Source organism: Oncorhynchus mykiss, chromosome 23 (assembly GCF_057628025.1).
Source record: "Oncorhynchus mykiss isolate SJ-2025 chromosome 23, ASM5762802v1, whole genome shotgun sequence".
NCBI lineage: Eukaryota > Metazoa > Chordata > Actinopteri > Salmoniformes > Salmonidae > Oncorhynchus > Oncorhynchus mykiss.
The window spans coordinates 37,687,326-37,830,573 of NC_143044.1; the positions used below are offsets into that span (position 1 = coordinate 37,687,326).

The following is a 143,248-nucleotide window of genomic DNA, read 5'->3' on the forward strand; positions in this document are numbered from 1 at the left end:
GGTCCATTAGAGGGCAGACAAGGACAAGTAATCCTCAACCAATTTCTGAGAAATTCAAAGGTATACACAACACAGTACTTCACAAACCAGGTGAACTCTCAAGCTCTTTAAAGTGAGGGTGAAGTAATGGCTAAACCTGACCTGTTTTAACCCCTGATGTCATGCATCATACAGTATTTTGGACGATCCACTTTTTGGCACTGTAAATCCAAGATAGATAAGCCACTGCTTCGGTTTAAAACACGGTATAGATCTAAATCTTTCCAGTTATTTTTTATGAGGATGTCAATTTTGCTTCTGTCTAATCTATCCTCCAGACTGCCAACTATCCTCCAAGCCAGCATCAAAAATAAAATATCTTAATTAATTAAATAATTAAATACATACAGTTGAAGTCTGAAGTTAACATACACTTAGGTTAGAGTCATTAAAACTTGTTTTTCAACCACTCCACAAACTTCTTGTTAACAAACTATAGTTTTGGCAAGTCGGTTAGGACATCTACTTTGTGCATGACACAATTCATTTTACCAACAATTGTTTACAGACAGATTATTTAATGTATAATTCAGTGTATTACAATTCCAGCGGGTCAGAAGGTTACATACACTAATTTGACTGTGCCTTTAAACAGCTTGGAAAATTCCAGAAAATAATGTCATGGCTTTAGAAGCTTCTGATAGGCTAATTGACATAATTTGAGTCGGAGGTGTTCCTGTGGATGTATTTCAAGGCCTACCTTCAAACTCAGTGCCTCTTTGCTTGACATCATGGGAAAGTCAAAAGAAATCAGCCAAGACCTGCACATGGGGACAATGATCATAGTTTTTGGAGAAATGTCCCCTGGTCTGATGAAACAAAAATAGAACTGTTTGGCCATAATGACCATTATTATGTTTGTGGGGAAAAGGGGGAAGCTTGCAAGCCGAAGAACACCATCCCAACCGTGAAGCACGGGGGTGGCAGGATCATGTTGTGGGGGTGCTTTGCCGCAGGAGGGACTGGTGCACTTCACAAAATAGATGGCATCATGAGGAAGAAAAATGATGTGGATATATTGAAGCAACATCTCAAGACATCAGTCAGGAAGTTAAAGCTTCGCAAATGGATCTTCCAAATGCACAATGACCCCAAGCATACTTCCAAAGTTGTGGCAAAATGGCTTAAGGACAACAAAGTCAAGGTATTGGAGTGGCCATCACAAAGACCTGACCTCAATCCTATAGAAAATGTGTGGGAAGAACTGAAATGGTGTGTGCGAGCAAGGAGGCCTACAAACCTGACTCATGTACACCAGCTCTGTCAGGAGGAATGGGCCAAAATTCACCCAATTTATTGTGGGAAACTTGTGGAAGGCTACCCGAAATGTTTGACCCAAGTTAAACAATTTAAATACAATTATACAAAATACTAAATTAGTGTATGTACACTTCTGACCCACTGAGAATGTAATGAAAGAAATAAAAGCTGAAGTAAATAATTCTCTACCCTTATTCTGACATTTCACATTCTTAAAATATAGTGGTGATCCTAATTGATCTAAGACGGAATATTTACTAGGATTAAATGTCAGGAATTGTGAAAATCTGAGTTTAAGATGTATGTAAACTTCTGACTTCAACTGTACATACAGAGCCCATCAGAAACATGTGATCAGATTGCTGGTCAGTAACCAGACTTAGACTTTATACCTGCTATTAAGCATTTGCCTTAATAGATAAGGACCTCCTGCCCCAGGTCCATGATAACAATCCATGTACTGACGCACTCACACACACACACACCCCTAGACACATGCTTGAATGGACGTACAAACGCACGCGCACCACACACACACACACAAGCTAAAATATACACACAGAACTAAGTAAACCTAATGGTCTGTCCTCTTGACTTGGCATATTGATGAATGAGATGTTTGTGCAGGTAGGGGGGGGGCGTGGGAAATAGGGCCATAGCCGGACATAATGTTTGTCTGGAGGTGTGTCCACAGACAGGATGATCTACAAGGTGAGCTGTTTTGGTGAAACTCAGCTGAGATCACCTTTAGACAATAGCCAGGCATTTTTATTTTAATTATTTCACCTTTATTTAACCAGGTAGGCTAGTTGAGAACAAGTTCTCATTTGCAACTGCGACCTGGCCAAGATAAAGCATAGCAGTGTGAACAGACAACACAGAGTTACACATGGAGTAAACAATTAACAAGTCAATAACACAGTAGAAAAAAAGGAGAGTCTATATACATTGTGTGCAAAAGGCATGAGGAGGTAGGCAAATAATTACAATTTTGCAGATTAACACTGGAGTGATAAATTATCAGATGGTCAAAAGAGGTGTGCAAAAGAGCAGAAAAGTAAATAAATAAAAACAGTATGGGGATGAGGTAGGTAAAAATGGGTGGGCTATTTACCAATAGACTATGTATTGGTGTGTTCTGTATCTGAGTAAACAGGTGAGTGTGTCCATCTGTTATGACTAGGTGTGCTAAACCTAACAATACTGCACGAGGCTGACGGCATGATGCTGACGGCTCCCCTCTATTCCTACCCTCACTGCCAAATGAACAGCATGGGTCATTGATCAATTGCAACCACTTATCCATTCCATCTAGCTTTGAATCTGAATTTGAAACATAACTGAGTTCCAAAATGTTCTGACACTGAGTCCACCTTATGCCTACACATGGTTATGCTCTTATCTCGGCTGCCATTTGAAAAATAATGTAGAATTTAGAATTAGCTTTGCAATTAGAAACCCTAATTTACTGTTTTACCATTGTTCGAAGTTAAGTCCGAGTGGTAGCTCTTCAGCTATGATGTTTTCATCTTACTGTCAAATAAATCACTTCAAAAAGTAGGCTATCTGCGCAAATTTGTCCAAGATGAAGGGAATGATAAATTTGTTACAAAACACCAAAAAGTGTAAGGACATTCGGCAAATGTCATTAGGTCTACACTCTTGTAGCCTGAATGAATTGATGCGTCTTGCTGACTAAAGGACACCTGAATACATGCTGGAATACATTATTATTATTCTCTTTACATCATGACACAGAGGTGGAATGTTTCCGATTTAATTTGGAATAGTTTTATTTTCATATTTACAACTGTAGCAGTACAAATGGCATTTTATAGAAATTGTTTAGCCCTCCCTGGCCCCCAGTAATTCCCACTGCCCCATAGGCCTACATGCCCTCTACAAGCCTATGGCTGTGTACTGGCCTGTGTGTATTGTAGTTGTGTGATGTGCAGGGTTGAGGGCAATTCAGAAAGCAAACCCAATTCCAGTGTACTTCTTGAATTGACTGGAATTGAAATGGAATTGACACGATCCCTGATGATGTGAAGTGTGTGTGATTATTGGTTTTGATGGACCTTGGAACAATGGTGAGAAGGTTATTATTGTCTGAGCACCTCCCTCAGGCTGTGTGTTGATTCCAGTTGTTCATTAACAGGTGCGTTAGGAAAGCACACGTGAGTTGCCAAATCTAAGAGGAACAAAGCAGGTGTGTAAATCCACATATCTTTTTTTTTAAACAAAGCAGTCAAGTCATAGTCAGTCATTACATTTAAAAAACATTGGGACATTCTGAGAACTACATTTTCATAGCCTTCATAGGTTTTTGCACACAGATTTTATGTTTTCTTTTCAAACTGGAAAAAGTGTCTGGACTGAATGGAACATATGAAAGGAATATAGCGTCAGAATATTGAGATATTTGGAATACAGAATCAAAAGGGGTGACAAGTAACAATCTTTTTTGTTAAGTTTTTACTTTTTGGAATTAGTAGAACATTTCTGGCAATTGGATTTTGCCAACCCACAGCTCAAATGCCTTGTAATTGAACATTTCAAAAGAATTGACCAGAGAACAAGTCGTCGAGGCTAGAAAATCCAGACTCACTTTGTGAAAAGTTGGAACAGTCCTCAGAATGGCTTATAGAGGTTTGTCGCTGTGGGTCTGCTGGCTGGTGCTGATCGTAGGACGATGCGAGGCGACCTATCCACCGTGTCTGGATGGGATCATGATGAACGTGGTTCTGCTGGATGACGACGTCTCTCCCTGGAGTATGAAGTTTGTCCGTGGTGCTGTGGAACGTGCAATACAGCACGACGCTGAACTCACCTGCTGTCCAAATGGTAAATGGAATCATAATTGTAGAACTGTAAATGAATAGTGAGATGACACAAGGTTGCTGGTTCATGTCCAACCGCGGCTGATCCCCCCCCTTCATTGGTAGTATGCAAGCACTAATAGGGCAGGATATAAAACAACAACATAGGTTTTCAGGGGTATTCAGCCAGGGTACTGCAGGGAGTCTACTAATTACACTCACTGGAGCATAGCCGCTGGAAGTATGGGTGCTGAACTCTGATAAATCAGAATCATAAAAGAAGAAGAATATAATTTTCACAAAAGTAGTGTAAAGGGGGCCTTTACATCAAAAAGTGCAACGTTTTGGGCAAAGACACAAACATCCACATCAAAAATCCCCCTCACCCCCCGCACCCCCACCCCAATCTACTTCCTGCAGCTATGCACTGAGGTATCTGACATAGTACCAGTCGCAGCAAGTGCCGCTGGCTGCTGGCAAGCTTTCTTGACTTGGACATTCATTTTTGCCAACACATTGCTAACCTTTGTTTAACCAGCTAAACAGCTGCTATTAGTGAACATGTGTTTGGAGATACCGTTGTAGTTAAAAAACCTTTTTTTTTAAATGATATTGGTCTCATACTCGTATTTTTAAATGTTATCGCAGGTGCAGCGAAATGCTATTAGTCTATGTTAGAGTTTACACTTCTTCCAATTATAATGTTGGGAATGGGGAGGTTGATTAACAAATCTATTAATAAAAACATGTTTATTACTTGTCCTTGCCATTATCATTCACCAGATGACAAGAGAAGACATGGGAAAAAACATGTTTATTACTTGTCCTTGCCATTATCATTCACCAGATGACAAGAGAAGACATGGGAAAAAACATGTTTATTACTTGTCCTTGCCATTATCATTCACCAGATGATAAGAGAAGACATGGGAAAAAACATGTTTATTACTTGTCCTTGCCATTATCATTCACCAGATGACAAGAGAAGACATGGGAAAAAACATGTTTATTACTTGTCCTTGCCATTATCATTCACCAGATGACAAGAGAAGACATGGAAAAAAACATGTTTATTACTTGTCCTTGCCATTATCATTCACCAGATGATAAGAGAAGACATGGGAAAAAACATGTTTATTACTTGTCCTTGCCATTATCATTCACCAGATGACAAGAGAAGACATGGGAAAAAACATGTTTATTACTTGTCCTTGCCATTATCATTCACCAGATGACAAGAGAAGACATGGGAAAAAACATGTTTATTACTTGTCCTTGCCATTATCATTCACCAGATGACAAGAGAAGACATGGGAAAAAACATGTTTATTACTTGTCCTTGCCATTATCATTCACCAGATGATAAGAGAAGACATGGGAAAAAACATGTTTATTACTTGTCCTTGCCATTATCATTCACCAGATGACAAGAGAAGACATGGGAAAAAACATGTTTATTACTTGTCCTTGCCATTATCATTCACCAGATGACAAGAGAAGACATGGGAAAAAACATGTTTATTACTTGTCTTTGCCATTATCATTCACCAGATGACAAGAGAAGACATGGGAAAAAACATGTTTTGCTAACATATGATGGGGGTCCCTGAGCAAGAAAAGGTTGAAGAGCCTTGGTTTATAAGAATATCCTAGGATTACACTGTGTTATAGCTGTCATCAAGTGCTGATGTTCTTTGGCTTAATCACTATCTGTGGGTCCACAATCTGTGTTTTCATCATTATGGTGTAATGGCACTGTCTTTGCCAAGGAGTGAAGCGCAACCTGACTGCCAACTTTCGAGGGCTCGAGACTAGTTTGTACAGCAATAAAGGCTGTCGAAGCAGCACCTGTGAGGTGGTGGAGACCGTGAAGAACCTAACTGTGAGTGTTAACCACCTCACACACGCACACAGAAACACACACACATACTGTGTCGCTCAAATATTCACATATCTAAGCTGCTTCTCCTCTGTTTTAGAGGACAGGGGAGGTGGGCTGTGCTCTCCTGGGGCCCACCTGCACCTATGCAACCTTTCAGATGGTTGAGTAAGTGTTGATTTGATATGATTTGTGTTGTCGTGACACCATATCCCTTTCTATCCCTTTTACTTACCTCTATATATCTCTCTCTCTCGCTTTCTCTCTCTCTCTCTCTCACGCTCTCTCTCTCTCTCTCTCTCTCTCTCTCTTTCTCGCTCTCTCTTTCCCGCCGTCTCTCTCTTTCCCTCCCTCTCTCCTTGTCTCGGTCTCTTTCCCCCCCTCCCTCCCCCCTAACTCTCTATCTCTTTTGCACCTCTCTCTCTCCCTCTCTCTCTCTCTCTCACTTTCTCTCTCTCCCTCACCCTCTCCCCTCTATCTATGTGTCAGTCTTGAGGTTGGTCTGGAGCTCAAAATGCCCATCATCTCAGCAGGCAGCTTTGCTCTGTCCTGTGACTACAAAGAATATCTGACTCGCATACTTCCCCCCGCACGCAAGATCTCCACCTTCTTTATCAAGTTTTGGGACTTCAACAATGATATCAAACCCAAGTGGTCCACAGCCTCCCTCTATAAGAAGCAGAACACTGAGGACTGCTTCTGGTGAGTGAGTCACTTGAGAGTTCCTTTTGAGTCACAGGTGTCCTGACTTGTTTGTGAATTCTTTTAAGTGTAATTATGATGGAAAAGGGTGACGGTGGATATGAATTAGACATGTGATTCTGTATGCTAATCTAATGGACACTTAGATGACTTTGAGATGATTTATTTGTGTTTATTCTATTTGCTTAGATGTGATGTTGATACTGATGTCATGGTATCTGCCCATCCCTCTCCAGGTATATCAATGCACTGGGTACAGCTTCAGCCCACTTTTCCTTACACATAAAAAAAACAAACGTCATAAGCAAAGCAGAGGACCTTAGAAAGGAATTAAGCTCCAAAAATAGGACAAGCAATTGTAAGTAAGCCCACAACATCTAACAAATCGGGAGCATTTGCACATACTGTCGACAGGGCAGTGAACAGATACCAACAGTCTCCATTTCTATTTCATTGACTCTCTCCTCTTCACTGTGCAGTGTTCATAGTGTGTGGGACACCAGAAGACATCGTGGACCTGAAGAATGGAACTATAGAGGCTGATCCTAGTGTTGTTTTCATCCTGATCAATCTTTACAAGTTAGTCCTCTCTCTCTCTCTGTGTCTCTCCCCCTCTCTCCCTCGTCGTCCTCACCACCTACAACGTGTTCGCTGCTGACTACTCGGTGGGTGGAGGGGTGTGTACGTGTGTGTGCACGTGTGTGTGAGAGCCTTACAGCTCTTGATATGGGTCTGGTGAACTGCAATGCTCTCGCTCTCCCCAGTCTGTTATTTGTCTTTGTTTTCATTTTTTCCTTGTAAAAAGTTCAGAAAGGTTTAATATTGTAATCGCCATGCTTCAGGGAGTGTCTGAGAGCACCAGTGTTTTCAGTGTCATTGACAATGAACCCATGACTCCACACAGTGATAAGTACTACACCAATAAGTCCTCTATCCCTGCTATGAAGAACGTGTTGGTTCTCACCATGCCCAACACTAGGAACTATACTGTGGACACAGACCTGGGCAACAATGTGATGGTGAGACTCCCTGCTGGGTTGAGGCCCTGTCTATCATTGTACTCTGAGGTGTTATATTCCTCCTATTCCCGATATTGTGTACTACTTTTGACCAGGGCCCAATAAATTTGCCTTCTGTCCAGATGAATGACTATATGGCAGCGTACCATGATGCAGTGCTGATGTTTGGTCAGGTGATGAGGAAGCTCTGGAACAAGCCTGAGCTCAACCCCATGGAGGTAGTCAACATCAACCACTTCAGAAACGTCTCCTTTGACGGTAAGAGACCAAGAAGCAACACATCAAGCTGTGTGGTCTGGCCTGGAGATGTGGCCACCTGTGTGTGTGTGTTTTGTGTGTGTGTGTGTGTGTGTGTGTGTGTGTGTGTGTGTGTGTGGGTATACATGTGTGTAGTAGTGATGCGCTGGTCAGCTGTTTGTTCATCCACACGCGCCCACAATTGGTAATAACCCATCCACAACCGCCTGATAAAGTGAAAAAAAGGAGGGTCCCCACCCGACCTTAACCCGCAAATATAGAAAATGCGTTGTAGGCCACAGTCAGACACAGCAGAGCAATTTTTCGACAGTGGGTGTAGTTTAATGAAATTGGCTTTAGCTAGCCCAGATAGGTTCCCAATCTCCCAACCATCTATCAAGAAGCCATTTCAGTGGTTCCACTAGATACCTCAGCCACAAAGCCATATTGTAAAAATTCATTTTTTATTTATTTATTTGTCTTAATTTAAGATTAGGTGTAAGGTTAGCAGTTTGGTTAAGGTTAGGGTTATGTTTAGGTTTCAGTTTAAAATCAGATTTTAAGAACAGAAATTGTAGACATAGGCAGTGTTTAGGACTTTGTGGCTGTAGTAACTAATGATGACCCCATTTCAGTTTATCAATGCAGACTGCAGGAAAAAGCTGTTCCAGGTGTTTGAAAAACGCAGAATTCTTCACCCCTCAGCCATCCTCACGTATTTTGTGCCCCCTCAGATTTTTGGGGTGCATGACGCCCCTGTCTCTCTGTGTGTGTGTGTGTGTGTGTGTGTGTGTAGTTCTGTGTAGTGTAGTTCTGTGTAGTGTAAATTGTGTATGTGTTTCCATGCAGGCATTGCAGGCCACTACAAGCTGGATGACTATGGGGACAGAGATGTGAATTTTTCAGTCATTTACACCACCACTGACAACAAGGTAGGTCAGCTATCATGCATATCATATGATTCTATTGTGTCAAAGTTAATGTTTTAACATAAGTCCTCTCCTGTCTCCTCCGCAGTATGAAACTTTATTTATATTCAACACCGTCTACAACTACACCAAGGTCGTTAACAGTAACCCATCATTCATCTGGGGCAGAAGCCTCCCAGATGACACTCCATCCCAGCGTATGTGCTCAACACACACACACACACACACACACACACACACACACGCACGCACACACGCACACACACACACACACACACACACACACACACACACACACACACACACACACACACACACACACACACACACACACACACACACACACACACACACACACACACACACACACACACACGACTCAACTTGTGCATCTGAGTCTGGCTTGTTTTTCCCTAATTCATGAGCCACAGCCGTTGTGACTGGCTTAGTTGGCAGCATTAACGGATCATTAGCTGTCATTCCTGATAGATATGGGACAATCCAGTACAGAACCGGTGTGGAGGGATCAAACTCCAGATTCAATGTACACTAATACCAACTCAATTACCCCCTGGCCTGAACACTCATTGAGACATTTTACAGTTCTGACGCAGTCCTTTTTATTGGTCTGCTCATCGTATCATAGACGTAGTAATTCCCGAGCGAAACAGTGTGTGTGTGTGCATGCGTGCGTGCGTGCCTAGGTCTAACTAGTGCGGTGTGCCCCCCCCAGGTCTGAAGGCGCATGCTATCATTGTCATTGTCTTAGCTGTCACTGTGGTGGGGGTGGCTACCATCGCTTTCATCTTCTACAGGTAAGAGTTAGATAACAGATAGCAGCGCAGTGTGAGAGAGGTCTCGCTCATAGAAATACAGTGCCTTGCGAAAGTATTCGGCCCCCTTGAACTTTGCAACCTTTTGCCACATTTTAGGCTTCAAACATAAAGATATAAAACTGTATTTTTTTGTGAAGAATCAACAACAAGTGGGACACAATCATGAAGTGGAACGACATTTATTGGATATTTCAAACTTTTTTAACAAATCAAAAACTGAAAAATTGGGCGTGCAAAATTATTCAGCCCCCTTAAGTTAATACTTTGTAGCGCCACCTTTTGCTGCGATTACAGCTGTAAGTCGCTTGGGGTATGTCTCTATCAGTTTTGCACATCGAGAGACTGACATTTTTTCCCAATCCTCCTTGCAAAACAGCTCGAGCTCAGTGAGGTTGGATGGAGAGCATTTGTGAACAGCCGTTTTCAGTTCTTTCCACAGATTCTCGATTGGATTCAGGTCTGGACTTTGACTTGGCCATTCTAACACCTGGATATGTTTATTTTTGAACCATTCCATTGTAGATTTTGCTTTATGTTTTGGATCATTGTCTTGTTGGAAGACAAATCTCCGTCCCAGTCTCAGGTCTTTTGCAGACTCCATCAGGTTTTCTTCCAGAATGGTCCTGTATTTGGCTCCATCCATCTTCCCATCAATTTTAACCATCTTCCCTGTCCCTGCTGAAGAAAAGCAGGACCAAACCATGATGCTGCCACCACCATGTTTGACAGTGGTGATGGTGTGTTCAGGGTGATGAGCTGTGTTGCTTTTACGCCAAACATAACGTTTTGCATTGCTGCCAAAAAGTTCCATTTTGGTTTCATCTGACCAGAGCACCTTCTTCCACATGTTTGGTGTGTCTCCCAGGTGGCTTGTGGCAAACTTTAAACAACACTTTTTATGGATATCTTTAAGAAATGGCTTTCTTCTTGCCACTCTTCCATAAAGGCCAGATTTGTGCAATATACGACTGATTGTTGTCCTATGGACAGAGTCTCCCACCTCAGCTGTAGATCTCTGCAGTTCATCCAGAGTGATCATGGGCCTCTTGGCTGCATCTCTGATCAGTCTTCTCCTTGTATGAGCTGAAAGTTTAGAGGGACGGCCAGGTCTTGGTAGATTTGCAGTGGTCTGATACTCCTTCCATTTCAATATTATCGCTTGCACAGTGCTCCTTGGGATGTTTAAAGCTTGGGAAATCTTTTTGTATCCAAACTTCTTCACAACAGTATCTCGGACCTGCCTGGTGTGTTCCTTGTTCTTCATGATGCTCTCTGCGCTTTTAACGGACCTCTGAGACTATCACAGTGCAGGTGCATTTATACGGAGACTTGATTACACACAGGTGGATTGCATTTATCATCATTAGTCATTTAGGTCAACATTGGATCATTCAGAGATCCTCACTGAACTTCTGGAGAGAGTTTGCTGCACTGAAAGTAAAGGGGCTGAATAATTTTGCACGGCCAATTTTTCAGTTTTTGATTTGTTAAAAAAGTTTGAAATATCCAATAAATGTCGTTCCACTTCATGATTGTGTCCCACTTGTTGTTGATTCTTCACAAAAAAATACAGTTTTATATCTTTATGTTTGAAGCCTGAAATGTGGCAAAAGGTCGCAAAGTTCAAGGGGGCCGAATACTTTCGCAAGGCACTGTATAATTACTAGAACAGGGATATGGGGTTCCAGCCATCACATATAATTTACTTGAATGGGGATCTCCATTCTAGTAATTATATTTCAATGAGGGAGACCTCTCATACTTTGCTGCTATTTGTTACCAGGCGGAACAAGAGAGAGCGCCGGCTGAGGAAGAGATGGTCACACATGCACTCTGACCTCATCACCCCGCTGGAGTACAATGAACGCAGCCTGGTCTCCCTCAAGGTCAGCTTGTCATCAGTGTGCGATAACCCCTGAAAGTTAAGTCACATACTCCAGTACGTCTTCTAACCTGTCTCTGTCTGTTTGTTTGTCAGATTGACGAAGACCACAGAAAAAACACAAGTTATAATATCCAAGGACGCTATGACAAAAAGGTAACTCAAACTTTTGCATAAAACCACCAGAGCCGTAAATATACTATACAGTATACAGTACCAGTCAAAAGTTTGGACACACCTTCTCAATCAGGGGTTTTTCTTTATTTTTTACTATTTTCTACATTGTAAAATAAATAATAGTGAAGACATCAACATTATGAAATAACACATATCATGTAGTACCATGTAGTAACCAAAAAAGTGTTAAACAAATCAAAATATATGTAATATTTGAGATTCTTCAAAGTAGCCACCCTTTGTCTTGATGACAGCTTTGCACACTCAACCAGCTTCACCTGCAATGCTTTTCCAACAATCTTGAAAGAGTTCCCACATATGCTGAGCACTTGTTGGCTGCTTGTCCAACTCATCCCAAACCATCTCAATTGGGTTGAGGTCGGATGATTGTGGAGGCCAGGTCATCTGATGCAGCACTCCATCACTCTCCTTCTATATATGTTTGTTAAAGCAACAACCACAGCTCAGGGACTAATACAGAGTCATGTACAGTGCATTTGGAAAGTGTCCAGACCTTTTGACTTTTCTCACATTTTGTTACGTTACAGCCTTGTTCTAAAATTGTTGAAATTATTTTTTCCCTCATCAATTTACATACAATACCCCATAATGACAAAGCAAAAACAAGTTTTCTGATTTATTTTTTGCAAATGTATTAAAAATAAACTGAAATAACACATTTACATAAGTATTCAGACCCTTTACTCAGTACTTTGTTGAAGCACCTTTGTCAGCGATTACAGCCTCGAGTCTTTTTGGGTATGACGCTATAAGCTTAGCACACCTATATTTGGGGAGTTTCTCCCATTCTTCTCTGCAGATCCTCTCAAGCTCTGTCAGGTTGGATGGGGAGCATTGCTGCACAGCTATTTTCAGGTCTCTCCAGAGATGTTCGATCGGGTTCAAGTCCGGTATCTGGCTGGGCCACTCAAGGACATTCAGAGACTTGTCCCGAAGCCACTCCTGCGTTGTCTTGGCTGTGTGCTTAGGGTCGTTGTCCTGTTGGAAGGTGAACCGTTGCCCCCGTCTGAGGTCCTGAGTGATCTGGAGCAGGTTTTCATCAAGGATCTCTCTGTACTTTGCTTCGTTAATTTTTCCCTTGATGGTCTCCCAGTCCCTGCCGCTGAAAAACATCCCCACAGCATGATGCTGCTGCCACCACCATGCTTCACCATAACGATGGTGCCAGGTTGCTACAGCGTGATGAGCCATGTAAAGCCCCCCCAGGCCAAACACTCCCCTAACCTGGACGATGCTGGGCCAATTTTGTGCCGCCCTATGGGACTCCTGATCATGGCTAGTTGTGACACAGCCTGGGATCGAACCCAGGTCTGTAGTGACGCCAGAAGTACTTTGATGCAGTGCCTTAGACCGCTGCGCCACTCGGGAGGCCCACAGTTTTTTATGTGTAATAAATTTGCGAACATTTCTAAAAACCTGTTTTTGTTTTGTCATCATGGGCTATTGTGTGTAGATTGATGAGGGAAAATATTTATTTAATCCATTTTAAATTAAGTCTGTAATGTAACAAAATGTGGGAAAAGTAAAGGGGTCTGAAAACCTTCAGAATGCACTGTATATGTAGGTTCAAGCAACAACCATGGCTCTGGGACTGCTACAGAACCATATACACTACCGGTCAAATGTTTGGACACACCTACTCATTCAAGGGTTTTTCTTTATTTTTTCTACATTGTAGAATAACAGTGAAAACATCAAAACTATGAAATAACACATAAGGAAACATGTAGTAACCAAAAAAGGGTTAAACAAATAAGAAATAATATATAATAATGATGACAGATTTGCACACTCTTGGCATTCTCTGAACCAGCTTCATGAGGTAGTCACTTGGAATGCATTTCAATTAACAGGTGTCTCTTCTTAAAAGTTCATTTGTGGAATTTCTTTCCTTCATAATGCGTTTGAGTCAATCAGTTGTGTTGTGACAAGGTAAAGGGTGGTATACAGAAGATAGCCCTATTTGGTAAAAGACCAAGTCCATATTATGGCAAGAACAGCTCAAATAAGCAAAGAGAAATGACAGTCCATCATTACTTTAAGACATGAAGGTCAGTCAATACGTTGAAAGTTTCTTTCAAAAACGTTGAAAGTTTCTTCAAGTGCAGTTGCAAAAACCATCAAGCGCTATGATGAAACTGGATCTCATGAGGACCGCCACAGGAAAGGACCCAGAGTTATCACTGCTGCAGAGGATAAGTTCATTACCAGCCTCAGAAATTGCAGCCCAAATAAATGCTTCACAGAGTTCAAGAAAAAGACACATCTCAACATCAACTGTTCAGAGGAGACTGCGTGAATCAGGCCTTTATGGTTGAATTCCTGCAAAGAAACCACTATTAAAGGACACTGATAAGGAGAGACTTCCTTGGGCCAAAAAACACGAGCAATGGACATTAGACTGGTGGAAATGTGTTCTTTGGTCTAGGGTCCAAATTTGAGATTTTTGGTTCCAACTGCCGTGTCTTTGTGAGACGCGGTGTGGGTGAACGGATGATCTCCACATGTGTATTTCCCACCATGAAGCATGGAGGAGGTGGTGTTATGGTGTGGGGGTGCTTTGCTGTTGACACTGTCTGTAATTTATTTAGAACTGAAGGCACACTTAACCAGCATGGCTACCATAGCATTCGGCAGCGATACACCATCCCATCTGGTTTGGGCTAAATGGGACTATCATTTATTTCAAAATCAAAATCAAATCAAATCAATTTTGATTGGTCACATGGTTAACAGATGTTAATGCGAGTGTAGTGAAATGCTTGTGCTTCTAGTTCTGGCAGTGCAGTAATATCTAACAATTCCCCAACAAGAACCAAATACACACAAATCTAAAGGGGTGAATGAGAATATGTACAGTGCCTTGCGAAAGTATTCGGCCCCCTTGAACTTTGCGACCTTTTGCCACATTTCAGGCTTCAAACATAAAGATATAAAACTGTATTTTTTTGTGAAGAATCAACAACAAGTGGGACACAATCATGAAGTGGAACGACATTTATTGGATATTTCAAACTTTTTTAACAAATCAAAAACTGAAAAATTGGGCGTGCAAAAGTATTCAGCCCCTTTACTTTCAGTGCAGCAAACTCTCTCCAGAAGTTCAGTGAGGATCTCTGAATGATCCAATGTTGACCTAAATGATGATAAATACAATCCACCTGTGTGTAATCAAGTCTCCGTATAAATGCACCTGCACTGTGATAGTCTCAGAGGTCCGTTAAAAGCGCAGAGAGCATCATGAAGAACAAGGAACACACCAGGCAGGTCCAAGATACTGTTGTGAAGAAGTTTAAAGCCGGATTTGGATACAAAAATATTTCCCAAGCTATAAACATCCCAAGGAGCACTGTGCAAGCGATAATATTGAAATGGAAGGAGTATCAGACCACTGCAAATCTACCAAGACCTGGCCGTCCCTCTAAACTTTCAGCTCATACAAGGAGAAGACTGATCAGAGATGCAGCCAAGAGGCCCATGATCACTCTGGATGAACTGCAGAGATCTACAGCTGAGGTGGGAGACTCTGTCCATAGGACAACAATCAGTCGTATATTGCACAAATCTGGCCTTTATGGAAGTGGCAAGAAGAAAGCCATTTCTTAAAGATATCCATACAAAGTGTTGTTTAAAGTTTGCCACAAGCCACCTGGGAGACACACCAAACATGTGGAAGAAGGTGCTCTGGTCAGATGAAACCAAAATTGAACTTTTTGGCAACAATGCAAAACGTTATGTTTGGCGTAAAAGCAACACAGCTGAACACACCATCCCCACTGTCAAACATGGTGGTGGCAGCATCATGGTTTGGGCCTGATTTTCTTCAGCAGGGACAGGGAAGATGGTTAAAATTGATGGGAAGATGGATGGAGCCAAATACAGGACCATTCTGGAAGAAAACCTGATGGAGTCTGCAAAAGACCTGAGACTGGGACGGAGATTTGTCTTCCAACAAGACAATGATCCAAAACATAAAGCAAAATCTACAATGGAATGGTTCAAAAATAAACATATCCAGGTGTTAGAATGGCCAAGTCAAAGTCCAGACCTGAATCCAATCGAGAATCTGTGGAAATAACTGAAAACTGCTGTTCACAAATGCTCTCTATCCAACCTCACTGAGCTCGAGCTGTTTTGCAAGGAGGAATGGGAAAAAATGTCAGTCTCTCGATGTGCAAAACTGATAGAGACATACCCCAAGCGACTTACAGCTGTAATCGCAGCAAAAGGTGGCGCTACAAAGTATTATCTTAAGGGGGCTGAATAATTTTGCACGCCCAATTTTTCAGTTTTTGATTTGTTAAAAAAGTTTGAAATATCCAATAAATGTCGTTCCACTTGATGATTGTGTCCCACTTGTTGTTGATTCTTCACAAAAAAATACAGTTGTATATCTTTATGTTTGAAGCCTGAAATGTGGCAAAAGGTCGCAAAGTTCAAGGGGGCCGAATACTTTCGCAAGGCACTGTACATAAGTATATGGATGATAGGCAAGGTGCAGTAGATGGTTTAAAATATAGTCTATAAACTCAGCAAAAAAATAAACGTCCTCTCACTGTCAACTGCATTTATTTTCAGCAAACTTAACATGTGTAAATATTTGTATGAACATAACAAGATTCAACATCTGAGACATAAACTGAACAAGTTCCACAGACATGTGACTAACAAAAATTGAATAATGTGTCCCTGAACAAAGGAGGGGTCCAAATCAAAAGTAACAGTCAGTATCTGGTGTGGCCACCAGCTGCATTAAGTACTGCAGTGCATCTCCTCCTTATGGACTGCACCAGATTCTTGCTGTGAGATGTTACCCCACTCTTCCACCAAGGCACCTGCAAGTTCCCAGACATTTCTGGGGTGAATGACCCTAGCCCTTACCCTCCGATCCAACAGGTCCCAGACGTGCTCAATGGGATTGAGATCCGGGCTCTTCACTGGCCATGGCAGAACACTGACATTCCTGTCTTGCAGGAAATCATGCACAGAACGAGCAGTATGGCTGGTGGCATTGTCATGCTAGAGAGTCATGTCAGGATGAGCCTGCAGGAAGGGTACCACGAGGGAGGAGGAAGTCTTCCCTGTAACGCACAGCGTTGAGATGACAACAAACTCAGTCCAATGATGCTGTGACACACCGCCCCAGACCATGACAGACCCTCCACCTCCAAATCCATCCCGCTCCAGAGTACAGGCCTCGGTGTAACGCTCATTCCTTCAACGATAAACGCGAATCCGACTATCAACCCTGGTGAGACAAAACCGTGACTCATCAGTGAAGAGCACTTTTTTGTCAGGCCTGTCTGGTCCAGCGACTGTGGGTTTGCCCATAGGCGACGTTGTTGCCGGTGATGTCTGGTGAGGACCTGCCTTACAACAGGCCTACAAGCCCTCAGTCCAGCCTCTCTCAGCCTATTGCGGACAGTCTGAGCACTGATGGAGGGATTGTGCATTCCTGGTGTGACTTGGGCAGTTGCTGTTGCCATCCTGTACCTGTCCCGCAAGTGTAATGTTCGGATGTACCAATCCTGTGCAGGTGTTGTTACACATGGTCTGCCACTGCGAGGATGATCAGCTGTCCAACCTGTCTCCCTGTAGCGCTGTCTTAGGCGTCTCACAGTACGGACATTGCAATTTATTGCCCTGGTCACATCTGCAGTCCTCATGCCTACTTGCAGCATGCCTAAGGCACATTCACACAGATGAGCAGGGACCCTGGACATCTTTCTTTTGGTGTTTTCAGAGTCAGTAGAAAGGCCTCTTTAGTGTCCTAAGTTTTCATAACTGTGACCTTAATTGCCTACCGTCTGTAAGCTGTTAGTGTCTTAACGACCGTTCCAGAGGTGTATGTTCATGAATTGTTTATGGTTCATTGAACAAGCATGGAAAACAGTGTTTAAACTCTTTGCAATGTTACAAAGTTATTTGGATTTTTACAAATGATCTTTGAAAGACAGGGTCCTGAAAAAGGGACTACATGTGATATGAGTAATGTAAGATATGTAAATAATATTAAAGTGGCATTGTTTACAGTGACTAGTGATCAATTTATTAAAGTGCCCAGTGATTGGGTCTCAATGTAGGCAGCAGCCTCTCTGAGTTAGTGATTGCTGTTTAGCATTCTGATGGCCTTGAGATAGAAGCTTTTTTTCAATCTCTCGGTCCCAGCTTTGATGCACCTGTACTGACCTCGACTTCTGGATGACAGATGGTGTGAACAGGCAGTGGCTCGGTTGGTCAATGTCCTTGATGATCTTTTTGGCCTTCCTGTGACATCGGGTGCTCTAGGTGTCATGGAGGGCAGGTAGTTTGCCCTCGGTGATGCGTTGTGCAGACCTCACCACCCTCTGGAGAGCCTTGCAGTTGAGGACGGTACAGTTGCCGTACCAGGCTGTGATACAGCCCAACAGGATGCTCTCGATTGTGCATCTGTAAAAGTTTGTCAGTGTTTTGGGTGACAAGCCAAATTTCTTTAGCCTCCTGAGGATGAAGACGCTCTTCTGCGCCTTCTTCACCACGCTGTCTGTGTGGGGGGACCATTTTAGTTTGTCCGTGATGTGTACGCCCAGGAACTTAAAACTTTCCACCCTCTCCACTGCTGTCCCTTCGTTGTGGATAAGGGGGTGCTCCCTCTGCTGTTTCCTGAAGTCCACGATCATCTCCTTTGCTTTGTTGATGTTGAGTGAGAGGTTGTTTTCCTGACAGCACACTCTGAGTGCCCTCACCTCCTCCCTGTAGGCTGTCTCGTCGTTGTTGGTGATCAGGCCCACTACTGTTGTGTCGTCTTCAAATTTGATGATTGAGTTAGAGGCGCGCATGGCCAAGCAGTCGTGGGTGAACAGGATAATGACCTAACACACCTCCAGGCTGTGTACTGGCAATTTGACCAAGAAGGAGAGTGATGGAGTGCTGCATCAGTGGTCTTGTCAGGTGTATTGTAGTCTCATGTTGCCAGACTCCGTAGACTCGTCAAGTCCTTCACTTTGACACTTGAAGCAGGATCTTGAGGGAGCTGGATATGGAAGTCAGATGCAATGAGTCTATTGTTGTTGTCATGGTGATGAAGGTCAGGTGTACTGAGGCTACTGTTGTTGTCATAGTGATGAAGGGCAGGCGTACTGAGGCTACTGCTGTTGTCATAGTGATGAAGGGCAGGCGTACTGAGGCTACTGCTGTTGTCATGGTGACAGAGGTCAGGTGTACTGAGTCTACTGTTGTTGTCATGGTGATGAAGGTCAGGTGTACTGAGGCTACTGTTGTTGTCATAGTGATGAAGGGCAGGCGTACTGAGGCTACTGCTGTTGTCATGGTGATGGAGGTCAGGTGTACTAATTCTCCTGTTGTCATGGTGATGGAGGTCAGTGTACTGATGCTACGGTTGTTGTCATGGTTTCAGATTGTGATCCTGAAGGAGTTGAACCATTCGGACTGGAACTTTAATGAGAGTCAGAGGATAGAACTAAACTCGGTGAGTCATCGATTACACAGCAAGTCTGTCAACGTAGAGTGGACTACTTAGGTGTATCAAGTATGCATTTTTATGTGTGTTCATGTGCTATCTTATTATTTTTGTTTTTGTATTAGATTTGATTATAACTCCTATTACTTATCATACCTATCCTTCCTGATTTACAGCTTTTGCGTATTGACTACTACAACCTGACTAAGTTCTACGGCACAGTCAAGTATGATCATGGTGTGTTTGGGGTGTTCGAGTACTGTGAGAGAGGATCCCTAAGGGTGAGAAACACACACGCAAACGGCCACACGCATGCACACACACACTTTGACTTTTCATCCTCTTCCTCAGTATGTGCTGAATGACAAGATCTCGTACCCGGAGGAAACCTTCATGGACTGGGAGTTTAAGATCTCTGTCATGTACGACATCGCTAAGGTGAGCTGGCAACAACTCTAGTCTGCTGTTGGTTTGTATGAGCTCAGAAGATGTCAACTCAAGATGACCTGTGAGATGACCTGACCCCAAGCTGGAACCTTAGACAAGAATTTTGATCTAGTCAATATTGATATACATTTCTGAAAGTGCTTCGATCCGTTTGGCAACATTGAGTCATTGAAATACAATAAGTTGAAAGACAAAACCTCCTTCACCTCCACAGGGTATGTCCTACCTCCACTCCAGTGACATCCAGGTCCACGGCCGTCTCAAGTCCACTAACTGTGTGGTGGACAACCGCATGGTGGTCAAGATCACTGATTTTGGCTGCAACACCATTCTAGACCCAGGCAGAGGTAGGAACTATTTCTCCTGTAGGTCTAGCTTGCTAGCATAGTTAGCATTCATGCCATACACATCCCTTGAGGCCTGTCTGTATTAGGATATGTCCCCTTATTTTTTTTAGCTATTTTCTTTTACCTATCCTCCCCTATCCCGTATCCCCTCACTCTATTCTCCATCCTTCCACTCCCTTCTCCTCTCCCCCTTTATCTGGCCCTCTCTCTCCATCAGACCTGTGGACAGCTCCAGAGCACCTGCGTAGACAGGGGATCTCCCAGAAGGGGGATGTCTACAGTTTTGCCATCATCGCCCAGGAGATAGTTCTCAGGAGGAGTACCTTTTACACCCAGGCCTGCTCCGACCGCGCAGGTAAAACACATTCATATATAACACTTTATATAGAAACTTGCAACAGAATCAATGCATCAGTTTCACTATACTGTAGTCACCCTTGTTTAGAATTTGTCACTTTGATGTGGTGCTGCATTTCATTCTGGGGAATTATCGACCCCTCGAGGCCAAATGTAGCATTGTTCAGTTGAGTGCCACGTAGGGTAGCAGAAAAACAAGACGCTCACATGTTGTTTTGTCTTCATCAGAAAAAATGGCCAGAGTGCAATACCCCAGCGAAATCTATTTCAGGCCTGATCTGAATATTGAGACTGCAGGAGAAAAGGATTTGGAGGTAAGATTGCCGTTTGTTTGAGTGAGAGAGTGAGAGTGAGAGAGTGAGAGACAGAGATTAAAATCCACTTGTGTTTTTTCTTTCATGCCCACAGATGTACATGCTGATGAAGATGTGCTGGGATGAGGACCCAGAGCGAAGGCCTGACTTTAAGAAGATAGAGAGCTCACTGGGGAAGATCTTCAGGTACCAGCTACCTACTTTTATCTCTATTTTATTGGATAGAGCTAAACACTTGCCAGGGCATTTTATCAGAAAGTTGTAGAATCAAATCAAATTTTACAGGTCACATTCACATGCTTAGCAGATGTTAATGCGAGTGTAGCGAAATGCTTGTGCTTCTAGTTCCGACAGTGCAGTAATATCTAACAAGTAATCTAACAATTTTGCAACAATTACCTTATACACACAAGTGTAAAGGGATGAATATGTACATATGAATATATGGATGAGTGATGGCCGTGCGGCATAGGCAAGATGCAGTAGATGGTATAGAATACAGTATATACACATATGAGATGAGTAATGTAGGTTATGTAAACATTATATAAAGTGGCATTGTTTAAAATGAGTAGTGATACATTTATTACATCCAATTATTAATTATTAAAATGGCTAGAGATTTGAGTCTGTATTTTGGCAGCAGCCAATCAATGTTAGTGATGGCTGTTTAACAGTCTAATGGCCTTGAGATAGCAGCTGTTTTTCAGTCTCTCGGTCCCAGCTTTGATGCACCTGTACTGACCTCGACGTCTGGATCATAGCGGGGTGAACAGGCAGTGGCTCGGGTGGTTGTTGTCCTTGATGATCTTTTTGGCCTTCCTGTGACATTGAGTGATGTAGGTGTCCTGGAGGGCAGGTAGTTTGCTGCTGGTGATGCGTTGTGCAGACCGCACTACCCTCTGGAGAGCTTTACGGTTGTGGGCGGAGCAGTTGCTGCACCAGGCTGTTATACATGCCGACAGGATGCTCTTGATTGTGCATCTGTAAAAGTTTGTCAGTGTTTTTGGTGACAAGCCAAATTTCTTCAGCCTCCTGAGTTTGAAGAGGTGCTGTTGAGCCTTCTTCACCACGCTGTCTGTGTGGGTGGACCATTTCAGTTTGTCCATGATGTGTACACTGAGGAATTTAAAACTTTCCACCTTCTCCACTACTGTCCCATCAATGTGGATAAGGGAGTGCTTCCCCTGCTGTTTCCTGAAGTCCATGATCATCTCATTTGTTTTGTTGACGTTGAGTGTGAGGTTATTTTCCTGACAACCACACACCGAGGGACCTCAACTCCTCCCTGTAGGCCGTCTCGTTGCTGTTGGTAATCAAGCCTACCACTGTAGTGTCGTCTGCAAACTTGATGATTGAGTTGGAGGCGTGCGTGGCCACGCAGTCATGGGTGAACAGGGAGTACAGGAGAGGGCTGAGAACCCACCCTTGTGGGGACCCAGTGTTGAGGATCAGTGGGGTGGAGATATTGTTTCCTACCCTCACCACCTGGGGGCGGCCTGTCAAAGTCCAGGACCCAGTTGCACAGGGTGGGGTCGAGATCCAGGGTCTCGAACTTAATGACGAGTTTGGAGGGTACTATGGTGTTGAATGCTGAGCTGTAGTTGATGAACAGCATTCTTACATAAGTATACCTCTTGTCCAGATGGGTTAGGGCAGTGTGATTGCGATTGCGTCATCTGTGGACCTATTGGGGCGGTAAGCAAATTGGAGTGGGTCTAGGGTATCAGGTAGGGTGGTGATATGATCCTTGACTAGTCCCTCAAAGCACTTCATGATGACAGAAGTGAGTGCTACGGGGCTATAGTCCTTTACCTCAGTTACCTTAGCTTTCTTGGGAACAGGAACAATGGTGGCCTTCTTGAAGCATGTGGGCACAGCAGACTGGGATAGGGATTGATTGAATATGTCCGTGAACGCACCAGCCACACGGCTAGGGATGCCGTCTGGGCTGGCAGGCTTGCGAGAGTTAACACGTTTAAATGCTTTACTCTCGTTGGCCACGAGCAAAGAAGTTGTTTAATTTGTTTGGGAGCGAGGCGTCGGTGTCCGCGACAGGGCTGGTTTTCTTTTTGTAATCCGTGATTAACTGTAGACCCTGCCACTTATGTCTCGTGTTTAAGTCGTTGAATTCCGACTGTACTTTGTCTCTATACTGACGCTTTGCTTGTTTGATTGCCTTGTGGAGGGAATAGCTACACTGTTTGTATTCAGTCCTGTTTCTGGTCGCCTTGCCATGATTAAAAGCAGTGGTTCGCGCTTTCAGTTTTGCGCGAATGCTGCCATCAATCCACAGTTTCTGGTTAGGGAAGGTTTTAATAGTCAACGTGGGTACAACATCACCAATGCACTTGATAATAAACTCGCTCACTGAGTCAGTGTATACATCAATGTTGTCTGGGGCTATCCGGAACATGACCCAGTCCACGTGATCAAAGCAATCTTGAAGCGTGGAATCCGATTGGTCGGACCAGTGTTGAACAGACCTGAGCACGGGCGTTTCCTGTTTTAGTTTCTGTCTACAGGCAGGGAGCAACAAAATGGAGTCGTGGTCAGATTTGCCGAAAGGAGGGAGGGGCAGGGCTTTGTATGCGTCGCGGAAGTTATAGTAGCAATGATCCAGAATGCTGCCAGCTCGAGTCGCGCATTCGATATGCTGATAAAATTTAGGGAGCCTTGTTTTCAGATTAGCTTTTTAAAATCACCAGCTAAAATAAATGCAGCCTCAGGATATATGGTTTCCAGTTTACATAGAGTACAGTGAAGTTCTTTCAGGGCCATCAAGGTATCTGCTTGAGAGTATATACATGGCCGTGACTATAATTTAAGATGATTATATTGGAAGATAATGCAGTCAGCATTTGACTAAGGAATTCTAGGTCAGGTGAACAAATGGACTTGAGTTCTTGTATGTTGTTATGATTACACCACAACTCGTTAATCATGAGGCATACACCCCCGCCCTTCCTCTTACCAGAGAGATGTTAGTTTCTGTCGGCGCGATGCGTGAAGAAACCGGGTAGCTGTACCGGCTCTGAAGACGTATCCCGAGTGAGCCATGTTTCCGTGAAACAGAGAATGTTACAATCTCTGATGTCTCTCTAGAAGGCAACCCTTGCTCGAATTTCATCTATCTTGTTGTCAAGAGACTGGACATTGTACAAAGATGGTAAAATATCTCTGTAACATAATAAATGGTCAAAATGGAGTTGTAGAGGTATGAGTGAGAGGGAGCATGGTCATGGTTTGCAGTGCTTCAAAATAACATTCATATTTAATTACTGTAGAGCTGCACCCTTCCCTTCATTTAAGAGACATTTGAGAAACAGCTCACAAGGGCAACACCTACATTGAAAAGTGGTGTGTGTGTGTGTATGTGTGTGACTGATCCTTTCTTCTGTTCTCCACAGTAACTTGCACAACCAAGCTAATGAGAGCTACATGGACAACCTGATCCGTCGTCTACAGATGTACTCCAGGAACCTGGAGCACCTGGTGGAGGAGAGGACGGCGCTGTACAAGGCTGAGAGAGACAGGGCCGACTGCCTCAACTTTATGCTGCTGCCTCGGTCAGTCAACAACAACAACAAAAATAAACATATCCAAACACAATTCAATGCTCCTGTTGTTTTATTAAGTGCAATGTTTTGACCAGAAGGTCTTTGCCAGACTGCACAACCAGAAAACCACTTTAAGACAAGCAAATTACTTCTCTCTATCTCGCTCTTCCTCTCGCTCCAGTCCTGTGGTGCGTTCTCTGAAGGAGACGGGCATTGTGGAGCCGGAGCTGTTTGAGGAGGTAACGGTGTACTTCAGCGACATTGTGGGCTTCACCACGCTGTGCCAGTACAGCACCCCCATGGAAGTGGTGGACATGCTCAACGACATCTACAAGGGATTCGACTGCATCCTCGACCACCACGACGTATACAAGGTTAGGTTAGGGTTGTGGTTTAGGTTAGGGATAGGGTTAGTGTTGTGGGTTAGGGTTAGGGTTGTGGTTGAAGCTAGGGTTGAGGGTTAGGGTTGTGGTTGAAGCTAGGGTTGAGTGTTAGGGTTGTGGTTTAGGTTAGGGTTGTGGTTTCTGGTTAGGGTTGTGATGAGAGAGTTGAACTGGGATGTGGACATGAAGCTAGGGTTAGGATTGTGGTTGAGACTAGAATTAGGGTTGTGGTTGAGGCTAAGGTTAGGGTTGTGGTCCAACCAAGTCCAATCTTCCTTTTTGTCCTGTGTCAGGTGGAGACTATAGGTGATGCGTACATGGTGGCGTCGGGGTTGCCGCAGCGGAACGGTAACAGGCACGCGGTGGACATCTCACGCATGGCCCTGGACATTCTGGCATTTATGGGGACCTTCCAGCTCAGACACCTGCCAGGGCTACCTGTGTGGATCCGCATTGGGATGCACTCAGGTACCCCTAGCTCCCCAAGTCCCAATAATGAATTCATGACACCTCCCTCTCTCTCCTCTCTATATTATCAAGCCTCCTTGGTCTCTGCTCTTTCCTTCTCCCTCCTTCCTGTAACTTTCCCTCTGTCTGTTATCAATACCTCTTTATGCTTACTACTTGTTCCCTAGGCCCCTGTGCAGCAGGAGTGGTGGGGATAAAGATGCCCAGATACTGCCTGTTTGGAGACACAGTCAACACTGCCTCTAGCATGGAGTCAACGGGACATCGTAAGCAGGCTACAGGAACACTAGAGATATCCATACCAACTCTATACAAACAGTTCATATCAGCTGTCATGGCAGGTAAGTAAAATACAACTCTGTCTCTCGCCATCCAGCCCTGAGAATCCACGTCAGTCAGCCCACCATCAGCATCCTACAGAGGACAGACTGCAAGTTTGAGTACGAGAAGAGAGGGGAGACTATCCTCAGGGTATGGACATGGCACATGCCACTTTGCCATTTGTCATGATAGAATCATACAGATGAATTTGTTCTGTATAGTACTCTTGTCTACTGTGTTGAATATCATAGAAGATTGTGCATGTGTGTGTATGCCAGGGTAAAGGCACAGAGTTGACCTACTGGCTGACAGGTGAAACAGGAGAGGACTACAACCTGCCAACGCCACCGACAGCGTGAGTTAACCTCCTGCTACTGTAAATGCTAACCTATAACTGTACCTCACTAGAGCTACACGTCATATTTACATCTATATTATCAACTTCTACATTCTCTATACTGACGCTTAGCTTGTTTGATTGCCTTGCGGAGGGAATAGCTGCACTGTTTGTATTCAGTCATGTCGCCTTGCCATGATTAAAAGCAGTGGTTCGCGCTTTCAGTTTTTCGCAAATGCTGCCATCAATCCACAGTTTCTGGTTAGGGAAGGATTTAATAGTCACAGTGGGTACAACATCACCGATGCACTTGATAATAAATTCGCTCACCGAGTATGCGTATACATCAATGTTGTCTGAGGCTATCCGGAACATATCCCAGTCCACGTGATCAAAGCAATCTTGAAGCATGGAGTCCGATTGGTCGGACCAGCGTTGAACAGACCTGAGCACGGGCGTTTCCTTTTTTTGTTTCTGTCTATAGGAAGGGAGAAACAAAATGGAGTCGTGGTCAGATTTGCCGAAAGGAGGGCGGGGGAGGGCTTTGTATTCGTCGCGGAAGTTAAAGTAGCAATGATCCAGAATGCTGCCAGCTTGAGTCGCGCATTCGATATGCTGATAAAATTTAGGGAGCCTTGTTTTCAGATTAGCTTTGTTAAAATCCCCAGCTACAATAAATGCAGTAAACTCTATACAAACAGTTCATCAGCTGTCATGGTAGGTGAGTAAATACAACTCTGTCTCTTTCCATCCAGCCCTGAGAATCCACGTAAATGCTCACCTATACATCTGTACATCACTAGAGCTACACGTCATATTTACATCTATATTATCAACTTCTACATTCTATGTCCTTCTCCATTTGTAGGGTAAACAGAGGTCATTAGAGCTAGATATCTATGTAGATCTACCGTATATACTGTAATTAACTCCTACGTTCTTGTCCCTCCCTGCAGGGAGAACTGCCAGCGTCTGCAGCAGGATCTGGCCAAGATGATCCAGGAATGTCTGGACAACCGTTCGCTGGGGTCAGAGGTCATGGAGAAGAGGAATACCCTGTCCATGAGGCAGAGGAGGGCAGGGAGGGACGGAGGGGAGCAGACGGGAGAGGAGGAGGATGACAATGACCAGCCGGCATACCTCCATCTGGCTACCGTCGACAACTTCACTACTTTCTTGTAGTTATTTTGATCAGGAGAAATATGGTTATTATTCCAATGTATGTGACCTTAGATTGTGTGGAAACTATCTACATATGTACATTCGTGGTTCAGTGGTAGAATTCTCGCCTCCAACGCGCGAGGCCCGGGTTCAATTCCCGGTAAATGCTTTTACTAAAATCAGAGGTTTTGTTTGTAATTAAACTATTTGTATGTTTTGCCTAGAAAGTTATAGTCGCTAGTGTTTGTATAAGATATAAACTGAACGTTTTAAATAGTTTGTTTGGTTCAAATTTAAAGACTAATTAATTCAACTTAAAATAAGAGCGAAGCGAAATTTGGTGCAAGACGATGTCTGTTCGCTAAATTATCTGTTTGAATAATGTATTAGGAATGGAGTCGTGATTAAAATGCTGAAAGTAAGGAAGAGAGTTAGTTACTGTGTTGGCTACTAATTTTCAGTGTAAGTTGCTAGAGGCAGGTAGATTTGGTACGTTGGATACACAATAATGTTACTCAAATTGGTTTGACCGTTGTTCAGGTACTCTTTTCTGTATTTCTGGCAGTACAATATTGATTGAGAGATGTTGATTGATGTAAGTTCTATTCAAGGTCCAACATTTGTGATAAATTGGGGTTTGGGTTGTCGAACCCGTACTACTGCTGCTGCAGACAGCCAACAATAATTTGCAATTCATTGAAAGTCGCTGCGGCTTGGGCTGGGCTGAGCACCTGTTACTGACAACACTCACAATGCACTTTTGTCACCACGGCAATGATGTTGTGACTGAGGGTGACAGAGAACATTGTTTGTGTCATGCTTTGAGTCACTTTTCAGAAGTTGATAAAAATGTCCAAATACATTTTTAAAAGTAGCTGTATATCGTCAGGGTAGTCTGAAAAGAGGCTAAAACTAGCAACAAAATCGCTAGGTGGCCATCACTGATTGGTGGCGTTCGCTGGGCTATATTTGGCTATAAGAAAGGGAGATCTGAATGTTTGAATCGTAAAAGATTTTGATAATGTATTCTGATGGTTGTTGATTCTTGGTTTGTTTATTTGTTTACTGTTTATTGTTGATTTTAGGTGTTGATTTTACTTAATTAAACACAGTATTATCAGATGTGTTTGAGTAAGATTCCTTCTTCCGGGACGGATGGAAGTTGTCTGGAATGTGTGGATTGGAGGAGCCATGGGAGAACACGTTTACATTTTTGTTGAATGCCTGGGATTGAATTGCTGGTTTCTTACGCTGAGAGATGTGCTGCATTTGCGACAGAGGAAAAAAGTGTTGCATTTAGATGGTGGTGATATCGGGATGGTTGTGTCTAGGGGTAGCGTGTTCACTTGGGCATACATATACATTGATGTTGATCGGGGCTTGTGATTGATGATTTGCAGTACAGAGGAATTGTCATTGGGTTTGGTTTGTAATTCGCTTTTGAGTTTCTGAATCGATGTAGCATAGTGAATGCTAGCTAGGTGTTTTGTGTTTTTCCTGGGAGAGTGGGTGTTTCATTGTCTCTCTTTTGGATGTTTCCTGGGACTATAATCTTGGGGAGAGTGGGTGAGATTGAGGCCATAAACGACCAAATTGAAAAGGATCTGGAAGTTTTTGTTTTTTCATTGTTTGCAAATACACACACATAAAACATTTGTTAGGACTATTTGTTGGTGTTTTTTTTAAATTGTGTTTTTTATTTCCTTTGGGTTTGGTGAGTTTTCCATTTTTTTTAGTGCAAATGTATCTTAAAGGGGCACACTCACATATGGAATTTTTAAGTTTTAAATTGCACAAGTGATTTTTTTTTTTGTTGATTAAAGGGTTCTTTAAAATGTCTAATGTGGTATGGAACATGACTATAAAAGGGTGGTATAAACTTTGACCTTATCATGGCTATCTCTTGTGGTCTGATCAGCCTCAGGGGAGGGCCATTTGGATAAGGAAGTAGTCATTTGGGATACTAGTTTTAAGGTAAATTAATTATAATAGAGTTTATAGCTCTTGGACATAATTATAGTAGGAGGTAGGACAAATTTTGGGGAGCGGGGAAATAAACTCTAGTGAGAAAAGAGGAAGTGGTTCAGGATTCTGTTTTAAAACATTGGCTGTGAAGTTTTTGAATTGGCTATTATTGATTTGGTATTACATCAGAAAAAAATCCTATTTATCATTGATAATAAATAGGGGGAAATATGGTACATTGAGGTTTGGACAGGAGATATTTTAAGCCAATAGGGCAGGAAAATACATAGAAAAATAGTGATTTTATAAGCATTAAAATTATTAATGAAAATAAGTTTCAGTTCTTAGGGATGGTAAATTACTGTAGGTAAGGTATCCCACACTATGCAACATATATTAAATTATTGATGAAACTGATTTTAAGGATAACTCATGTTATTGTTAGATAAAATACTGTGGACCCCTGAAGGAAAGAGCTCATTAGTACAGAAAGGATAGATATGGTTAGCATTAGTTTCGGCTTTATTTGACCATTAGAAGATTTTTATTTAAATAGTATTAAAGTTAACAGGGATATATGACATCTGTGGTGATTCAGGATTATTGATAGGTTTATTAAGGACTTTAGAGATTGCCACCATAGAAATGTTTTTTCAAAAATCAATGATTTTAGATAAAGCCAAACAGTGAGATGCTTAGTTAATATTTGAAAGATAGGAGAGAAAAGGGTTACTGTTTAAATCTATAAATACAGTGCCTTGCGAAAGTATTCGGCCCCCTTGAACTTTGCGACCTTTTGCCACATTTCAGGCTTCAAACATAAAGATATAAAACTGTATTTTTTTGTGAAGAATCGACAACAAGTGGGACACAATCATGAAGTGGAACGACATTTATTGGATATTTCAAACTTTTTTAACAAATCAAAAACTGAAAAATTGGGCGTGCAAAATTATTCGGCCCCTTTACTTTCAGTGCAGCAAACTCTCTCCAGAAGTTCAGTAAGGATCTCTGAATGATCCAATGTTGACCTAAATGACTAATGATGATAAATACAATCCACCTGTGTGTAATCAAGTCTCCGTATAAATGCACCTGCACTGTGATAGTCTCAGAGGTCCGTTAAAAGCGCAGAGAGCATCATGAAGAACAAGGAACACACCAGGCAGGTCCAAGATACTGTTGTGAAGAAGTTTAAAGCCGGATTTGGATACAAAAATATTTCCCAAGCTATAAACATCCCAAGGAGCACTGTGCAAGCGATAATATTGAAATGGAAGGAGTATCAGACCACTGCAAATCTACCAAGACCTGGCCGTCCCTCTAAACTTTCAGCTCATACAAGGAGAAGACTGATCAGAGATGCAGCCAAGAGGCCCATGATCACTCTGGATGAACTGCAGAGATCTACAGCTGAGGTGGGAGACTCTGTCCATAGGACAACAATCAGTCGTATATTGCACAAATCTGGCCTTTATGGAAGTGGCAAGAAGAAAGCCATTTCTTAAAGATATCCATAAAAAGTGTCATTTAAAGTTTGCCACAAGCCACCTGGGAGACACACCAAACACGTGGAAGAAGGTGCTCTGGTCAGATGAAACCAAAATTGAACTTTTTGGCAACAATGCAAAACGTTATGTTTGGCGTAAAAGCAACACAGCTGAACACACCATCCCCACTGTCAAACATGGTGGTGGCAGCATCATGGTTTGGGCCTGCTTTTCTTCAGCAGGGACAGGGAAGATGGTTAAAATTGATGGGAAGATGGATGGAGCCAAATACAGGACCATTCTGGAAGGAAACCTGATGGAGTCTGCAAAAGACCTGAGACTGGGACAGAGATTTGTCTTCCAACAAGACAATGATCCAAAACATAAAGCAAAATCTACAATGGAATGGTTCAAAAATAAACATATCCAGGTGTTAGAATGGCCAAGTCAAAGTCCAGACCTGAATCCAATTGAGAATCTGTGGAAAGAACTGAAAACTGCTGTTCACAAATGCTCTCCATCCAACCTCACTGAGCTCGAGCTGTTTTGCAAGGAGGAATGGGAAAAAATGTCAGTCTCTCGATGTGCAAAACTGATAGAGACATACCCCAAGCGACTTACAGCTGTAATCGCAGCAAAAGGTGGCGCTACAAAGTATTAACTTAAGGGGGCTGAATAATTTTGCACGCCCAATTTTTCAGTTTTTGATTTGTTAAAAAAGTTTGAAATATCCAATAAATGTCGTTCCACTTCATGATTGTGTCCCACTTGTTGTTGATTCTTCACAAAAAAATACAGTTTTATATCTTTATGTTTGAAGCCTGAAATGTGGCAAAAGGTCGCAAAGTTCAAGGGGGCCGAATACTTTCGCAAGGCACTGTATATATTTAAGAACATATATAAGCAGCACAGATACCTCTTAAAGTAGATAAGACTTGACAGCTGAACAATGACAGTTGCATTGATCTGTGATGTGTCTCCAGGTGCCGATTACATCCAGATTTTCTCTTTCATAGTTACAGGGAATGTTACTACTGATGAAACTATGAGTGATCTGACAGGCTGGTTAAACTCTAGGGATTTCAGTAGGATTAAGTGGCTCAGGGCTGACATCTGGTGGTTGTGTGGGGGAATGACATTATGCTCTTTACCCTTACCCAGAGCCAGGTAGAAGAGAGAGAGAATGCCATATGAGTTCAAAGCAAGAAATCAGATCCTAGCAGGATTAGAGTCAAGTATTTTCTAGTGGTCCACTCTCAATAAGAATGTGAACTGGATCAATTATATTTATTATAATCCACAGCGCTTCATCAATTATACCAGAGATGTAATGAATGGCTTGGCAGAATAGAATAGTCTTGGATATGTTTGCTGGCTGAAAAGGGTGGGAGTGTATGGAGGTAATTTGGTTCCTGATAACACAACTCCAGACAGATCAGTGTCCAAGGCCCTGGCAGAGGACTCTGGGGTGGATAATGCTCTGAGAATTTTTTTATAGTGTGTTTGAAAAATGAATATACGTCATGATCACTGTGTTTTGGGCAACCTTCACCTGTGTGAATGTTTTAGTTTTCTGTGGGTGTTGTGAGAAATAGTTGTTTTACATACATACATACATACATACATACATACATACATACATACATACATACATACATACATACATACATACATACATACATACACACACACACACACACGCCTTGCGAAAGTATTCGGCCCCCTTGAACTTTGCGACCTTTTGCCACATTTCAGGCTTCAAACATAAAGATATAAAACTGTATTTTTTTTGTGAAGAATCAACAACAAGTGGGACACAATCATGAAGTGGAACGACATTTAGAGATCCTCACTGAACTTCTGGAGAGAGTTTGCTGCACTGAAAGTAAAGGGGCTGAATAATTTTGCACGCCCAATTTTTCAGTTTTTGATTTGTTAAAAAAGTTTGAAATATCCAATAAATGTCGTTCCACTTCATGTGTCCCACTTGTTGTTGATTCTTCACAAAAAAATACAGTTTTATATCTTTATGTTTGAAGCCTGAAATGTGGCAAAAGGTCGCAAAGTTCAAGGGGGCCGAATACTTTCGCAAGGCACTGTACATACATACATACATACATAACATACATACCACATCCTGAGGAATACCAGGTTTTCAACTCAAGTTCTGATGTCTTGGAAAAACAGTTTGAGATTAGGCTACAAATTATAGTAGCCTCAATAAAGGGGATGTCTTCTGATGAAACACCATCAAAACATGAGGTAAATTCCACATTTTGTTATGTTACAGCCTTGTTCTAAAATTGATTAATTGAAAACATTTCCTCAATCTACACACAATACCCCATAACAACAAATCAAAAACAGGTTTTTAGAAATGTTCGCAAATGTATTACAAATAAAAAACATAAATATTTTATTTACATAAGTATTCAGACCCTTTGCTATGAGACTTGAAATGGAGCTCAGGTGCATCCCGTTTCATCTCACCCTCCTTGAGATGTTCCTACAACTTGATTGGAGTCCACTGGTGGTAAATTCAATTGATTGGACATGATTTGGAAAGGCACACACCTGTCTATATAAGGTCCCACAGTTGACAGTGCATGTCAGAGCAAAAACCAAGCCAGGAGCTCGAAGGAACTGTCCGTAGAGCCCCGAGACAGGATTGTGTAGAGTCACAGATCTGGGGAAGGGTACCAAAACATTTCTGCAGCATTGAAGGTCCCCCAAAACACAATGGCCTCCATCATTCTTAATTTGAAGAAGTTTGTAACCACCAAGACCCTCCCTAGAGCTGGCCGCCCGGCCAATCTGAGCAATCAGGGGAGATGGTCACAGGTTCTTGGTCACCTCCTGACAGAGCTCCAAAGTTCCTCTGTGGAGATGGGAGAACCTTCCAGAAGGACAACCATCTCTGCAGCCCTCCACCTATCAGGTAGAGTGGCCAGACAGAAGCGAAAGACTATGCAGTTTTTCTCTAATGACAATCAAAATTCTAAAATTGCACTTGTGTAATTATTCTGAAAATGTATCCGCAGGCTTACAAAAGGGGTCCGCAGCTGCCAGTTGCCCATCCCTGCTCTAGCTTAAAATATAATGACAACAGCCTGGTCTCAAGGTGCCAGGGCCTATCATTACAACATGAGCAGAGAACAGGGTTGCACCAAAATGGCACCCTATTCCCTAATTAGTACACTACTTTTGACCAGAGACCTATGGCCTCTGGTCAAAAGTAGTACACTATATATGGAATTGGGTGCCATTTTAGATGCATGCACCTCTCTTTTCTCTTCCTGCCAAGGCCTAGAGTCACGCTGGAGCCAGGCCAGAGCAACAGGCTGAGAGCTCTGCTCTGCTGGCATGCACATGCCTCATGGAACACGTATGTTCCAGCAGGAAGCACTGTTGTGTCTGTGTGTGTGTGGTGGTGCAGGGCGGTGCACAATTGGCCCAGCGTCGTCTGGGTTAGGGTTTAGCCGGGGTAGGCCATCATTGTAAATAAGAATTTGTTCTTAACTGACTTAACTGCCTAGTTAAATAAATAAATAAAAACAGACCATCCCCTGGCATGGCACAGTGCTGTAAGAGCACACTACCCCTATGTCAAGAGAGAGGGTATTGGCCAAGGGTGGAACTCAGAATAGTAGACATTAAGGAAATTAAAACAACCAAAACTGTCAACGTGTACAAGACTGGGACAGTCCTGTATGCAGGGCATCCTCATGCAGTTCAAGCAGACTTTTACGGGATCAAAGAGAGAGTACAGCAGGAAACGCTCTCTCTCTGTGACGACTGATCACACCTCTTCAAACTGTCCCCCGCAAGAGCCCCTCCCAAAGGACCTGCACCAAGAGAACCCACGCCAAGAAGACCTACACAAAGACCACAGCATCACCAGCCACACCCCAACCAAGACCACCCTAAGAAAAACAAGGCCACAACCTATATGCCCTTTCTGCCCACCCACCCCATGCCCCTGCAGCAAGGACCTCAAAATGACAGCAGGACACATGCCCAGTTCGTGAGCAGAGCAACAGGCTCAACCCCCACTATTACACCCGCCCAAGCCCCATCCTGCTACCTAAGAGGTATGTATCAGATGCTCAACATGCTCTGCTCACACCTACTGTGATGGTCCGGGCCTAAACCACACAAAACAACACTAGACACTATGGAACACAAAGCTTTTACTATCTCATCCTGGATTATACAAGGTCTGAGGTTATCTGCCTTTGGCCTAAAGAGCAGGATCCCAGACTTAAAATAAATTGTAAATACAGACATTGTCATCCTACAAGAAACATGGTATAAAGGAGATGAATCCACTGGTTGCCCTCTAGGTTACAGAGAGCTGGTAGTCCCATCCACCAAACTACCAGGTGTGAAAAAGGGGGATGCTAATTTGGTATAGTGCAGACCAAACCCACTCTATTAAATGAGTTAAAACAGGAAATGTCCTCGTGTGCTACCTATATCCCCCAATAGAATCTCCATACTTTAACGATGACAGCTTCTCCATCCTAGAGGGGGAGATCAACAATTTCCAGGCCCAGGGACATGTACTAGTCTGTGGCGACCTAAATGCCAGAACTGGACAAGAACCGGACACCCTCAGCACACAGGGGGACAAACACCTACCTGGAGACGAAAGCATTCCCTCCCCCATATGCCACCCTAGGCACAACTATGACAACAAAAACGGGTCACAACTCCTGCAGCTCTGTCGGATGCTGGGTATGTACATAGTCAATGATAGGCTTCGAGGGGACTTCTATGGTAGGTACACCTATAGCTCATTTCTTGGCAGTAGTACTGTAGACTACTTTATCACTGACCTTAACCCAGAGTCTCTCAGAGCGTTCACAGTCAGCTCACTGACACCCCTATCAGATCACAGCAAAATCACACTCTACTTGTACAGAGCTATGCTCAATCATGAGGCATCAAAGCCAAAGGAACTGAATAAAATGAATAAATGCTATCGATGGAAGGAAAATAGTGTGGAAATCTACCAAAAAACAATTAGGCAACAACAAATGAAATTGCTTCTAGACAATTTCCTGGACAAAATGTTTCACTGTAATAGTGAAGGTGTAAACTTGGCAGTAGAAAACCTAAACAGTATATTTGCCATCGCAGCTTCCCTATCAAATCTACAAATTTCAAGCGAACAACCTAAGAAAATGAACAACTGTGACAAATGGTTTGATGAAGAACGTAAAAACTTAAGAAAGAAATTGAGAAACCTGTCCAACCAAAAACAGAGACATTGCTCTTTATGGTTGTGAGGTCTGGGATCCGCTCCCAAACCAAAAATTCACAAAATGGGATGAACACCAAATTGAGACTTTGCATGCAGAATTCTGCTAAAAATATCATTTGTGTACAACATAAAACACCAGGTAATGCATGCAGAGCAGAAAAGACGCCAATGCCAGCTAATGATCCAAATCCAGAAAAGGGCAGTTCAATTATACAACCACCTAGAAGGAAGTGATTCCCAAACCTTCCATAACAAAGCCATTACCAGAGTGATGAACCTGGAGAAGAGCCCCCTTAGCAAGCTGGTTCTGGGGCTCTGTTCACAAACACACTCCAAGGAACCCCAGGACAGCAACACAATTAGGCCCAACCAAATCATGAGAAAACAAAAAGATTACAAAAAAAGACTTGACACATTGGAAAGAATTGACAAAAAAAACTTAGCAAACTAGAATGCTATTTGGGCCTAAACAGAGTACAGTGCCAGAATACCTTGTCTTCTCTTGGGAGCCAGGTCTGCCTATGTGCACACTGCTCACAAAATGAGGTGGAAACTGAGCTGCACTTCCTAACCTCCTGCCAAATGTATGACCATATTAGAGACACATATTTCCCTCAGATTACACAGACCCACATGGAATTAGAAAAAAAATCAAATTTGATAAACTCCCATATCTATTAGGTGAAATACCACAGTGTGCAATCACAGTGGCAACATTTGTGACCTGTTGCCACAAGAAAAGGGCAACCAGTGAAGAACAAACACCATTGTAAATACAACCTATATTTATGTTTATTTATTTTCCCTTTCGTACTTGAACTATTTGCACAGCATTACAACACTGTATATAGACAATGACATTTGAAATGTCTCTATTCTTTTAGAACTTTTGTGAATGTAATGTTTACTGTTAACTTATTGTTCATATCTATTTCACTTGCTTTGGCAATGTAAACATATGTTTCCCATGCCAATAAAGCCCCTTAAATTGAATTGAGAAATCGGGGGTGTGTGTGAGTGAGAGTGAAAGAGAGTGTGTGTGTGTGTGTGGCTGACTGTGGCCAGTTAGTTGATGTCCGTCTGTCTTTCTGTATAAATCTCACTAAATGTCAGACGCACCACAGGCCCATGTCTCACTACTGTATAAAGCATCAGACCAGTCAGAACCAGTCTAAACAATAACAACTTACTTAGGTATCATATTCCACGTGTGAATTTCATACCCTTTTTCATATTTGGATGAGGACATTGATTTGCAGTGCTTTTCAACCATTGTTTTTGGTCAAATATATTTGACTAAGATTCATTCACTGCCATGACTTCAGTGGTGATTAGAACTAAAATACATTTTTAAATGATATTTATACAAAATGCTTTTACTAACATATCTGTCTCTCTAATTTTGAAATGTTGGCATGAAGGACAATTTTGCTTATGTTTCAATAATATTTGAAAATAATGTTTGAGCATTTATTGGTAGTTTTTTTTCCCAAAGCAACAATACAACATATATAAACAAACACATAATGGAATGTCAAGCTAAAAAAAATACATTTATCTCTAGTACATCCGGGATCCATGCATGTAAAAAAGCTGGAAGACAAGCAGAGAAAGGAGAAACCATCTTTAAAGACAGATTATCATGTTCATATAACCCATCACAATATTGAGAAACATTTCAAGTTGTGGATCAGCTTGGATTGGACGACATGGGAAACAATCTTATCACAGAAATGTCATGTTTGATGCTGATGGTGATGATGGTGACAGTAATAGTGTGTGTCCCTTTGTTGTGGATGGAAAACAACAACATACGCTTGACTGATTAATTGGTGTTTGGATAAACAAAAAACGCAGCAGCTAAACTTTGTGCAGTTTTCCCAAACTATGTCCCCTTTATACTTCTACAAGTAAAATGGTGTGTGTGTATGTGAACTATAAAATACACTAATACCACTATTACACAAAAGGTCAGGGCTATTCCATGTCATTGCATTGGTAATGAGAGACCTTTAGGAGAGGGTTTGGATCAGTGGCAGCAGAGCAGCGTCAGCTCATTATTAGTCTTGGATATCCCAGATCTAGGACATTGTTCATGTGAGAGGCATCTAGGACATTGTTCATGTGAGAGGCATCTAGGACATTGTTCATGTGAGAGGCATCTAGGACATTGTTCATGTGAGAGGCATCTATAACATTGTTCATGTGAGAGGCATCTAGGACATTGTTCATGTGAGAGGCATCTAGGACATTGTTCATGTGAGAGGCATCCAGGACATTGTTCATGTGAGAGGCATCTAGGGCATTGTTCATGTGAGAGGCATCTAGGGCATTGTTCATGTGAGAGGCATCTAGGGCATTGTTCATGTGAGAGGCATCAAGGGCATTGTTCATGTAAGAGGCATCAAGGGCATTGTTCATGTGAGAGGCATCAAGGGCATTGTTCATGTGAGAGGCATCTAGGACATTGTTCATGTGAGAGGCATCTAGGACATTGTTCATGTGAGAGGCATCTAGATGTGAGATGCATCTAGGGCATTGTTCATGTGAGAGGCATCTAGGGCATTGTTCATGTGAGAGGCATCTAGGACATTGTTCATGTGAGAGGCATCTAGGGCATTGTTCATGTGAGAGGCATCTAGGGCATTGTTCATGTGAGAGGCATCTAGGGCATTGTTCATGTGAGAGGAATCTAGGGCATTGTTCGTGAGAGGCATCTAGGGCATTGTTCATATGAGAGGAATCTAGGGCATTGTTCATGTGAGAGGAATCTAGGGCATTGTTCATGTGAGAGGCATCTAGGGCATTGTTCATGTGAGAGGAATCTAGGGCATTGTTCATGTGAGAGGCATCTAGGGCATTGTTCATGTGAGAGGCATCTAGGGCATTGTTCATATGAGAGGAATCTAGGGCATTGTTCATGTGAGAGGCATCTAGGGCATTGTTCATGTGAGAGGCATCAAGGGCATTGTTCATGTGAGAGGCATCAAGGGCATTGTTCATGTGAGAGGAATCTAGGGCATTGTTCATGTGAGAGGCATCTAGGGCATTGTTCATGTGAGAGGCATCAAGGGCATTGTTCATGTGAGAGGCATCTAGGGCATTGTTCATGTGAGAGGCAATGTTACGGATACAGTTATCCTGTGTGTGTGTATTTGTTTTCTTTCCTTCACAGGTGTCACTAATTAGTCGCCACTGAAGACACACCTGCTCTTTTTCCCTTACCCAATCACATCCCCTTTCCCTTGGTTTAAAAGTATCCCAATCAGTTCTCTCTGGAGATCTCTCTTTTGTTTTTGCACCTACATGTCACCTTGTCCGTTATCTGTGAGTATTGTATTGTTATGGTGTATGACTGTTTGTTGGTGGGAAAAGGGGATAACCAGCCAAGTCGCCCATGGGCCTACATTACCCATAGGAAAACAGTGTCTAAATACCCTAGTTAGAACTGGCGGGTCACCCTCTGTATTTTTGGTTAGCTAGCTAGCTGTTCTTAAAGCAGGCTAGACTAGCTTAGGGGTTTGTTTGGATATACACTGCTCAAAAAAATAAAAGGTAACACTAAAATAACACATCCTAGATCTGAAAGAATGAAATATTCTTCCTAAATACTTCTTTCTTTACATAGTTGAATGTGCTGACAACAAAATCACACAAATTATCAATGGAAATCAAATTTATCAACCCATGGAGGTCTGGATTTGGAGTCACACTCAAAATTAAAGTGGAAAACCACACTACAGACTGATCCAACTTTGATGTAATGTCCTTAAAACAAGTCAAAATGAGGCTCAATAGTGTGTGTGGCCTCCACGTGCCTGTATGACCTCCCTACAATGCCTGGGCATGCTCCTGATGAGGTGGCGGATGGTCTCCTGAGGGATCTCCTCCCAGACCTGGACTAAAGCATCCGCCAACTTTCTGGACAGTCTGTGGTGCAACGTGGCGTTGGTGGATGGAGCGAGACATGATGTCCCAGATGTGCTCAATTGGATTCAGGTCTGGGGAACAGGCGGGCCAGCCCATAGAGTCAATGCCTTCCTCTTGCAGGAACTGCTGACACACTCCAGCCACATGAGGTCTAGCATTGTCTTACATTAGGAGGATCCCAGGGCCAACCGCACCAGCATATGGTCTCACAAGGGGTCTAAGGATCTCATCTCGGTACCTAATGGCAGTCAGGCTACCTCTGGCGAGCACATGGAGGGCTGTGCGGCCCCCCAAAGAAATGCCACCCCACACCATGACTGACCCACCGCCAAACCGGTCATGCTGGAGGATGTTGCAGGGAGCAGAACATTCTCCACAGCGTCTCCAGACTCTGTCACGTCTGTCACATGTGCTCAGTGTGAACCTGCTTTCATCTGTGAAGAGCACAGGGCGCCAGTGGCGAATTTGCCAATCTTGGTGTTCTCTGGCAAATGCCAAACGTCCTGCACTGTGTTGGGCTGTAAGCACAACCCCCACCTGTGGACGTCGGGCCCTCATACCACCCTCATGGAGTCTGTTTCTGACCGTTTGAGCAGACACATGCACATTTGTGGCCTGCTGGAGGTCATTTTGCAGGGCTCTGGCAGTGCTCTGGCAGTGCTCCTCCTTGCACAAAGGCGGAGGTAGCGTGGATTATTGCCCTCCTACGGCCTCCTCCACCCCTCCTGATGTACTGGCCTGTCTCCTGGTAGCACCTCCATGCTCTGGGCACTACGCTGACAGACACAGCAAACCTTCTTGCCACAGCTCGCATTGATGTGCCATCCTGGATGAGCTGCACTACCTGAGCCACTTGTGTGGGTTGTAGACTCCGTCTCATGCCACCACTAGAGTGAAAGCACCGCCAGCATTCAAAAGTGACCAAAACATCAGCCAGGAAGCATAGGAACTGAGAAGTGGTCTGTGGTCACCACCTGCAGAACCACTCCTTTATTGGGGGTGTCTTGCTAATTGCCTATAATTTCCACCTGTTGTCTATTCCATTTGCACAACAGCATGTGAAATTTATTGTCAATCAGTGTTGCTTCCTAAGTGGACAGTTTGATTTCACAGAAGTGTGATTGACTTGGGGTTACATTGTGTTGTTTAAGTGTTCCCTTCATTTTTTTGAGCAGTGTATATTATTTATTTCCTTGGGTCCAGCTCAGCCCCTTTTTCCCCACACCCCATTACTGTGTGTTTAAAATAAACCTGAAGTGTTTGACGGTAGATTTATGTTGTCTGTGTTTTTTTTTGTTCTCACTGTTACCTTTTCACTGGGGTGATTTGCATGAGATATGTTACGGGTCTCGTTTCCATCCCCCCTAGACTGCAGGGCCAAAGGGGTTCGTAACAGGCAACTAGGGCATTATTCATGTGAGAGGCAACCCATCTTCCTAGGGAGACTAGCTCATCATCAGAACAGCTGGGTTATGCCGCTGAACAGATCATGTCCCAGGCAGGACACAAAGGCCCCAGGGCAATATCAAGCTCTGGCATCACAATTAGTATTTCAAACAAACAGAAGCCAACTGTGTTTGACGGGGAGCAAAAGTTCAAGGCCTGCTTTTTTCTCTACATATTGTAAAAATCGAATAATTTTTATTTTAAATTTTTATAAAAGTTAGTCCTTCCTTGGCCTTTGGTTACTGTGTTGAGTTTGGGGTAAGGGAATGCCATGCTGTGAAATAGCCCTGGATCCCTTTTGATCACACGGTCTACTACTGCTACTAGCACCACCAGCCAACAACACTAGCATGGATCCTCACCCATTCACGTCCTTGGAACATTGACACAAGACTGTCATTCCCTTATGCACTCATTCAGGGTGGTATTTCTCTCTCCTCCCTCCTCCTGCACCTCTGAAGCCTTCCCTCGAATAAAAATGTGGAGAATAAAAAACGACAAAAAATAATGAACAGATTGATGCATCATGGAGAGAGAGAGAACATATGGATGATAGAGTGAATGTGCTTGTGAATTACATTTGGGAGATGTGTGTGTGTGTGACATTTGGAGTGTTGCCTCCCGAGTGGCGCAGAGGTCTAAGGCTGTGTGCCACTAGAGATTTTTTAAATTTTTTAAATTTTACCTTTATTTAACTAGGCAAGTCAGTTAAGAACAAATTCTTATTTTCAATGACGGCCTAGGAACAGTGGGTTAACTGCCTGTTCAGGGGCAGGACGTCAGATTTGTACCATGTCAGCTCAGAGATTTGAACATGAAACCTTTCGGTTACTAGTCCAACGCTCTAACCACTAGGCTACCCTGCCACCCCTGGGTCGATTCCAGCCTCTCTCGCAGCCGGAAGACCCATGGGGTGGCGCACAATTGGCCCAGCGTTGTCCGGGTTAGGGGAGCGTTTGGCGGCAGGGATGTCCTTGTCCCAGCGACTCCTGTGGCAGGCCGGGAGCCGTGCACGCTGACACTGTCGCCAGGTGTACGGTGTTTCCTCCGACACATTGGTGCGGCTGGCTTCCGGGTTAAGCAGGCATTGTGTCAAGAAGTAGTGTGTGGCTGGGTTGTGTTTCGGGGGATGCACGGCTCTCGACCTTTGCCTCTCCTGAGTCTGTACTGGAGTTGCCGCGATGAGACAAGACTAACTACCAATTGGATACCATGAAATTGGTATCCAATTTAAATGGACATTTGGAGTGTTTGAGTGGAGAATGCCGAGACTAAGATCAAAAGATGCTGAGATCATCTTGGATGAGGAGAAATGTCACACAGGGACAGATCCATATCCTGCTACTTCAGACCTTGGTCGAAGTGAATGGTGGTGATAGATATACTTCTACATTGTACACTATTCACCTATCTGACGCATGTGTACCCGTGTGTGTTTCCTGTGTGTCAGTCTCACCTTGGTCTTGTGGCTCTGTTCGGTGCCCAGGCCTGAGCCAGGTGTGTGTAGCTCCTTGGACACCACACAAAGAAACTCTGCCTGGTCCTCTGTCCCATAGCTGTATGACGAACCAATGTTCACCATCTACCACACGCACACACGGAGAGAGAGAGGAGAGAGAGAGAGAGCGAGTGAGTGAGTCAAACACACGGAGAGAGGAGAGAGAGCACGAGAGATGGCCCCATATCACAGCAGGTAAGTCCATGGATGCTCATGCAGAGAGCAGGGACAGATGAGAAGGACAGCTTAGCAGCACTACAACTACGGGCAGTGAGACTGAACTGTACACCCTGTCACAGTGACGGCAATGTTTAGCATTACAGCATCACTCAATACTCTTTACTAAACTGTCAATGTGCCAACATATGGTAGCTTCTATTGGAACTTCCTTAGCTCCGCATCCTTTTTGCATCTCCTTCCCCTTATGATCACTGGTCTGTGTTTGCAACACATGTCTGTTTAGATCAGTCTTCTTCTGAGGGCATGGAAATGTGAAAAGGAGGCTGTCTTTGTGAGCAGATTAGGACTGGCCTTGGTCTCTGATTGGTCTTCCTCTGTGGATCTGATTGGCTAACAGAGAGCAGGAAAGGAGTTGATTGGTTGGGAGGGTGGTAGAGCAGAGGAGCAGCGAGTCCAACCCACAGTCCAGAGCAGTCCAGTGCGGGGCTTTCTGCAGGCGCGTACGCTGACCTGCTCAAACTTCCAGCCGTCCGACATGGTGGAAACCATCTGAGTCAGCTCCTCCTCCTGGCACTGCAACACCCGGTACACATGTTTAGGAGGCACCTGCTGATAGACGGAGAGAGAGAAATGTAAACACTGCAACACGCAGTACACTTGCTTAGGAGGCATCTGCTGAGAGAGAGAGTAAGATAGAGTAGTCAAAAGTTGGAGAAGGTGATAGGTGTTTGTAAGGAAAGGAAAGGCAGATAAAAAAAAGAGGATAGGGAGAGCTAGAGGGGTGGTGGGTGAAAAGGAGGGGGTAGAGGGAGGCAGTGTGTGTGTGTGTGTGTGTGTGTGTGTGTGTGTGTGTGTGTAGCCAAGGGGCAGTGTATAACTGTATAATACAGAGAGAGGAAGATAGAAAGATACATAACAGAAATACTAGAGAGGAGACATCATTTAGACAGGACAGAGGGGATGGGTGGAATATACTAGAAAATACAGAGGGAAAATGGCAGAACTGTCTGCACAAAGCACTGGGTGTGAGTCTGTGGTTTTAACCTGTAGCCATCTTGTATTTGTGTATATCTTGGCCGCTTATGTACAGTGAGCGTGTTTGACCTGTGTGACTTTACAGTCCCGCTCCAGGATCCGCTCCTTGATCAGTTTGATCAGAGGAGTGATGTTGTAGAACTCAGCCTCCTCCAACACACCTGGGAGAGGGAACACACACAGGACAGACAAGACAGACAGAGAGAGAGAGAGAGAGAAAAATCAGAACCATGGACAACTAAATCATACTTTTGATTGGACTAAACTGTTTTTGGTAGTTTTTTTGTGTTTTTGGTAGAACTTGTTCTCAACTAGCCTACCTGGTTAAATAAAGGCGAAATATATATATATATATATTTGTTTAACTCTCTTAGACTAAGCATAGGTTATTAGATGATGTTGAAATGTTTTCGACTTGGGTAACTCACGTAATTCTAAATCAATAGTTGTTTAGTAGTCCAAAAATGTCAGAAACATTACTTGCTTGACCATGCTGTAGGTCATGTAACTGTTTATTATATGCAATATGCTTTGTGGACGTTGCCGGAAAGAGGTTGCTCTCCGGGTGTGATGAAACAAAGGTGTGGTTGAATTTATTCTGCCACCATTTTCTTATGATCTCGGCTTTACACCTATATATCACGGTGTCAAGGAATATGAACTAACAGGTTATAGTGAAAGCAACTAAATTATCACAACACATAGGTTGAAGTATGGCTTTTTTTCTGGCTTCCTCAGTGATTTTTACCCACACACCACTGCTGCATGCTCATTGCTAGTCTTACAATGCATTAAAATGGCATAACACATTATGTAGTACATGTCAAAAATACCAAACGTAATCCAGTACCTTCTTCAGCCAACTCCTTGTTGTAGACTAGTTTGCCGTGTCGCAGGTAGTTGAGGATGGGGCCAAAGTAGGTGGGGTCTCTGTCTATCACATAGGCCCCTGTCTCATCCTACAGTAGAGGAGAGAACCATAGTAATTACTAGTATGAATAGGAGATCAATATTAAGTGCTATTCTAGTCTATTGGGTTTTGGTCAATATGTAGAATTGAAACCCCCTTGCGATTGATTACCTGTTATACACTAACAGCAAAAGTCCTCTTTTGTTGAGAAGGACAATAATTAGTGATTGAGTCCCTCTTACAGCCTAGGGGTGGGGGGTAGAGACAGATAGGGGCTAAGAATGAAGAGAGTAGCACAGAGACATGGAGAGAAGAGAGAGAGCCTGTTACATTCACATGGCCCCTTTTTGGCTGACGGCCTGCCAGTGCCTTTACAGCGTCTCCATAGAGCGCTCCCTTCCTGACGATTACTCAACCAGCCCCAGGCACCCATCCTCAAACACAGAGACACTAGAAAGAGAGAGGGAGGCAGAGAGAGATGAGAGAGAGGCCAATGAGTTCAAAAAGAAAAGAATCAGAGAGAGGGATTGAGGAACAGGAACAGAGTGGAGCGAGCTAGCAGAAGAGCAGAAAGAGAGAAGTAAACTATATATACAAAAGTCTGTGGATGCCCCTTCAAATGAATGGATTTGGCTATTTCAGCATACAGACATGCAATCTCCATAGACAATCACTGGCAGTAGAATGGCCTTACTAAAGAGCTCAGTGACTTTCAACGTGGCACCGTCATAGGATGCCACCTTTCCAACAAGTCGGTTAGTCACATTTCTGCCCTGCTCGAGCTGCCCCAGTCAACTGTATGTCCTGTTATTGTGAAGTGGAAACATCTAGGAGCAACGTCTTAGCCCCGAAGTCGTAGGCCACACAAGCTCACAGAATGTGACTGCCGAGTGCTGAAGTGCATAAAAATCGTCTGTCCTCGGTTGCAACACTCACTACCAAGTTCCAAACTGCCTCTAGAAGCAACGTCAGCACAATAACTTTTAGTCTGGAGCTGCATGAAATAGGTTTCCATGGCTGAGCACACAAGCCTAAGATCACCATTGCCAATGCCAAGCGTCGGCTGGAGTGGTGTAAAGCTCGCCGCCACTGGACTGAAAACGCGCTGTAGAAACGTGTTCTCTGGAGTGATTAATCACGCATCTGGCAGTCCGACGGACAAATCTGGGTTTGGCGGATGCCAGGAGAACGCTACCTGCCCTAATGCATAGTGCAAACTGTAAGGTAAAGGTGGAGGAGGACTAACGGAACTGGGGCAGTTTTTCATGGTTCGGGCTAGACCCCTTAGTTCCAGTGAAGGAAAATCTTAACGCTACAGCATTCTAGATGATTCTGTACTTCCAACTTTGTGGAAGGCCCTTTCCTCATTCCTTAAAGAATGAGAGCCTGCAGATCAGATCAGAATGAGAGAGAGGGCGTGAGAGCGAGATGGGCCGGAGGGATGGAGGGTAAGTGAGGCACTCAGTTGAAGGAAGATGAGTCTTGGGAGCCAGGCAGAGAAAAGGAGAATGGACTGTTGACGAGAGCTGGCAGACACTGGAGAATGGATGAGGGTGAGGGAGATAAAGGGGAGATAGACGAGGGCAGAGGTAGAGGTGCTGGGGAAAAGGGGGCTGGACAGGGACAGGGAGAGACAACCCAGAGCAACTGCAGTTGAGGACAGACAGACAGACACCTCCTCATTGGACATGACAGTATGTATTTTTTTTACATTTTTTTTAAAAAATGTAATCTTTATTTAACTAGGCAAGTCAGTAAAGAACAAATTCTTATTTACAATGACGGCCTACCCCGGCCAAGCACGGACGATGCTGGGACAATTGTGCGCCGCCCTATGGGACTCCCAATCACAGCCGGATGAGATTCAGCCTGGATTCGAACCAGAGACTGCAGTGACGCCTCCTGCACTGAGATGCAGTGCCTTAGACCGATGTTGTCATGTATGATGACAACACCAGAATATCTCAGTACCATTGCTATGAATGAAACATGAACGCACATGCATACAGCGAAGGTGAAGATTAAAAATGATCTAATCTCTCTCTGTATTTCCTGTCCTGTTTGTTCAGCCACACCACCACCGGTCGGCCCATTAAACAGCCGTCACGGAAAAGTCAACCCTCACCTGGTGTGTTAATAGTTTACCCAGCGTTTTCCCAAGGAACTACAGTTTGCCTAGCCTAGTTCCAGGTCCCTATGGGGGCCTCACTGGGTCCCACAGGAAATACCTGTTAAGAAAACAGGGGTGTTGTTTGTCTCAACACAGACAGACACACATACAATCATTTGACTTATTCTAAGGAGAAAACAATAACTGAAACCAGAGTGAGAGAGGAAGGAGAAGAGAAGTGACACTCATGGACATTAGTGCACTAATCAAATCAAGCTTTATTTATATAGCTTGCACTTCACAGGAGAAAATAGAAATAAGCAGAAACATTTACTATACAACAAACATAAGAGGATAAAAAAAGAAAAGTAGAACAATAAAAACTGAAAGACTAAAAAGCACCCTAAGGAAAAGCAAAGCTAAAAAGGTGTGTTTTAAGATCACAGTTTGGGCCCCTCTCAGGTTCTCTGGCAGGCTATTCCAGAGGCTGGGGGCATAATAACTAAAGGCTGACTCTCCATGTCTCTTGGTCCTTGTCTTTGGGATAGTTAAAAGGCTGCCTCTCCATGTCTCTTGGTCCTTGTCTTTGGGATAGTTAAAAGGCTGCCTCTCCATGCCTCTTGGTCCTTGTCTTTGGGATAGTTAAAAGGCTGCCTCTCCATGTCTCTTGGTCCTTGTCTTTGGGATAGTTAACAGGCCAGTGCCAGAGGACCTGAGGGACATACTGGGTACACAACTCAAAAGCAAGTTTGACATGTATTGGGGTGCACAATCATGGATTGATTTAAAAACCAATAGAAAAATCTTAAAATTAATTCTAAAACTCACAGGCAGCTAGTGCAGATACTTTAAAACCTGTGTAATGTGTGCTCTCTGTCTGGTCTTGGTCAGTACCCGTGCTGCAGCATTCTGTACATTTTGCAGTTGACCAATGGCTTTCTTGGGTAGACCAGACAGGAGAGCATTACAGTAGTCAAACCTGCTTGTAATAAAAGCATGGATGAGCCTCTTTGTATCAGCCTGAGATAGAAACGGCCACATCTTAGCAATGTTCCTCAGGTGGTAAAAAGCTATTTTGGTCAGAATCTAAAATGAACCCAAAATGGAACCTGGTGTAACGCCACGTGATAGATTTTTATGTTCACCAAGGGTGACAAAAAAAAGATTGACCAGTTAAATAGCTCCTAAACCAATTTAGAACTGGATCAGAGAGGCTAAGCCACTTCTTCAGTTTGTCCAGAAGGACATCGTGGCCAAAAGTGTCAAATGCAGCACATAAATCCAAGAGTACAAGGACAGAGAGCTGTTTGGCATCTGTGTTGGCTCTAAGATAATTTACCACTTTAACTAAGGCTTTCCCTGTGCTGTTGTAGGCACAAAAAAAAACAGATTGGAATTATTCTAAAATAGTTGCCACTTTAAAAAAATAATTTAGCTGTTTGAAAACCAATTTCCACAGAATTTTACTTAAGAATGGAAGGTTGGAGATTGGCCGAAAATGTCAAATAGCTGAAGAATCTAGAGTACTCTTCTTCAGAAGGGGCTTCACCATAGCAGTTATTACTGCAGTGAGGAAAGTGCATATGAACAGGGAGTGATTAACTATAGCTTGCACTGTTTTGAAGAAGGTGGTGGGGATAGGATTGAGAAGGTAGGTAGGTACAAGGCTTAAGATGTGATATCACTTTCCTGAGCATGTCTGTGTCAACCAGGGAAAATAAATCCATAGTGCCTTTGCGTGGTAGGCTAGGGTACATATCAAACGTCTCATCAGGTCTTGCTTGACTCATATCCAGCCTAATGTCTGAAATAAACTAACCACATCTAAATGTGGAGGAGAGCAGGGTAGAATTGATGAGGCCATCAATGGTCAAAGAAGAGCACTCAAATTGATCTGATTATTAGTGATCAAGTTAGAAAAATAAAAGATCACACACAAAGACGATGCACTGCTGCAGGAGCCAGTCAATTAACAGTACAACACTGGGTTAAGCATGTGGCCAAGGGACGAGACCATCTGTAATCATAGGCTACAAACAGACAGAAAGAATAGACAGTCACTCTGAAATTAATCATATTATACACTCCTACTGCATTAGTGATGTACGGTATTTCATGAACAGACCAGTCACATGTTGACAACCTACAGTGCCTTCAGAAAGTATTCATACGTTTTGACTTATTCCACATTCTGTTGTGTTACAGATGGAATTCAAAATGAATTTTAAAAATGTTTTACAAATCTCACCCATCTACACACAATACCCCATAATGACAAAGTAAATACATATTTTTAGAAAGGTTTGCACATTTATTGAAAATTAAAAAGAGAAATCTAATTTACATAAGTATTCACACCCGAGTCAATACATGTTAGAGTCAACTTTAGCTGCTGTTACAGCTGCGAGTCTTTCTGGGTAAGTCTCTAAGAGTTTTGCACACCTGGATTGTACAATATTTGCAATATAAACTCTGTCAAGTTGGTTGTTGATCATTGCTAGACATCCCTTTTCAAGTCTTGCCATAGATTTTCAATACGACTTAAGTCGAAACCGTAGCTATGCCACTCAGGAATATTGGTAAGCAGGAATATTCAGGAATATTGGTAATATCTTGGTAAGCAACTCCAGTGTATATTTGGCCTTGTGTTATCGGTTATTGTCCTGCTGAAAGGTGAATTTGTCTCCCAGTGTCTGTTGGAAAGCAGACTGAACCAGGTTTTCCTCTAGGATTTTGCCTGTGCTTAGTTCTATTATTTTTATTTTTATCATAACAAAAATCCTAGTCCTTGCCGATGACAAGCCTTCCCATAACATGATGCAGCCACCGCTATGCTTGAAAATATAAAGAGTGGTACTCAGTGATGGGTTAGGGTTAGGGTTAGATGTTGGATTTGCCCCAAACATAACACTTTGAATTCAGGACATAATGTTCAATTCTTTGCATTTTTTTTGCAGTTTTACTTTAGTTTCTTACTGCAAACAGGATGCATGTTTTGGAATATTTGTATTCTGTACAGGCTTCCTTCTTTTGTCATTGAGGTTAGTATTGTGGAGTAACTACATTGTTGATCCATCCCCTAGTTGTTTTCTCCTATCAGCCATTCAACTCTAACTGTTTTAAAGTCATCATTAACCTCACGGTGAAATCCCGAGCAGTTGCATGTTTGTAGTGACTGAGTGTGTTAATACGCCATCCAAAGTGTAATAAACAACTTCACCATGCTCAAAGGGATATTCAATGTTACCCATCTACCAATAGGTGCCCTTCTTTACGAGGCATTGGAAAATCTCCTTGGTCTTTGTGGTTTAATCTGTGTGTGAAATTCACTGCTGGACTGAGGAACCTACAGATAATTGCTGTGTGGGGTACAGAGATGAGGTAAACATTCAAAAATAATGTTAAACACTATTATTGCACACAAAGTGAGTCCATGCAACTTATTGACTCAAGACATTTCAGCCTTTCATTTAATTAATTTGTAAACATTTCTAAAAACATAATTCCACTTCGACATTATGAGGTATTCTGTACAGGTCAGTGACACAAAATCTCAATTCAATGCAATATGAATTTAGACTGTAACATAACTAAATGTGGAAAAAGTCAAGAGGTGTGAATACTTTCTGAAGGCACTGTATACATGTAGATTTTAAAAAATACTACGCCACCACCCTTCTAGTCTCGAAAATCTGACCCTAGGTAAGAGGTGTTCGATCATAGACACGCTACACAGGCCTGAATGAGGCAGCACTTGCACATCCACCTGACCCACTTGTCATTGCAGTACCAGAGCCATATCTGGTGGGGGTAACATTCACTCATTCGTCTTGCCTTATCAGATTCGGATGTCATCTTGATCAAAGCGAAGACAAGCGCTTGATAAATTATCTTCTTACCGTGTCCGAATGCAAGTCCTTTTGTTGACAGAGCCGATAGAGAAAGGAAGTCTGTTCTTTGAGTAGGGTATGCCGCGTTGTGAGGAATACGGTACCGCCGACGTTCAAATGGACCCATTTCCCGTTATTTCCCACTGTTGGATTGACTCCACAACCGTTCCCGATGCTGTGCGTTTCCGGTCCACTTGATTCGGTAGCGCTCGAGGTGGTCGTATTCTCGCTTACCTCGCTGCCTCTATTGTTATTGTTATTATTATTGTTGTTATTGTAGCACTGAGGTGTCGGCAACGAGCCGACTGCTGATACAGCTTGCGGCACCGATTTCCTTTTTTCCTCTGTTGCCATTAGGAAAAATAGCAATGTATGCAATAGCGTGCGTACCCACCGCCGTCAATGTTCCTCTCTTTCGCAACAACACTTGTTGAGAAACAGTGTACCTCGTTGTCTCGAGCTCCGCCCAACGATGTATATATATACACACACAGATTACTAACAGAGGACGCTGTTTTGAAGCCAACTAGCCAAGGCACCTTCATTTTTGTATTCCTTCACAGAGCCCCACAGTGGAGGTGTCATAATACCCATAAAACCTATCGGTCAAACAGGGAAATGGTTCCAATCGTTTTTCCACCATTCATTTTTCCCATAAGTGTTTCTAAAATCCCCTAAAACAAGGGATGAGTTTCGTGTAAGCTTACCCTGGCGTGAAGTGTTGATAATGAAGGAAATCTCTCTAGCAAGGTGACTTTTATTAATATATTTGGCTCTATTTACTCTCAGATTCGAAAATGCTAATTAGCATCAAAGTAAGACATCATGCAAAACTGCAAATCCCTGCAAATCATCTCTAGCTGACACCTTTGCTAACAGGTATTGTGTCAATTAAAAACTTGCACAAGACAGTTCACAGAATTGTCGAATTAAATAAATGTAGCCAATTTATTCATTACTACATTTAGCTAACATTAGATAGTTAATCCAGATATTCTTACCTTTGCCTCAATTCGGCACTCTCGTCCAGACCATCATGTAATTTGTAGTTCTTCATGATAGCTACATTAGTAGCTAATAAGCATTTAATTTTTGGGGGTAAATACAGGTGAATATATTGATGAAAGTCACCTCGTCCTAGAGAGATTTACATGGCTATCAAAACGTCACACCAGGATAAGCCTACACGAAACACAGCCCTTATTTGAAGTTTTTCTAAAATCCCCTATGGAAAAATGAATGTTGGAAAAACGCTAGGTTTTATGGGTATTATGACTCATACTATAGTACTCTATGGTAAAAACACATTTTGGACTCTATAGAAATGCATTTATTGTCTACAATTGTTTTTGCCACGTTTATCCTATTAGACACCTTAATGTATACTTTAAAATTATATTATGTGAACTAAACATTAAAATGTAAATAAAACCATTTCAGTGAATTTTTTGATAGTACTAATGTCCCCACTAAAGACATGTCATTTTGTCATTGAAACATTTAATTGAAATACTGTGGAATGGCATTGATTCCTATTGTGTGGAATTGCATTCATTCCTATTGAGGACTGCTTCTTCGGGGAGTATCAATATGGTGGCTTCAGAAAAAACACACAAACCTGAGAATGTTGTACAGACAACTAATTCCCTGATTATTGGCATCCGGTCATCACTTTTGGTTCAAGTCAAGACCAGGGAACCAAACTGGCACAAAATGAGAAGTCTGAGCTGGTATCATTGTGTGTAAATGTCAATATTGGCCCGTAGGCTACATGTTCCCCAGCCCCGACTGATACAATTTACTGGACTGCACTGTAAACATAGAACCATGTAATGACCTCTGCCTGCTCAGTCATTAACTCAGAGGAATATACACCACACAAATTAACACACATTATACAAAACTAACAATCACATAACAAAGATACAGTATAATCAGTGCATCTAACCATTTCGTTAACAACAAAAAAAGGCCTTGGGTAAGTGTCTGGTGGCCACTTCTTCCTTTACTCCCCAGCCCCGCTGTGCTTTCAGACCCATGGGTCATTTTCATTAAGCACCAAAGGGAAGATAACTGAATTAAATAGAGAGGGACTATCTGGACTTGTCCAAAAATAAACCCTTATTTTCATCTTCCATTGCAAAAAAAATGAAGTTGCATGCCCTTATGAACAACCCAGACCCCTCTCAGGGCTGGTATAGTGACAGAGTTGGCTTCATGGTGATGAAGCTGAAGTTATATGACTGCGGCAAACCCTTGTGGGCTGTGCTGTTGAAGTGGCTCCAGGAGAACGGAAGCAAGCCCCCCTGAGTGGTGGGACCGTTCACCGCCTCGCCTGCTAACTGACGGGCCAGGTGGAAGTCTGTCACCTAGGAGAGGGAAGGTGAGAGAGAAGGAGAGAGAGGAGATAATTAAAAATTGCCCTTTGTTTTACTTGAATGTTATTTTAGTATTGTGATGTACCGTAGGAGTATAAATTGTGCCATCATGTTCCCTTTGATATTATTTTATGAGTGCGAATGCGTGGACATGGTGGTAATTGAACCCTGACCTTGGTGTCATAGCAGCCTCCTGGACGTGGTTTCTTCAGCCTCAGGTCGTTGCGACAGCAGATGGTTTTACAGGGATGGCCCTTGGAGTAAGGGTCTTTCCTGTAGTCTGGAGACACAGTTCAAAAGCACTGAGTTCAGAGGTTGGAACAGCAGGAGTGACAATCTAGTAGACCCACACAGCAAGATGATCTATCCTCCTTGTGGGGTTTAATAATTTAATCTCCACCTGAATTCTCATTCTATTAATAGGGATAGCTTTAGCAGACCAGAATGAAAGGCCCGATTCTCTCCAGTCCGATTACGGTTGTAGCAAAAAAGATTAGACACTACAGGGCCAGTGGTCCTGCAGGCCTGGCATTGCCTGCATCTGCCTAATTATAAAAGAACTACAGTTACCAACCCATTCCTGACAAAATCATACTCAAATCAAATTTTATTGGTCACATACACATAGTTAACAGATGTTAATGCGTGTGTAGCGAAATGCCAGTGCTTCTAGTCCGACAGTATAGTAATATCTAATAAGTAATCTAACAAATTCACAACGACTACCTTATATATATATATATACACACACACACACACACACACACACACACACACTGTAAGGGGATGGAATAAGAATATATGGATGAGCGGTGGCCGTACGACATGGGCAAGATGCAAATGATGGTATAAAATACCCTATATACATATGACTAATGTAGGATATGTAAACATTATTGAAGTGGCATTTTTTAAAGTGACTAGTGATACCATTATTAAATCCATTTATTAAAGTGGCCAGTGATTTGAGTCTGTATGTTGGCAGCAGCCTCTCTGTGTCAGTGATGGCTGTTTAACAGCCTGATGGCCTTGAAATAGAAGCTGTTTTTTAGTCTCTCGGCCCTAGCTTTGATGCACCTGTACTGACCTTGCCTTCTGGATGATAGCGGGGTGAACAGGCAGTGGCTCGGGTGGTTGTTGTCCTTGATGATCTTTTTGGCCTTCCTGTGACATCGGGTGCTGTAGGCGTCCTGGAGGGCAGGTAGTTTGCCCCCGGTGATGTTGTGCAGACCGCGCTATCCTCTGGAGAGCCTTGCGGTTGAGGGCGGTGCAGTTGCCGTACCAGGCGGTGATACAGCCCGACAGAATGCTCTCGATTGTGCATCTGTAGAAGTTTGTGAGGGTTTTAGGTGACAAGTCAAATTTATTCAGCCTCCTGAGGTTGAAGAGGCGCTGTTGCACCTTCTTCACCAGGCTGTCTGTGTGGATGGACCATTTCAGTTTCTCCGTGATGTGTACTCCGAGGAACTTAAAAAACTTTCCAACTCCTCCACTGCTGTCCCGTCGATGTGAATAGGGGGTGCTCCCTCTGCTGTATCCTGAAGTCCACGATCATCACCTCCTCCCTGTAGGCTGTCTCGTCATTGTTGGTCATCAAGCCTACCACTGTAGTGTCGTCTGCAAACTTGATGATTGAGTTGGAGGCGTGCATGGCCACGCAGTCATGGGTAAACAAGGAGTACAGGAGAGGGCTGAGAATGCACCCTTGTGGGGCCCCAGTGTTGAGGATCAGCGGAGTGGAGATGTTGTTTCCTACCCTCACCACCTGGGGGCGATCCGTCAGAAAGTCTAGGACCCAGTTGCACAGGGCAGGGTTGAGACCCAGATTCTCAATCTTAATGATGAGTTTGGACGGTACTATGGTGTTGAATGCTGAGCTTTAGTGAATGAACAGCATTCTTCATTATGTATTCCTCTTGTCCAGATGGGATAGGGCAGTGTGCAGTGTGATGGTGATTGGATCGCCTGTGGACCTATTGGGGCGGTAAGCAAATTGGAGTGGGTCTAGGGTATCAAGTAGGGTGGAGGTGATATGATCCTTGACTAGTCTCTCAAAGAACTTCATGATGACAGAAGTGAGTGCTACAGGGCGATAGTCATTTGGTTCAGTTACCTTAGCTTTCTTGGGAACAGGAACAATGGTGGCCATCTTGAAGCATGTGGGGACAGCAGACTGGGATAGGGATTGATTGAATATGTCCATAAACACACCAGCCAACTGGTCTGCGCATGCTCTGAGGACGCGGCTGGGGATGCCGTCTGGACCGGCAGCCTGGCGAGGGTTAATACGTTTACATTTTTTCTCACATCGGCCACGTTAAAGGGGAGCCCACAGTCTTTTGTAGCGGGCCGTGTCGGTGGCACTGTATTGTCCTCAAAGCACGCAAAGTTGTTTAATTTGTTCGGGTGCGAGGCGCCGATGTCCCTGACGGGGCTGGTTTTCTTTTTGTAATCCGTGTAGACTCTGTAATATACGTCTCATGTTTGAGTCGTTGAATTGCGACTCTACTTTGTCCCTATACTGACGCTTAGCTTGCTTGATTGCCTAGCGGAGGGAATAGCTACACTGTTTGTATTCAGTCATGTTTCCAGTCGCCTCGGCATGATTAAATGCGGTGGTTCGCGCTTTCAGTTTTGCGTGAATGCTGCCATCAATCCACGGTTTCTTTTTAGGGAAGGTTTTAATAGTCACAGTGGGTACAACGTCTCCATTGCACTTCCTAATAAACTCACTCACCGAGTCAGCGTATACGTCAATGTTATTGAGGCAACCCGGAACATATCCCTATCCACTCGACTGAAGCAATCTTGAAGCGTGGAATTCGATTGGTCAGACCGGCGTTGGATAGACCTAAGCATGGGCGCGACCTGTTTTAGTTTCTGCCTATAGGAGGGGAGCAACAAGATGGAGTCATGGTCAGATTTGCCAAAGAGAGGACAGGGGAGGGCCTTGTATGCATCACGGAAGTTAGAGTAGCAGCGGCCCAATGTTTTGCTCGAGTGGGTGCAACAATCAATGTGCTGGTAGAATTTAGGTAACCGTGTTCTCAAATTAGCTTTGTTAAAATCCCCAGCTACAACAAATAGAGCCTCAGGATATATGGTTTCCAGTTTACATAGAGTTCAGTAAAGTTCTTTCAGAGCCGTCGAGGTATCTGCTTTGGGGGGAGATACACGACTATGACTATAATCTAAGAGAATCTAGAGAATTCTATTGGAAGATAATGGGGTCTGCATTTGATTGTAAGGAATTCTAGGTCAGGTGAACAAAAGGATTTGAGTTCTTGTATGTTGTTATGATTAAGCCATGAGTCGTTAATCATGAGACATACACCCCCGCCCTTCTTCTTACCAGAGAGATGTTAGTTTCTGTTGGCGCAACGCATAAAGAAACCCGGTGGCTGTACCGACTCCGACAACATATCCCGAGTGAGCCATGTTTCTGTGAATCAGAGAATGTTACAATCTCTGATGTCTCTCTGGAAGGCAACTCGTGCCCTAATTTCATCCACCTTGTTGTCTAGAGACTAGAGTTTGGCGACGAGTATGCTCAGAAGCGGTGGATGGTGTGTTCGCCTTCTAAGTCTGACTAGGAGGCCCCTCCGTCTGCCTCTCCTGCGGCGACGACGTTGTTTTGGGTCGGCCTCTGGGATTAGAACCAATGTCCAGGGTGGAGGTCTGAACAAAGGATCCACCTCGGGAAAGTCGTATTCCTGATCGTAATGTTGGTAAGTTAACGTCATTATTATATCCAATAGTTCTTCCCGGCTGTATGTAATAACACTTAAGATTTTCTGGGATAAAAATGTAAGAAATAATACATTAAAAAAACGAATTACTACATAGTTTCCTAAGGATGTGAAGCGATGTAACGCTCGTAATTTTAAGGATGGTTGGGCCAAGATGCAGCGTGGGGTAGGTTCATCATTTTTGTTAATGTTAACCAGCAACAAAACAAGAACGAGTAACCAACGAAACGTACAGCCTTGTAGGGCTCAAAAGCAACAATACAAAAACAAGATCCCACAAACAACAGGTGGGAAAAGGCTGCCTAATTATGATCCCCAATCAGAGACAACGATAGACAGCTGCCTCTGATTGGGAACCATACCAGGCCAAGATAGAAATGCAAAAACCAGAGATCACACCCTGATCTAACCAAAATAGAGAATAAAAAGGATCTCTAAGGTCAGGGCGTGACAGTACCCCCTCCCAAAGGTGCGGACTCCGGACGCAAAACCTGACTCTATGGGGCAGGGTCCGGGTGAGCATCTAGCCTCGGTGGCAGCTCCGGTTTGGGACGTAGACACCGCTCCGCTCACGGATCGCTCCGCTTCCATGGAACCGAACCGTGGATCATCGCCGGAGGCTCCGGACCGTGGATAGTCCCCGGAGGAACTGGACCGTAGATCGTCGCTGGAGGAAGCGGACCGTGGATCACCGCTGGGGACTCCGGACCGTAGATCGTCGCAGGAGGCTCCGGACTGGGAACCCTCGCAGGAGGCTCCGGACTGGGAACCCTCGCAGCAGGCTCCGGACTGGGAACCGTCGCTGGAGGCTCCGGACTGGGAACCGTCGCTGGAGGCTCCGGACTGGGAACCGTCGCAGGAGGCGCCGGACTGCCGACCGAAGCGGGAGGCTCTGGACTGCCGACCGATGCTGGAGGCTCTGCATTGCAGACCGTCGCAGGAGACCTGGTGCGTGGAGCTGACACAGGACGTACCGGGCTGGGGAGACGCACAGGAGGCCTAGAGTGTGGAGCCGGCACAGGACATGCCGGGCTGGGGAGACGCACAGGAGGCCTGGTGCTTGGAGCTGGCACAGGACGTACCGGGCTGTGGAAGTGCACTGGAGGTCTGGAGCGTAGAGCTGGCACAATGTGTCCTGGACAGATGACAACCTTCGCACGGTAAGTGCGGGGAGCTGGCACAGGGCGTATCGGGCTGTGGAGGCGCACTGGAAACACGCTCCTCAAAGCGAGTGCGGAGAGCTGGCACAGGACGTGCAGGGCTGAGAAGGCGTACTAGAGACCTGGTGTGTGGGGCCGGCACAGTCTTCACCAGACGGCTAGCACGCTCCTCAGGACGAGTACGGAGAACTGACTCAGGTGGCATTAACCTGAGGACACGCTCCTTAGGTCGAATTTCGTGCCTCATGCACCAACACAACAGCTCTCTCATAACTCTCTCCTCCAATTTCCCCATCAACTCCTTAACTGTCTCTGATTCACTCCCTTCATTCCCCTCCAAGTTCACCTTCCTCTCCCAGACTGGCTCTGGTTCAACCCTCGGATCCGCAGACCACCCCGTGTGGATTCGCTCTGGTTCACACCTTGGCTCCACTGACCAACCTGTGTGCCACCCCCTCAAAAAAATGTTGAGGCTGCCTCTCGGGCTTCCATCGTGGTCGCGAACCCCGGTGTTGTCGTTGTTGTTCCTTCGCTGGCTCCGCCTGCTTCCATGGCAGGCTTCGGTCTCCTGCCATGATTTCGTCCCACGTCCAGGATGTCCTCCACTCCTGGCTTTCCTCCCTGGCCCATGATCCCTGCTCCTCCTGGGCACGCTGCTTAGTCCAAGGATGGTCGGACCAAGATGTAGCGTGGGGTAGGTTAATCATTTTTATTAATGATAACCAGCAACCACACAAGAAAGAGTAACCAACGAAACGTTCAGCTCAAAAGCAACAATACAAAAACAAGATCCCACAAACAACAGGTGGGAAAAGGCTGCCTAAATATGATCCCCAATCAGAGACAACGATAGAGCTGCCTCTGATTGGGAACCATACCAGGCCAACATAGAAATGCAAAAACTAGAGTACCCACCCTAGTCACACCCTGATCTAACCAAAATAGAGAATAAAAAGGATCTCTAAGGTCAGGGCGTGACAAGCGAGGTGACCATCTGTCGGCGCCATCTTGAGAGGGGCTGCAGCACTCACTGTTGTATCTCATGATGTGTTTGAGGGAGGCAAGGCCTGTAACCCTGGCCTGATCCCTGCGGAAGATCTTGGCTCTGGGACAGAGGTCATAGGAGAAGTCCTCTCCATGCTTCCTCCACATGACCCCGTAGCCACTCAGGTTGTAGATGTCTGCATGGAAGGGCACGTTGTAGGACGCCCAGTAGCCTGCCGGAGGGAACAGGAGAAAGACAAGAATAATGTAGGAATGGTGAAGTAGGGATATATCAGATGCTGAGAGACTGAAACAACCAACATGATTCATTGATTGATATATTTTTTTAAATGACCAATGCAGCTGTTTCATCTCAATATCAAATCATTTCTGGGTAAGAATTAAGTACCTTACTGTAATTGTTTTCAAAGAAAATGGTCAAAAAGAAACAAAAATAGTTTCTTAGCAAGATCAATTTCTCAAGCAAGAATTTTGCTACGACTGTCTGGGAGTGGTCGGATTAGGAAGAGGAAAACTGAAAACTAGCTGTTATTGGCAGCTTGGTGATGTTTCTTACACTAAAAAGGGCATTCTCATAATTTTCACAATTACACAGTATTATTCCAACCTCAGTGTGGAAATACATATAAAACACAGGAAAACCTATATTTTGACTGCACTGGGCCTTTAAGTGTCACACATATTGGTGCCCAGCTGACATGGGTTTATAATACATTATTATTACTTGAAGTAATATGCACATAAAACGATTTTATTTTATAATCATGGCTATAACAGCTGCCATTTAATTACATTAAACAAACAATGCATTATCCTTCTCCCCCCAGGCTTTGAAAATAAATTTTGCAACATATCAGCTTGCCAATCAATTAATAACATCCCATAAGACTTTATTAATCCTAGAGTGTCAATTAGGATGGCATATAACCCATGTATATCCACCAGTTTAGCGTTATATCAACAGACTGAAATGAGACGGTCCCTTACCCTGTCGCAGGGCCTGTGTCTGGTCAGAGTGTACCACCAGTCCTGGTATCTGCTCTACCACAGTCAGAGCCCCATCCCTTATACTCCTCCCCAACGACACCCTGCTCAGATCCAGCACCATGTACTGGCTGTTATAGGTTCCTGAGGAGGGGAGGGGAAATGTAGTTGTGTTAAACTTGGTTTGGTGTTGATTATCTACTGGTTATTACAGGTCCTTGAAATGAGGAGAAACGAGTCACCTCCTGATATGCAGTATGTCATGGCTTGGGACTGTGGTGAACACATGCACTACACTGGAGCATGCAGATACTCAGAAAAAAAGAAGGGAAAAAAAGGGTATTTGAACTAGGAACTGGTGAGCAGAGGTTGCATGTATACGATCATAATGGGAACGTATCAGGTGTCACTTTCTGGTTATAGTAGGTGCCAGAGACACAGAGGCTATGGCCAGTCAGTCCTCTCATTGAGAACAAGCTGTACTGTTCCTCCTAAGCAACAAGTTATGTCATCTCCTACTGCGGTGGCTCTATTAACAAAGACAGACTACAGTACATCCTTAGAGAACAGGACGGTTACATCATCTGTGGTCAGGAACCGTCTGTGGTCAGGGCCTAAGGCAATACATCACATAGCCGTTGTGCGCCCGAAGACGTGGATGTTGATTAAGGCAGCCCCCCCACACCTCTCTGATTCAGAAGGGTTGGGTTAAATTTACCATACTATGCAACAATCAATTCAACACAAACTACAATCCTTAACAAGTACAGTAGCACACAAATCACAAAGTCTATACTCACACCACACCTAAACACAAGCTCATAGGTTATTCATGCAAGTACAGGTTACACAAATCACAAAACCCAATCCCACAAAAGTCCTCCACACCCCAGGCATTACCGGAGTTGTACTTAGAGAAGATGTGAGCCCACTGCTCCCCAGTGCGTGCCAGGGCGTGTGCCAGCCGCACCCTCTGCCAGGCCAGCAGGCTGTGGGGGGTGACCAGGGTGAACAGAGAGGTGTTGAAGACACTGTTGGTGGTCTGAGTCATCAGCAGCCCACTGCCCAGCAGGTAGAAATCATCCAAAGATGTCAGGAAGCCTGGGCGGAGAGAGGAGATAAGTGCATGGCTGGTTAGGAAAGGAGAGGGGACATGAAGGGGTGAGGACATGTGGGGACTTGGAGTGGGATGTGGGAGTAGTATAGCCGAGCATCCCTTGCACTATAGTGTAGAGAAAAAAGAAGTTGCGCTAAGGTTAAGGACATATGTGAGGTGTAACATTCCTAGCACCACAGGGTAATTAAAAATGTCATTATAATGTAGTAGATTTCAGTCCCGAGAGACTGTGGTAAGCTTGTGCACAGAAGGGCTAGATGGATTCAAATCCTAGCACCCGGATTGTATTTTAGTAGCTTTTAATGCAGTGTGTTTCTGCACTGAGTGAGATAACATTCCCTGCTTAACTCTAAAAATAGCACTTTTAAGCCACTTCAGTTTTAATGGTGATGGGGCCTGTAAGATAATGTATGACAGGGAAAATGGCAAATCTTCAATAACATCACTTAACCCCACCAGGCTACGAGTTTACATTAATCATCCTTCCGTTGCAACTGTATATTACTAAACTTCCCAATTTTCAAGACTGGTGGAGTCTGTATTGTACAAGACAGTCTGCTTTTTTCAGCCATATTAGGTAGATGGGTGCTACACATGGATAGTGAATAAGAAGAGTTCTCCCAATACCACAATATCAGCCAGCAGCATAATACCCTGCACCCCACTGCTGGCATGCCTCTGAAGCTAAGCAGGGTCAGTCCCTGGACGGGACACCAGATTCTGCTGGAAGTGGTGTTGGAGGGCCAGTAGGAGGCACTCTTTCCTCTGTTCTAAATATATATATATATATATATATATATATATATATATATATATATATATATATATATATATATATATATATATATATATATATATATATATCCCAGGGCAGTGAATGGGGACATTGCCTTGTGTAGTGTGCAGTCTTTCGGACGGGACGTTAAATGGGTGTCCTGACTCTCTGTGGTCACTAAAGATCCCATGGCACTTATCGTGAGAGTAGGGGTGTTGACCCTCGTGTCCCGGCTAAATTCCAAATCTGTCCCTCATACCATAATGGCCACCTAATCATCCCCAGCCTACAATTGGCTCATTAGCCCCTTCTTCTCCCCTGTAACTATTCCCTGAGTCGTTGCTGTAAATGAGAATGTGTTCCCAGTCAACTCACCTGGTAAAATAAGGGATCAATAGAATATAAAACACTATATACATTGCTTTATCAATCAAATTCAATCAATCATGTTAATTTACCAGGGTAGCTGCTGAAGGATAACTTGCCCGTGGCGGTGTGTGTGTCGGCCAGCCTGAAGTCCCAGTGTTTGTAGATACGCATGGTGGAAGCGTAGTTGAACCAGCTGGAGTGGGCTAACAGCAGGTTCTCAAAGCCTGGCAGAACCTAGAGATAGAACAGGATAAAGACACCAAACACATGGTGTTACATCGCAGACTTAAAGTGTACCGTCCTCACTACCTCATGCATGAACTGAAGAGAAAACTGGATATGAGAAAGGTATTAATCCACTCCTGTAGAAAAATGAAAGCTCAATAAAAAAGGAATCTACATCATTATAAACCAATATGCTTTAACAGTGGCTGAATATCTTTTGTCGATTATGGAAATCGCATTGTATAACTCCACTAATGAGGATGATATGCAAGTCAGCTATAAATAAACTATAAACAACACCAATCATGAGCTAAACAAACAACCAGACCTAGCCAAATTCACTTGACTCCTGACCTTTATGAGAGCTGAGCAGTGGCCCATTCCTGGCACAAGGCCTCGGGAGGAGTTGAAGCGTGGAGTCAGTGCTGGAATCAGGTCCAGCAGGTCTCCAACTTCATTCAGAAACTGCAGCGCAAACATAGACAGAGGCTAGGACGTGGAAAGGTGGAAGAAAAGGGTCAGTTGGGATTTGCATAAAGGATTGGGAACTGTTTTTGTTTGCAATTAGGAGGTTGTGACTATACAGATCCCATTAGGTTGGAGGAAAATCTGATGCTCGCACACAGAAGATTATCGTCAAAACACAATTCCCTTCAGTTCTGACATTAAGTCCCTCACACTTTTCTCTCGCTCCCACACACACACACAAAACACACACACACACCTCTCTCTGCCTGCTCTTGGCCCAGTATGCAGCTCCAGCCTGTAGCCCATCCAGTTGAGCCAGGATCAGTCCTGCATGTAACCACAAGGGGTCGCTGTTTCTCCTCAACTTCACCTGCTCTCTGGTCCAGTAGTCCTGTTTACTGTGGACCGACTCAGGTATTCAGTCATTATAATTATTATTATAGGCTTTCATTTGTTACATTGACTGCTAAAATTGACTACATTTGACTGTCATGATATTTGATGTAAAAAATAAAATATGTGATTCCACGAATGGTGGTCCTCGAGCTTTCGACAGTGATTTGGTAGTCCACAGAACGGAAAAGATTGTCTATAGCATAAATGGGACTCTTACATCATGAAATCTTTCAAGGGGTCCAGAATCTTCTCATCTTTAATCATCTGGGGATATATGTTGGCATAGTGGCTAAACATTTGCCTGATGGAGAGAGAAAGCCAGGGTCAAAATTTCTTCAACATTTCCTGAAGGATTTCCACTCTCAAAAATGATGTCTATAATGAATGTATAGGCGTGAACAGGGCTAAATAAAGATAACACGAACATCAGTGTCATTTGTAACAAAGCAGTGAAAGCACTCACTCTGCGGTGAGGAACCCTTCCAGATACCCAGCCAAGAAGGAGGTGGTCTCATCACTCTCGGGGGTCTCCCCGTACCCTGCCCGAATCTCCAGCACCCCCCAGCCCGTCAAGAGGAGAGTGTCATTGTAATATCCATAGGCACCCCCTTCTTTCTCCAACACCCCCTCATTCAGAATCACACTCTTCTGGGCAGCATCCCAGTACACAGTGGCCTCTTGGATCTCTACCACAGGGGGACAGGGATGAATAACACGCCATATTAGAAGAACACTCATGGGTGGTGGATAGAAGCTAAGCAAAAGTGTCTTGTCTGTGTATTCAGCTGAATGGATTGTGTGGATTAAAGAATAGGTCTATTGAGCAAATGCATTGCATACAATAGGCCTATTACCAGGCAATGTTTACCTCGGAGTGGGTGTTCAAATAGTTACAATGTATTTTATCAATCCATTTTACTGACTTTCACACTGTATAGAAATACTGAGTGGAATACAGAATAAAAAAATATCATTAAGCAAATAGGGCGGTAAATATTATTGTGTATGATTTTTTGGGATCTGCGTCACCAAGAAAGAAAAAAAAAGTGTCTGGCAATATAGCCTACGCACCATCCAAAATGTTCACTCTGGGGGTTCTCTGCTACTACTCGTGCGAATTATACCTGTCTGAAATGACATGTCAATCAAACCTTGCCACAATTCACAAGAGGTTGTACCGCTCCGATCCACCTATGCTTGCACATTTATGCAGTTTCTTGGATGCAATGAATGAACAACATAAGTTTAACATAATTTGGCTAATTTATTCATATCGAAAGGCAAAGAGCAATATTGAAAAATATTGAATGAAGACTTACGGTAAGTTTGCTCGAGGGCTGCAGCCAAGACGCACAAAATAACAAGGAATTCTCTCTGCTCCCCTCTCAAAGCCATGTCTTAATTGATCTGTTCTAATGTTAATAGAATGATAAGTTTAAAGTGCCTATTCTAAAGGCAATAACATATGACATTTGCTGGTCACTCCAAAGTTCAATTGGGGGAATCGACTTAAATTCATGTGGGACCTAAGCGGATAATAACCTAGACATATGATTGGACGAACGTTAAGAAGCGCTCTTCAATTGGCTAAAGGCTACATGATAAACATAAATGTACCTTTTCTAGGATGTTTGGCTACACATTTCCAACTACTATCCGATACTGAAAAAATACAGTGCCTTCGGGAAATATTCATACCCCTTGAAATTTTCCACATTTTGTTACGTTAGCCTTATTCTAAAATGTATTAAATAAATATAAATCTACACACAATACCCCATAATGACAAAGCGAAAACAGGTTCTTATTGTTTTTTTCAAAAATATTTTAAAAAATACCTTATTTACGTAAGTATTCAGACCCTTTGCTATGAGACTCGAAACTGAGCTCAGGTGCATCCTGTTTCCATTGATCATCCTTGAGATGTTTCTACAACTTGATTGGAGTCCACCTTTGGTCAATTCAATTGATTGGAAATTATTTGGAAAGGCACACACCTGTCTATATAAGGTCCCACAGATGACAGTGCATGTCATAGCAAAAACCAAGCCATGAGTTCGAAGGAATTGTCTGTAGAGCGCCGAGAAAGGATTGTGTTGAGGCACAGATCTGGGGTAGGGTACCAAAAATGTCTGCAGTATTTAAGGTCCCCAAGAACACAGTGGCCTCCATCATTCTTAAATGGAAGATGTTTGGAACCACCAAGGACCTTGGTCAGGGAGGTGACCAAGAACCCGATGGTCACTCTGACAGAGCTTGAGTTCCTCTGTGGAGATGGGAGAACCTTCCAGAAGGACAACCATCTCTGCAGCACTTCACCAATCAGGCCTTTATGGCTAGACGTAAGCCACTCCTCAGTAAAAGGCTCATGACAGCCCACTTGGAGTTTGCTAAAAGTCACCAAAAGACTCTCAGACCATGAGAAACAAGATTCTATGGTCTGATGAAACCAAGATTGAACTCTTTGGCATGAATGCCAAGTGTCACGTCTGGAACAAACCTGGCACCAATACTACGGTGAAGCATGGTGGTGGCAGCATCATGCTGTGGGTATGTTTTTCAGTGGAAGGGACTGGGAGACAAGTCAGGATCGAGGGAAAGATGAACGGAGCAAAGTACAGAGAGATCCTTGATGAAAACCTGCTCCAGAGTGCCCGGGACATCAGACTGGGGCGATGGTTCACCTTCCATCAGGACAATGCTTCGGGACAAGTCTCTGAATGTTCTTGAGTGGCCAGGGCCTGGACTTGAACCCGATCGAACATCTCTGGCTAGACTTGAAAATAACTGTGAAGCGACACTCCCCATCCAACCTGACAAAGCTTGAGAAGATCTGCAGAGAAGAATGGGAGGAACTGCCCAAATACAGGTGTACCAAGCTTGTAGCGTCATACTCAAGAATGCTTTTTTTTATTTTTATGAATTAGCAAAAAAAATTAAACCTGTTTTTGCTTTGTCATTATGGGGTATTGTGTTTAGATTGATAGGGGAAAAACGATTTAATACATTTTAGAATAAGGCTGTAAGGTAACAAAGTGGAAAAAGTCAAGGGGTCTGAATACTTTCCGAATGCACTGTATATAAACACAACATGCAACAATTTCAATGATTTTACTGAGTTACAGTTCATATGAGGAAATGAGTCACACAAAATAAATGAATTAGGGCCTAATCTATAGATTTCACATGACTGGGCAGGGGCGCAGCCATAGGTGGGCCAGGGAGGTCATAGACCCACCTACTTGGGGCCAACCCACTGGGGAGCCAGGCCTAGCCAATCAGAATGAGTTTTTCCCCACAAAAGGGCTTTATTACAGACAGAAATACTCCTCAGTTTCATCAGCTGTCTGGGTGGCTGGTCTCAGACGATGCTGCAATGGAAGAAGCCAGATGTGGAGGTCCTGGGCTGGCATGGTTAAACGTGGTCTGCGGTTGTGATGCCGGTTGGATTCTCTAAAATGACGTTGGAGGTGGCTTATGGTAGATATAGAGATATGGTAGAGATAAATTAACATTAAATGCTCTGCCAACAGCTCTGGTGGACTTTCCTGCAGTCAGCATGCCAATTGCATGCTCCCTCAAAACTTGAGACAGGGGTGGCAGGGTAGCCTAGTGGTTAGAGTGTATGACTAGTAACCGGAAGGTTGGGCACTGTTCCTAGGCCGTCATTGAAAATAAGAATCTGTTCTTAACTGACTTGCCTAGTTAAATAAAGGTGAAATAAAATAAAAAATAAAACATGTTGCTTTAATATTTTTGTTCAGTATAAATGTTAAGACAAGATAAATAATGTACATATATTCAAATGTTTGTGTGAAATCATCCATCATTGCATTTAGTTGTTGACACTGTTATTTATAAACAATTTAATGGACAAAAATATTTCACCCCAGATGGGACTCGAACCCACAATCCCTGGCTTAGGAGGCCAGTGCCTTATCCATTAGGCCACTGGGGCTTGTTATGAATAGAACGGCATCTGCCCATTATATCATTAATTATCCGGGGGCAATATGACGATAAATCTGTGACAGGTAATGACACTGAAAAAAATATTTCACGGGAAACAGTATTCCGTAAACAAAGAGACGCTATCACCATGGTGATGCGTTTACATTGATGGCTTATCCCACTCAAACTAAACAGCGGGGGCATTTATCAAGTGTTTACATTATTACAAGGATGAAATGTACACTTTGTCCAACTATAAAGAATCCAATGGTATGTAGTTACAGTAAACATTCATAAAAATGCAAAGTGATTTGATATCATCCAACTCAAATGCTGCGTTTCCATTTGTAAATTCTTCCATTATTACCTGTTTAGACAAAATGGATCTGTAGCACTTGCGCAGTAACCTGCATGTCTGTAAAAAGCCGCTTGCTGGGCTAGAAAGAGAAGGGAAGCCTCTGCTAACCAGAGATAACGAATTAGCTAGATCAATAAAAGCGTTGTACAGTCATTTAGCTAGCTATTTTAATATATGATTAAATAAACGACGAAGATAGTGGCGTAATATTGTTGCTGTTGGTAATCTTAGTTTGCAATGCTATGCTAACTTTAGCTAGCTACGTAGCTAACGTTACTTGACCACTATTTCCAAAACAGCAAAATAAGAAGTTATCAATCTAACATTAATCCTCCACAGTATATATTTGTCTCACAATATATGATGACGAAGATGCTGCTTTTTGGCAACACCTTCTGTCCAAAGAATACCCCTCGCAAGTCTGTTTCTGTCTTCAATCTGCACACGGTGAGTTGAGGAAATGTCTCTCGCCCAAAAAACATTCTGCACAATGTGCATCTGTTGTCTTTTATGTGAAGGAAGTTTCTACATCCCCCCTCTTAATTTGTTGAGTCTATTTGCATTTTATTTGTTTTCTTTTTCATTTGCTGTTTTGTTTCTCGCCTCAACAGTCTGAAGGGAATGTATCTGGGAAGGAGGCGCAGACTGAAAAATAGCAACCTATAGCTTGAAAAGGAGAACAACCTACTCAGGCTGAAGATTGACCTCCTGTTGGACATGGTAGATTCTCATCAGCTTGAAGCATCCCATTGAATACAGTTGCATAGATACAGTATAAGCCATACAATACAGAATGCTTATACAGTATAAGCCATACAATTAACCTTGAATACGGGATTCCCTTTATAGGCCATTATTAATAATTTATTGGAGCAAGTAACTGATTCCCTTTTTCTTAAGTTGTCAGAAACCACTGCAGATGGAGAAGGAGCTGGAAAAGATGAAGATTCACAGTCGAAGGAAGAAGTGATGAATAGAAAATTACAGACAGGTTCCCAGTGATACCTGAAAATGAAGAAGGGAATAGATAAAGGATGGTGAGTGTTAGTGACCAATTAATTGTATTTGATTTATTTTACCTTTATTTAACCAGGAAAGTCAGTTAAGAACAAATTCTTTATATATTTTGTTAACCTTTATTTAACTAAGCAAGTCAGTTAAGAACAAATTATTATTTACAATGAAGGCCTACCCCGGCCAAACCCTAACCCGGATGACATTGGGCCAATTGTGCGCCGCCCTATGGGACTCCCAATCACAGCCGGTTGTGATACAGCCTGGAATCGAACCAGGGTCTGTAGTGACGCCTCTAGCACTGAGATGCAGTGCCTGACACAGAACCCAAACCGTCTGCGTGCGTGCGCCATCGTGCATAAATTTATTTTGTCCCCCTACACCAAACGCGATCACGACACGCAGGTTAAAATATCAACACAAACTCTGAACCAATTATATTAATTTGGGAACAGGTCGAAAAGCATTAAACATTTATGGTAATTTAGCTAGTTTGCACTTGCTAGCTAATTTGTCCTATTTAGCTAGCTTGCTGTTGCTAGCTAATTTGTCCTGGGATATAAGCATTGAGTTGTTATTTTACCTGACAATTAATCCACAGATAAAACGGTCAACTGAATCGTTTCTAGTCATCTCTCCTCCTTCCAGGCTTTTTCATCTTTGAACTTACAGTGGGGCAAAAAAGTATTTAGTCAGCCACCAATTGTGCAAGTTCTCCCACTTAAAAAGATGAGAGGCCTGTAATTTTCATCATAGGTACACTTCAACTATGACAGACAAAATGAGAAAAAAATCCAGAAAATCACATTGTAGGATTTTTAGATTGGCATCTAAACTTTCATAGTATTACTACACCGACCGGCAACACAGTTCGTCTTTCAATCACCCACGTGGGTATAACCAATGAGGAGATGGCACGTGGGTACCTGCTTCTATAAACCAATGACAAGATGGGAGAGGCAGGATTTGCAGTGCAATCTGCGTCAGAAATAGAAAGGACTTCTATTTAGGGCCCTTGGCAACGCAGACAGTCGCGAGCAGTGTGGGTGCAATAATTGAATAACATAGATTTCTAAATTTATTTTGCAACGGGTTGCAAGTGATGTGGTCGGCCTACTAGACCACTGCACCACTCGGGAGCCCATGTACTGTATAAATTATATATTTATAATTTCTACGGATTAAAAATCATTGAAGTTATGATAGTTTAAATGTGTCCTGTCCTTTTATAAAAATGATTCATTATCTTTTGTAAGCCACTGATGACCTATTTTAGAATACTATGATTTCTGGTTTTGGCAGCTAAGTGTATTTTAATATTTGATTTCAGATTTTTTCTACTTTATTAAAAGGTTTTAGATACATTTCAGAAAGCTATGTTTTGTTTGTTTGCATACATGTCTGTATAAGTATGCAATTGCCCATGCTAATGCCACCGTCTGATGTGGTATTTTCAAGAGGTAGTGGCTGGTATTGGTGATTTATAGTGGTTAGTATTGGTGATTTATAGTGGCCGGTATTGGTGTTTATAGTGGCCGGTATTGATACAAGTATTGTTTTGAAAACCTTTGGCACCAGAATGAACAACACTTTCAGAATTTTCTGATTAATTCAGCGTTACGCTAAGCATGACCTTAGAATTGTCAGAAACCCAGGAGTGACAGGGACTATATTCTAGATGTGGAGGTCACACATCCAACATGTCTTCAGGACTATATCTTGAATTATTACTGCCTCTCTCTCAGTTCCCTGTGGTTTTGTGTCACAGGTGAGATGATTGTTGTTATTACAATGTAATTGCTAGATGGTTATTGTTACACCAGATGCTGAATATGACTGCAAGCTGTACTGCACAGACAAATGTCATTAGAGGTATTTAATTCTATGGCTCAATAGCTTTCACAAACTGGCCAAGTCCGTGTAAACAAATTCGGTAAAGACAATCATAATCCAAAGGCTCAGTCAGTCATACATTGAGTAAGCATTGCAGGTCAGGCTACACCGGTGTGTGGGAAAACACATAGACCTTTTGACCGAGTATGGAAATGAATTGACCAAGAGTGATGTTTGAATTATTAGTCATTGTACCAGTACAGTGTGAGCCACAGAACCTTTCTTCCAAAATATATCATTGATCGGTTTGTGAGGGTTTGACAAATGCATCTTCTTGGCCAACTTACAGACCCACTCCCTCCTCCTAGAGAGGACCATCCTCTTGAGGGACAATGGGAGTCAGTACAACCAAGAGGATGAGTGCTGGACCCCTGATGGTGGCTGGATGCTGGCTGGGGCTGGATGGTGGCTGGACCCCTGTTGGTTGCTGTGGCTGGATGGTGGCTGGGGCTAGACTTTGCCTGGGGCTGGATGGAAGCTGGGGCTGGATGGTGGCTGGGGCTACTCATCTGTTTCGTCGTCACTGGGTTCTCCTACGCCTCCCCCAAAGCTGTCAGTGTCTCCTTCAAGGAGCTGATGAGGGACTTTGATGTGGGCCACAGCGACACGGCCTGAATCTCCTCCATCATGCTGTCCATGCTCAATGGATCAGGTCAGAGGTCAATCATAGAGTTGATACAGGGGCCTCTGAGAGCTTGAATCGTATACGAAACAAAGCTGTCAGATGTAAAAAATAAACGTTCAATGGGAGAAACAAAACAGAAATGTGAGTCTCTTGTAGTTCTGCATCATTTCATTAATAAATACACATGGCCTGTTTGTCTGTGAACGCCTTCTGCCCAGGCCCAGTGTCCAGTATCACGGTCAACAGGTTTGACAGCAGGTCGGTGATGCAGGTCGGAGGTTTGCTGGCATCAGCAGGCATGGTGGGAGCTTCCATCACCACCGCCATTAAACAGCTTTACTTTTCAGGTACTTGCAACATATCACAATACACACTACTAATCCTTCTCTCTATCCAGCTCTAACGTGTAACTTCCCATAGTCTGTATACAATGATTTCGTTCCAGGCCCCCAATGACTAATGCTCCGTGTTCCTCTCTGTCCTGCCCCCCCTGGGTCAGGTTCTGCTAGACCACTATGGCTGAAGGGAAGCCTTTCTCATCATGGGGGACTGCTGCTCAACTGTGGGGCTTTCATGAGACCTGGAGAGGAGGAGGAAACGGGAGAAGGGAACGAACCAGCGCTGAAAGAAATGTTTCCTTCAAAAGTAGGAAAGGAGAAGAATGGAATAGAAAATAAGCTTTTGGACTTAAGGGGGATGCCTGAACAGGGGGCTGTTGATCTTCACTGAGTGGACAAAACATTTGGAACACCTTCCTAATATTGAGTTGCACCCCTTTTTCAGTCGGAATAGCCTCAATTCATTGGGGCATGGACTCTACAAGGTGTCAAGCGTTCCACAGGGATGCTGGCCTATGTTGACTCCAATGCTTCCCACAGTTGTGTCAAGTTGGCTGGATGTCGTTTGGGTGGTCAACCATTCTTGATACACACGGGAAACTGTTGACCGTGAAAACCACAGCAGCGTTGCAGTTCTTGACGCACTCAAACCGGTACGCCTGGCACCTACTAGCATACCATGTTCAAAGGCACTTAAATCTGTTATTTTGCCCATTCACCCTCTGAAGGGCACACGTACACAATACATGTCTCATTTGTCTCAAGGTTTGAAAATACTTCTTTAACCTGACTCCTCCCCACATGCACAAGTACAGTGAAATGCCTTTTTTGCAGCTCTAACCCCAACAATGCAGGAGTCAATAACAATGTAATACTAAAAAAAAAACATAAGGTATGAAAAAGCACACACACTAAATAGAAATAAGAAGATGAGAAAGTAAGACGCTATATACAGGGTCAGTAGTGAAATACAGGGCCAGTTCCAGGGTCAGTAGTGAAATACAGGGTCAGTAGCGAAATACAGGGTCAGTTCCAGGGTCAGTAGCTATATACAGGGTCAGTAGTGAAATACAGGGTCAGTTCCAGGGTCAGTAGCTATATACAGGGTCAGTTCCAGGGTCAGTAGCTATATACAGGGGCGGTTCCAGGTTCAGTTCCAATACCATATTTACAATATGCAGGGTTACTGGAGTGATAGAGGTACAGTGCCTTTAGAAAGTTTTCATACCCCTTGATTTATTCAACATTTTGTTGTGTTACAACCTGAATTCACAATACCCCATAATGACAAAGTGAAAACATTTTTTTGAAACGTTTGCCAATTTATTGAAAATGAAATACAGAAATATCTAATTTACATAAGTATTCACACCCCTGAATCAATACATATTAGAAGCACCTTGGCAGCCATTACAGCTTTGAGTATTTCTGGATAAATTGAGTTCTGGATTGTACAATTTGTACATTATTCTTTTTTTTTTTATTCTTCTAGTTCTGTAAAGTTGGTTGTTGATCATTGTTAGACAGTCATTTTCAAGTCTGGCTAGATTTCAAAGCAGATTTAAGTCAAAACTGTTAACTCGGACACTCAGGAACATTCAATGATGTCTTGGTAAACAACTCCAGTGTATAATTTGGCCTTGTGTTTTAGGTTATTTTCCTGCTGAAAGGTTCATTTGTCTCCAGTGGCAGTTTGAAAACAGACAGAACCAGGTTTCCCTCTTAAGATTGTGCCTGTGCTTAGCTCTAGTCCGTTTATTTTTTTATAAAAAAAACGCCCTAGTTCTTGCCAATCTGCGCGCGGGGGCCGTGAACTTCCTACAGGACTGGCATGCAGAAGAAATGCTGTCAAATCAAATCAAATGTATTTATATAGCCCTTCGTACATCAGCTGATATCTCAAAGTGCTGTACAGAAACCCAGCCTAAAACCCCAAACAGCAAGCAATGCAGGTGTAGAAGCACGGTGGCTAGGAAAAACTCCCTAGCCTGGCTGACGTTAGCCAGCCAGCCACCTGGCTAGAATTTGTAACATATCATACATTTTTGCAAATTCGTAACATATTGTACTTTTTAAAAAAAATAGGCATATTGTACAAATTGTAATTAGTAACATATCATCTGAAATGGGTGAAGGACATCCACAAATTAATACATACCATATGTAACGTAACATATCATACTAAATCAAAAACGTTTTTATTTGTCTCATGCGCAGAATACAGCAGGTGAACAACAGGTGAAATGCTTACTTACAAGCCCTTAACCAACAATGCACTTTTAAGAATATATATATTTTAATTAGAAATATAACAAATAATTAAGGAGCAACAATAAAATAATAGTAGCAAGGCTATTTACAGGGGGTTCCAGTACAGAGTCAATGTGCGGGGGCACCGGTTAGTCGAGGTAATTGAGGTAATATGTACGTGTAGGTAGAGGTAAAGTGACTATGCATGGATAATAGACAGAGAGTGGCATCAGCATAAAAATTAGGTTGGGGTGGGGAAAATGGAAATAGTCCGGTTAGCCATTTGATTAACTGTTCAAGAGTTATGGCTTGAGGGTAGAAGATGTTAAGAAGCCTTCTTGACCTAGACTTGGCGCTCCGGTACCACTTGCTGTGCAGTAGCAGAAAGAACAGTCTATGACTAAATGGAGTGTCTCCGATTTACATACAGAATCATACGAAATGCTCTGAGACCAGAATGCAGTGCCTGGTGTCAGATTTGATGCACCGGTACCGCTTGCTGTGCAGAAGCAGAGTCTATGGCTCGGATAGCTGGAGAATTTAACAATTGTCTGGGCCTTGCTTTCCCACCTCCTTATATAGAGGTCCTGGATGGCAGGGAGTTCGGCCCCAGTGATGTACTGGGTTGTCCCCACCACCCTCCATGCACCATGTGATCTTGGGCAGTGCTGTTGCCAAACCAAGCAGTGACGCAGTCAATCAAGATACTCTCATTGGTGCAGCTGTATAACTTTGGAGGATTTGAGGGCCCATGCCAAACTTTTTCACTTCCTGAGGGGGAAGAAGCTCTGTCGTGCCTTCTTTACAACTGTGTGAGTGGACCGTTTTAAGTCGTTTGTGATTTGGACACCTGGCTCTGGCTGGCTGGTAAGGTGCAATATTTTCTAATTCAAAAATGACCGCCACCTAAAATAATTAGGGCGGTGCTTACTAAAGCAACGCACTTACAGATATGTGTTTTCATTGGCTATGTTTACTTTCCGTTCACTCTGCATGTATTTTGGTGATATGAATGGTCTGTTGACAAGCCTGTCAAAATTCCTGTCTAGCGATTGGCTGAATATTGCATCATCACAGCCTTTCACTCTTGTCGCTCTGAAGCGGGTAAAGTATTGTGCATTTGTCTAGCAGGAGACAAGTATTTTCTTGTGAAGGCCTTTTCTTTGGAAAATAAACACTGTTTTGCTGGAAACAGTGAAGTTATTTATTTTTTAAATAGATTTTCTGTGTTAGTTGTTCAAGTTCCTGTACCAAATATGCCAAGAGGCGGTAAGTATCAAACGCCGTTATTTTTGCTAACGTTCCAAATGTAGCTAACATTAGCTAGCCATACAACGGAACATTACCTTAAAATAAATATAGCTAACTGTCGTTAGCTAGCGACTTGGAAGGATCTGGCAAAATGTATGTTTTGTTGAGGTTCCCCGTTTCGTGAGAACTGACATCGCTTGCTAGCCACTAGCCATAGAGAAGCAAATTGACACCTGGCAACTTGATTTGCCAGATAGCCATCTAGCTACTGTAGTCACTGTACGCTAACGTTAACTATGTAACGTTAGTTGTTAGCTTGCTAGCTGTTAGGCTACTGTCACTAGCTAATGTTAGCTAAACTGTTCATCTGGCTAGCACCATGTGCACCCGGTTGATTTCTTCCATTTACGTTCATGTCAGTATCATGTTTCTTGGCAAGCATTTACTGTCCCCCCTGATAGTAATGATATGTGGCTAATGAGTTATGCCACAAATGTATCCAGGCAGCGAAGAAGTTAAATCACTTTTATGGATTGGATACTGACATCTGTAGTTAACCATGCCGCAGTGAGCAAACGTCATGCCTGACTCATCTCTTTGTTTTCTGTTATCTCTACAACATGCCACGCGCTCTCTCATTTGGGGTTTTAAGGTAAAAAAGGTCACAAGGGTCGGGGAAAGCAGTTCAGCAATCCAGAAGAGATCGACAGACAGATGAAAGCACAGAGAGAGCTGGTGAGTAAAGGACCCATGTCTCTGAGGGGATATCAAGTTTTTGCACCTTTGTGAGTAACAAAAGCTCTAGACCAGTAATGGGTAACTTTGATGGGGGTGGGTTCTACAAAACATCTGAACTCTGCATGAGAGGCCGCAGTGGCTTGCAGGTCTGAATACCCACATCCATACATTTTTATTTATTTTTATTTAACCAGGTAGGCTAGTTGAAAACAAGTTCTCATTTGCAACTGTGACCTGGCCAAGATAAAGCAAAGCAATTCGACACATACCCTTGTAAAACTGACCATCCTGCTGATCCTCGACTTCGACGATGTCATTTTCAAAATAGCCTCCAATACCCTACTCAATAAATTGGATGCAGTCTATCACAGTGCCATCTGTTTTGTCACCAAAGCCCCATATACTACCCATCACTGCGCCCTGTACGCTCTCGTTGGCTAGCCCTCGCTTCATACTCGTCGCCAAACCCACTGGCTCCAGGTCATCTACAAAACCCTGCTAGGTAAAGTCCCCCCTTATCTCAGCTCGCTGGTCACCATAGCAGCACCCACCTGTAGCACGCGCTCCAGAAGGTGTTTCTCTCTGGTCACCCCCAAAGCCAATTCCTCCTTTGGCCGCCTCTCCTTCCAGTTCTCTGCTGCCAATGACTGGAACGAACTACAAAAATCTCTGAAACTGGAAACACTTATCTCCCTCACTAGCTTTAAGCACCAACTGTCAGAGCAGCTCACAGATTACTGCACCTGTACATAGCCCACCTATAATTTAGCCCAAACAACTACCTCTTTCTCTACTGTATTTTATTTATTTATTTGGCTCCCCATTATTTTTATTTCTACTTTGCACATTCTGCCACTGCAAATCTACCATTCCAGTGTTTTACTTGCTATATTCTATTTACTTCACCACCATGGCCTCTTTTTTTTTTTTTTTTGTGCCTTTACCTCCACCTCCCTTATCTCACCTCATTTGCTCACATTGTATATAGACTTATTTTTCTACTGTATTATTGACTGTATGTTTGTTTTTACTCTGTGTTGTTGTGTGTGTCGAACTGCTTTGCTTTATCTTGGCCAGGTCGCAATTGTAAATGAGAACATGTTCTCAACTTGCTTACCTGGTTAAATAAAGGTGAAATAAAAAAACATACAACACAGTTACACATGGAATAAACAAACACACAATCAATAATACAGTAAAAAAAAATATATATATATATATATATATATATATATATATATATATATATATATATATATATATATATGTATATATGTATATATGTATATATGTATATATATATATATATATATATATATATATATATATATATATGTATATATATATATATATATATATATATATGTATATATATATATATATATATATATATATATATATATATATATATATATATATATATGTATATATATATATATATATATATATATATATATATATATATATATATATATATGTATGTATATATATATATATATATATATATATATATATATATATATATATATATATATATATGTATGTGTATATATATACACACACACACACAGCATGTGCAAATGAGGTAGGATAAGAGAGGTAAGGCAATAAATAGGCCATGGTGGCGAAGTAATTACAATATAGCAATTAAACACTGGAATGGTAGGGTGTGCAGAAGATGAATGTGCATGCAGTCCTAGCCTTTCCCAAAATGTGAATAATATTAAAATCTATTTTTTATGTACATGAATGAATAAAGCCTACATGTCAAAGTGTAGGTGATTTGCATGTTTTCCAGGGGTTGCGTTCAGAAATCTGCATTTTCAAAACGCAGACCATAAACTATTTTTAAACCTGTTTTTTATATCCAAAGTAGTGTTTTTTTTTTTTTTTTTTTTTTTTTACTTCATTAGTGTTCAACTATAGTTTTCATTCACAGAAAATACATTAGTGCAACACACTTGGCAGAAAATAGCTTCATCTTTATCAATGACAACGAAGTGCAACGCTATTTGGCTAGCAGGAAATTAGCTGCCAATGAAAAGGGAAGGATTTTTTTTTTGCAAAAATGATGCATGGCCATCACATTTCTAATGTTTATCATGGAAAGAATGTAGCCAGCTACATTTACTAATGTTTTGCTTGAAGTTAATCTTGCATTTTACCTGAGAAAAGTAGCACAGAAATATAGCTATACATCAGAGCGCTGTCTGCTGATAGAATGCCTGTGAAATCTCATCAGTGACGTGTAATTGAAGCACAAAATTTGTCTTCTGCCAAGAAGAAATTACAATTGGAGGCATTTTAGATATGCGTTTGCAAAATGCAGCAAGATATTTCTTGTGCTTTTTCTCTTTTGTTTTCTCTCTGTGTTAACACGACCCCTGTTGGCTACAGCCTCGTTAGCATTGGTTTGGATACATATGGGGGGTCAAACTTTAATGAAACTTTTAATTACATAAATATAGGCTAAACGCCAGTCATTTTTGACAAATATAATGAAGGAAGGATATTTAACGTCTAACGGGTTGATTCTGACGACTCAAGGCACAGTTCGTTCAGATCAAATCACTAGACCGGATAGTGAAGGACAGTGCCCGTTGCGCACCGGATATTTGCACGTAGCTTACAGCCGTGTGTGCATTGAGTTTATAGTTTTATTTCTTCATATGATCAACATTTTAAGCTAAACGATATGTTGCATCAGCCTCGTTGCTTTTTTAAAAATATTTTATATATATATATGTCCAGTAGTTGTGTGAATTATGTCGACCCAGAACTGTCCCAGAGTCTGTTTTGAACTGTGTAGATATATTTTTTTGTAATCCCAGGGACCACGGGACTTGTAGTATTTGGATATAATTTTGCAGTATATTTTATAGGCTACAAATGGTGGCCAACCATCCTCCAGGACATCCTTAAAGGGCCAGTGTTTTGAGAAAGTCTTGAATATGCAAAGAAGACAATAGACAGTGTAGCCTACATTTTTGTCAGATTCTCTATAGTAAAAAAGAGTAACGCATTTTATTTTGTAAATTGGTTCCTTGCATCATACAATGATGTAAAAAAATTGTTACAAACCAGAATTTTTTTTGTTGGGGGGGGGACTTATTTTTCCAAAGGACAAATTAAGTTTATGTATTCTGCTATTCTAACTCTCAAAAGTAAGTTGAGAGCCCAACTGAGTTACCCCATCTCTGCTCTAGACAGATCCAGTGGTGGAAACTGTACCTATTTGTCATACTTGAGTAAAAGTAAAGATGCCTTAATATAAAATTACTCAAGTGAAAGTCACCCAGTAACGTACTACTTGAGTAAAAGTATTTGTTTTCAAATATACTGAAGTATCAAAAGTAAATGTAATTGCTAAAATATACTTAAGTATCATTTACAGATAGCCAGGGGAACACTCATAATTTACAAACGTAGCATGTTCTCTTGATAAGTCTGTGAATTGGACCATTTTCTTGTCCTGCTAAGCATCCAAAATGTAATGAATACTTTTCGCTGTCAGGGAAAATGTATGGAGTAAAAATGATATTTTCTTTAGAAATGTAGTGAAGTAAAAGTAATCAAAAATGATTATTTAAAAACAGATACCCCAAATATGGAATTAAGTAAAAAATACTTTAAAGTGCTTTATACCACTGGACAGATCCATGTATTTTTATACAGGGTTCTAGCTTCAAGTGCAGGGAGAGATATGACCCCTGGGTTTACATTTTGGAAGGTGCTGGTGTCTTAAACTGCACTTTCTAGTTGCAGGTGAAACTCTGAAAACAAGGAAATATTCAAAGACATTCATCCACTTTTTGTACCGAGTGAGAAATGCCTCCTGCATGTGTGTAGATATTTGTGTTGTTTGGTCACACAGTGTGCTGCGCTGTTATGTTCTTCTACATGTGGTCGCGGCACTTACAAATGACTAGTTCCAGCAATGACGTAGGGAAATGGAGATGTCCATCAGCTAAATGGCAAGGGAACTCTCCACTCGGTGCAAAAAGTGGATTTAACATTTGTTTTAAAATTATTCTCTGGTTTTTGGAGTTCCCCCTGCCCTCCAAATCGAGAATGAAGGCGGTATCGCCAAATAAAGGTTGGTTGAAAATGTGTTTACAATGCTATAGCCCTGCTCCTTGACTTCCTGCACCAGCTAATTCGGCTGGTAACATTGACATATATATACTCCAAGGTATGAGAAATGCATTTCAAACACCAACATCATCGCTTTAACATGATCTAATAGGTGTGTGTGTGTGACAGGAGGCGAATGGCGGGGTAGAGAAGGAGGAGGAGAAGTCATCAGGATCTGACGACAGCAGCAGTGAAGAGGAGGACATTGTGAGTGAGGGCGCTCCTTTTTAATGTCTAGTTCTAGGCCTCCCGCCAAGGAATTAGAAGTGTTGATGCGGGGTTTTACTGAGAGACTTGTGAAGATTCTCCTACTCACTTTGAAAGTGTTATCTGCCAACACTACTGTAGTCAGAGCAGCAATGTTGACTCTGTTCAATGTCTTGACGTTCTCTGTTATTACAGAACAAGAAGAAGAGTGGAGTGGAGGGATTGATCGAGATTGAGAATCCCAACCGCATATCGCAGAAAAGTAAGAAGGTGACCGAGCTAGATGTCAACGCACCCAAAGAGCTGTCACGCAGAGAGAGGTGGGGGCCCTTCAAGTCTCAGGCCTATGCCTAAAATTAAATGACTAAAGGTAGTAATTTCAGAAATAACCCATTTTGACTTGGAAGCGTTTGGGTTAGTGAAGGTCTTGGGAGTAGGTGTCGGCAAGAAGATTTATTTAATTTCCACTCAGCACGCCCAGTTAACATTCCGATGGAAATGATAACAGCAAATGTGGTGGGGTTGTTAATAGACCTTGGACTTTTTGATAGCAGGATTTTGTTACGCTCTGTCTCAGGGAGGAGATTGAGAAGCAGAAGGCAAAGGAGCGCTACATGAAGCTGCACCTGGAGGGGAAGACGGACCAGGCACGGGCTGACCTTGCCAGGCTGGCCATCATCAAGAAGCAGAGAGAGGACGCACAAAAGAAGAGGGACGGCCTCAAAAAAGGTGAGGGATTACACATCTACTGTGCTAGTACTTTGTGCTGTAAAGTCCGCTAGGTATTGGTATTTCTCTATGCTAATCTGAGACGGCCATACAGGAACTGTTGTGTTAATTCAGACAGACTGGTTTAAGTGTTACTCCTTTTGAATTCAGTGCCTAACCAACTGTGTCTTTTATCTGACGATTTCCTAGAAAAAGAAGCTGAAGACTCCAAGTCTAAGCGTTAGTCCCCTGTCTCCCGAGGAATTGGCCTGGCAAACGTTCTGGGGAGGCTGGAGAGACGAGAGAAGATTGTAGGAGGGAGGGGACCAATACGAGGGTTGTCGGCTCAGGGGTACCATGTGCTTCGGCTCCTGCCCTTCATCTCCGATGAGGGAAGGGTGTGAGCGGGGCGTTTTTGGAGGACACGGGAAGGGGGGGGGGGGGTGGAGGTGCACTTTGGGTACGCCTGTTTAGTTTCTCTGAATTGTGAGGTTACAACTGCAGGTGTTCTAGTGTCTTCACTCCTCCCCTGTGTTCTTATTCTAAAGCTGCTGGAGATCATTCTTTAATTTTTACATTTTAACACTGTTTACTTAGGAATGGGAAATGTTGGGATGATGAGGGATTTGTATACCTTCTCCTACATCGAACCTGTTTTAAGGTGATTCAAGAGGAGGTGGTTGGGATTGAGGAACACTAGTCAGATCCATCTTATATAGGAAGTCTATGTACTCTTTATTATTGTCTTGTTCTGGCCTTTGTCTCTACCGGCTGTGTCTTCATTCACAACCTGACCATTTTAAAGGCCTTTGGCCGCAAAGGAAAGATGTTGGAAAGAGCTGTCCCAGAGGCAGTAGTGTTTGACAAAACATACGTCAAGGAATCAATCAGCCTTTGTGCCACTTACTTGTAGGCTGTTCATTTCCTGGAGCTTTTATTCTGTTGGATGTGTTGGTTTTTCTGCCCAGACATGTTCAGCTGTTTGAGCTGTCACCTTGCTCTAATTTCTCTTTAAACCACCTGGCAGTGTAACATCTAGTAAAAAAGTTAAATTGGTATAAAACGGGGCATAATGATATTTCACAATAATAAAATTGAAAAAGCATCGCTATAGCCTCCTACTGGATGTCTCTTTCTCAGCACTATGGGTCACTAAGGCTTTCTCTTGAAAGGGACCATTATTTTGTTCCCTTTAACAGTTAACACAGGACCAAGTCAATGGTCGCGTTCCCCTGCTCAGACGTTGCATGCATCAGCCAATGGTTGCGTGCCACGTCATGGACTGCTGTCAGGCACCAGATTGCTATAACATCCAGACATTATAAGATCTGGCAGGCATCAGCAACCCCTGGGCAGAGGAACTCGCCCACTGTCTGTCTCTCTGATAGTTATGACGGTGCTATGCTGTAGTGCAATGGTTGGAACCTGATATGCCTTTAACAGGAAAGCAATATTCTCTGAATGGAGGTTGTGGCGAAAACTAATTTCTCTCTTGAAAACATACAGTATATACAAAGTGTTTTAATGTTTATAAAAAGGACTCTCCAGGACTGAAAGGATTGGTCGGATAATTGGTTGACTCGTCTATTTGAATTCTGTTGTATAGAAATAAATACATTACTAGATGAATGAATAACTATTTGAATTGGTTTTGATTTGAATGGACTTACACAATACATCCATGGTCTAGACCTGTGGTTTCCAACCCTTTTCACTTACTGTATTACGGTGGGAACCACTGGTCTATACCACATCAAATATGAAATTTCAGAAGTTGTAGGCCTATGTACATTTAACGGTGGTTGTTTTTAGGCCTGTACACCATAGTATAGAAGTTTGTCCTTGCACCCCACAAAGCTATTCAGACAAAATATCTGCTTTTGCTTCAAATGCTGATGTGAATGGTCTGATAGACGGTGTGAAAAACTGACTCCACTGCTTGGCTTCTATGGTGTCGTGGAACAGGAGTGATGACACAAGATTATGATACTGTAGTGCAGGGTTTCCCAAACTGTCCTGCCCCCCCCCCCCCCCCTGGGTGCACGTTTTAATTTTTGCCCTAGCACTACACAGCTGATAAAAATAATCAACTCATCAAGCTTTGATTATTTTATTCAGCTGTGGGCAGCTGCAAGGACAAAAACATGCACCCAGGGGGGGCCCCAGGACCGAGTTTGGCAAACCCTGCTGTAGTGCACAGGTGTCAAACTCATTCCACAGAGAGCCTAGTGGCTGCGGGTTTTCGTTCCTCACTTATACCTGACTGATGAATTAAGGTCACTAATTAGTAAGAAACTCCCCACACCTGGTTGTCTAGCTCTTAATTAGGCCCTCCGTGGAACCAGTTTGACACCCCTGCTGTAGTGGATTTGGGTGACAGCACTGATGGTCTCTATAATACATACAGGTCCAACACATTATTGTATGTATATGGGCTGAAGATTGTTGCTCATTCATTTTCAACACTTCACCCCATACCTATAACTAGCAATTTCACTGTTGCCACCAGGCTGCAGTATTTGAAAAGACCATAACTGACAATCTGCACACACATGCAACTTTACTGCTATTGTAGATACACTGGAAATGTTTAGAACTGCATGCAATCTGTATTTATCCAGTGGTGTGTCCAAACTATAATATAAGCCTATGAAAAAAGGATAGCTAGGATAGATGGCTGTTAAATCGCCACTCACATACCATCATTATTAGATTCAATATGAGAAGTCCTAACCAGATGTCAATAATGTTTCCTCTTCTCACATCATGATCTGGTGTGTGCTGTGGACAGACTGCTTCCATTTACAGAAGTGTAGACAGAACAGAATCCAGGAGATGTCAGATGGCCCAGTATTAACCTATCACCATAAAGAAAGACCTATTCAGATTCTCCTGTAATGTAAGTATCATGCATGTCCTCAAGTTTTCAGGAAGGTTTGATGTTGACAAAGATGCCCCTATTCAGTCATTATTTTAAAAAGAAAATGTTAGGTGTCTTTTTACTACCACAATCTACTACTGAATGTATGGTGCAACCTCAACCAACATATACTCAGTTACAGAGCCTTCAGAAAGTATTTATACTTGTTGACTTATTTCACAAAATCTCACCCGTCTACACACAATACACCATAATGACAAAGTTAAAACATGTTTTTATACATTTTTGCAGATGTATTGAAAATGAAATACAGATATGTCATTCACATAAGTATTCACACCACTTGAGTAAATGCTTTGTAAAAACACCTTAGTCTGCTATAATCGCTGCCATTCTGGGTAAATCTAAGAGCTTTCCACACTTGGATTGTGCAACATTTGCCCATTATTCTTTTCAAAATTCTTCAAGCTGTGTCTTCTTGATTAGCATCTCCAGTATATATTTTTGCCTTGTGTTTTAGGTTATTGTCCTGCTGAAAGGTTAATTAATCTCACAGTGTCTGGTAAAAAGCAAGTTTTGCTGAACCAGGTTTTCCTCTAGGATTTTGCCTGTGCATAGATCCATTCAGGATAAAAAATAAACTGAAAAACTCCCCAGTCCTTAACGATTACAAGCCAAGCATACCCATAACATGATGCATTCACCACTATTCTTGAAAATATGGAGAGTGGTACTCATTAACAGTTTGTATTCAAGACAAAAATTGAATTGCTTTGACACATTTTTTTGCAGTAATACCTTAGGATGCATGCCTTGGAATATTTTTATTCTGTATAGGTTTCCTTTTCACTCTGTCAATCAGGTTAATATTGTGTAGTAACTATAATGTTGTTGATCCATCCTCTGTTTTCTATCACGGCCGTTAAACTCTGTTGCCGTTTTGAAGTCATTAATTGGCCTCATGGTGATATCCTTTGTGGTTTCCTTAATTAATAATTACTGCTTTTAAAAATGTTACCTATCTACCAATTGGTTCTCCCTGCGAGGCATTGGAAAACCTCCCTGGTCTTTATTTCAAGTTTTAATGTCACATGAACAAGTACTGTGAAATGCCATTCTTGTAAACTCAAAACCCAACAATGTAATAATCAATAACAATGTATTACTAGAAAAAACACACGAGAAATATGAAGAACACAATAAGTAAGTAAGCATACTATATACAGGGTCAGTTTCAAAACCATATTTACAATGTGCAGGTTATTGGAGTAATGGAGGTAGATACAGTTGAAGTCAGAAGTTTACATACATCTTAGCCAAATACATTTAAACTCAGTTTTTCACAATTCCTGATATTTAATCCTAGTAAAGATTCCCTGTCTTAGGTCAGTTAGGATCATCACTTTATTTTAAGAATGAAATGCCAGAATAATAGAGAGAAATATTTATTTCAGCTTTTATTTCTTTCATCACATTCCCAGTGGGTCAGAAGTTTACATACACTCAATTAGTATTTGGTTGCATTGCCTTTAAATTGTTTAACTTGGGTCATATGTTTCGGGTACTCTTCCACAAGCTTCCCACAATAAGGTGGGTGAATTTTGGCCCATTCCTCCTGACAGAGCTGGTGTAACTGAGTCAGGTTTGTAGACCTTGCTCGCACACGCTTTTTCAGTTCTGCCCACAAACTTTCTATAGGATTGAGGTCAGGGCTTTGTGATGGCCACTCCAATACCTTGACTTTGTTGTCCTTTTTTGCCATTTTGCCATAACTTTGGAAGTATGCTTGGGGTCAGTATCCATTTGGCTGACCAATTTGTGACCAAGCTTTATCTTCCTGACTGATGTCTTGAGATGTTGCTTCAATATATCCACATAATTTTCATGCCTCATGATGCCATCTATTTTGTGAAGTGCACCAGTCCCTCCTGCAGCAAAGCACTCCCACAACATGATGCTGCTACCCCCGTGCTTCACGGTTGGGATGGTGTTCTTCGGCTTGCAAGCCTCCCCCTTTTTCCTCCAAACATAACAATGGTCATTATGGCCAAACAGTTATATTTTTGTTTCATCAGACCAGAGGACATTTCTCCAAAAAGTACAATCTTTGTCCCCGTGTGCAGTTGCAAACCGTAGTCTGGCTTTTTTACGGCGTTTTTGGAGCAGTGGTTTCTTCCTTGCTCAGCAGCCTTTCAGGTTATGTCGATATAGGACTAGTTTTACTGTGGATATAGATACTTTTGTACCGGTTTCCTCCAGCATCTTCACAAGGTCCTGTGCTGTTGTTATGGGATTGATTTGCACTTTTCGCACCAAAGTACGTTAATCTCTAGGAGACAGAACGCGTCTCCTTCCTGAGCTGTATGACGGCTATGTGGTCTCATAGTGTTTATACTTGCGTACTGTTGTTTGTATAGATGAACTTGGTACCTTCAGGCGTTTGGAAATTACTCCCAAGGATGAACCAGACTTGTGAAGGTCTACAATTTTATTTCTGAGGTCTTGGCTGATTTCTTTTGATTTTCCCATGATGTCAAGCAAAGAGGCACTGAGGTTGAAGGTAGGCCTTGAAATACATCCACAGGTACACCTCCAATTGACTCAAATTATGTAAATTAGCCGATCAGAAGCTTCTAAAGCCATGACATAATTTTCTGGAATTTTCTAAGCTGTTTAAAGGCACAGTCAACTTAGTGTATGTAAACTTCTGACCCACTGGAATTGTGATACAGTGAATTATAAGTGAAATAATATGTCTGTAAACAATTGTTGGAAAAATGACTTGTGTCATGCACAAAGTAGATGTCCTAACCGACTTGGCAAAACTAGAGTTTTTTAACAAGAAATTTGTGGAGTGGTTGAAAAACAAGTTTTAATGACTCCAACCTAAATGTATGTAAACTTCCGACTTTAACTGTATGTATAGGGTTAAGGGAACTAGGCAACAGGATATAAGATAAACAAAGTAGCAGCAGTTTGTATGTGATTGGGTGTGTGTGTCTGCACGATTTGATTTGAGTGGGTGTGCATGTGGGTCGTGTCAGTATAAATGTATGTGCATGTTATGTGCGAGTGAGCAGATGATGGAGTGTGTGCGAGTGTGTACGGCCCTGTGAGTGTGCATAGAGACAAAAATAAAAAGGTCAATGAGGATACAAGGTTAGCTCTGATAGTCTTTGGGGCTATTTTGTTAGCTATATAACAGTCTTATGGCATGAGGATAGAAGCTGTTTAAGACCCTGTAGGTGCCAGACTTGATGCACAAGTATCGCTTGGCATGCGGAAGCAGAGAGAATAGTCTATGGCTTGGGTGGTTGGAGTCTTTCATGATTTTCCGGGTCTTCCTTTCACACTGCCTAATATAGATGTCCTGGAGAGATGTACTGGGCTTTCCGGGACCACTCTGTGTAGTGCCATGCGATCGAGGTCGATGCCATACCAGGCAGTGATGCATCCAGCCAAAATGCTCTCAATGTTACAGCTGTAGAACTTCTGGAGGATTTTAAGGCCCATGCCAAACTTTTTCAACCTCCTGAGGGGGAAGAGGCGCTGTTGTCCCTGCTTCATGACTGTGTGTGTGTTTAGACCATTTTAAGTCTTAAGTGATTTGGACACAGAGTAACTTGAAGCTCTCGACCTGCTCCACCGTGACCCCGTCAATGTGGATATGGGTGTGTTCACCCCCCCGTTTGGTGTAGTCCACGATCAGCTCCTTGGTCTTACTGACGTTGAGGGAGAGGTTGTCTCTCTGGTACCACACTGCCAGGTCATTGACCTCCCTGTAGACCGACTCATCGTCAGCGGTGATCAGGCCTACCACCGCCGTGCTGTCAGCTAACTTGATGATGGTGTTGCGTGGCCACGCAGTCGTGGGTGAACAGGGAGTACAGGAGGGGACTAAGCGTGGGGCCCCTGTGTTGAGGGTCAGCATGGTGGAGGTGATGTTGTCTACCCTCACCACCTGGGGTTGGCCAGTCAGGAAGTCCAGGATCCAGTTACAGAGGGAGGTGTTCAGACCCAGAGTCCTAAGCTTGGTGACGAGCTTGGAAGGGAGCGTTGGATGGCTCTGTGGAGGTCATAGCGGGCCTTCTTGTACTTATTCCTGTTGTCTACGATAGCTATGTGTGTGGTATCCCTGTCTTTTAGTTTAGCACCAACCTTGGTGTTAATCCAGGGCTTTTGATTGGAAAGGCAGCAACCCTCACCGTGTGGACAACAACGCCGATACATTTTCTATTGAAGCCGGTGACATTGCAGATAATTACATTTGTGGGGTACAGAGATAAGATAGTCATTCAAAAATCATGTTAAACACTATTATTGCACACAGTGTGAGTCCATGCAACTTATCATGTGACTTGTTAAGAAAATGTTTACTCCTGAATTGATTTAATCTTGCCATAACAAAGGGGTTGAATACTTATTGACTCAAGACATTTCAGCTTTTCCTTTTAAATTAGTTTGTCAATTTTTTTTATCAAAATAAACATAATTCCACTTTGACGTTATTGGGTATTGTGTGTTGGCCAGTGACATAAAATCTCAATGTAATCCATTTTAAATTCAGGCTGTAACACAACAACATGTTGAACAAGTCAAGCGGTGTGAGTACTTTCTGAAGGCACTAAATAGGCAGATTACAATATCTAGATGGATATACATCTATGACTCAGATAGATATTACATGATACTGTTTCACATTGTGATATTAGAGAAAAAAAACTCTTCCCCCTGCTGTTGCTTCAGTTGAAGCAACTTCCTCTTCTCTCAGACCTGTGTGACAGAGAGGCGGTTGAACAGTCACATTTCCGAAACAAGAACGAATACTGCTGGATGACAGAGCCGCACACTCACAACACACACAGAAGAAAAGCACTTGCATTGGTGCTTGCTAATTGAAATAGTACAGTCACTGACATGGTGATACCTGACTGAAGTCCTGGCTGGAGTTCAAGACAGAAGGATAGTTTGTAAGAGGAGGGTTGACTCCTGTGCGACAATGCTGAAATCATTAAACCTCTTAAAGCAGTTAGGATCTGTGGGGAAGTAAGTACTTTCATGTGCCATTTTGGACTTTTTTGGGGGGGGGGTATTTCTGTTGATACTAGTAGTTTAGTAGGATACTCCACTAGTTATTACAGAAAATAGAGCTAACAATATAAAATGGGGAATTAAATCATGAGTTAATGTACTTCTGTAACCAATGCTACATGTATCAGGTTTTGTGACAATCTAAACTCCAGTCTGGTTCTAAGTTTTAGTCTTATTTTCACTGTGAGCACCTGTGTGTTGAAGGGAAAACCTTTAGACAAACTTTTGGTGAGTGAGGAGTTTGTTAAGAAGAGTCAGCTGAGTTCTGCTTAGGACAGGGCATCTTTGGTGTCTGAAGAAAATCTGAGTTTGTTATTGTCTGGTCATCCTTAGTATGAAAGTAAGAAGAACAATGTTAGGAATCAGACAGACAGGTGAGAATAGTGGATAACTGTAATGTTTAGTCTGGATGAGTGAGAGATCAGTCATAACAATGAACAGTTGTTTTAGATAGTGTAATGGGCGAGATGACAAGTGCAGTGTGTTTAAATCATGTTTTACTTTGTATGTGGCCTGTGACATAATGGGTTAAAGTGTAAACTTGAAAGCACACCCCCGCCCACAAGATATCCCATGTATCTCAAAAGTCAACTGTGCCCCTGTCTGACCTTTGACCTAGTAATGTGACATTTACAAAAGCCAAATCTACATGTATGTAGTAGATTATACTGCAGATTAGCTGAAATATGTAATTGGACACCCACGTTGGGTTGTTGATACCCACGCTATCTTGGCTGAGAGCTGAGGGTGTCTGCAGCAGGTTGCCACAGACCAGCGGTGTGTTTGCTGGCCTCTTTTCCACTGACATGTTTTCAGAATATTGACAAGCCCTGCTAACTAACAGGGAGGTTGCACCAGTAGAGAGCCACTTCAGAGGAGCAGCTACCTACACTCATCTCACTGACTGACTGACTGTAACCGTAACTATCAAGACACACACACACACAAGCAGACAACTTTGAACTTTTGTTTAGTTGAAGAAAATAAAAAACTGTTGGAAAATGCTTGAATGTAGAAATACTCCTCCAGATATTCTAGAAAAAATGTAGTGTCCATCTGGTGTTGTAACAGGAAAGTTGAAATGAGAGTGAGTGACACAAAAGAGGGAACTTGCTCTTGATGTCATAGGTACTTTCACAAAGATGGTTGGAATAACTCCTGTTATAGATTTCAATCAAAAGACACAAATTCACATGTGTCGGTGCTAATCATGTGACCTAGCTGTGACCTGGGTTGGGGTTCAACGCTACACTGCAGCTGTTTCACTGCTATCAATCACACTGCTCTCTATGAGCCCAATTCAGACTTAGGAAATGCACACCTTTCCTATGCACTTCTCAGTATTTGGTATTCAGATGTACCTTCTGCAAGCGCATAACGGGCTTTGCAGGCGTGGGTCCCCTGCGTGGGCTGAATAGTTATAAAATTGCTAAAAACACTCCCACTTGCTGGCCAACAGATCTTCTCATGGAGTTTTCATTCAATAGAGTTTTCCGTACATTTATCTTAAGCCATCCCTTTAAATAAGGTGTACCTTTACTTATACTTATACTTATAATAGACTCACTAGAATACATGGAGAGAACGGGTTCAGAATTTTGGGATCAATGACAGGAAGCCAACTAAATATATTCTTCTTCTCAACTGTTCAGTCATTGTGAACCATGTGCCAGGCTCCGGGTTTAAACTGCTATGTGTAGTCTGAGTTCCATAATGATTCAAATAGGCTACATGTCCCAAATTATCGCACAACATTAGCCTAATATTATCATGTCACGAACTTCAAAATAAGCGTTAGGGAGTTAGGGATTTCTAAATATGATCCCCAATTAGAGGCGGCGATTACCAGCTGCCTCTAATTGGGAACCATACAAAACCACCAACATAGAAATACACATTCTAGAACACCCCCCTAGTCACACCCTGACCTAAACCACTATAGAGAATCAAAGGGCTCTCTATGGTTAGGGTGTGACAATCCACTAATGCTAGTGACCCCAGGAACAATTTACAAGGCCGTGACAGAAGACAGAAAAGTAAACGGAATGGAATGGAATTATGCAAAATGTGGGTTACAAATGGAAGGAAACTAACACTAAAGTGACAGTTATAAATGTATGTGGGAATTACTGATGGTGGCTAATATTTAACATGATACAAATTCTAAACTAAAACTGAGAAAAGCCTGACATACAGTACCAGCTAAAAGTTTGGACACACCTACTCATTCAAGGGTTTTTCTTTATTTTTTACAATTTTTTAAAATTGTAAAATAATAGTGAAGACATCAAAACTATGAAGTAACACATATGGAATCATGTAGTAACCAAAAGAGTGTTAAACAAATAAATATGCTTTATACTGTATTTTAGATTCTTCAACGCAGCTACACTTTGCCTTGATGACAGCTTTGCACACACTTTTGAAAGTTTCTTCAAGTGCAGTTACAAAAATCATCAAGCTCTATGATGTTTTTGGCGCTCATGAGGACCTCAGGAAAGGAAGACCCAGAGTTACATCTGCTGCAGAGGACAAGTTCATTAGAGTTATCAGCCTCAGAAATTGCAGCCCAAATAAATGTAACAGACACATCTCAACATTAACTGTTCAGAGGACACTGTGTGATTCAGGCCTTCATGGTCGAATTGCTGCAAAGAAACCACGACTAAAGGACACCAATAAGAAGAAGACTTGCTTGGGACAAGAAACACGAGTAATGGACATTAGACCGGTGGAAATCTGTCCTTTGGTCTGATGAGTCCAAGTTTTAGATTTTTGGTTCCAATAGTCATGTCTTTGTGAGACGCAGAGTAGGTGAACGGATGATCTCTGCATATGTGGTTCCCGCAGTGAAGCGGGGAGGAGGTGTGATGACGTGGTGGGAGCTTTGCTAGTGACACTGTCAGTGATTTAGAATTCAAGGCACACTTAACCAGCATGGCTACCACAGCATTCTGCAGCGATACGCCATCCCATCTGGTTTGAGCTTAGTGGGACTATCATTTGTTTTTCAACTGGACAATGACCCAAAACACACCTCCAGGCTGTGTAAGGGCTATTTGACCATGAAGGAGAGTGATGGAATGCTGCATCAGATGACCTGACCTCTACAATCACCCAACTTCAACCCAATTGAGATGGTTTGGGATGAATTGGACCGCAGAGTGAAGGAAAAGCAGCCAAAAAGTACTTAGCATATGTGGGAACTAATTCAAGACTGTTGGAAAAGCATTCCAAAGCTGTCATCAAGGCAAGGGTGGCTACTTTGAAGAATCTAAAATGTAAAATATATATTTTGGTTACTACATGATTCCATATGTGTTATTTCATAGTTATACATTTTGGTTACTACATGATTCCATGTGTTATTTCATAGTTTTGATGTCTTCACTATTATTGTACAATGTAGAAAATAGTACAAATAAAGAAAACCCTTGAATGAGTAGGTGTGTCCAAACTTGTTACTGGTACTGTATAATTAAAGCATTATAATGCGCACAAATCAACTCTCTTTCTCCTTTCTCTCTCTCTCGGTCTCTCTCTCTGTCTCTCTCTCTCAATTCAGTTGCAATTTAAGGGGATTTTTTGGCATGGGAAACATATGTTTACATTGCCAAAGCAAGTGAAATAGATAATAAACAAAAGTGAAATGAACAATAAAAAATGTACAGTAAACATTACACTCACAAAAGTTCCAAAATAAAAATACATTTCAAATGTCATATCGGGGCGGCAGGGTAGCCTAGTGGTTAGAGCGTTGGACTAGTAACCGGAAGGTTGCAAGTTCAAATCCCCGAGCTGACAAGGTACAAATCTGTCGTTCTGCCCCTGAACAGGCAGTTAACCCACTGTTCCCAGGCTGTCATTGAAAATAAGAATTTGTTCTTAACTGACTTGCCTGGTTAAATAAAGGTAAAAAAAAAAAAATATATATATATTATGTATATATACAGTGTTATAATGATGTGCAAATAGTTAAAGTACGAAAGGGAAAATAAGTCAACATAAATATAGGTTGTATTTACAATGGTGTTTTTTTTTTCTTAGAGACTCTGCATGCTTTTACATTGTACACTGAGAATATTTTTGCGGAATTCTGCATGCAGTCTCAATTTTGTGTTTGTCCCATTTTGTGAATTCTTTGTTGATGAGCGGACCCCAGACCTCACAACCATAAAGGGAAATGGGTTCTGTAACTGATTAAATTATTTTTTTGCCAGATCCTAATTGATATGTTGAATTTTATGTTCCTTTTGATGGCATAGAAGGCCCTTCTTGCCTTGTCTCTCAGCTTGTTCACAGCTTTGTGGAAGTTACCTGTGGTGCTGATGTTTAGGCCGAGGTATGTGGAGTTTTTAGTTTACTCAAGGGCAGTGGTTCCCAAACTTTTTATAGTTCCGTTCCTCTTCAAACATTCAACCTCCAACTGCGTACCCTCTCTAGCACCAGGGTCAGCGCACTCTCAAATGTTGTTTTTTGCCATCATTGTAAGCCTGCCACACACACGCTATACAGGACATTTATTAAACATAAGAATGAGGGTGAGTTTTTGTCACAACCCGAATCGTGGGAAGTGACAAAGAGCTCTTATAGGACCAGGGCACAAATAATAATTTTGCTCTTTATGTAGCCATCTTACATATAACATCTTATTTGTTCATAAAAATGGTGAATAACTCACCACAGGTTAATGAGGGGTGTGCTTAAAAGGATGCACATACAGTGCCTTGCGAAAGTATTCGCCCCCCTTGAACTTTGCGACCTTTTGCCACATTTCAGGCTTCAAACATAAAGATATAAAACTGTATTTTTTTGTGAAGAATCAACAACAAGTGGGAAAAAAAAATTGGGCGTGCCAAATTATTCAGCCCCTTTACTTTCAGTGCAGCAAACTCTCTCCAGAAGTTCAGTGAGGATCTCTGAATGATCCAATGTTGACCTAAATGACTAATGATGATAAATACAATCCACCTGTGTGTAATCAAGTCTCCGTATAAATGCACCTGCACTGTGATAGTCTCAGAGGTCCGTTAAAAGCGCAGAGAGCATCATGAAGAACAAGGAACACACCAGGCAGGTCCGAGATACTGTTGTGAAGAAGTTTAAAGCCGGATTTGGATACAAAAAGATTTCCCAAGCTTTAAACATCCCAAGGAGCACTGTGCAAGTGATAATATTGAAATGGAAGGAGTATCAGACCACTGCAAATCTACCAAGACCTGGCCGTCCCTCTAAACTTTCAGCTCATACAAGGAGAAGACTGATCAGAGATGCAGCCAAGAGGCCCATGATCACTCTGGATGAACTGCAGAGATCTACAGCTGAGGTGGGAGACTCTGTCCATAGGACAACAATCAGTCGTATATTGCACAAATCTGGCCTTTATGGAAGAGTGGCAAGAAGAAAGCCATTTCTTAAAGATATCCATAAAAAGTGTTGTTTAAAGTTTGCCACAAGCCACCTGGGAGACACACCAAACATGTGGAAGAAGGTGCTCTGGTCAGATGAAACCAAAATTAAACTTTTTGGCAACAATGCAAAACGTTATGTTTGGCGTAAAAGCAACACAGCTCATCACCCTGAACACACCATCCCCACTGTCAAACATGGTGTTGGCAGCATCATGGTTTGGGCCTGCTTTTCTTCAGCAGGGACAGGGAAGATGGTTAAAATTGATGGGAAGATGGATGGAGCCAAATACAGGACCATTCTGGAAGAAAACCTGATGTAGTCTGCAAAAGACCTGAGACTGGGACGGAGATTTGTCTTCCAACAAGACAATGATCCAAAACATAAAGCAAAATCTACAATGGAATGGTTCAAAAATAAACATATCCAGGTGTTAGAATGGCCAAGTCAGTCCAGACCTGAATCCAATCGAGAATCTGTGGAAAGAACTGAAAACTGCTGTTCACAAATGCTCTCCATCCAACCTCACTGAGCTCGAGCTGTTTTGCAAGGAGGAATGGGAAATGTGCAAAACTGATAGAGACATACCCCAAGCGACTTACAGCTGTAATCGCAGCAAAAGGTGGCGCTACAAAGTATTAACTTAAGGGGGCTGAATAATTTTGCATTTGATTTGTTAAAAAAGTTTGAAATATCCAATAAATGTCGTTCCACTTCATGATTGTGTCCCACTTGTTGTTGATTCTTCACAAAAAAATACAGTTTTCTATCTTTATGTTTGAAGCCTGAAATGTGGCCAAAGGTCGCAAAGTTCAAGGGGGCCGAATACTTTCGCAAGGCACTGTAACTCTGCAATGTTGGGTTGTATTGGAGAGACTCAGTCTTAAATAATTTTCCACACAGTCTGTGCCTGTATTTAGTTTTCCTGCTAGTGAGGGCCGAGAATCCACTCTCACATAGGTACGTGGTTGCAAAGGGCATCAGTGTCATAACAGCACCATTTGCCAAGGCAAGAAACTCTGGCAGTGGCTTCTGATTAAATTTAATTTTCACAGAACCGCTTGTTGCAATTTCAATGAGGATCTCTTGTTCAGATATCGGTAAGTGGACTGTAGGCAGGGCATGAAAGGGATAACAAATCAGTTGTTTGTATTGTACGTTTTAGGAAAGTCCCTGTGTAATTGCACACCCAACTCACTCAGGTGCTTCGCTATATCACATTTGACATTGTCCTTAAGCTTGAGTTCATTTGCACACAAAAAATCATACAATGATGGAAAGACCTGTGTGTTGTCCTTGTTAATGCAGACAGAGAAGAGCTCTAACTTTTTAATCATAGCCTCAATTTTGTTCCGCACGTTGAATATAGTTGCGGAGTCTCGCGGTAATCCTAGATTCAGATCATTCAGGTGAGAAAAAACATCACCCAGATAGGCCAGGTGTGTGAGAAACTCGTCATCATGCAAGCGGTCAGACAAGTTATGAAAACTTTAAGCTCGTCTCTCAATTTAAAAAAAAACTATCAATACTTTGCCCCTTGATAACCAACGCACTTCTGAATGTTGTGAAAGCGTTACATGGTCGCTGCCCATATCATTGCATAATGCAGAAAATACACGAGAGTTCAAGGGCCTTGCTTTAACAAAGTTACCCATTTTCACTGTAATGTCCAAAACGTCTTTCAAGCTGTCATTCATTCCCTTGGCAGAAAGAGCCTCTCGGTGGATGCTGCAGTGTACCCAAATGGCGTCGGGAGCAACTGCTTGCATGAGCGTTACCACTCCACTATGTCTCCCTGTTATGGCTTTTGCGCCATCAGTGCAGATACCAACACATCTTGACCACCAAAGTCCATTTGATGTCACAAAGGTGTCCAGTACTTTAAAAATAACCTCCCATGTTGTCCTGGTTTTCAGTGGTTTGCAGAAGAGGATGTCTTCCTTAACTGACCACCCATAAACGTAATGGACATATACCAGGAGCTGTGCCAGGCCTGCCACGTCTGTTGACTCATCCAGCTGTAAGGCATATAATTCACTGGCATGTTTGCGAAGCAGTAATTGTTTCAAAACATCTCCTGTCATGTCACTGAAGCGTCGTAAAACAGTGTTGTTTGATGAAGGCATTGTCTGTATATATTTGTTTGTCCTTCTCCCTCAGCATTGTCCCAGCCATATCCGCGGCAGCAGGAAGAATTAAGTCCTCCACAATAGTATGGGGCTTGCCTGTCCTAGCCACTCGGTAGCTCACCATATAAGAAAGTTATAGCCCCTTCTTATTAATGGTGTCTGTTGCTTTTATATATGTCTTACTACTCGAAAGTCGTCTTTATTCTCGCTCAAAAAACTCCCGTGGCTTATTTTTCAAATTGTCATGTTTCATTTATAAAGGTCTGCGCAAGAGGGAAGGTTTCCTGCGACAGAGTAACGTTTAATGTGATTGGATGTTAATTATTTGACTAGGCTACCTGTATTTGACATTGTGTTGTTATTTTGCTGAACACTAGATGGTGTCATTTTATTTTTGGCAGTGAAACGAGGCTACTCAGGTGAGAAAAAAACCTCACCCAAATGTATAGTCCCTGTAGTACTGTTTAAAAATGTGAAGAATTTAAAAAAATATATATATATAAAAATTCAAATCACATTTTTATTTGGCGTACCCCCGACGGCATTGGTACGTGTACCCCAGTTTGGGATCCCCTGCTCTAGGGCAATGGGGTCTAGATGGAATTTGTATTTGTGGTCCTGGCGACTGGACCTTTTTCGGAACACCATTATTTTTGTCTTACTGAGATTTACTGTCAGGGCCCAGGTCTGGCAGAATCTGTGCAGAAGGTTTAGGTGATGCTGTAGACCTTCCTTGGTTTATTTTATTTATTTATTTCACCTTTATTTAACCAGGTAGGCAAGTTGAGAACAAGTTCTCATTTACAATTGCGACCTGGCCAAGATAAAGCAAAGCAGTTCGACATATACAACGACACAGAGTTACACATGGAGTAAAACAAACATACAGTCAATAACACAGTATAAACAAGTCTATATACGATGTGAGCAAATTAGGTGAGATAAGGGAGGTAAAGGCAAAAAAAGGCCATGGTGGCAATGTAAATACAATATAGCAAGTTAAACACTGGAATGGTAGATTTGAAATGGAAGAATGTGCAAAGTAGAAATAAAAATAATGGGGAGCCAAATAAATAAATAAAATACAGTAGGGAAAGAGGTAGTTGTTTGGGCTAAATTATAGGTGGGCTATGTACAGGTGCAGTAATCTGTGAGCTGCTCTGACAGTTGGTGCTTAAAGCTAGTGAGGGAGATAAGTGTTTCCTGTTTCAGAGATTTTTGTAGTTTGTTCCAGTCATTGGCAGCAGAGAACTGGAAGGAGAGGCGGCCAAAGAAATAATTGGTTTTGGGGGTGACCAGAGAGATATACCTGCTGGAGCGAGTGCTACAGGGGGGTGATGCTATGGTGACCAGCGAGCTGAGATAAGGGGGGACTTTACCTAGCAGGGTCTTGTAGATGACATGTAGCCAGTGGGTTTGGCGATGAGTATGAAGCGAGGGCCAGCCAACGAGAGCGTACAGGTCGCAATGGTGGGTAGTATATGGGGCTTTGGTGACAAAATGGATTGCACTGTGATAGACTGCATCCAATTGGTTGAGTAGGGTATTTGAGGCTATTTTGTAAATGACATCGCCGAAGTCGAGGATTGGTAGGATGGTCAGTTTTACAAGGGTATGTTTGGCAGCATGAGTGAAGGATGCTTTGTTGCGAAATAGGAAGCCAATTCTAGATTTAACTTTGGATTGGAGATATTTGATATGGGTCTGGAAGGAGAGTTTACAGTCTAACCAGACACCTAAGTATTTGTAGTTGTCCACGTATTCTAAGTCAGAGCCGTCCAGAGTAGTGATGTTGGACAGGCGGGCAGGTGCAGGTAGCGATCGGTTGAAGAGCATGCATTTAGTTTTACTTGTATTTAAGAGCAATTGGAGGCCACGGAAGGAGAGTTGTATGGCATTGAAGCTTGCCTGGAGGGTTGTTAACACAGTGTCCAAAGAAGGGCCAGAAGTATACAGAATGGTGTCGTCTGCATAGAGGTGGATTGATTGATGTATACAGAGAAGAGAGTCGGTCCAAGAATTGAACCCTGTGCCCCCCCCCCCATAGAGACTGCCAGAGGTCCGGACAGCAGACCCTCCGATTTGACACACTGAACTCTATCAGAGAAGTAGTTGGTGAACCAGGCGAGGCAATCATTTGAGAAACCAAGGCTGTCGAGTCTGCCAATGAGGATGTGGTGATTGACAGAGACGAAAGCCTTGGCCAGATCAATGAATACGGCTTGGTGACAGAAGCACCAGATCATCAGCAAACAGTAGACATTTGAGATCAGATTCTAGTAGGGTGAGGCCGGGTGCTGCAGACTGTTCTAGTGCCCTCGCCAATTCGTTGATATATAGGTTTAAGAGGGTGGGGCTTAAGCTGCATCCCTGTCTCTCCCCCCCGGCCTTGTGGAAAGAAATGTGTGTTTTTTGCCAATTTTAACCGCACACTTGTTGTTTGTGGATTTTATAATGTCTTGCGTTTTTTCCCCAACACCACTTTCCATCAATTTGTATAGCAGACTCTCATGCCAAATGGAGCCAAAGGCTTTTTTAAAAATCAACAAAGCATGAGAAGGCTTTGGCTTTGTTTTGTTTTTTTGTTTGTCAATTAGGGTGTGTAGGGTGAATACGTGGTCTGTCGTACAGTAATTTGTTAAAAAGCCAATTTGACATTTGCTCAGTACATTGTTTTCACTGAGGAAATGTACGAGTCTGCTGTTAATGATAATGCAGAGTATTTTCCCAAGGTTGCTGTTAACGCATATCCCACAGTAGTTATTGGGGTAAAATTTGTCTCCTTTTTTGTGGATTGGGGTGATCAGTCCTTGGTTCCAAATATTGGGGAAGATGACAGAGCTAAGGATGATGTTAAAGAGTTTACATTTGTTGTCTGTATATTTTATCCTTTCATTGAGTATCCCATCAACACCACAGGCCTTTTTTGGGGTTGGTCTAACACTTTTTGGGTTAGTCTTTAATAGTTGATTCTAATATTTGTATCTCTTCTCTCTCTCCTTCTCTCTCTCCTCTCTCTCTCTCTCCTCTCTCCTTCTCTCTCTCCCCTTCTCTCTCTCTCCTTCTCTCTCCTTCTCTCTCCTCTCTCTCTCTCTCTCTCTCTCTCTCTGTCTTTCTCTCTCAATTCAATTCAAGGGCTTCATTGGCATGGGAAACATATGTTAACATTGCCAAAGCAAGTGAAGTAGAATAAGTTAAATAAACAATACAAATTAATCTCTCTCTCTCTCTTTGCCTGTCTCTCTCACTCACTCTCTGTCTCTCCATCTTCACCTGTAAGTAACCTAAAACAGTGGGTTAGGGCAGTGGTTCTCAACCATGGGTACTAGGACCCCTGGGGGTACTTGACCTATCCACAGGGGGTACTTGAGAAGACTCATGAGACCATAGGCCTACTGGTAAAATGCACATGAGGGGGTACTTCAGGGGCACTCCAGGCAAAATTCAGTTGCTGGTACAGTAGGGTGAGGGTGAGGGCCCTGGCTTGAGCTGTAGCCCTCATCAGCCAACTTCCCCTCCACTCCCCCCCCCCCCTCTCTATCTGGCCTGCTTCCTATCTAAACCACAGCAGCCCACAGCAGTAGCCTCCACTCTAACTTTAGGATGTTGATCTCATCTGACTGACAGTGGAAGAGCTACATGTGTACTAATCTCCCATAGAGCTGCACTTTGCTGGACCCCAAGAAGAGTGGCTGCTGAACTAATGGGGATCCATAATAAATGCACATACTGCAACACACTGCAAAACAAAAATGGCCTGAAAGCCTTTTTTAATTCTTATCAACAGATCACAGGATGCCACTGACCTTCTCACAGAGGATCTGGTTATGGTGAGTTAAATCTGATTATAAAGGGGGATAGAGGATCTTGTTTTGGTGAGTTGGGGCTGATTATAAAGGGGATAGAGGTTCTGGTTATGGTGAGTTGGGGCTGATTATAAAGGGGGATAGAGGATCTTGTTATGGTGAGTTGGGGCTGATTATATAAGGAGATAGAGGTTCTGGTTATGGTGAGTTGGGGCTGATTATAAAGGGGGATAGAGGATCTTGTTTTGGTGAGTTGGGGCTGATTATAAAGGGGATAGAGGATCTTGTTATGGTGAGTTGGGGCTGATTATAAAGGGGGATAGAGGATCTTGTTATGGTGAGTTGGGGCTGATTATATAAGGAGATAGAGGTTCTGGTTATGGTGAGTTGGGGCTGATTATAAAGGGGATAGAGGATCTTGTTATGGTGAGTTGGGGCTGATTATAAAGGGGATAGAGGATCTTGTTATGGTGAGTTGGGGCTGATTATAAAGGGGATAGAGGATCTTGTTATGGTGAGTTGGGGCTGATTATAAAGGGGATAGAGGATCTTGTTATGGTGAGTTGAGGCTGATTATAAAGGGGGATAGAGGATCTCGTTATGGTGAGTTGAGGCTGATTATAAAGGGGATAGAGGATCTTGTTATGGTGAGTTGAGGCTGATTATAAAGGGGATAGAGGATCTTGTTATGGTGAGTTGGGGCTGATTATAAAGGGGGATAGAGGATCTCGTTATGGTGAGTTGAGGCTGATTATAAAGGGGGATAGAGGATCTTGTTATGGTGAGTTGGGGCTGATTATAAAGGGGGATAGAGGTTCTGGTTATGGTGAGTTGGGGCTGATTATAAAGGGGATAGAGGTTCTGGTTATGGTGAGTTGGGGCTGATTATAAAGGAGGATAGAGGTTCTGGTTATGGTGAGTTGGGGCTGATTATAAAGGGGGATAGAGGTTCTGGTTATGGTGAGTTGGGGCTGATTATAAAGGGGGATAGAGGTTCTGGTTATGGTGAGTTGGGGCTGATTATAAAGGGGGATAGAGGATCTGGTTATGGTGAGTTGGGGCTGATTATGCTGACTGTGCTGCTGCTCCAGTTTCAACTATTCTGTCTTATTATTATTCGACCATGCTGGTCATTTATGAACATTTGAACATCTTGACCATGTTTTGTTATAATCTCCACCCGGCACAGCCAGAAGAGGACTGGCCACCCCACATAGCCTGGTTCCTCTCTAGGTTTCTTCCTAGGTTTTGGCCTTTCTAGGGAGTTTTTCCTAGCCACCGTGCTTCTTCACCTGCATTGCTTGCTGTTTGGGGTTTTAGGCTGGGTTTCTGTACAGCACTTTGAGATATCAGCTGATGTACGAAGGGCTATATAAAATACATTTGATTGAAATTTGATTGATTATAAAGGGAGATAGAGGTTCTTGTTATGGTGAGTTGGGGCTGATTATAAAGGGGATAGAGGTTCTGGTTATGGTGAGTTGGGGCTGATTATAAAGGGAGATAGAGGTTCTGGTTATGGTGAGTTGAGGCTGATTATAAAGGGAGATAGAGGTTCTGGTTTTGGTGAGTTGGGGCTGATTATAAAGGGGATAGAGGTTCTGGTTATGGTGAGTTGGGGCTGATTATAAAGGGGGATAGAGGTTCTGGTTATGGTGAGTTGGGGCTGATTATAAAGGGGGATAGAGGTTCTGGTTATGGTGAGTTGGGGCTGATTATAAAGGGGATAGAGGTTCTGGTTATGGTGAGTTGGGGCTGATTATAAAGGGAGATAGAGGTTCTGGTTATGGTGAGTTGGGGCTGATTATAAAGGGGGATAGAGGTTCTGGTTATGGTGAGTTGGGGCTGATTATAAAGGGAGATAGAGGTTCTGGTTATGGTGAGTTGGGGCTGATTATAAAGGGGGATAGCAGTCGCTCAGTTCACTACGTGAAGGGTGAATACATTTGGGACCTAGCTCACACTGTGAACATAAAGCACACTCTCTATCTGTCATTTTCATTGGTCTTAGGTGGAGCAGCGGGTGGAGCCAGCCAAGAAGGCAGCGCAGGTTATTCACAAGAAGCTGCTTGGCTGTCTGCAGAGTCAACTAGGGCTGGACACAGAGAGACGAATGGTAACATCTCCTCTTTTTCACCTTTCATCCCTTCCCTTTGACTTGACTTACATCTGTTATGATTATCAATACAAAACTATGTCTCTCTCCAGAAAAAACTCCCTCTCATGTTGCTCTCTGTTAGCATGGCTGAGAGCTTTAAAGACTTTGATGCAGACTCTTCTATCAGGTACTTTATGTAGCCAAACCATTTATTCATCATCCAAATGATCAGTCAAACATTAGTCAATTAATCAATCAGCCTATTTCCTCTCTGATAGGAAAGTGTTGGAGATGTGTTGCTTCATGGAGAACCATCTGGCCAAAACACTGGCTGAATTTGAGCTGAAGCTGGAGAAGGAGGTTTTGGAGCCTCTCAATAAGCTCAGTGAGGTAAGGGCTGCAGGAGCAAGAGGCTTTCAGACACTTTTGGATGAAAATGAAAGTTTGTGATTATGTAGTATCACATCAAATCAAATCAAATGTTATTTGTCACGTGCGCCGAATACAACAGGTGTTACCTTACCTTCACCTTATCGTGAAATGCTTACTTACAAGCTCTTAACCAACAATGTCGTTTTTAAGAAAAATACTTACTAAATAAAGTTAAAAAATAAAAGAGCAACAATAAAATAACAATAACCAGGCTATATACAGAGGGTACCGGTACTGAGTTGAGGTAATTTGTACATGTAGGTAGGGGTAAAGTGACTATGTACAGTATAGATAATGAACAGCGAGTAGCAGCAGCGCAAAAAAATGCAAATAGTCTGGGTAGCCTTTTGATTAGTTGTTCAGTATATAAATACTAACTCTGTTTCCATCTGTAGGAAGACCTTCCAGAGATTCTCAAAAACAAGAAGCAGTTTGCAAAACTCACAATGGACTGGCACAATGCACTCAACAAGTGGGTCACACATTCTGTGTGATTGTATTTAGCACTTTAAGATGTTTTATTGTCACATACACCAGATAGGTGACAGACCCTATATGTTCCAGACCAGTGGAGGTAGTGGTTGACACAGTTCCATTTATTCCATTCCAACCATTACATTGAGCCTATCCTCCCACCAGTGTATAGTTCCTTTATACATCTATAATAACTACCTTTGATCAGTATCTCCATTGTGTCCTCTCGTTTGCTTTCTGGCTTCTGATCATGAATGACTTTGCCCCTTCAGGTCCCAGGCCAGTACAGGCCCTCAGGCAAAGCAGGACGGGCTGAAAGAAGAGGTGGAGGAGGCCTGGAGGAAACTGGAGAGTATCAAGGTGTTGGATGGTCACTCCTATTACGTGTTACTGTTTAAGACCCTTTGTTGTTTCCTGCGGTAGTTTTAGCCTCTTACATACATACTGTTGATATGGCTATTCATTCTCTACAGGATCAGTACTCTGCAGATCTCTATCACTTTGCCACTAAAGAAGAGGCCTATGCCAACTACTTCATTCGTGTGAGTGTGGCCCGCTAATTGTCCTCTCTTTCAAGTTGTGTTTTACTTTTGTTAATTATCATGTGCTATTAGGAATTCAATTTGATAAGTGCCTGGTTTGTGCCCTCTCAGCTGCTGGAACTACAAGCAGAACATCATAAGAATTCCCATGACTTCCTGGAACGAAACATCACTGAGCTAAAAGAAAGCCACAATCAAACAGGTGAATAGTGTATGTGTGTGTATTAATGTATGTATGTATGTATGTATGTATGTATGTATGTATGTATGTATGTATGTATGTATGTATGTATGGGTGTGGGTGTGGGTGTGGGTGTGTGTGTGTATGTGTGTGTATGTATGTATGTACAGTACCAGTGAAAAGTTTGGAGACAACCACTCATTCCAGGGTTTTCCACTAAATACAGTGCCTTGCGAAAGTATTCGGCCCCCTTGAACTTTGCGACCTTTTGCCACATTTCAGGCTTCAAACATAAAGATATAAAACTGTATTTTTTTGTGAAGAATCAACAACAAGTGGGACACAATCATGAAATGGAACGACATTTATTGGATATTTCAAACTTTTTTAACAAATCAAAAACTGAAAAATTGGGCGTGCAAAATTATTCAGCCACTTTACTTTCAGTGCAGCAAACTCTCTCCAGAAGTTCAGTGAGGATCTCTGAATGATCCAATGTTGACCTAAATGACTAATGATGATAAATACAATCCACCTGTGTGTAATCAAGTCTCCGTATAAATGCACCTGCACTGTGATAGTCTCAGAGGTCCGTTAAAAGCGCAGAGAGCATCATGAAGAACAAGGAACACACCAGGCAGGTCCGAGATACTGTTGTGAAGAAGTTTGGATACAAAAAGATTTCCCAAGCTTTAAACATCCCAAGGAGCACTGTGCAAGCGATAATATTGAAATGGAAGGAGTATCAGACCACTGCAAATCTACCAAGACCTGGCCGTCCCTCTAAACTTTCAGCTCATACAAGGAGAAGACTGATCAGAGATGCAGCCAAGAGGCCCATGATCACTCTGGATGAACTGCAGAGATCTACAGCTGAGGTGGGAGACTCTGTCCATAGGACAACAATCAGTCGTATATTGCACAAATCTGGCCTTTATGGAAGAGTGGCAAGAAGAAAGCCATTTCTTAAAGATATCCATAAAAAGTGGCGTTTAAAGTTTGCCACAAGCCACCTGGGAGACACACCAAACATGTGGAAGAAGGTGCTCTGGTCAGATGAAACCAAAATTGAACTTTTTGGCAACAATGCAAAACGTTATGTTTGGCGTAAAAGCAACACAGCTGAACACACCATCCCCACTGTCAAACATGGTGGTGGCAGCATCATGGTTTGGGCCTGCTTTTCTTCAGCAGGGACAGGGAAGATGGTTAAAATTGATGGGAAGATGGATGGAGCCAAATACAGGACCATTCTGGAAGAAAACCTGATGGAGTCTGCAAAAAACCTGAGACTGGGACGGAGATTTGTCTTCCAACAAGACAATGATCCAAAACATAAAGCAAAATCTACAATGGAATGGTTCAAAAATAAACATATCCAGGTGTTAGAATGGCCAAGTCAAAGTCCAGACCTGAATCCAATCGAGAATCTGTGGAAAGAACTGAAAACTGCTGTTCACAAATGCTCTCCATCCAACCTCACTGAGCTCGAGCTGTTTTGCAAGGAGGAATGGGAAAAAATGTCACTCTCGATGTGCAAAACTGATAGAGACATACCCCAAGCGACTTAAAGCTGTAATCGCAGCAAAAGGTGGCGCTACAAAATATTAACTTAAGGGGGCTGAATAATTTTGCACACCCAATTTTTCAGTTTTTGATTTGTTAAAAAAGTTTGAAATATCCAATAAATGTCGTTCCACTTCATGATTGTGTCCCACTTGTTGTTGATTCTTCACAAAAAATACAGTTTTCTATCTTTATGTTTGAAGCCTGAAATGTGGCAAAAGGTTGCAAAGTTCAAGGGGGCCGAATACTTTCGCAAGGCACTGTATGTGTATGTGTGTGTGAGTATGTGTGTGTCAGTTTGTGAGAGTATGTGTGTGTGTGTGTGTGTACAGTATGTTTGTTTGCAGTTACAATACCCAGGCTTACTTACTGTACATAGGTAGCTCACCCTATCCAATGTGTTGCTCCCACCTGCCTACAGTAGTATTTGTCCAGTGTGTCACCAGTATGTGTTACCACAGACTCCCAGAAGAACAACTCTAGGGGGAAGGTATACGGGGAGCCCCTGCTGACTCACCTGTATGACAGCGGCAGGGAGATCGCTGTTCCCATCCAGGAGTGTGTTCACATGCTGCTGCACACCGGCATGAGGGAGGAGGTGAGGACTGAAATTATTCATCTACTACATGGCATTCATGTGAATGGGATTTAATTAATTAACTAGCCAGTCTACGATAATGCCCTCCTGGATAAAATTGGTCTCTATCTCTCTCCCTCCATCTCTCTCTCAGGGTCTGTTTCGTCTGGCGGCAGCAGCCTCGGCAGTGAAGAGACTGAAGAGCAGTCTGGATGGAGGAGTCATGAACCACAGCGAGTTCACTGACCCTCACGCAGTCGCAGGTCAGAGAGAATGTCCCTGTTGACACTACTCCTTATTCAAGGTTTTCACGTTGTGTTTACTTGACAGTACAACAACACGTAGGCATTAAGCAGCATCTTCTATTTTTTCGATGTAGGGGCTTTGAAAAGCTACCTGAGAGAGCTGCCTGAACCTCTCATGACCTTTGAACTCTACAATGATTGGTTTCAAGCAGCAGGGTAAGGTCCTTGATTGGTCTACATCTTAGAAGCATACAATTTATAGTGTCTTTATATAATTTCTCTCTAATTTCTCCTCATAAAACGTCTCTCTGCCTGTCCCCGTCATTATTTAGGGAGAAAGAATTGACAGACAAACTTGAGCAGTTTAAAATTGTGCTGAAGAAGTTACCATCAGAAAACTACAACAACCTCCGGTACATAGCTCTCTCAGATCTTGACCAGTGGAGGCTGCTGAGGGGAGGATTGCTCATAATAATGTATGGAACGGAGCGAATGGAATTGCAACAAACCATGTGTTTGATGTATCTGATACCATTCTACTCAATTCGGCTCCAGCGATTACCATGAGCCCGTCCTCCCCAATTAAGGTGTCACCAACCTCTTGTGATCTTGAAAGATTCCTGTGTGAAGTTATAAACACTCAAGAATGATGCAGGGTGTGTGATGATTGTGAATCTCTTCCTATCTGCCTCTCTCTCTCTGTCTCTCTCTCTCTGTCTCCATCTCGCTCTCTCTGTTTCTCTCTCTCTCTCCCCCCTCCCCTTTATTAGGTACCTGGTACAGTTCCTGTCATGTCTGTCAGAGCAGCAGGCGGTTAACAGGATGAGTCCCAGTAACATTGCCATAGTACTGGGTCCCAATCTGTTGTGGCCTCACATGGAGGGGTGGGTACTACTGACATGGTGACAGAGAGAGTAAACTGAACCACACTGCCTAACTATCTGTCTGTCATAATAGCCCTATGTCTAAGTGTTGTTCCTGATGTCACTTTCTGTTGTTACTAATCTGATTAGATCTGTGTTATTTAGTAGTTGACTCCAATTCTGTACCGGCGTCTATTTTTCTCTATTTTCCTCTTTCTCTCAGGGAGGCAGCGTTGTTGGACATGGCGTCTGCCTCCTCTGTCCAGGTCGTGGCGGTGGTTGAGCCTCTCATAAAATACTCCAGCAGCCTGTTTCCAGAAGGTACAGTACCACCTTCAATGTTCTGTTTACTTGTGTTCCGGGGAGGAGTACTGGGAGTCCTTTAAGTGATGAGTTGGTTTGCATGATATTTGTAGAAGTTCGCCACTATGATACCAGAGCGAGCTGCCTGAATGCCTTATGACCATTCATGTTTATCTTACTGTGTTGAGCTAAGCTAGGTAGGCCTATGGATCTTTTATGCAACATGACCTATGTTGTGTTCCTTTCCAGAGGTGGACTTTGAGATTCCCGATCTTCCTGGGGTCTCAGATTTGAGCTTGTTAGAACCTGAACCCTCAGAGTCTGGGAAAGAGAACCTTGCCAGAACTACCTCCTCCTCTTCCGTATGCTCTTCCTCTACCCCTTCTCATCCTTCTCTCTGTAAAACAATCAGGTACCACACACACAGACGGAACAGGAATGAAACATTGTCAGTAGGCATTTGAACAGAGTTTACTTGTTCACTTTTTAATTATAACAGTGTGTTATCTAACACCAACCGTCTCCTCCTCAGCTCAGGATCACAGAACAGTGGAGGTCTATTCATCTTCAAGTCAGGCTCCATTGTTCATAGAACCACCACCTGGGGGAACTCTGCCTCAGACCCACCTAGCTCAACCCCACTTACCCGTACCTCAGTCCAGACCCAGAGCACGTTCCCCATCTCAAGCCCAACAATGGTTCACAACACATCCCCACTAACCAGCCCCAAACTGTCTCCTTGCCCAACCCTGGTTCCTTCCCCACCACCAGTGTCTGTCTGCAGTCCGACCCAGAAGCAGAGCCCTGAATCAGAATCACTAGAACCCATCTTAGAGGCCCCACCGGACTCCCCCAAAGCTATACTGACGATCACCTCATCATACAAACGTAGGTGACCCTCCATGGCCATTCCATGACATGCTAATGGTGCATAGTAAAACACAGAACTCATGTGGTAGCTAGCTAACGCTATTTATTGACAGCGCTGAAGTCATCCATAGAGCTCATGTGGTCGTAAGCTAACGCTATTTATTGACAGTGCTGAAGTCATCCATAGAGCTCATGTGTTGTGTCACAGTCCAGCTCAGCATAAGTAGCAAAGTACTGCTCCACTTTAGTACACAGGAAGCCACGTTCAATTGCAGCAGTGGCCAAAATTACCAACGGCTTCTAATGACGAAACTGTTGTCATAAATAACTGTTGCACTACCACAACCAACAGGTTGAGTTTCAAGTCGATGTAAAGACAAATACTCTAATATAATAATGCACATATATATAGTCACAATAAGACTCATCCTCAATCAATCCTCAACACCCAACTACCTCTTTCTCTCTTTTCACAGCGAGGAGTTCCTTCTTTCAACATAAGCGGTCCATCCCTGGTAAAGAGCAGGTGGTCGCTACATACTCCAGACCCAGGACCCCAGCACCTCCAGCCCCAGCAGAGGCACCCAAAACCCAGCCACACCCTGCACCCAAGCCCCTAGCTCCGGTCCTGAAGAAGGCCTCAAACAAAAAGGGTGCAATTAGGCCCCCTCAAATCCCACCACCCAAGCCCCCAGTACTGATGAGCAAACAGGTGACCTCTATAGCGCAGTGATGAGGTAGCGATATAGAGTGTCATCTAAGCGTGTGTAAAGAAGTTTTCTTATGCTTTAGGTACAAATGTAGACTGTAACCTGACATTTGGTGTCACCTTGTTTGGGTTGCGTATCAAGGCCAGAGATGTATTGTGCTTCTGCAGACAGTTCCAAGTGCTTTGTAGCTTGAGCGGTACCATACAGTTTCTTCAGAAATCATTCACACCCCTTGACTTTTTTCATGTTGTTGAGTTACAGCTTGAATTTAAAATAGATTCCATTTAGATGTTTGTGTCACTGGCACAATACCCCATAATATCAAAGTGAAATTCTGTTTTTCAAAATTTGTACAAATGAACTACAAATGAAATGCTGAAATGTCTCGAGTAAATAAGTATTCAACCTCTTTGTTATGGCAAGCCTAAATAAGTTCAGGAGTAGAAATGTGCTTAACAAGTCACATAATAAGTTGAATGGACTCAGACTGTGTGCAATAACAGTGTTTAACATGATTTTTGAATGACTCATTTATCTGTAAGGTCCCTCAGTCGAGCTGTGCATTTCAAACCCAGATTCAACCACAAAGGGAGGTTTTCCTTTGCCTCACAAAGAAGGACACCTATTGGTAGATACAGTTGGTTAAAAAAAAGCAGACATGCCAAAGATGCTTCTACAAAGTATTGACTCAGGGGTGGAAATTCGATATTTCTGTATTTAATTCTCAATACATTTTCAAACATTTCTAAAATCATATTTTCACTTTGTCCTTATGGTGTATTGTGTGTAGATGGGTGAGATTGTCGTGTCTCGAATACAAGGGATGTGAGTACTCTTTGAAGCCTCTGTATATGCAAAATGTGTTGTGATTTATTTAGAGCTGTTTTGTAGTACAGTATGTTTTCAGACATGTAAATAAAGTATTCATGCTAATTAAAAACATTTTATTGCATTTATTATTATCATTATAGAAATCTCATTGGTGTCAACAGCAGCACAGTTATATGGATAGAAGACACTGCTTTAAAAAGAGGATTCAACCATTAGTTGACAGAATAGTAGACAAGCAGGTGACTATCAATTGAAAAAGCAATATGAGTTAGACCCATAATGAATTTGAGAAACATTTCGAAATGGAGTATGATGTTAATATGTGAATTAACAAACTTACTGTCCAAACATTATACTTATACTACAACATTGTACAAAATTACCTTATTCTATTTAACTTCTGAGTAAATTTCTCAGGGTTTGTGCTTCATACGGTATCTATAGACCAATAAAAAGTGTAAGCACCAGCCAAAATATGATTGTTTTCCTGTAGTTAACGTCATGTTCTAAGACTTGAGATCTCTCTCTTGGTGTAGTGTTTGAATGGCTAGAAATGGCTACTGCTTCATCTTTGTGTCCTGCCTGTTGCCTTGAATAGTTCTATGAAGTCACACATTGAGCATTTTGCTCAGGAAGTCCAAACTGACTATATATAACCAGCTGTTAACAGACTTACACACTGTTGAGCAACATCTTTAGTGTTTCCATGGTAACTCCTCTGTGTCCAACGACCACTTTCTCTGGTACACTCTGACACTTTCTATCCCATCTCTTTGTTCGCCACTGGTTCCAGTGACCTCTTTTAAAAGCTATTATTAGCCTGTTCAAGCTCCTTCAATACAGTATGTTCGCTTGGGGAACTGTCAGACTCCATAATCTTTCAACAAATAATAGCAAAGTCTTCAAGTGAGTCTTCTGACGACTTATAAAATTCAATTTCTCCAATGAATATTAGAATATGATGAAGAAGGGTTCAAGGGTGACTCAGGTCAATAAGCTAGCCTCATTGATGGAAAAAAAATGTTTTTCTTAAGACAAAAGTATTTACAAGGAATTAAGCAATAATCCCAAATCTGTAGTAGGTACTTCTGGTTAAAATAATTGTTGTCCATTTAGTCTGTCGGTTCTGTTCAGACTTTGATTTCCTCCTCCTCATCAGGGGTAATGCAGATGTAAGGTGTTTTCTTCATGGTCTGGCCCATGGTCACCTCTCCCTCCAGATCCATCCTCTGCTGCCCCTTCAGGGTCCCTCCAACTCTGTAGAGCACCCCCAGCACATCAGTGGCACCCTGGAACATCTCACTCTCCATAGCAGGCCTCTGTCTAGACGGGGAGCCCATCACTAAATCAGGCACCGCCCCTTTAAGATGCTGCCCACCTCCATTCATCTCCATTCTCCTAGCCTCCTCTTCCTCCTCTTCCCACTCCATCCCATATGGACTCTTCCTGCTGCTACAGTCTTCTCGAAGCAGAGAATCCACCAATGAGGCAGTGGTGGCATTCATCTCCGAGTCCATCTCCGAGCCTTCATTGGTCACAAACCCAAATGCAGAGCAGCTTGGCTCATCTGCCACCCAGGCATGGCTGGGCTCTAGGTGGCCGTTAGGGCTGTCAATCAAACCGAACACCTCGCTCATGAGGGAGGGCCCCAGGTCAAAGGTGAAGGAGGCCATTGAGGTCAGGGACTCATACTGGGTCATGTGACCGGGGTCAGAAGTCAGGGTGGGGTATGCGGAGGACTTCAGGAGGGCGGAGACATCGGTGAGCGAGCAGCCGTGGGCATTGGGGGTACAGGAAATAGATCCTCCCTGTTGCGACTGACGCTCTGCTGAACGGGAGAGGCGGGGCAGAGTGGCGAAACCTGACTCCAAACCTGAGGGGGAGGAGAGACAAGGAGTTTAGTCCTAACATTTTGGTTTGTGAAAGATTATTGACAAGAAACTTAAACATCTAAAAATCTATTTTACAGGATGAATAAATCAAATTCCAGTTGGCACCCTAGTTCTACCTTCATGAATAATCTCAAAGAAGCTATGCTAGTCTGTTCTGGGAAGTAAAGTGGACTATGCTAGTCTGTTCTGGGAAGTAAAGTGGACTATGCTAGTCTGTCCTGGGAAGTAAAGTGGACTATGCTAGTCTGTCCTGGGAAGTAAAGTGGACTATGCTAGTCTGTCCTGGGAAGTAAAGTGGACTATGCTAGTCTGTCCGGGGAAGTAAAGTGGACTATGCTCAGTCTGTCCGGGGAAGTAAAGTGGACTATGCTAGTCTGTCCTGGGAAGTAAAGTGGACTATGCTCAGTCTGTCCTGGGAAGTAAAGTGGACTATGCTAGTCTGTCCTGGGAAGTAAAGTGGACTATGCTAGTCTGTCCTGGGAAGTAAAGTGGACTATGCTCAGTCTGTCCGGGGAAGTAAAGTGGACTATGCTAGTCTGTCCTGGGAAGTAAAGTGGACTATGCTCAGTCTGTCCTGGGAAGTAAAGTGGACTATGCTAGTCTGTCCTGGGAAGTAAAGTGGACTATGCTAGTCTGTCCTGGGAAGTAAAGTGGACTATGCTCAGTCTGTCCTGGGAAGTAAAGTGGACTATGCTCAGTCTGTCCTGGGAAGTAAAGTGGACTATGCTAGTCTGTCCTGGGAAGTAAAGTGGACTATGCTCAGTCTGTCCTGGGAAGTAAAGTGGACTATGCTAGTCTCTCCTGGGAAATGAAGTGGACTATGCTAGTCTGTCCTGGGAAGTAAAGTGGACTATGCTCAGTCTGTCCTGGGAAGTAAAGTGGACTATGCTCAGTCTCTCCTGGGAAGTAAAGTGGACTATGCTCAGTCTCTCCTGGGAAGTAAAGTGGACTATGCTCAGTCTCTCCTGGGAAGTAAAGTGGACTATGCTCAGTTTCTGCTGGGAAGGTAAGTGGAGAATTCAGAAAGGAACTTCCATAGATGCTCTCCCATCACCAACAGAGGGCAGTGTAAACTATGTCATCAAAGAGTGATGAGTCTTCTGCCAGTTTCAAACACAAGCTCTATCTCTTGAGTTAGACATCACCTCTTAGGCATGTTGTTCTCAGGCCAGATCACTCACATGACCTGTCACACACTAGTGCTCTCATGGCCTACTGGAAACCAACTAGATGCAAGGTACGTTAAGAAACGACTGCATACCCACATAAAAAATACTATAGTTTACTATACTGCCCTACCAAGCAAAAAGGCAGTAACTGCTCATTGCGTGGAACTGAGAAAAATATATTTTATTTACCTTGGTTTCACAGTAATCTAGTACAGTTACTGCTAAAAATGACCCCTCATTATCTCCAAAACACAATAGAGGCAGGATACTTGTCCACGTGATTAAGCATGTATTTAATGTAGCAAAATGACATTAACTCATTTTTGACCAAATGAGCAGGTCCTGCCTTTCTGCTTGGTAGGTCAGTATAGAATACTATAGTACTTACAATAGAATTCTATAGTATACTGTAGAATCCTATACCCAATACTGTAGTATCCCTGAATCATAAAACACGGGACGAGATGTTAAAAACTGTCCATTGTGCCAATAGATGGAATGCACTCGCATGAGATTTGCCGTGATGTTGACAGAGTGGCATGGGAGGTTTATTTCTTAGACTGGGTTAAGATGTCAATTTTGGGACACATCCTCAGTAGTGTGCCTTCGAATCAGTGGGTGTTTCGGCCTTTAATCACTAAACACTCTCATCAAAGGTGGCCAGCTAAAGGGTGATCAAGCCTTAGCTTGTGTCCCATGCCCAATTAAGATGTCCCACGGGACTATGCAAGGCAGGGGCGTCCTCTTCCCTGAGCCAGTCCTACAGCTGACCGCATACCTCATATGCCCTCCTCAAGTTGGAGGGATCTGAATTGGATTCTCAGGTGGGGGTGGGGTGGGGGGTCATGAAGTTATAGCCCAGCAAGGGTCCTTCCGTTTGATCCAGATCCACTGGCTGCCTCTTTCAGCTGCTTGAGAAACTGCTCTGACGGTCTGCCGCAGAGCCTGTCCATGGATTCCAAGTTCTTTCAGCAACCTGATGGTGGAAGAAGCCACGAATCCTCTGCATCCCACTTCAACTGGCCAGACTTTTGCATTCCAGCCACGCTGAGTTGCGTCTGCTGCCAACTCTGTGTAACGCAGTTTCTTACGCTCGTAGGCCTCTTCAACAGAGTTTTCCCACGGGACTGTGAGCTCTATGATGTACACAGCCTTTCGTGAAGGGGACCAGAGTACCATGTCTGGCCTAAGGTTGGTAGAAGCAATCTCAGGTGGAAAAATTAGTTGCTGGCCAATATCGACAAGCATCTTCCAGTCCCGGGCCATGGCTAGGTGTCCAGTTTCTGGCTTTGTAGGAGGATACTTGGGCCTTTTCTGTCCCTCCCGGATGAATGTTGTTGTTTTGACGGGATTGCTTGTTTTTGGAGGTAATGAATTGGTTGCACTCCTCTTGGTCTCAAGTGCTGCAGCCAGGCTCTTGAGGACCTGATTGTGCCTCCAGGTGTAGCGGCCTTGTGAGAGGCTGGTCTTGCAACCTGTCATTATATGCCTGAGAGTCGCTGGAGCTGGGCAGAGGGGGCAGGTCGAGTCCTCGCCATACCATTGATGTAGATTTTTTGGTGATGGAAGCACATCATAAACAGCTCTTATGATGAAGCTGATGTTGCTTGCCTCCATTTGCCAAAGCTCACTCCGGTTGATCTTTCTCCTCTCCAGGCCTTCCCACTGCGTCCATTGCCCTTGTTTAGCAAGAGAGACAGCCTTTGCACTTCTTGCAGTCTCCTCCTGTCTGCGCACCTCCTCGACCACCAGCTTCCTGCGTTCAGATGTTGTTGCCTTATGGAACGTTGGTTTGCTTGCTGCCAGGCCAAAGCCTCCTCTTCCATGCTGGATATTCCCCACAATGTCTTGGTGTCTCAGGGCTGATGTTGCTTGCTGCACAGCCTTGGATGATGTCCATTTCCGTCCAGTTTGTAGGGGAGGTGCAGCCTTGCTAATGGTCTGGTCTTTGGAGTCCTTCAATGTCATCTGAAGTCTTACTTTAGAGCACTTGTACTCCTCCGTTAGACTTGTAAGAGGTAGTTCAAGGACCCCTTTGCCATAGAGGCCGATGTTACTCAAGCATTGTGGGACACCCAGCCATTTCTTCACGTATGAGGTAATGGTTCGCTCCATCTTCTCCACTGTTGTTATTGGGACCTCATAGACGGTGAGTGGCCACATTACCCGGGGGAGAAGTCCAAACTGTAGGCACCAAAGCTTGAGCCTCCCAGGCAGTAGGGTCTTGTTGATTTTCTCAAGACCGTCGGTGATGTCCTGCCTTACTTGCTGCACTTGATCTTTATCCCGGAGGCTTTCGTTGTACCATCTACCCAGGTTCTTGATGGGTTGCTCAGACACCGTTGGTATCGGGTCATCTCCAATGCAGAACCTCACATCTTTAAGCTGTCCCTTGACTATGGAAATGCTTCGAGATTTGCTTGGCTTGATTTTCATCCGGGCCCACTTGATGTTATCCTGCAGTTTTGCAAGTAGCCGCCTGGTGCATGCTGCAGTGGTGGTCAGTGTAGTCATGTCATCCATGTATGCTCGGATAGGTGGGAGACGGAGCCCCTCCTTAGTTCTCTCACCGCCGACCACCCATCTCGATGCCCTGATGATGACTTCCATGGCCATAGTGAAGGCCAGAGGAGAAATTGTACAGCCTGCCATTATGCCTACTTCCAAGCGCTGCCATGTTGTTGTGAAGTCAGGTGTTGTGAAACACAATTGCAGGTCTTGGAAATAGGCCTTTACCAGTGTAGGGATGGGTTCTGGTACGTGGAAAAAGTTGAAGGATTCCCAGAGGAGTTCATGGGGAACTGAGCCAAAGGCATTGGCCAGGTCGAGGAAGATGACATAGAGGTCTCTCTTGTCCTTCTTAGCTGTTTGGATCTGGTGCCAAATCATACTAGTATGTTCCAGGCAACAAGAGAAACCAGGAATGCCTGCTTTCTGTACAGATGTATCAATGTACTTGTTCCTTTCCAGATAAGTGGACAGCCTCTGTGCTATTATACTGAAAAAGATCTTCCCTTCGACGTTGAGAAGGGAGATTGGTCGGAATTGACTGATGTCTGTCGCATCCTTCTCTTTCGGGATTAGCACACCACCAGCCCTTCGCCATGCGTTCTTGTAGAGCTTGTATGGTACTCCATTAGGCCCAGGAGCCGAGGCCGCTCTTGCTCTTCGGACAACGTTCTCTACTTCCCTCCATTTTGGAGGGTCAGTGTCCAGATTGAATTCTGGTGGTTGAATAGGTGGGATGTCATGTGGGATGATTATCTGCTCATGCCTTTTCATGTCCTGGTGGACCTTTTCCAGATGTTCTTCCAGTTCAGGCTTTGGAGTTTTTAGGATTCCGCACTTTTCCTTTGCGAAGAGATCTTTGACAAACTTAAAGGTTTTTTTATAGAACTGTGTTCTTGAGTGTTCCTTCTTCCTACGAAGTTGCCTTAAGTGTAGTGCTTACTATATACTTTTTTGTATACTGTAGAATTCTATACTACACACAGTACTATCCCTTGATCATGTAGCACTTACTTTAGAACTTTTAGATCGATTGAAGTGCTAGCTAGCTTTACTGCTAGCTGCTAACTTTGTTGATGCTGTTTTGATTTGAACGTGCTGTCCTTGGGAAGCTCATGCCGGGGAGAGGTCTCCCCTTGATCGTGTAGTGCTTATCCGGTGTCCTGTGTGAATTAAAGTTTTTTTTTCTCTCTCTCTCTCTCTCTCTCTCTCTCTCTCTCTCTCTCTCTCTCTCTCTCTCTCTCTCTCTCTCTCTCTCTCTCTCTCTCTCTCTCTCTCTCTCTCTCTCTCTCTCTCTCTCTCTCTCTCTCTCTCTCTCTCTCTCTCTCTCTCTCTCTCTCTCTCTCTCTCTCTCTCTCTCTCTCTCTCTCTCTCTCTCTCTCTTTTCAACTCTCTAGAGACAGCAGGAGTGGTAAAGATACTGTCAATGATCGGCTTTGAAAAGCCAACTGACATTTACTCCTGAGGCGCTGACTTGTTGCACACTCGACAACTACTGTGATTTTTATTATTTGACCATGCTGGTCATTTATGAACATTTGAACACCAGCCCTCATAGCCTGGTTCCTCTCTAGGTTTCTTCCTAGGTTCTGGCCTTTCTAGGGAGTTTTTCATAGCCACCGTGAGACATGAGGATATTACAGTTTTTTAACATCACTTTGGCACTAATTTCAGAACCTTTTTTCTAAACTAGACACAAAACTCACAAGCAATTTCCAATTGCTTGGACACAATACACATAAAGCTAAGATCATTTGTTCATTGCACTAAAATCACCTGTTCAAAATGACAACTTACCATCAAAGTATTACCATTTCAAAATGCAATTCACACATTACATCTGAGATGACTGTCTATTAATTTCATTACAATGATCCAACTATCAATTGATACAACTGCTCAAAATGATAAGCAACTGTTGCATGACTCTGAATGCAAAGTTTTATGGAAACTGATGAACAATATGACATGTTCAGATCATGAAAGTTTCAGGATAATGAGATCCACTGACACCAATTACTGTGGAACATGAACCAATTGGACTACATTATCTATGGATGTAATATTTCATCATCATTCTTTATCAGACGCTGTTTCTATGGTCCCATGTACCACTTTTCCAGGCCATGTTTTCAGATTTGACATTACTGTACACTCACCGGCCATTTTATTAGGTACACCTATCTAGTACTGGGTAGGACCCCCTTTTGCCTCCATAACAGCCTGAATTATTCACGGTGTTATACGTTAAGAGATGCCCTTCTGCACACCACTGTTTTAAATGCTGTTATTTGAGCATTTTTGGCCTTTCTGTTAGCTTGAATAAGTCTGGACATTCTCCTCTGACCTCTCTCATTAACAAGGTATTTTTCCCACAGAACTGCCGCTCACTGAATGTGTTTTGTTTATCGCACCATTCTCTGTAAACTCTAGAGACTTTAGTGCGTAAAAATCCCAGGAGGGCAGCTGTTTCTGAGATGCTGGAACCACCATGTGTGGCACCAACAATCATCCCACGATCAAAGTTGCTTAGATTACGGCGCTTGCCCGTTCTGATGTTTAGTCGAACATCAACTAAAGCGCTCTACTCTATATACTCTATATATTGAGTTGCAGGCAGTCACATGATTCACTGTTTGAAGGAGCAGGCTATTTGCGTTAACATGCAGGTGTACCTAATAAAGTAATTGCTATTCCAATACTGCCAACTCGTTACTGATGATTGATTTCACATTGTGGTACGAGAATATAGGGAAATGAGTGGTATCCACCTACAACAACATAGCGATAACACGGAGCCGGCAGGTGATCCAGGTCACAATTGAGGTCAAGCAGTGGGAGGACGTGGTCGTCAAAGGAATGGCAGGGGACAAGCACCTCTTCTGAGAGGTGGTCGTGGGCCTCGTTTAAGAGATGTGTGGGAATGTGGTAGAGGACAAGGCAGCGGCAGCAATGAAATCCGAGCAACAGTTGTAGACCATGTTGTAAATCATGGCAGGACAATGCTTGAGGCAGCTACAATGATTCAACCAAACCTCAGAAGATCAACCGTGGCCTCAATCATCAGAACTTTCCGCAATGAGAACCGGTAAGTCTTCAGCATGCACTAAACATTAGACTACTCTCAATTGTCAAATGACTGTATACTGCATGCCAATATGTACCACAGAGCACGTGATGTGACTAAATGTGTTCTCACTGTACTTTTCCTTGCAGAATTGCGACTAGGCCAAATAGGTGAGGCAGAGGCAAAATTCTGACTGACCAACAAGAGTAGGCTGTGCTCAATTTGGTTCGGGACAGAAATGATATTCGCCTTACATAAATTCGGCAGCACATCTTGGACAATGAGGACTTGGCAAACTTATGGCTTCCACATTGTTGAACAACTATTGCACGCATGCTGAAAAGGCACCAGGAGTCTCTAAAACAACTATACCATGTGCCTTTTGAAAGAAATGCAGACAGAGTGAAGCAACTGAGGACTGAGTATGTTCAGTTTCAAGATGCCTGTTATGAAAAATTCCATAAAAAGTCTACATCTACATCAGTAATTCTCTTTCCAAAATGTATTTTTAGAGGGTGATGGAGCTGGATGCTGATGAAAAGCATCCCAAATTCCTCTTTTTGGATGAGGCAGGCTTCAACCTGGCCAAGACGAGGAGAGGTCGGAATTTCATTGGCCAGCAGGCAACCATCCAAGTACCTGGACAGCGTGGGGTCAACATCACCATGTGTGCGGCTATATCGGAAGATATATTGGATCATATAATGCAGCTCTCCTTGTAACCTTCCTTGATGAGCTAAATCAGGTCTGTAGAGTTGATGGCGTGACCTATGTCATTGTGTGGGATAATGTCAGGTTTCACCATGCTCAAATGGTGCAAGCATGGTTTCAGGCCCATCCACAATTTACCATCCTGTACTTACCCCCATGCTCTCCTTTCCTTAACCCGATTAAGGAATTTTTCTCCACATGGAGGTGGAAGGTATATGATAGGCGCCCTCACAAACAAGCCACCCTTCTCCAGGCCATGGATGACGCATGCAATGACATCACGGCAGACCAGTGTCAGGCCTGGATTCGCCAGGCCCGAAGATTCTTCCCAAGATGTTTGGCTAATGAAAACATCCATTGTAGTGTGGATAAGACAAGGTTGATGGAAATATAGAAGTACAATAATCAATCCTTTGTTTTGCTTTTTACAGTAAGCCAGGTGAGGAACACTGCAGTTGACATTTTACTGTAGTTTTTTCTTTGTAGCTAATTATTTTTGCTTTGATTCAAAGATACCTATGTTGTGATTTTATTGTATTTGTATCATCAATACATTTCAGATGTTGTTCAATGATTCCACTGTCTGTAGTACTCTCTTTACTAGTCCTTTTACAGTGATGTATTTACGTGTAGAACCATAATGAAACATGTATCACATATTTTGTACTACAATATTTAATGATTGTACGAACAACTACACAGTGAAACTATCGGTATCTTGTGTGTGGGTAATCTAAATAGTATTTCATGATAAATGAGTTATTTGAACCAATGATTCTGCGAGTGCAAGGTTTCTTTAAAGATATGAATGCACAATGCAATGTTTTGGACATCCTGTGTTACAAGTGATGACCGTTTTGTGTCTAGAGTTTTAAAAAATTACCACAAGGTTCTGAAATGAGTGCCAAAGTGATTGTAAAAACTAATGTCAGTCACACTGGGCCTCAGACCAGACATATAGCAGCACAGTCATGTCTGGCGTGGCTTTCTCTTATCACACAACAAGCTGCTGAGGGTTGTTGTGTATGAACCAAGGTGATTCATCATGACAGCTGTGGAAAATCTGTGGCTCGTTTTTACAGCTTGTCCAATGGCAGCTACTGCTTCTATGACTGACCATGTATCAAATCCAAGTCTCTTGCATGCAACAAGACTGTGTTAGCCTGCTGAGCTAAAGCCAAGACATTAGGTCCAGGAGCTACTACAAGCCTCCACAGGTACAGTTGCATGTTCACTTATTGTGTGGATGCGTGCATACAGTGTGTGAATGTGTATCTCTGTGTGTATATTTATTTTACCTTTATTTAACTTGGTAAGTCAGTTAAGAACAAATTCTTATTTACAATACCTACCGGGGAACAGTTTTTACCTTATCAGCTCGGGGATTCGATCCAGCAACCTTTCAGTTACTGGCCCGACGCTCTAACCACTAAGCTACCTGCCGCCCCAAATGTATCTGAATGTGTGTATGTTTATGTGAGTGTGTGTGAATGTATGTGTACGGGAATGTGTGTTTGTATGTGAGTGTGAATTGTGTGAGTGTGACTGTGTGTGTGTGAATGTGTATGTACATATGTAAGGTGTATATGCATAGGTGTGTGTGTGAATGTTGGTGTACAGTAAGACTCACCATAACCATAAGTGGTCTCCTCCAGGGAGGTAGGAGAGGCTGGGAAGAGGTTTTTAGCAGGGCACCCGTTTGGTGAGTCCACATCCAGTCGGGGGAGGGACACTGCATTCTTGATAATGGGGGATATGGGAGGGGGTGGCGGGGACAGGTCCTTGGATCCTCCCCTGGGACGCTCTGGTGTCTTCCGAACACGCCGGAGGGTCCGAGAGAAGAACGCCCCAATCTTGTTGTCAGGGCTTGTGACAGAATCAGCATCCCCGTTTCTGTTGGTGGCCCCCCCATGGTTGCTGAGGAACGAGGTGTCCCCGAACACGTCCCCTCCGCGGCCCACGTGCATGGTATGTTGGAAGTCCCCCAGCGGCGGACTGATCATGTCCAGGGTGAGGTCCCCTTTGAAACGACGTTTCCCCTGAGAGCCGGCCACCAGGCCCTTCAGCCCAGGGATCTTCCCCAGGTTCATGGTGATGGCCAAGGGTACGGTCTTCTAAAAATGACAAAAATCCCTTTAAGTCCTCTAAAAAATGGGATGAAAATATTGTTTCAAATATCTTTGGAGAAACTGTTACTGGAGAGTTGCTTTAGAAATGCTCCCAAGGTGAATTGTGTGTCTCAAAAGTAATGATTGTGATCGTTTTGAATAGAATTTCAACATCAGGTTTTGTAGGGTCAACCTCAGTAATGGAGAAATCTATTGTATTCTCTTGTTATCATGTGCTGTTTGCAATTTCAGTCCCATTTGCTGCTGTTTGTTGTCATCCATATCGAGCTGGATTAAGTGGAGAGAAATGGAGGAGAAAAGTATGCCGTTCAGTTCCTGGAATCCGCCTCAAGTTTGAGTGTGGTCAGAGACGCTGGGCTCGACAGTTCTTTTGGGCTTTGGGTTTATAAAACATCAGCTCGGGAAGAACCCCAGTACCAGCTGCAAATATCCCTCCTGCGGTTGTACACTGGAACCATTTATTAAAATGAAGCAAAAAAAATGTATTTGACTCTCCATCTAGGAGAGGCTCAAATTCAGCTATAACAACAGTCTAGGTATTCTGAAGGGACTTTCTTTGCTAGAGATTGATTTGGTGTATTGACATAGAACCAGGTAGGGGTCTGGCAGAACACTTCCCTAACTGGAACATTCAGTTAGAAAGTAACTGGATCAGCTTTTTCTACAGACCCTGCCCTTCTGTTAGACATCAACGTTCCGGGTTCCAAAGTCCATTGTTCTGGAACTATCTAAATTTAGACCACAGTAACTCTCCTGTCGCTGCTCTCGTGAACAAATTAAACGTCAGTCTGGTTTTTCTGGGAGATTCAGGGTATTTTGATTCTCTCTCGTCCTGTGTCTTGCTACAACGTGAGGGCTAATTAATCATATCACGTCATATTTCACTGAAATACTTGTTTTATCCGTCTTTAAGAGCAGGGTAGGGACCCTCATTCAGCACTTCAAACGGATTTCACCAGCAGCAGAAACCTCGTATACAAACATGCCAAGTTTGTTCCAGCAGATAAAAACACAGGGCCAAAAGTGCACAAAATACTGACAAAAGTCAGCGAAGAAAATCACTTATCTGACTTTACACCAGTGGGTCAACGCTGGCAGGAGACGGGCAAATCATTTTCCTGTGTTCTCTTTAACCAGTGGAGTAATGGATATCGCTTTCCGAAATATTTTCATATTCTAGAGTACACTGACAAGGTCTTCTGGTTCTTTTAAGTGCTTTCCACTGCCGAGGCCCTCCCACGCGCAATAGCCTGGCTTTATTAATTACTTGGAACAGACCTCTGAATGGAATTGGGTCACAGTTAAAGCAGACTTTCAATTTGCTCCTAACTACAGTCCCAGGTTCTCTCTAGGTCTCGACTGGCTGGCGTTTTAAGAGGGGCAGCTGGGAGCAGCAGAGGGAGGAAGCACACCTCACACCACAGACCAGAGGAGAGAGAGCAGTACCAGGGGTTTACTCACCAGACTTCTATTAGGTGTGATGTTGAACCTCTAGAGAGCACTAACCAGACAGTCATAACCAGACTTCATACAGTCAGAGTTCACACCACTACCTCAACATCTCTTACTAACCCTCCTGTGTGACTGTGAGCCGCAGAGGCGAAAGCAATCATGCCCTTCTCAGCCTGTGTGTGAATATGAAGCAGACACTCCTCAGTTTCAATCATGTATTTCAAGAGGAGGAGAGGTATCTTGACCCCATCATACTTTACTAACAGAAGGGCCTGGAGCTCTGCTCTACTGTAATCCTGTTTCAGTCGGAGGATCTTTGGCCCACGCTCAGTGGGGGTCGAGTCTGTCCTTACCAGACTCGAAGGGGCTTGGAAAGAGAGAGATAGAGGGCCACTTAGTTGACCTTTGGTCTGACTCCTGCAGACACAGCTGTAGCACAGAGGTTTATCCCCACGCTCCTATATGTCTCCTATACGTCTCCTATACATCTCCTATATGTCTCCTATATGTCTCCTATATGTCTCCTATACGTCTCCTATATGTCTCCTATACAACTCCTATACGTCTCTTATATGTCTCCTATACAACTCCTATACGTCTCCTATATGTCTCCTATATGTCTCCTATACGTCTCTTATGTCTCCTATACGTCTCCTATATGTCTCCTATACGTCTCCTATATGTCCTAGCATCTCCCCCCTGCCCTGTCCTCCTCCTCCTCTCCTTCTGGTCATTTGTTTTCAGAGGTACGCATATCCAGGCATCTGAGCAGGGCTGAAACCAAACCCTGTTATGTTAAGTCTCTAAAAGGTAATACGTTTAATGCAGTAATCCGGGCGGCTGTCTGTGTTTTCAGAAGCAAAAAGGGGGGACTTCTCTGGGGATTGGTTGTGGCCTGGATTAGCCCCTAATCCCTGGATCTCTTCTTGCCCTCGTCCGACCGTCCAGACTCCCTCTTTTTGGCCTTTCTTCTCCTGGGCTCTGTCCTGGCTCTGACCTCCCTCTCTATGGGTCTGTGCTGGTTCTCTCTGGTTATCAGGATCTGGGAAGCAAACTTGGCCTCACTGAAAACATGTCGTCTGCTGTGGGAGAGATAGAGAGGGGGAGACAGGGAGTTATATATGGTAGGTCATGGTACCTGGTGCATGGGCAAGGCACACACAGGAATATAGTGAAACATAAATCATCTGGTGTTTGGAGTGCAGCTGTTACGGTCAATTTTGTGTATTCACCAAATTTTCCACTCCTTTTTCTACTCTAGTCTGTTTTCCTGCCACTACCCAAGTAGTAACTGCTACAATAGTTTCTGTTTTGACAGTAATTCAACTGGCTCAACATTTCTAAACAAATTTCAAAAAGGCCAAAATGATACAAGTGAAGTATTCAGGGGGTTTCCTGAACATCTGTGCTTTAGGCTACACCACAGACCCATCCATCCATTCCTTCACCATGTATCTGCCATGCCTGTGAGCCAAGCTGAGGCATGGTAGATGTTCACTGCCTGGCATGTGAGGTATGGTATGGTGGCGTGCCAAATGGCACCCTAGTCCCTACTTTTGAACAGAGCCCATAGGCCCATAGGCCTCTGGTCAAAAGGATTGCACTCTGTAGTGAATAGGGTTCCATTTGGGATGCACCCTAGATGTAAACCAGAGAAGCCCGGCTCTAATAGGAGTTGTGTGCGTGAACAGATTCCTGGGAGCAACATCTCTGGCCTCTCTCTCTCTCTCCATCACATCAGAGACAGACAAGGAGAACCAAACCACCTTCAGGTCTGAGACTGGCTGGCTGTGTTACTGTACTGGATCAAGTTCTCAGGGTTTGGAGAGATACACGCACAGACACACAGCTAGATCAAAAGACTGGAGAGATGCGGTTGGTGTTTATTGTCATGAATCTTGCCCTGTAGGCAGAACTGAGTGATTTCTGCTAGATGGGCAAGCGGCAAATAAAAAATTGGCTATATGGTAAAAATGTATGAAAACATAAATGTGCTTTTCTCTTCATTTAAGGTTAAGGTTAGCCATTAAGGTTAGCAGTGTGGTTCGGGTCAGGCTTAAGGTTAGGGTTAGGTTTAGGGCTCCCCCAGAACAAGATGACAAATAACACGAACCTGCTGGAGAGATACTGTACTCTCAGTTATCTCTAATTTAATTGATTGAATGAGTCAGGATTTTATACAGAATAATGACTTGTCAGGTATCCCAACCAGTGTTCATTTGACCCATCTCCTCCTTGCCAAACTCCAGTCCCTTTTTAAGTCCCTCCCTCACTAACTTAACCAGGTGAACAAACATACAAGATAAGACTGCATTTCTTCACTCCCCCTGTGACATCCAATTACCTTACATTCCTCTTAGCTGTTGCTCTATTTGAATCCAAGGAAAAGAGAGCAACACTTCTCCTAAACTAAGAAAACATTTTTGCTTCTACAACAAGCATCCATAGCTTCCTTTAATCTCTCTCCACCCCCCCTCTTTACCCTTCTCTCTCTCTCTCCAACCCCCATTCTTTACACTTCTTTCTCTCTCTCCAACCCCCACTCTTTACTCTTCTTTCTCTCTCTCCACCCCCCCCTTTACCCTTCTCTCTCTCTCTCCAACCCCCATTCTTTACACTTCTCTCTCTCTCCAACCCCCACTCTTTACTCTTCTTTCTCTCTCTCCAACCCCCCTCTTTACCCTTCTCTCTCTCTCTCACTCCTCCTGTTAATCCTTGTTTCTCTTCTCTCCAACCCCCCCTCTTTACCCTTGTTTCTCTCTCTCTCTCCAACCCCCCCCCTTTACCCTTGTTTCTCTCTCTCTCTCCAACCCCCCCCCCCCTCTACCCTTGTTTCTCTCTCTCTCTCCAACCCCCCCCTCTTTACCCTTCTCTCTCTCTCTCCAACCACCCCTCTTTACCCTTCTCTCTCTCACCAACCCCCACTCTTTACCCTTCTTTCTCTCGCCAACCCCCCTCTTTACCCTTGTTTTTCTCTCTCTCCAACTCCCGTCTTTACCCTTGTTTCTCTCTCTCTCCAACCCCCCCTCTTTACCCTTCTCTCTCTCTCTCTCAACCCCCCCTCTTTACCCTTCTCTCTCTCCAACTCCCTCTTTACCCTTCTTTCTCTCTCTCCAACCCAACCTCTTTACCCTTGTTTCTCTTCCTCCACCCCCCCCTTTACCCTTGTTTCTCTCGCTTTCAACCCCCCCCCCCTTACCTTTCTCTCTCTCTCCAACCCCCCCTCTTCACCTTTCTCTCTCTCTCCAACCCCCACTCTTTACCCTTCTTTCTCTCTCTCTCCCCAACCCCCCTCTTTACCCTTCTTTCTCTCTCTCTCCAACCCCCCTCTTTACCCTTCTTTCTCTCTCTCTCCAACCCCCCTCTTTACCCTTCTCTCTCTCTCCAACCCCCCTCTTTACCCTTCTCTCTCTCTTCCAACCCCCTTCTTTACCCTTCTCTATCTCTCCAACCCACCTCTTTACCATTCTCTCTCACTTCTCCCTCTTTACCCTTCTCTCTCTCTCTCCAACCCCCCCTCTTCACCCTCCTCTCTCTCTCTCCCCCAACCCCCCTCTTTACCCTTCTTTCTCTCTCTCTCCAACCCCCCTCTTTACCCTTCTTTCTTCTCTCTCTCCAACCCCCCTCTTTACCCTTCTTTCTCTCACTCCCTCCTTTACCCTTCTTTCTCTCTCTCCAACTCCCTCTTTACCCTTCTCTCTCTCTCTCCAACCCCCTTCTTTACCCTTCTCTATCTCTCCAACCCCCCCTCTTTACCATTCTCTCTCTCTCCAACCCCCCCCCCCCCCCTTTACCCTTCTCTCTCTCTCTCCAACCCCCACTCTTTACCCTTGTTTCTCTCTCTCTCCAACCCCCCCCCTCCCCCCGCCCCCACCACTTTATCCCTCCTTAGTCTCTCTCTCTCTCCAACCCCTCCCACCTTGACCCTAACATTCTCCTGCAGCACTCATCCTCTCTCCTCCCCTCTTCTTTCTCTCTCTCTCCACCCCCCTTACCCTTCTTCTCTCTCTCTCCCTACCCTTTCTCTCTCTCCAACCCCCCTCTTTACCCTTCTCTCTCTCTCCAACCCCCTCTTTACCCTTCTCTCTCTCTCCAACCCCCCCTCTTTACCTTCTTTCTCTCTCTCTCTCCAACCCCCTCTTTACCCTTCTCTCTTTCTCCAACCCCCCCTCTTTACCCTTCTTTCTCTCTCTCTCTCCAACCACCCCTCTTACCCTTGTTTCTCTCTCTCCACCCCCCCCTCTCTACCCTTGTTCTCTCTCTCTCTCCAACCCCCCTCTCTACCCTTGTTTCTCTCTCTCTCCAACCCCCCTCTTTACCCTTCTTTCTCTCTCTCTCCAACCCCCTCTTTACTCTTCTTTCTCTCTCCAACCCCCACTCTTTACCCTTCTCTCTCTCTCCAACCCCCACTCTTTACCCTTATCTCGCTCTCTAACCACCCCTCTTTACCCTTCTCTCTCTCTCCAACCACCCCTCTTTACTCTTCTTTCTCTCTCTCCAACCCCCACTCTTTACCCTTCTCTCTCTCTCTCCAAACCCCTTTTACCCTTCTCTCTCTCTCCAACCCCCCTCTTTACCCTTCTCTCTCTCTCTCCAACCCCCCTCTTTACCCTTCTCTCTCTCTCCAACCCCCCCTCTTTACCCTTCTTTCTCTCTCTCTCTCCAACCACCCCTCTTTACCCTTGTTTCTCTCTCTCTCCACCCCCCTCTTTACCCTTGTTTCTCTATCTCTCTCCAACCCCCCTCTTTACCCTTGTTTCTCTCTCTCTCTCCAACCCCCCTCTTTACCCTTGTTTCTCTCTCTTCTCCAACCCCCTCTTTACCCTCTTTCTCTCTCTCTCTCCCTCTTCTCCTCTCTCTCCACCCCCCTTCTTTCTTTCTCTCTCTCTCCAACCCCTCTTTCCTTCTCTCTCTCTCCAACCACCCCCTCTTTACCCTTCTCTCTCTCTCCCCACCCCTCTTTACCCTTTCTCTCTCTCTCTTTACCCTTCTCTCTCTCTCTCCAACCCCTTCTTTACCCTTCTCTATCTCTCCAACCCCCTCTTTACCATTCTCTCTCTCTCCAACCCCCCCCCCTCTTTACCCTTCTCTCTCTCTCTCTCCAACCCCCACTCTTTACCCTTGTTTCTCTCTCTCTCCAACCCCCCCCCTCTTTACCCTTGTTTCTCTCTCTCTCTCCAACCCCCCCTTTACCCTTCTTCTCTCTCTCTCCAACCCCCCTCTTTACCCTTCTTTCTGTCTCTCTCTCTCTCTCTCTCCAACCCCCCTCTTTACCTTTCTTTCTCTCTCTCTCCAACCCCCCACTTTACCCTTCTTTCTCTCTCTCTCCCAACCCCCCTCTTTACCCTTCTCTCTCTCTCCAACCCCCCTCTCTTACCCTTCTCTCTCTCTCCAACCCCCCTCTTTACCCTTCTCTCTCTCTCCAACCCCCCCTCTTTACCCTTCTTTCTCTCTCTCTCTCCAACCCCCTCTTTACCCTTCTCTCTTTCTCCAACCCCCCCCTTTACCCTTCTTTCTCTCTCTCTCTCTCCAACCACCCTCTTTACCCTTGTTTCTCTCTCTCCAACCCCTCTCTCTACCCTTGTTTCTCTCTCTCTCTCCAACCCCCCTCTCTACCCTTGTTTCTCTCTCTCTCCAACCCCCCTCTTTACCCTTCTTTCTCTCTCTCTCCAACCCCCTCTTTACTCTTCTTTCTCTCTCCAACCCCCACTCTTTACCCTTCTCTCTCTCTCCAACCCCCACTCTTTACCCTTATCTCGCTCTCTAACCACCCCTCTTTACCCTTCTCTCTCTCTCCAACCACCTCTCTTTACTCTTTTTTCTCTCTCTCCAACCCCCACTCTTTACCCTTCTCTCTCTCTCTCCAAACCCCTCTTTACCCTTCTCTCTCTCTCTCCAACCCCCCTCTTTACCCTTCTCTCTCTCTCTCCAACCCCCCTCTTTACCCTTCTCTCTCTCTCCAACCCCCCCCTCTTTACCCTTCTTTCTCTCTCTCTCTCCAACCACCCCTCTTTACCCTTGTTTCTCTCTCTCTCCAACCCCCCCTCTTTACCCTTGTTTCTCTCTCTCTCTCCAACCCCCCCTCTTTACCCTTGTTTCTCTCTCTCTCTCCAACCCCCCTCTTTACCCTTGTTTCTCTCTCTCTCTCCAACCCCCCCTCTTTACCCTTCTTTCTCTCTCTCTCTCTCTCTCTCTCTCTCTCTCTCTCTCTCTCTCTCCAACCCCCCTCTTTACCCTTCTGTCTCTATCTCTCTCCAACCCCCCTCTTTACCCTTCTTTCTCTCTCTCTCCAACCACCCCTCTTTACCTTTCTCTCTCTCTCCAACCACCCCTCTTTACCCTTCTCTCTCTCTCCAACCACCCCTCTTTACCCTTCTCTCTCTCTCCAACCACCCCTCTTTACCCTTCTCTCTCTCTCCAACCACCCCTCTTTACCCTTCTTTCTGTCTCCAACCACCCCTCTTTACCCTTCTTTCTGCCAAAGGGATCACATGGGAGGAATGTGGGGCACAGGTACAATTGGCCAGGGTTCAAATAAAGGGATCTCATTGGACAAGGCCAACTTGTAAGGAATACCTCATCATCAGATTCAGATTTTAGGTGTTTGCTCGGTCTTTTGGGTCCAATATGCACAAGTAAGACCGGCGCCTGGCTAAAACTGAAAACCAAACATCTATAGAGGCATGTGATGGTTTAAACAGGTCTACTGAATAGATCAATTATAGACCTGCCTGGTGTTGCAAGCTAAGCACCAAGAGCACATTGCTATCGAGTAACAAACATGTTACCACAGAGCCTACCCTCTCCATTGATCTGCCTGATTCCATCTAGTGTTTCATGAGTTAGCTGTGAAGCTAACAAGCTCTCCAATCAATTATATTGGGTGATCTCCCTAATGAGGTCAGAGTAATGAGACCTTTGTTTTAAGTAGTGTTGCTACCCTTGACATTTGGAGAGGCTGCATCATGAATGTGTTGATATGTCAGTTAGTGGGTCCCCCTATGCAACAGTGTAATAACAGAGGTGCCTTATTGCTATTATAAACTGATTACCAACGTAATTAGAGCAGTAAAACTAAACGTTTTGTCATACCGGTGGTATATGATCTGATATACCAGGGCTTTCAGCCAATCAGCATTCAGGGCTTGAAACACCCAGTTTATAATGCATATAATTTGTGGACAATATTGTTGATCTGATAAGACCTAAGCATAGACCTGTTATATATTGCAACACAAGCAACCCTAAAATATACTGCAGGCCAGATTATGTTTCATGACAAATGATCTATGGACAGACCCAAGACACTTTTCCCACAATAACATATGTGCATGTTAGGCTAAAGTTAGGCTACAGGACCATAGAACCGTATACATAGACTGCATACATAGTTCCAGATATAAAATATGATGACTTGATTGTGAATAGACAGTTAGGTAACATTAAACAATTTAAACAAACCAAAACAACTTTACTCCATACTTTACTTTCACTTGACACAGTGAGTCTATGGATATTTGCGAGATTACATTTATAGAAGGTTAATGAATAGCCTTCATACTTAAACAAATAGCCGAATGAAATGGTAAACTGCATAAGCAAAACAAAAAGTTGAGCGCAAAGAAAAACTTACCTGGGCAAGTAGGCTAAGAGACATTGACACAGATAGGACACGATTAAATGCCAGTAGTTTTTTTATGATAACCCACAAAATCCGTATTTATAATTCAGAATGTATCATAAAGTACTGTGTCTTCTTGTGGCCGGTCTCGTAGCTGCACAACGCAGCTAGTGCATTCAGCTTCAACAGAGTGTCGGTGAATAAGGGGCGGGCTAGTCAAAAACTGACGTGGCCATCGTCGAATCAGCAGCAGAGAACATGCAAGGGGAATATACTGTATGAACGAGCACGCTCCTCTAACTGCAAGACATATTCCAAAATATAGCCCCAATGAGCAAACGTTTTTAAGGGTTCGTTTACAGTATGATTCATCTTTATATGTCCCATCATATAGGAAAGACACTTGTACACCTGAAGCTGTAGTGGGCAGGCTACATCTCCCAAAACGAGTTATCAATTGACCTGACTATACTTACCGTTTAAAACCCTCAGGTGTCACAAGCCTGATGTAAAATTAAACCATTCTGCCCACAAACCTGTCTCTATCCTCAGTCTGTAACGTCTTAAACACCAACAGATTAATGTATTTATAGATTATATGATTTATTTATTTAATTCTTCATTCAATTTTCATGGCACAGAGTAATGAAACTGATTTCCAATATCTCTTTAGAAAGCACCACAGAGGCATCCAAAGCCCATTTTTTATTTATTTGATTTGATTTATTTCACCTTTATTTAACCAGGTAGGCCAGTTGAGAACAAGTTCTCATTTACAACTGCGACCTGGCCAAGATGAAGCAAAGCAGTGCGACAAAAACAACACAGAGTTACACATAAACAAACGTACAGTCAATAACACAAAATGAAAGAAAAATAGAAAAAAATCTATGTACAGTGTGTGCTGACCTGTTCAACGGGATACTACATCCTTATCAACAGGAAGTGTCCTCAGATGGTCTTCAAAGCATTTAATGTCCTGGCTGCTAAATAGTTAACATTCCCAGCTTCTGGCAAGGCTGTTACAGTGATGATGACACCCCCTCTTCATGTTTTACCACTTCCCCAACAACACACCCACACACAGACACACACACCAACTCCGCACAACTGTTAAAACCAAGCCAACACCCTTCCTCATCTTATCACTAACTGCAAGGGAACATCCACTCAAAAATGATCTTTTGTTATTTTTTTATTTAGTCCGCTTTTGATACAGTACCAAAAAAGTTTAGCACGTCAGCAGTTAAGTTTCAACATATTAGCCAAGAAGCAAAGTGTCACCAGTGATGTGGCTGGTGAAACATTTTCCCTTTAATAGTACCCCCTCTGTGCTGATCTATGGTCAGTTTTGCTTTTCACCTCCACATGTTTGTGGTAGTAGTCCTGAAGAACAATAAGCTGATCCTAGATCTGTTCTTAGTAACAATGTCTACCTCAAGCCTTCACTGAGGTGTCTGCCCGGCCATTGTGAAAGATTCCTGTAGAGCAGGGCATGTGAGGATGGCGGGGCTGAATGTGGTCTGTGTTGTGCTCTACTCTTGATGCCTAGGTACGTTTAAAAAAAAAAAAAATTCAGCCCAGAGTAGGGTCAGTGCAAGTCTGGCTGACACCCAACTCAAATTCCTCCTGACTCATGTCAACCATGCTAGGTCAAAGCCCTATCGATATTATGATCTTGGGACATTGTTCACTGCCGTTACATCAGCAATTTCAAGCCAACCGATTCGACTTTCCAATCTGGTTTAACACGGAATGGATGAAGGCATAGCATCAGGCAACTTTTGTCTTATTGCTATCTCACCCTTTTCCGCTCCCTCTCTCCACCTCCCTCAATGCAATTCAAGGGGCTTTATTGGCATGGGAAACATGTTAACATTGCCAAAGCAAGTGAGGTAGATATACAAAAGTGAAATAAACAATACAAATTAACAGTAAACATTACACAGACGTTTGAAAAGAATTAAGACATTACAAATGTCATATTATGTATATATACACACAGTGTTGTAACGATGTACAAATGGTTAATGTACAAAGGGGAAAATAAATAAGCATAAATATGGGTTGTATTTACAATGGTGTTTGTTCTTCACTGGTTGACCTTTTCTTGTGGCAACAGGTCACAAATCTTGCTGCTGTGATGGCACACTGTGGTATTTCACCCAGTAGATATGGGAGATTATCAAAATCTGTTTGTTTTTTTTGAATTCTTTGTGGATCTGTGTAATCTGGGGGAAATATGTGTCTCTAATATGGTCATTGTCACAGGCCAGCTCATAGCCTGTGGCAAAAATGAGGGGACACGAACAACAGGTATAGGCCAATCAAAAAGGTTATTTATGGTAAACCAAAACTAGTAACTTTAAACAAAAAGGAATGAGGTGTGAAAGTACCACAATGTAGGGTGTAAAGTGCAGGGATGCATGAATCTGTGTGTGTGAATATGACTGAGTGAAAACTACAAAGGAACAAACAAACAGGATCATACCTGGAGGAGCAGAGAGAGAGACAAGAGTGATTAGTGAAGCAGTTTAAATACCCTGAGCCCAGGTGACTCCAATCACTAACGACCCTCCTCTGCCTGCAGGAGGAACCACCCCTGCACTGCAGAGGGGCCATGACACCCCCCTCCTTAAAATGAAGGTCCCACCCTCAATCCAAATTTCGGACCAACATATTCAAAACAATAAAATTCCACAATAAAAAAAAGGATACCAGTCCCGGGTCCTAGTAGTAGCCCCGTGTCCCCCAACTGACTGTCCGCCCCTAAACTCAGCAGCCCTGGTACCTGGGGAGCAATTTAAGAGGAAAGAGGCGCAGACAGCCCGTAGGGGTCAGCAGAGAGAATATACAAACTAGGTTAAAGGAGCACAGGACAAAGCATCAGCAATGATATTATCCTTACCACTAATGTGTCTAATACCAAGGTTGAATGGGTGCAAGAACAAAGCCCAACGCATCAGACGCTGGTTGGGATTTTGCAGGGACCTCAGAAAAATAAGTGGGTTGTGGTCAGTCAACACAGTTAAAGGGGTCAAACTAGAACCAACATAGACCTCGAAGTGCTGTAAAGCCCAAATGAGACCTAAAGTCTCCTTTTCAATTACAGAATAGTTTTTCTGATACTTATTAAAATTTCCGGGAGAAGAAACTGACTGGACACTCAACATTGTTATCATTCTCCTGGAGAAGCACAGCCCCAGCGCCGATTTGACTGGCGTCTACCTGCAATTTGAAAGGTTTACCAAAATTTGGTGCTGCCAATACAGGTGCCTAACACAAAAGAGCCTTAACTGCATCAAATGCCTCTTGACACTGGGTGGACCAGATAAATTCAGCCTTGGCCTTCAACAGATCGGTCAGTGGGGACACTACTAGCGAAAAGTTTACAGGAAGCACGGTAGTACCCCGCCATTCCCAGGAAGTGCATCATTTCTTTATTTGTGGAGGGCTGTGGGAACTGCTTCACAGCCTGGTTCTTGGCTTCCACGGGACAGACAAAACCCTGACCAACAACCTTGCCTAGGTATGTGACTATAGCTTTGGCAAACTCACATTTTGCCAAATTGATAGTCAACCTGGCCCACAGTCTTTCGAACAGGTCTTGCACTCTCCAAACATGCTCCTCCCAGGAGTCTGAGTAGACGACCACTTCATCCAAATACACGGCACACCCTTCCAGACCTGAGACCACCAGATTAATTATCCTCTGGAAGGTGGCTGGAGCATTCCGCAAGCCGAAAGGTATCACTGTATAAGAGAACAAACCAGATGGAGTTATAAAGGCAGCAATCTCACAAGCTCTTTTATTAAGGGGTACTTACCAATATCCCTTTAAAAGATCAACTTTGCTAACATACTTTGCTGACCCAACTTGATCAATACAGTCATCCATCCTAGGAAGAGGGTAAAGGTCTGCTTTAGTAACATTGTTAACTTTTCTATAATCAGTGCAAGGTCTGAAAGTGGAATCAGGCTTTTTGACCAAAATACAGTGTGAAGCCCAATTTGAACAACATGGCTCCGCAATACCATTGTCCAACACATACTGCACCTCTGTTTCCAATTGCAGTCTGTTCTCAGATACACGATAAAATCTGTTTGATAGGCTTAGCATCTCCGATGTCTATATCATGCTCAATTAAGTGGGTATGTGATAGTGTCAGAAAACAAAACAGGGTAGTTTCTAATAAGAGCTACCAATTCATCACGTTTCTCAGAGTCTAAATGATCTACCAAAACCAAGGTTTTGCAAAGTCTTTAGTTTTTCAACCGACCTTGTAAGACCTCATCCGAAACCCTAACGTCCTCCTCTTCTCCCCCCTCCACCAAATTAAAGCCACAAGATGCAGTGACTGGAGCAGCAGTCAACGCTGACCTCACCGCTGGAGTGCCCTCAACCCCGCTCAGATCACGGGAGTGATAACATTAACAGGTTCACATGGCATAATTTCCGACGACCAGGGGTTTCAATAAGATAGTTCAAATATGACACTTTACGCAACACAGTGAAAGGACCACAGTATCTTGCCTGAAAAGGTGAACTTGCAAGAGGCAGAAGAACAAGTACACGATCACCGGGACTAAACTCACGCAGCTCAGCCTGTCCGTCATATTTCAGTTTCATTTTCCATTGAGAACATTTTAGTTTCTTTCACCAGTTCACCAGCCCAATAAATCAAATCAAATGTATTTGTCACATACACATGGTTAGCAGATGTGAATGCGAGTGTAGCGAAATGCTTGTGCTTCTAGTTCCGACAATGCAGTAATAACCAACAAGTAATCTAACCTAACAATTCCAAAACGACTACCTTATACACACAAGTGTAAAGGGATAAAGAATATAAGAGACACTGGAGCTTTAGATTATTTTATTCTGGAATCTGTTTTGCCGTTCTCTGGAGTCTGATACTAGCAGTTGTGTAATGGTATGTGGTATGGGTTTACTTCCATTCTCTTGTCCTTTACATGAAGTTACCCTAAAATGTGGTCTGGTAGAGGGTGATGTAGACGTTGGGGTTAGACACCAGTTGCCAGTAGAGTGAGTCCACCTGATTTTGGGGAATGACTTGGCAGGTAGTAAGGTGTGGGCAGATGGCAAATTACATTCTGTAAGAAGCAACCTTCAGTGTCCCCTGCAAGGGAATCTCCGGATCAAAATTGTGAAGTATTTCCAGTTTGTGCGGTGACCCGCGCGGCCTCTCTTAAGGAGATTGCGAGTTAGTCTTGAGTTGCCAGTCAAACTCCAAACAGAACAGTTGACTAGTTCTAGAGATTCATTGATGGCTGAGCAAAAGGCCGATACTACCTTGGCTGATCTGTTTGATAAAGTTGTTCCTGAGTCAGTGGTGAGGAATAGTTCTCAGTGTTATTTTCTTCTTGATGGGCTGTTGGTCAGGAAATGGGATCCACACTATGATCAGGGTCTAGGAGAACCAGTCTTTCAAATAGTTGTACCTACTACTTTGCGAAAAAGTGTTGCAAACTTCACATGGTGATGTGGCAGGTCATATGGGTGTTCGTAAAACTTAGTGCCTTGCAAAAGTATTCGGCCCCCTTGAACTTTGCGACCTTTTGCCACATTTCAGGCTTCAAACATAAAGATATAAAACTGTATTTTTTTGTGAAGAATCAACAACAAGTGGGACACAATCATGAAGTGGAACGACATTTATTGGATATTTCAAACTTTAACAAATCAAAAACGGAAAAATTGGGCGTGCAAAATTATTCAGCCCCCTTAAGTTAATACTTTGTAGCGCCACCTTTTGCTGCGATTAAAGCTGTAAGTCCCTTGGGGTATGTCTCTATCAGTTTTGAACATCGAGAGACTGACATTTTTTCCCATTCCTCCTTGCAAAACAGCTCGAGCTCAGTGAGGTTGGATAGAGAGCATTTGTGAACAGCAGTTTTCAGTTCTTTCCACAGATTCTCGATTGGATTCAGGTCTGGACTTTGACTTGGCCATTCTAACACCTGGATATGTTTATTTTTGAACCATTCCATTGTAGATTTTGCTTTGTGTTTTGGATCATTGTCTTGTTGGAAGACAAATCTCCGTCCCAGTCTCAGGTCTTTTGCAGACTCCATCAGGTTTTCTTCCAGAATGGTCCTGTATTTGGCTCCATCCATCTTCCCATCAATTTTAACCATCTTCCCTGTCCCTGCTGAAGAAAAGCAGGCCCAAACCATGATGCTGCCACCCCCATGTTTGACAGTGGGGATGGTGTGTTCAGCTGTGTTGCTTTTACGCCAAACATAACATTTTGCATTGTTGCCAAAAAGTTCAATTTTGGTTTCATCTGACCAGAGCACCTTCTTCCACATGTTTGGTGTGTTTCCCAGGTGGCTTGTGGCAAACTTTAAACAACACTTTTTATGGATATCTTTAAGAAATGGCTTTCTTGCCACTCTTCCATAAAGGCCAGATTTGTACGATATACGACTGATTGTTGTCCTATGGACAGAGTCTCCCACCTCAGCTGTAGATCTCTGCAGTTCATCCAGAGTGATCATGGGCCTCTTGGCTGCATCTCTGATCAGTCTTCTCCTTGTATGAGCTGAAAGTTTAGAGGGACGGCCAGGTCTTGGTAGATTTGCAGTGGTCTGATACTCCTTCCATTTCAATATTATCGCTTGCACAGTGCTTCTTGGGATGTTTAAAGCTTGGGAAATCTTTTTGTATCCAAATCCGGCTTTAAACTTCTTCACAACAGTATCTCGGACCTGCCTGGTGTGTTCCTTGTTCTTCATGATGCTCTCTGCGCTTTTAACGGACCTCTGAGACTATCACAGTGCAGGTGCATTTATACAGAGACTTGATTACACACAGGTGGATTGTATTTATCATCATTAGTCATTTAGGTCAACATTGGATCATTCAGAGATCCTCACTGAACTTCTGGAGAGAGTTTGCTGCACTGAAAGTAAAGGGGCTGAATAATTTTGCACGCCCAATTTTTCAGTTTTTGATTTGTTAAAAAAGTTTGATATATCCAATAAATGTCGTTCCACTTCATGATTGTGTCCCACTTGTTGATTCTTCACAAAAAAATACAGTTTTATATCTTTATGTTTGAAGCCTGAAATGTGGCAAAAGGTCGCAAAGTTCATGGGGGCCGAATACTTTCGCAAGGCACTGTATGATCGCATATTTCGTTATATTTTCTGGCCACGTTTTAAAGCGGGATGTAGCTCAGTTTATTAGAACTTGTGATACTTGTCAGCGTACAAGCCAAACCAGGTTGTAAAGCCAGCACCTTTGTATCCAATACCAGCCTTAGGGCAACCTTTTGAGCATCTTATTATCGATTGTGTTGGGCCTTTACCAAGGTCCAAGTCAGGTCATAGCTACTCATTAACTGTTATGTGTCAAGCAACTAGATATCCGGCAGCTTTTTCCTTGCGTACCATAACTTCAAAATCAGTAGTTAAAGCGTGAACTCAACATTTGGGATTCCAAAAATCATCCAGTCAGATCAGGGGACTAACTTCAACTCCCATTTATTTGCTCAGGTTCTCAAACAGCTTGAAGTTAAACACAACAAGTCTACTGCGTTCCATGCCCAGAGCCAGGGAGCTTTGGAACGTTTCAATCAAACTTTAAAATCCTTGCTTTGTGCATACTGTACAGAACTGTCTGCAGATTGGGAGGAGGGGTTACCTTGGCTGTTACTAGCTGCTTGTGAAGTAGTGCAGGAAAACACAGGGTTTAGCCCAAATGACTTAGTGTTTGGTCATAAGGTGCGTGGGCCTTTAACAGTGTTGCAGGATGGTGGGTTTGCCGGAGGAACCACCTCGGAACCTTATTGACTATGTAAATGGTTTTACGTTGAAGTTGTATCACACTCAACGTCAACAAAACTAAGGAGATGATTGTGGACTTCAGGAAACAGCAGAGGGAGCATCCCCCTATCCACATCGATGGGACAGTAGTGGAGAGGGTAGTAAGTTAAGTTCCTCGGCGTACACATCACAGACAAACTGAATTGGTCCACCCACACAGACAGCGCCTCTTCAACCTCAGGAGGCTGAAGAAATTCGTCTTGTCACCAAAAGCACTCACAAACTTCTACAGATACACAATCGAGAGCATCCTGGCGGGCTGTATCACCGCCTGGTACGGCAACTGCTCCGCCCACAACCGTAAGGTTCTCCAGAGGGTAGTGAGGTCTGCACAACGCATCACCGGGGGCAAACTACCTGCCCTCCAGGACACCTACACCACCCGATGTCACAGGAAGGCCATAAAGATAATCAAGAACTACAACCACCTGAGCCACTGCCTGTTCACCCCGCTATCATCCAGAAGGCGAGGTCAGTACAGGTGCATCAAAGCTGGGACCGAGAGACTGAAAAACAGCTTCTATCTCAAGGCCATCAGACTGTTAAACAGCCACCACTAACATTGAGTGGCTGCTGCCAACACACTGACTCAACTCCAGCCACGTTAATAATGGGAATTGATGGAAATTGATGTAAAATATATCACTAGCCACTTTAAACAATGCTACTTAATATAATGTTTACATACCCTACATTATTCATCTCATATGTATATATATATATATACTGTACTCTATCATCTACTGCATCTTTATGTAATACATGTATCACTAGCCACTTTAAACTATGCCACTTTGTTTGCATACCCTACATTACTCATCTCATATGTATATACTGTACTCGATACCATCTACTGCATCTTGCCTATGCTGTTCTGTACCATCACTCATGCATATATCTTTATGTACTTAACCTGTTAAGACTAGGCATAATACTGCCCCCTTTGGATGAATTGCGTGCCCATAGTAAACTGATTTTTTTTTTGTCCAAAATTGCTAATATATGCATGTAATAATAATTATTGGATAGAAAACTCTAAAGCTTCTAAAACCGTTTGAATTATGTCTGTAAGTATAGCAGAACTCACAGGGCAGGCAATCTCCCAAACTAGTTTTGGAATACTGAAAGTTGGGGCAACTTTGACGTCATCGCCCCCACCCTTCCCAACCAGCTATGGATCTGGAGACACTTTCTATGTCTTCCACTAGATGTCCTCATTCAGTAGAGCGTTTAATTGTGCAAATCCCTTTGGGAGGCGAAAGAGTGGGTGTCGCGAGAAAATACATGTGCGTTAGGGCGCGCTTTGGGCACAGAGCTTCCTTTGTTCCAGCTCGCCTGAGAAGTATGATTGTCCGGTTGAATTGAGAATTGTTTTGTACGTTTATAACATCCTAAAGCTTGATTCTGCACTTAGTTTGACCAGTTTAGTCGACATATATGTAATTTTGAAGTTTTGATGCGCAACTGTTCGGGACCAGAAGTCGTTTTGGATGCATTTCAGCTGAAAGTGGTAGCATATGCTAATACAAAGACACACGACTTGAAACCAAACGATGTATTGGGTAAGTGTGACTCCTTCCACTACATTCTGATCGAAGACCATCAAAGGGAATATTTGTGTTGTAATTTTGTATTTCTGTTGACTCCAACATAGCGGAGAAATATTGCTTACGTCTGAGCGCCGCCTCAGATTATTGCCTAGTGAGCGATTTCTGTAACGTTAAAAATAAATGTAACACAGCATTAAGAAGCAGTGTATCTTTCTAATAAGACTTTGATTGAAACATTTGTTGCCATCTACCAGGGACACCATCTGAAATAAAGGCTGAAAAATCAGTGGGAAGACAGAATCAAACTCAACTAGTGGCTGAAAAAGCTCACCCTGGTGGTCAGAGGCTGTAACAGGAGCTGCCGTCACAGCACGTTTAACTTGACCTGACTTTTTTTGATTTAAGCAGAGGACAATCTTTCTTCCAATGTCCTTCAACTTCAACTAAACAGTAGCGACAGGTATTAGCATTAACCGGTGCTTTAAGTCCTCCAGACCCAAACTTCTGCTGAGGCCTTTGGAAAGAAGCCCCAGAAAAAGGTGACCTACTATTCCTAGGAGTAAAGTTATTTTTATGGTACATGGCTTTTATGTGTTAGCCTGTACTCATCTGCAGGGATTGCTGCATCACTTGGAGACTTAACTTCACGTTCATTCATATATGTAGCAACCTGGTCAGACAGAATTGTTGAACTGTTCTAACAATCAAATTAGACAGACCCTCAAAAGTACTAACTTCAGAAGCTGTACACCAACGATTAAGTGCAGAAGTCAAATCACGAACAAACTCAGAATAGGTTTGTGAATCTAACTTTTTCCTGTAACGAAAACGTTGATGATATGCCTCTGGCACAGCTCGTAGACCTTCAGAACTGCTGATTTAACTTTAGCAAAAACTTTACTGTCAGCTACACCCAGTGCTGCAAAAGCCTCAAGTACACACTGCAACAACATAGTCATGTCCAAATCTGACCAAGCTCTAGCTTCCGCAATACGCCCAAATAAAGCAAAGTATGTGTCTGGATCTGACTAATCAAATTTAGGCAACAAACAAAGATTCTGTGAAACAAACTGTAGTAGTCCTTTTGGTCTATTAGCATTTCTCAATCTCGCTCTCTTACTGCATTTGCAACAGCTCCCTCTGCTGGTCAAAAGTTAATGAAGGGCTAGACTGAAAACTTGCACCCTCACTACTAGCAGACTGACCCCAAAAAACACCCATTTCTCTAAGGCCCTGCTTTAATCTAGTTAACAGTCTTTCATTTATCAACAATCTCAATCTGATGATGTTCAGCAATTTCCATTAACTGCTCCTTAGTACACAACTCTAAGACTACCTCTGAAGGAGCTTGAACAAAACTACTCAGAATGGAAGACATTTTCCTCAACCAATACAACTATTACAAACGCTCCAAAAAAAACACACAACTCACCTGCTGTCAGTCTGGGTTCAAGGACAGGAGCCACACCCCACTATTTTCCAAAAACAACTAACTGGCCCTGATCTTCATACAGTCACATGTGGTGGGGTTTTATGCACACAAAACCAGTGGAGTGGAAAAGACCAGAAACTGCCCCCCCCCCCCCCCCCATAACCACGGAGGTGCTCCCAAGCCGATGTAGGGGATAAGGGAAAGGGATGCTCTACCCACGTTCACTGCTACCTAAAACAAAAACACCACAAGCCTCCTATTGACACTCGCTGATAAGCCTGAACAGGAGAGGACTCCCACCTGAACAAAACCCAGAAAAACCCAGAGTGAATTGCTAACCAAATTAAACTACCAAGCTAACTAAACCAAAGAACACATGGCTCTCAACTCTCTCTTCAACAATATTGGCTCAACCAAAACATCCCCTCCAACAAAAAATTTGGCAATCTGAACTAAACTAACCCAAGTTAACTACAAAATAATCAAATAAGCCAAATTACAAATAAACAAACATATCAATAATAAGACAGACAATCTAGACAAAACCTTAACCAACTACGACAAAAGGTTAAAAGTAAACTAAAATACTTAAGACTAAAGTACGATTAACTTTAACTTAGGGACGAGCCCCCACTTGTCACAGGCCAGCTCATAGCCTGTGGAAAAAATGAGGGGACACGAACAGGTATAGGCCAATCAAAAAGGTTATTTATGGTAAACCAAAACTAGTAACTTTAAACAAAAAGGAATGAGGTGTGAAAGTACCACAATGTAGGGTGTAAAGTGCAGGGATCTGTGTATGTGAATATGACTGAGTGAAAACTACAAAGGAACAAACAAACAGGATCATACCTGGAGGAGCAGAGAGAGAGACAAGAGTGATTAGTGAAGCAGTTTAAATACCCTGAGCCCAGGTGACTCCAATCACTAACGACCCTCCTCTGCCTGCAGGAGGAACCACCCCTGCACTGCAGAGGGGGGGGGGGGGGCGGTAACATCATACATTGGTTAGGAAGTGCAGCTCAGTTTCCACCTCATTTTGTGGGCAGTGAGCACATAGCCTGTCTTCTCTTGAGAGCCATGTCTGCCTACGGTGGCCTTTCTCAATAGCAAGGCTATGCTCACTGAGTCTGTACATAGTCAAACGCTTTCCTTAATTTTGGGTCAGTCACAGTGGTCAGGTATTCTGCCGCTGTGAACTCTCTGTGTAGGGCCAAATAGCATTCTAGTTTGCTCTGTTTTTTTGTTAATTCTTTCCAATGTGTCAAGTAATTATCTTTTTGTTTTCTCATAATTTGGTTGGGTCTAATTGTGTTGCTGTCTTGGGGCTCTGTGGGGTGTGTTTGTGTTTGTGAACAGAGCCCCAGAACCAGCTTGCTTAGGGAACTCTTCTCCAAGTTCATCTTTCTGTAGGTGATGGCTTTGTTATGGAAGGTTTGGAAATCGCTTCTTTTTAGGTGGTTGTAGAATTTAACGGCCCCCTTTCTCCTGGGGCGACAGGTAAACTAGTGGTTAGAGCATTGGGCCAGTAACCAAAAGGTTGCTAGATCGAATCCCCGAGCTGACATGATAAAAATCTGTCGTTCTGCCCCTGAACAAGGCAGTTAACCCACTGTTCCTATGCCGTCATTGTAAATAAGAATTTGTTCTTAACTGATTTGCCAAGTTAAATACAGGTAAACTATCCTCCACCTCTCAATTTCAATCTCCCACTCTCTCCCCATCTTCTTCTCCCTCTATTCATCTCGCTATCATCCATCTCTTCATCTTTACAGCTCTATCTCTCTCTGCATCTCTCTGCATCTCCCTTTCCATCTCCCTTTCTCCATCTCCCTTTCTCCATCTCCTTTTCTCCATCTTCCTCTCTCCACCTCCCTCTCGTCATTTACCTCTCTCCATCTCCCTCCCTACATCTTCTTCTCCATCTCCCTCTTTGCATCTCCCTTTCAATCTCCCTCTCCATCTCTCTCTCGATCTCCCTCTCTCTATCTCCGTCACTAGCTGCCTCTTTCCATCTCACTATCCTTTTCCATCTCTCCACGTCCATCTCTCCATCTCCCTCTCTCCATCTTCTTCTCCATCTCCCTCTCT

At 43.2% G+C, this 143,248-nt stretch overlaps 6 protein-coding genes, 2 long non-coding RNA genes, 1 other non-coding gene and 1 pseudogene across 17 annotated transcripts; 4 read left to right on the forward strand and 6 right to left on the reverse strand.

The window, feature by feature from the left end:
* Window positions 1-3,067: 3,067 nt before the first annotated feature.
* LOC149972585 (uncharacterized) lies at window positions 3,068-4,088 on the reverse strand. Its single transcript, XR_016491113.1, has 2 exons — window positions 3,908-4,088; window positions 3,068-3,490 (listed from the first exon to the last, which is right to left on the reverse strand). It is a non-coding gene; the product is annotated as an uncharacterized LOC149972585 (long non-coding RNA).
* On the forward strand, window positions 3,446-28,793 carry LOC110502872 (guanylyl cyclase C). The gene is made up of 27 exons (XM_021581215.3): window positions 3,446-4,143; window positions 5,888-6,000; window positions 6,098-6,165; window positions 6,487-6,699; window positions 6,936-7,057; window positions 7,179-7,278; window positions 7,604-7,718; window positions 7,841-7,976; window positions 8,805-8,887; window positions 8,973-9,081; window positions 9,618-9,699; window positions 11,504-11,606; window positions 11,699-11,758; window positions 19,197-19,268; window positions 19,436-19,540; window positions 19,611-19,697; window positions 19,921-20,053; window positions 20,271-20,408; window positions 20,639-20,724; window positions 20,819-20,910; window positions 24,135-24,293; window positions 24,466-24,658; window positions 24,961-25,135; window positions 25,303-25,401; window positions 25,512-25,606; window positions 25,735-25,811; window positions 26,750-28,793. Exons 1-27 carry the CDS (start codon window positions 3,936-3,938, stop codon window positions 26,973-26,975), a joined length of 3,249 nt encoding a protein of 1,082 aa, XP_021436890.3. The 5' UTR covers window positions 3,446-3,935; the 3' UTR covers window positions 26,976-28,793.
* An 8,338-nt stretch (window positions 28,794-37,131) lies between these two features.
* On the reverse strand, window positions 37,132-51,880 carry LOC110502873 (BTB/POZ domain-containing protein KCTD5). 7 transcript variants are annotated; one of them, XM_021581220.3, is made up of 7 exons: window positions 50,684-51,880; window positions 44,615-44,723; window positions 43,834-43,925; window positions 43,240-43,335; window positions 42,508-42,633; window positions 41,414-41,513; window positions 37,132-37,268 (listed from the first exon to the last, which is right to left on the reverse strand). In XM_021581220.3, exons 1-6 carry the CDS (start codon window positions 51,026-51,028, stop codon window positions 41,448-41,450), a joined length of 834 nt encoding a protein of 277 aa, XP_021436895.2. In that variant the 5' UTR covers window positions 51,029-51,880; the 3' UTR covers window positions 37,132-37,268; window positions 41,414-41,447. The 7 variants fall into 7 exon arrangements, with proteins under 7 accessions (XP_021436895.2, XP_021436892.2, XP_021436894.2 ...); XM_021581217.3 differs by having other exon boundaries at window positions 43,192-43,335; XM_021581219.3 differs by having other exon boundaries at window positions 43,240-43,338.
* A 111-nt stretch (window positions 51,881-51,991) lies between these two features.
* LOC110502875 (lysosomal leucine aminopeptidase) lies at window positions 51,992-64,772 on the reverse strand. The gene is made up of 11 exons (XM_021581222.3): window positions 64,620-64,772; window positions 63,764-63,986; window positions 63,518-63,601; window positions 63,161-63,302; window positions 62,791-62,925; window positions 62,301-62,445; window positions 60,851-61,051; window positions 59,954-60,094; window positions 58,993-59,178; window positions 53,226-53,332; window positions 51,992-53,043 (listed from the first exon to the last, which is right to left on the reverse strand). Exons 1-11 carry the CDS (start codon window positions 64,693-64,695, stop codon window positions 52,861-52,863), a joined length of 1,623 nt encoding a protein of 540 aa, XP_021436897.1. The 5' UTR covers window positions 64,696-64,772; the 3' UTR covers window positions 51,992-52,860.
* LOC149972586 (uncharacterized) lies at window positions 57,050-58,668 on the reverse strand (annotated as a pseudogene).
* A 2,413-nt stretch (window positions 64,773-67,185) lies between the features above and the next one.
* On the reverse strand, window positions 67,186-67,258 carry trnar-ccu (transfer RNA arginine (anticodon CCU)). The gene has a single exon. It is a non-coding gene; the product is annotated as a tRNA-Arg (tRNA).
* A 7,498-nt stretch (window positions 67,259-74,756) lies between these two features.
* pdap1a (pdgfa associated protein 1a) lies at window positions 74,757-82,400 on the forward strand. 2 transcript variants are annotated; one of them, XM_036960608.2, is made up of 6 exons: window positions 74,757-74,998; window positions 75,633-75,715; window positions 79,982-80,059; window positions 80,255-80,379; window positions 80,637-80,788; window positions 80,984-82,400. In XM_036960608.2, the coding sequence occupies exons 1-6, from the start codon at window positions 74,986-74,988 to the stop codon at window positions 81,010-81,012; spliced, it is 480 nt and encodes a 159-aa protein (XP_036816503.1). In that variant the 5' UTR covers window positions 74,757-74,985; the 3' UTR covers window positions 81,013-82,400. The 2 variants fall into 2 exon arrangements, with proteins under 2 accessions (XP_036816503.1, XP_036816502.1); XM_036960607.2 differs by having other exon boundaries at window positions 74,804-74,998; window positions 80,978-82,400.
* Window positions 82,401-88,358: 5,958 nt separating this feature from the next.
* LOC110502878 (SH3 domain-binding protein 1) lies at window positions 88,359-109,884 on the forward strand. The gene is made up of 18 exons (XM_021581225.3): window positions 88,359-88,694; window positions 100,065-100,107; window positions 102,095-102,199; window positions 102,292-102,368; window positions 102,460-102,571; window positions 103,009-103,085; window positions 103,360-103,447; window positions 103,561-103,629; window positions 103,741-103,831; window positions 105,838-105,974; window positions 106,108-106,216; window positions 106,333-106,414; window positions 106,531-106,611; window positions 106,969-107,082; window positions 107,285-107,382; window positions 107,614-107,776; window positions 107,897-108,252; window positions 108,711-109,884. Exons 1-18 carry the CDS (start codon window positions 88,648-88,650, stop codon window positions 108,965-108,967), a joined length of 2,106 nt encoding a protein of 701 aa, XP_021436900.2. The 5' UTR covers window positions 88,359-88,647; the 3' UTR covers window positions 108,968-109,884.
* Window positions 109,875-131,436, reverse strand: LOC110502880 (cdc42 effector protein 1). Of its 2 annotated transcripts, none has more exons than XM_036960612.2 (3): window positions 131,234-131,436; window positions 120,753-123,785; window positions 109,875-111,648 (listed from the first exon to the last, which is right to left on the reverse strand). In XM_036960612.2, exons 2-3 carry the CDS (start codon window positions 121,210-121,212, stop codon window positions 110,906-110,908), a joined length of 1,203 nt encoding a protein of 400 aa, XP_036816507.1. In that variant the 5' UTR covers window positions 121,213-123,785; window positions 131,234-131,436; the 3' UTR covers window positions 109,875-110,905. The 2 variants fall into 2 exon arrangements, with proteins under 2 accessions (XP_036816507.1, XP_036816506.1); XM_036960611.2 differs by lacking the exon at window positions 131,234-131,436 and adding an exon at window positions 130,337-130,526.
* On the forward strand, window positions 118,156-119,416 carry LOC110502881 (uncharacterized). The gene is made up of 4 exons (XR_002470387.3): window positions 118,156-118,432; window positions 118,561-118,833; window positions 118,924-119,156; window positions 119,307-119,416. It is a non-coding gene; the product is annotated as an uncharacterized LOC110502881 (long non-coding RNA).
* Window positions 131,437-143,248: the final 11,812 nt, after the last annotated feature.

Bases quoted from the DNA above. Each gene is read 5' to 3' on its own strand.
- LOC110502872 (XM_021581215.3), top strand. From the start codon at position 3,936: ATGGCTTATAGAGGTTTGTCGCTGTGGGTCTGCTGGCTGGTGCTGATC. The intron at 25,136-25,302 runs GTACCCCTAGCT...CTTGTTCCCTAG, and splicing joins CCGCATTGGGATGCACTCAG to GCCCCTGTGCAGCAGGAGTG. The intron at 25,812-26,749 runs GTGAGTTAACCT...CCCTCCCTGCAG, and splicing joins CTGCCAACGCCACCGACAGC to GGAGAACTGCCAGCGTCTGC.
- LOC110502873 (XM_021581216.3), bottom strand. From the start codon at position 51,028: ATGGCAACAGAGGAAAAAAGGAAATCGGTGCCGCAAGCTGTATCAGCA. The intron at 42,634-43,191 runs GTGGGTTGGACT...TGCGTGTGGTAG, and splicing joins GCACTGGACTGCTCTGGACT to ATGGTGAACATTGGTTCGTC. The intron at 41,514-42,507 runs GTGAGACTGACA...ATTCGAGGGAAG, and splicing joins AACAGAGCCACAAGACCAAG to GCTTCAGAGGTGCAGGAGGA.
- LOC110502875 (XM_021581222.3), bottom strand. From the start codon at position 64,695: ATGGCTTTGAGAGGGGAGCAGAGAGAATTCCTTGTTATTTTGTGCGTC. The intron at 63,303-63,517 runs GTAAGAGTCCCA...GTCGGTCCACAG, and splicing joins CCCTTGAAAGATTTCATGAT to TAAACAGGACTACTGGACCA. The intron at 62,446-62,790 runs GTCAGGAGTCAA...TTCTATCTCTAG, and splicing joins ACTGCTCAGCTCTCATAAAG to GTTCTGCCAGGCTTTGAGAA.
- pdap1a (XM_036960607.2), top strand. The intron at 80,380-80,636 runs GTGGGGGCCCTT...GCTCTGTCTCAG, and splicing joins GAGCTGTCACGCAGAGAGAG to GGAGGAGATTGAGAAGCAGA. The intron at 80,789-80,977 runs GTGAGGGATTAC...ACGATTTCCTAG, and splicing joins GAGGGACGGCCTCAAAAAAG to AAAAAGAAGCTGAAGACTCC.
- LOC110502878 (XM_021581225.3), top strand. From the start codon at position 88,648: ATGCTGAAATCATTAAACCTCTTAAAGCAGTTAGGATCTGTGGGGAA. The intron at 102,200-102,291 runs GTAACATCTCCT...GTCTCTCTCCAG, and splicing joins TGGACACAGAGAGACGAATG to AAAAAACTCCCTCTCATGTT. The intron at 103,448-103,560 runs GTGTTGGATGGT...CATTCTCTACAG, and splicing joins GGAAACTGGAGAGTATCAAG to GATCAGTACTCTGCAGATCT.
- LOC110502880 (XM_036960612.2), bottom strand. From the start codon at position 121,212: ATGAACCTGGGGAAGATCCCTGGGCTGAAGGGCCTGGTGGCCGGCTCT. The intron at 111,649-120,752 runs GTGAGTCTTACT...CCTCCCCCTCAG, and splicing joins GGAGACCACTTATGGTTATG to GTTTGGAGTCAGGTTTCGCC.